The following is a 144,179-nucleotide window of genomic DNA, read 5'->3' as shown; positions in this document are numbered from 1 at the left end:
AATTTAACTTACCTTAATCCACTTGCTCGCGCAGCCCGGCTTCTCTTCTGTCTTTATCTTTGAGCAATAGGACCTTTGATGACGTCACTACGCTCATCACATGATCTTTTACCATGGTGATGGATCATGTGACGGACCATGTGATGAGCGTAGTGACATCACCACAGGTCCTTTTCCTGTGCACAGCAAAGATAAAGACAGAAGAGAAGGCGGGCTGCGCAAGCAAGTGGATTAAGGTGAGTTAAAATATTTTTTTTTTTTTTTAACCCCTCCAGCCCTATTTTACTATATATTCTGTATTCAGAATGCTATTTATTTTCCCTTATAACCATGTTATAAGGGAAAATAATAATGATCGGGTCTCCATCCCGATCGTCTCCTAGCAACCGTGCAAGAAAATCGCACCGCATCCGCTCTTGCTTGCGATTTTCACGCAGCCCCATTCACTTCTATGGGGCCTGTGTTGCGTGAAACGCGCAGAATATAAAACGTGCTGCGATTTTCACGCAACGCACAAGTGATGTGTGAAAACCACCGCTCATGTGCACAGCCCCATAGAAATGAATGGGTCCGGATTCAGTGCGGGTGCAATGCGTTCACCTCACGCATTGCACCCGCGCGGAAATCTCGCCCGTGTGAAAGGGGCCTAAGCCAACCACTGAGGGGGGAGGGGTATAAAGTTAGACCAAAATGTCTAGCCTGGCACCAAATTTATCATCCAGGCTGAACCAGTGATGGTGCCGGTCTAGACAGCTTGTCTACATTTATACCATCTACTGGATTTGTAAATCTGCCCCAATGAATAATACAAATCTATGCACACTATGCCGCTAGATGGCTCTCACCTGTAGTACTTATCCTTTATGATGGCATAGGCCAACAGCACAGCCAACAGGCCATCTACAACAACTGTGAGGATCTCCAGAGATACAATTGTGGGGTCCGAATGAAGCCAGCGCTCATCTGCTTTCCCATATTCCTTCCCTGTCAAGCAAGAACAACATCACATAAGAAGAGAAAACAGATGATGGCTAATACTGGAGACTGTGATCAAGAAGACTGTGAACAGATGTGAAGTGGCTCTGGACAGAGACGATGCATGTGATTACTACAAAGCTAAGTCATCTGGTCACTCCGTCAGCCATACACATATTGAGTGAAGGCGATAATGTGTGTTTGTCTAGAACAAGTTATTATTATGGGGGCACCTCCTTCTCCTTGGCTGTGGTGCCAGGCAGAAGGTGAGCTGTTTTTTCTCGCCGACGTGGTACGACCCACAGCCAGAGACAAGGAGACGCCCCCTGAGAAAAGCTAGTGACTCCTCCTCCCTGTACCGATGCTATCTATTAGCATACAGGGCACGAAAACAGAACGGGGGCACGGCAGGACAGTTGAGGGGCGTTTGGAAAAAAGCAGAGCATACCCCACTTAAAGGTACTTAGTTTAACAAAAAAACAACAGTGAAAGGTCCTCTTTAAACTTCATCTCCCGCGCAGAGCACCGATCCAGGATGTTTACCCCTTAAATGCCACTGCATCTAAGCGGTTTAGAGGGCGCTCCCTCCGTTAGGCGTCAGTACCCCTGCAAATGAGATCACAGGATGCCGATGTCTTAGCATGGTAGACGGGGGCCTATATGCAGTGTATGTCCTATCAGGCTGTGCCTGAGGAGCAGCCTGATAGTGCCTGTCAGTATAATACTGAAAGTATAATACACTGTACCGCATAAACAGTACAGTGTATTATAAAAATGATTAGAAGATCACTTGTCAAAGTCCTCTTGTGGGACTAGTAAATTGTAAAAATATGTTAACGTTTTATCAAATAAAATAAAAATCTCCAATTTTAAAAATGCACCTTTTTTAATTGCTTTCAATGGAAAAAAAATGTCAAAATAAAAACCACAAAAAAAAAAGCAAAAATAGAAACCAGATACAAAACACTAGAATTGCTGTTTTTTTTCCTTATTTTGACACACACAAAAAATTACTGTATAACATAAAAACTCAGTGGTTGTATTACAGTTTTTTTTCAATGTCCCCTGAATTAGGGTCCATTGGCACGTCCGCAAAATGGGTCCGCATCCGTTCCGCAATTTTGTGGAACAGATGCAGACCCATTCATTTTCAATGGGGCCAGAATGTGCTGTCCGCATCCGCATATCCGCCAAAAAATAGAACATGTCTTATTCTTGTCCGCAACTGCGGACAATAAAAGGCATTTTCTATGAGAGTGCTGGCGTTGTGCGGTCCGCAAAATGCGGAACGCACATTGCTTTTGTCCGTGATTTGCGGATCCGCAAAACACATACGGACGTGTGAATGGACCCTTAGTATGTTATGTGTACCTCAAAATGGTGCCATTAAAAACTGCAACTTGTCAAGCGAAAAACAAGTCCTTCATAAGGCCTCATTCACACGTCAGTGTTTTCCATCAGTGATTGGGAGCCAAAACCAGGATTGGAGCCTCCACAGAGATAAGGTATAAGATCTGCACCTGTTCTGTGTTTACAGCCGCACTTGGCTTTGGCTTACAATCACTGATGGAAATCACTGTCAGTGGACATTTCTGGGTGCCTCTATATACACAGATTTGTATACTGCGTTCACTCCAGCGCCACCTCCTATAAGGTCGGCACAACACGGTGACATATTCTAAGGCTACCTGCACATGTAGAGTATTTGCAGTGGGGAAATCCACGGCCGCCATATTGATGAGATTTCAACACATCTCATCTCCACGCTGCAGAGATTTACCTTGTGGAAATTGGGCTGCAGTGCAGATTTTTAAATCCACAGCATGTCAAATTCTGCGGTGGATTTTCCCCATTTCAATGGAGAGGGGTGAAAAATGTGGTGAGATCTGCATATTATGCATGTGGATTTTGCTGGACATTTGCAACGAAATCCACCGCAGGATTGGTTCCCTGGTTGCATCCCAGTATAGGATCATATACCAGTAATAAGTGATATAGCAGTGTTACTGCCTTGCTAGTGAATTAGATTCCTGTAAATGTCCTAATGGGTTTAGCCTCAAAGGAAAGAAATATGAAGATCAATTTTTGCCGACTGGTGAGGGCGAGGCCCAGGCATCACCATCTCTGGGCTGGCAAGGACTGCAGAACAACTATGGTATAGTCGTGGTACTGTTATGAGACTGAAGATTTCATAGTCAAGCTATGTCACATCACTTATGAAGTCCATGCCTCCATAATGTCTGATTGCGCCAAAGTTAGTTAGCTGACTGCAATGGGACGTTTGACCAAGCTGTTCTCACCATCCAAGGTCAAGTACACCGTCACTCTTGTTGAAGCCATGCTGTTTGTACGTTGTGTCTACCAAAGGTCTTGGTGTAAGCAGTCTTATGGTCATGAGGCTAAATGTACTGGTTTCACTGGTAGTACAGTGACTGGGGTCATAGATACGTAAAGGCGCCATGATGGACATACAGTTATGAACTAGGTATAAGGCAATGCGATTTGTGAGCGCTGGCAGTAACCATCCGACACCACCCAGTGTGCAGTACACATCATTCCCAGCGTCCTCCCATAAGTGCATACGGTCTAATAAATGTGCCGCCATATAGTACCCAGATAAATACTTACACAGAGAAGCCAGTGCCCCCTCGGACGTGGCAACTGTCCCCACTAGTGAAAGGTATATGAAGGGCCCCTCCTGGAAGCACAGACAAGGGATAGGCTGATTAGTGTGGTACATTGTCTTACAATTCACAGCTACTGGCGACATTCATAACCGGCTCCTGATGTCATACATACAGTAGGGCCACACAAAAATCTGAGCGGCTTGTGTGCGACGCAAGCAGCGACCTGTCCAGTCCATCGCAAGTAGGCTTTTACTGACAATGCCCACAGAGGATCTCAATACCGGAATTAAACTGATCTGTTTTGATTTTGCACATCAGGAAGCGTCCGTTCCGTTAGGATGCGGTTGTGTGAAATCAAAACAGAAAAAAAACGGATACATTTTTTAAGCTCCTAAAAAAAAAAAAAAAACTGATTACATTGTTTTCAGTGACGGATCCTTTTTTTCCGTTTTTTTTGACCAGACACAAAACTGCAGCTTGCAGTGGTCTTGTGTCCGTTCACAAAACGGAATAATGCCGGAACGGAAGACGTCCTGATGCATCCTGAACGGATCTCTTTTCATTCAGAATACATGAGGACTAAACGGAAACTTTTTTTTTTTTATGGTATTGAGATCCTCTGCCGCAAGCGTGAAAGTAGCCTAACTCAGGGCTGTGGAGTCAGAGTGTGAGAAAATGAAGGAGTCTTTGGCTTAGGCTACTTTCACACTGGTGTTTTGGTGGTGTTTTGGCTTTCCGTTTGTGAGATCCGTTCAGGGCTGTCACCAGCGGCCCAAAGCGGATCAGTTTTGTCCTAATGCCTTCTGAATGGAAAAGGATCCGCTCAGAATGCATCAGTTTGCCTCCGATCAGTCTCCATTCTGCATGCAGCGTTTTGGTGTCCATCTGACGAAACTGAGCCAAACAGATCCGTCCTGGCACACAATGTAAGTCAATGGGGATGGATCCGTTTTCTCCGACACAATCTGGCACAATAGAAAACGGATCCGCCTCCCATTGACTTTCAATGGAGTTCATGACGGATCCGTCTTGGCTATGTTACAGATAATACAAACGGATCCATTCATGACGGATGCAAGCGGTTGTATTATTGTAACGGATCAGTTTTTGCAGATCCATGACGGATCGACCCAAAACGCGAGTGTGAAAGTAGCCTTACCGACTCCCCAGCCCTGGTCTACTGTGATGGACCCACCAAAAGTGGTCGCTGACAGATTGTGAGAGTTCAAATACACAAGGTGAGAAAACTGCCATTTGTGCAATAAAAGCTGTATGACCTATGCAGCGTGCTGCCTCAAGGGGTATCAGTGAACCGTCATACGCGGTATTTAAAGTGTAACCGTCATGTCAGTTTATTTTTTTATTTTTTTTGGGGCGACATATTATCCCTCTTTGTATTTTTCAAAAGTTGGGAGTTATGGATTTAGACATCCATACTATGTCAATTCTTTTCAAAGCAAGGATGAGATCTGCATCAAAACTGCGTCAAATCAACCGGTAACACGTGTGGTTTTTGGTGTGGAAACAAACAAAAATCTGCACAAATACTCGTGCAGAATTTCTGTAAGACACTCTGCACCCCTGTGCCGGAAGAAAATACGGATGACGTCCATGTGCATTCCGTATTTAGCGGAATGGAACAGCTGGCCCCTAATACAACAGTCTGATCCTTGTCCGTAATGCGGACAATAATAGGACATGTTCTATTTTTTTTGCGAAACGGAAATACAGAAATGGAATGCACACGGAGTAACTTCCGCTTTTTTTGTGGACCAATTGAAATGAATGGTTCCGCATACGGTCCACACAAAAAAAACGGAACAGGCACGGAAAGAAAATACGGTCGTGTGCATGAGCCCTAAGGACACTAAAGTGTCTCCCTGTTTTCATGAGTAAAAAGCCTGTTTACGACTGTCTTATTTTTGTCTCATTTACCAACTAATTTTGTGCCTGTTTTAGAGACATTTGCGCTTATTTTGAGTTTTAAGACAAATTCAGAAATGTTCTAACTTTTGCGCCTAATTTACATCCTATTTATGTAGGTGCACCTTATGTTGCGCCAGATTTTATTGTAAAAACTGTCTAATTTCTACCTCCACCTCAGGGCTGGCGTACTTTCCTGTCTCTGTTTTGAGTGGTGAGTTGCGCCACAATTTGCAAACTTTAATGGAGATGTGCGCCACGTTTTCCTACGCAGACTAGTTAGACCAGTTTAGTGAATGTGAATCTGTCTTACAAGAAAACCACCACTTGTAGACAGACTTTGCCAATACTCCTGTTTTTTGTTTTTACTTAAAAAAGAAAAAAATGGCGAGCTTAGTAAATGTGCCCCAATAGGTCTGGAAAAAACCCATTCCCACGCCATGTGGACCTCTGGATGGAAATGGGAACTGCATATGCTGCATACCGTGGTGGACTTTACCACAATGCAAACAAAGCAAATGTATGTGGCCCCAGAGATTTGCTTGATAAAGACCAATCGGTCGAAACGTCGCTGTAACCTGGCTGTCTGAGTGAATAAATCACCTTTTTTCACCAACTACAGGCGAGTGCTGCGGACTATTGGAGTGTCCCAGAGGGCCCCACATCAGTAGAGCTGCCATCTTGATTTGGGTTTTGGGCTGCATGAGGAATGAATGTGTGTCCACAGACATACCCCAACCATACAGAACAGCACTATGGATAGGTACAGCCCACAGGTGCAGTCACATAAATCAGCAGATGGGGAGGTTGGAGGACAGAGGGCTGGACTGTGCTTTCTATACCAGAACCTCTGTAACAATGTATAGCCTTTGTAATAATACATGATCTCTCACATCTATCGCTATATATTACTACTCACCAGAGTGAAGTGCACAATGGCATCGTAGAAAAGCCAGACCAGCACCCATCTGTCAGTGCCCGAGCACCTCTTCCCCAGACGCTGCGCTAACGCATACCCCAGTGCCAGCTGGGCAGCGCAGGCTGCCAGGGAGTAGACGGTGACAGCGCTCACCAGCGGCGCCCCCTCTGCCATGGCTGCTGCTGAGCTCTGCAGGTAGGTGGCGGCTCCCGAAGCTGAATGGCGGGAAGCAGGATCTCCCCACGTACAGTCCTCCCCCAGACACTCCCAGCAGCAGGGGGGCAAGGAGCGCTGCCAGCGGAGGATGGGAGTGTTCACCACATGCGCCAGGAGGGAGTAGTAGTACACACGTGCTGCAGGAGGCTGGCAGGGCTGCGACCTGTTAGTTATGGCTGGACTTAGGGAGATGCTGAATGCCAGTGCTGGGCACACCAAGCTGTAGTGCCCCATAACAGAACCGGCATAACGCTGAGACTCATTTCTCCAGCCATTGTGCCCCCATAACAACAGCATTATAGTCACCATAAGACACCAAGCCATAGTGCCCTACAACAGAGCCAACACCAGCAGTGCCACCATGACACAGCCACAGTTTCTCCAGCCATAAGGGAGCTAATAGCAATGCCCACATGCTAGCCAGCCATAGCGCTCTCCCCAGCGCCCCCATTACAGTGCACTGCTCAGGTCACCACCTCCACAGGTGATCATTGGATGTCCCAAAGGTAACTATCCACTGATAGCTTCTCCTGGAGCAAGGACATTCAAGGACTGCTGCTAAGGAGGCATAGTCCCACTGGGACATGATCCTAATGGCTTTCAATCCCAAAAGCTACATGATCCATTGTGGCCCTTGTCTCTGGATCACCTGAAGTGTCAATTATAGTCTCATTGACAGGAGAAACAGTCCACGTAGGAGATCTTAGGGGGCCACTTCATTCTAGTGGTCAATATGGGTCCCAGAGAACCTGACCCCCTCACCAATTCTCAATACATTTAGGTACCCCCACACCTGTAACAACCTGTACAATTAAGGGCTCATGCACACGAACATATTTTCTTTTCGCTGTTTGTTTCGTTTTTTTTGTGGACCGTATGCGGAACCATTCACTTTAATGGGTCTGCAAAAAAAAAAAAAAACAGAAGTTACTCCGTGTGCATTCCGTTTCCGTATTTCCATTACGCCAAAAAATAGAACGTTCTATTATTGTCCGCATTACGGACAAGGATAGGACTGTTCTATTAGGGGCAAGCTGTTCCATTCTGAGAATACGGAATGCACACGGACATCATCCGTATTTTTTGCGGACCGCAAAATACATACGGTCGTGTGCATGAGGCCTTATGTTTATTAGGCCGTTTTTAGGCAGCCGGAGTCCACATCTGTTCTGCAATTTTGCGGAACGGGTATGACCCATTTATTTCAACGGGGCAGCAAAAGATGCCGTGTGCTGTCCACATCCGTAGTTAGGTTCTGTGGCCCTGCATAAAAAGGCGAATAGAACATGCCCTATTAATTTTCTATGACAGCGGCGGCATGTGCGGTCCGCAAATTGCGGGATGCACATGGGCCGATATCCGTGTTTTGCAGATCTGCAATTTGTGGAGCCTAAAGGGGGCGGTCATGGTGAGCCCCAACTGTATTGTCCACAGGACGCCGATAGGCGCACTCATGGGACATCTTCAAAGGGTCATACATTAGCCCCAAGCCATTATTTCTGTCTAAAGGGCAAACAAGGGGGTACTCTTACTTTCTAGGGCACTCACTGGGCTCATTACTACTTTGTAGGGGAAACAAAAGGATCATTTACAGTTAGGTCCATATATAATTGGACATTGACACAAATTTAGTTTTTATTACCTGTTTACTAAAACATATTCAAGTTATAGTTATATAATGGATATAAAGTCCAGACTTTTAGCTTTTATTTGAGGGTATCCACATTAAAATTGAAGGGTTTAGGAGTTTCAGCTCCTTTACATGTGGCACTCCGTTTTTAAAGGGACCAAAAGTAATTAGACAATTGACTTAAAGGCTGTCTAATGGGCAGGTGTGGGCAATTCATTATTTCATTCTCAATTAAGCACATAAAAGGCCTGGAGTTGAGGTGTGGTGCTTGCATTTTGAAGATTTTGCTGAGAAATAAACATGCGGTCAAAGGAGCTGTCCATCCTGAGAAGGAAAGAAAGCACTGGTGACCTCAACAATGCAAAAAGACCTGGACGCCCACAGAAGACAACATTGGTGCATAATCACTAATTAATTACCATGGTGAAGAGAAGCCCCTTCACAACAGCCAACCAAGTGAACAACACTCTCCAGGATATAGGCGTATCAATATCCAAATCTACCATAAAGAGAAGACTGCATGAAAGTAAATACAGAGGGTTCACTGCACTGTGCAAGCCACTCATAAGCTTCAAGAATAAGAAGGCTACATTGGACTTTGCTAAAAAAAAAACATCTTAAAAAAACCAGCACACATTCTTTGGACAGATGAAACCAAGACCAACCTCTACCAGAATGATGGAAAGAAAAAAGTATGGCGAAGGCATGGTACAGCTTGTGATCCAAAGCATACCACATCATCTGTAAAACATGGCGGAGGCAGTGTAGTGGCTTGGGCATGCATGGCTACCAGTGGCACTGGGTCCCTAGGGTTTATTGATGATGTGACATAGGACAGAAGCAACCGGATCAATTCCGGGGTTGTCAGAGATATACTGTGTGCTCTAATCCAGCCAAACTGGTTGGCGTTTCATAATACAGATGGACCAACCATTTTTCCTAGATTTGGTATAAATTCCTCGGGCCGGAACCAGGTAGCTTTGCCAGAAAGAAATGCAAACGCTATGAGGGGGCATGTGTGAGCATTACTACTGTGAAGAGGGCACATATCTGGCATAACTACTGTGAGGGGGCACATATCTGGGCATAACTACTGTGAGAAGGGCACATATCAGGGTATAACTACTGTGAGGAGGGCACATATCAGGGTATAACTACTGTGAGCTGTGAGGAGGGTATATATCAGGGCATAACTACTGTGAGGGGGCACGAGTGAGCATTACTACTGTGAAGAGGGCACATCTGGCATAACTACTGTGAGGGGGCACATATCTGGGCATAACTACTGTGAGGAGGGCACATATCAGGGTATAACTACTGTGAGGAGGGCACATATCAGGGCATAACTACTGTGAAGAGGGCACATATCTGGGCATAACTACTGTGAAGAGGGCACATATCTGGGCATAACTACTGTGAGGGGGCATGTGTCAGCATTACATCTGTGAAGAGGGCACATATCTTGGCATTATTACTGTGAGGGGGCACATATTTATCTTGGCATTATTACTGTGAGGGGGAACATATCTGGGCATAACTACTGTGAGGGGGCATGTGTGAGCATTAAGTCTGTGAAGAGGGCACATATCTTGGCATTATTACTGTGAGGGGGCATGTGATGTATACATGTGTGTAATGTATGTAGTGCAGTATGTAATGATCACACACTGCACTACATACATTACACACATGTATACATCACATACTGCGCTGTCACCTTCTTCTGCAGGTCTACCTTGATGTCTGGACTTTAGGCTTCAGTCAGATCCTCCACCGCCATACTTGCGCCGTGTGCCCAACACCACCAAGAGCTAGCCCCTCCTCCTTTCATCTCCCGCCGGCTTACTGGGCCCCATAGCAAAAAAAATTATGGGCCACCCCCTCCCGGATCTCCCACCCCCACATACCTATCGGACCTCCCACCCCTTCCAGAGCTGCCACCCAAACACCCCTCCAGGACCTCACACCCCAACATCCCCTACAGTGTCTTCCACAGATCCCCCCTTCAGTGTCGTCCACAGATCCCCCCTTCAGTGTCGTCCACAGATCCCCCCTTCAGTGTCCTCCACAGATCCCCCCTTCAGTGTCCTCCACAGATCCACCCCTTCGGTGTCCTCCACAGATCCCCCCCTTCTGTGTCCTTCACGGATCCCCCCCCCCCCCCTTCTGTGTCCTTCACGGATCCCCCCCCCCCCCCCTTCGGTGTCCTCCACAGATTCCCCCCTTCAGTGTCCTCCACAGACCCCCCCCTTCAGTGTCCTCCACAGATCCCCCCCTTCAGTGTCCTCCACAGATCCCCCCCCTTCAGTGTCCTCCACAGATCCGGCCGGTCACTCCACCACTGAAGACACCACCACCCTGGGTCTCAGCCTTCCGGTGGGAAAAAGCTACACGCTTGACCGCTGCCACACAATAAACTCAGCTGCGAACTGACTCTAGCTACTGCCCCGTGTCCCCTGATGAATCCTGGGGCAAATCTTTTTGAAGAAACGCGTCGGGACACTTAAGTATTCCTCTCACTCTTTAACCACCTCGGTGGTCATTTTCTGTGGTGGGGTTACGTTTTATGATATATATGAGTGTATTTTGCTCCTCTGGATGTTTTTTTCCTGCCAGATGCACTAGGGCCTGACAGGGTTACCTACGCAGGTCAAGAGCTCCTGTCTGGGCCACCCCTTGCGGGGCATTTTTGGACCCCGTCCTGAGGATTGATGTTATAGGGTGGACTAGGCCAAGCAGGGACTGATTAGGGCTAGTCACTGTCATCCGACATTGCTGTGCCTAACCTGCTACTTATGGTCGTGTCCACCTTTCTTTCACACCATATATAATATGTCTGTAGGGGCCGTCTTTTTTACTCCTATGATTTAATAAAAACAATATTTTAATAGTTACTGCCCCCTTAGTTTATTGATCTCCTCCACAGATCCCCCTCCTTCGGTGTCCTCCACAGATCCCCCCCTTCGGTGTCCTCCACAGATCCCCCCTTCGGTGTCCTCCACAGATCCCCCCCTTCAGTGTCCTCCACAGATCCCGTCCCTTCAGTGTCCTCCACAGATCCCCCCCCCCTTCAGTGTCCTCCACAGATATCCCTCCCCCCCCCCCCCCCACCCAGAGCTGCTTCCTAGCTAATTTATTCACGGCACTTGCCTCTGTGAAATTGAAGAGAAGCGCCGTAATCTCGCACAGGCGCACTGGCAGAGGCATTGAAGTGCGCATGCACCGTCTTCCTGGCCTCTGCCAGTGCGCCTGTGCGAGATTACGGCGCTTCTCTTCAATTTCACAGACGCAAGGCAAGTGCAGTGAATAAATTAGCTAGGAAGCGGGGCTGGGAGGGGAGATTGCAGGCACAGGCAGCATCGCTTTGCTGCCTGTGCCTTTGCGCGTCGCATGACACGGCTTCGCGGGCCGCATTTGGCCCGCGGGCCGTAGGTTGGGCATCACTGCAATAGAGCATTTCACTTGTTAAAGACTAAACTTCAGAAAACCGCTGCAGTAAAGGCCTGCAAGAGCATTAAAAAGGAGGAAACACAGCGTCTGGTGATGTCCATGAGTTCAAGACTTCAGGCAGTCATTGCCAACAAAGGGTTTTCAGCCAAGTATTAGAAATTAGCATTTTATTCACAATTATTTAATTTGTCCAATTACTTTTGAAATGAAGGGATTGAGTTGAAAAAATGCTTTAGTTCCTCACATTTTTAGGCAATCATTTTGTTCAACCCACTGAATTAAAGCTGAAAGTCTGAACTTCAACTGCAACTAAATTGTTTTGTTCAAAATCCACTGTGGTAATGTAGAGAACAAAAACTAGAAAAATGTTGTATCTGTCCAAATACATATGGACCCAACTGTATATTGTCTAAAGCTGTGGTCCCCAACCGCCGGGCCACGGACCAGGCCCTAGAGGATGGTTTCCTGGGCCGCGGCAATACAGAGGAGTGGTGTCGGCAGGCGCACGGCCGTACAGCGGGAAGGAAGGAGAGCTGTGATGCCAGCCAACTACTGCCACCAATGAGGAGAGAGTGGGCGGAGGAGGGGAGGGACTGTGGCCACTGTGCCACCAATGATAATTAGCCAGAGGACCTTTCATGGGTCCGGATTTTATTAACTAAGTAGCAGGACATGTAGCGTGGCACTCAGGGATTGCCCTGCACTTACTATTATTCCTGGGCGCCGCTCCGTTCGCCTGCTGTGGCCCGCATTACATTCTGCCACGCTGTATGCTAATTACTACTATCGGAACACCAGGGAGGAGACATCAGTTTTTCTCCCTGGGCGTTCCTCCTCACCTTCTCCCTGGCTGTGACGTTCTGCGCTGCGATTGGACAGCGCTACAGCCAGGGAGAAGGAACGCCCAGGGAGAGAAGCTGATGTCTCCTCCCTGGTGTTCCGATGCTATTACTTAGCATACAGCGCGGGAGACGGTAATGGGAGCCTCAGCGGAGCGGCGCCTAGATATAATAATAAGTGCAGGGAGATTCCTAGGCGCCGCTATATATGTCCTGGTGCTTAGTTAATAAAGTATGGACCCATGAAAGGTCCTCTTACAGATACAGAAGGCGGGTGCGGCACCTGAGGGGTTAACTGCCGCTGATCGCAGCTCCCTGTCAAAGGTGGGGTGCTGGCTATTAGTGATGGACGAACATCGGCCGGGACGATTCGCGAACGTGTGTTCGCGATCAAATGTTCACTAACCGTGCGTTTGCATCGCGCCCATTGACTTTAATTGCAAGCGAACCTGAAAAACCTTCAGGTCATATTTGCAGCCACCAAATACAAACTATGAGTGCACAAATAGTCCCACAACATGGACAGTGATATACCAGAGGGGGATCATTGGCAAAAATTCCCACAAAAAATATGTATTTTAATCAGGGGCCATTTTTATGTGTCTTAAAAATTTAATTTCCTATCGGTTTGATGTATACAAATGTGCAGCACTCAACGTTTTTGTATCCTGCAGAGTCCATAAAAAAAAATGCATAGGTTAACGTATATGTTTTTTTCTACCATGGAACTGTATGGTGAACGGACGCCACTGTGCGGCATCAGTCTGAGGCATCTGTTAACGCATACATTTTTGGTATACATTAAATGGATGGCAAAAATGGGATGTGAACCCAGCCCTAGTGTCAGAATAAGCACCAGTACACAGAGGAGCAGCGTGGCGGAGAGGGGAGGCCGCCATGTACTGACAGAGCACTACCTGGTCCTGGTGGTCAGTGGTGAGGACTGTGCTTCCCAAGGATCATTTTCTACTGAGAAATACAGGGCACAGTATAATACACTAGAGTCTATATAATATAAAGATATTAGCCCTACCCCCAAATAATAATAAAAATAGGTGGTTATTTATTATATACAAATATGTCTATGTTAGGCCTCATGCACACGACCGTTGTGTGCACCCGTTCCGTTTTTTCGTGATTTTCTGCGGACCCATTGACTTTCAATGGGTCCATTGAAAACTCAGAAAATGCACCATTTGTCATCTGCCTCCGTGATCCGTGTATCCTGTCCGTCAAAAAAATATGACCTGTCCTATTTTTTTGACCCGGACAACGGTTCACGGGCTCCTTCAAGTCAATGGGTCCGTGAAAAAACATGATCGGTGTCCGTAGGCTACTTTCATACAGACGGATCCGAAGAAAACTCAGATCCGACAGTATATTCTAACACAGAGGTGTTCCCATAGTGATGGGGACACTTCAAGTTAGAATATACTACGAACTGTGTGCATGACTGCCCCCTGCTGCCTGGCAGCACCCGGTCTCTTACAGGGGGCTGTGATCCGCACAATTAACCCCTCAGGTACCGCACCTGAAGGGGTTAATTGTGCGTATCATAGCCCCCTGTAAGAGATTCAGGGCTGCCAGGCAGCAGGGGGCAGACCCCCCTCCCTCCCCAGTTTTAATTTCATTGGTGGCCAGTGCAGCCCCCCCTCCCTCCCTTTATTGTATTATCATTGGTGGCCAGTGTGCGTACCCCCCCCCCCCGGCCCCCCCTCCCTCCCTCTATTGTATTATCATTGGTGGCCAGTGTGCGCCCCCCCTCCCTCTGTTGGATTAATATCATTGGTGGCCAGTGTGCGGCCTTCCCCCCCTCCCCGATCATTGGTGGCAGCGGAGGGTTCCGATCGGAGTCCCAGTTTAATCGCTGGGGCTCCGATCGGTAACCATGGCAACCAGGACGCTACTGCAGTCCTAGTTGCCATGGTTACATAGCAATATTAGAAGCATCATACTTACCTGCAGTGTTGTCTTACCAGTAGGAGGAGCTCCCGGCCGGTCACAGACAGCGCAGCAGGTAAGTATGATGCTTCTAATCTTGCTAAGTAACCATGGCAACCAGGACTGCAGTAGCATCCTGGTTGCCATGGTTACCGATCGGAGCCCCAGCGATTAAACTGGGACTCCGATCGGAACTCTCCGCTGCCACCAATGATGGGGGGGGCGCACACTGGCCACCAATGATAATACAATAGAGGGAGGGAGGGGGGCGGCACACTGGCCACCAATGATATTCAAACTGGGGAGGGAGGGGGGTCTGCCCCCTGCTGCCTGGCAGCCCTTGATCTCTTACAGGGGGATATGATACGCACAATTAACCCCTTCAGGTGCGGCACCTGAGGGGTTAATTGTGCGGATCACAGCCCCCTATAAGAGATCGGGTGCTGCCAGGCAGCAGGGGGCAGTCATGTACACAGTTCGTAGTATATTCTAACTTGAAGCGTCCCCTTCACCATGGGAACGCCTCTGTGTTAGAATATACTGTAGAATATGATGGTGATGGGGACGCTTCAAGTTAAAATATACCATCGGATTGGAGAAAACTCCGATCCGATGGTATAATAGGGACTCCTGACTCTACATTGAAAGTCAATGGGGGACGGATCCGTTTGCAATTGCACCATATTGTGTCAACGTCAAACGGATCCGTCCCCGTTGACTTGCATTGTAAGTCAGGACGGATCTGTTTGGCTCCGCACGGCCAGGCGGACACCAAAACGACTTTTTCCTTCATGTCCGTGGATCCTCCAAAAATCAAGGAAGACCCACAGAAGGAAAAACGGACACGGATCACGGACCTACGGACCCGTTTTTGCGGACCTTAAAAAAAACTGTCGTGTGCATGAGGCCTAAGGCGTATTTCTGACACAGATTGTGGTGCAAAGGTCCTTAGCTCCGCAATATGCATATTTTTCCAGCTCATGCCAGGTCTAAAAAAGGATGGTGTGGGCAGGGAAAGGAATACAGTTATGGCCATCCAGTTATTGGATACCACCGCCATACATTGACCGGATACCACCTCTGTACAGTGACCGGATAACACCGCCATATTGTGACGGGATAAAAGGGTTTAAGAGGGCACAGTACAGGGAATGACTAGGGGCACTGCACAGGGTGTAGTAAGAGGGCACAATGCAGGGTATAAGGGGGCAAAGTATGGGGTGGGGGGCACAGTCACATGACCCTGTGACATTAGAAGGTTCTTATGGTGAATGCGGTTCATACGGCACCATAATGAGAGGCAGAGGAGTGAGACAAGGGTGTGATTACGTGGCTAGAGATACAAAATTTAACTTTAGGCCAGTACAGGCCCCAAAAATTAGGCAATAGGCATTCACCTGACAGCAAAGAACTTTGGATTATGTGGCTGGAGGTACATTAGGCGGTCACAGGATAAATATGTAACTGTCAGCCAGTACAGGTGCCAAAAATTAGGCAATAGACATTCACCTGAGAGCAAAGAACTTTGGATTATGTGGCTGGAGGTACATTAGGCGGATCCAGGATAAATATGTAACTGTCGGCCAGTACAGGTCCCCCAAAAAAGGCATTCACCTGAGATAAAAGGCCTTTTATGCCGCTGTATATACATAAGGCAAGGACCATTCTTTGTTCTGGTGGTGGCGGATATTTGTGGGCTGGCATGAGGAAATTGAATTACACATGGTCATCACAGCGAGTGCGCGTATCAGTCACGATCCCCACTGCTGCGCTGAACATCCTTTCAAACAGGACACTCGACGAGGGGCAAGCCAAGAGTTCCATGGCAAATTGTGCCAGCTCTGGCCATAGGTTAAGCCTGCACACCCAGTAGTCAAGGGGTTCCTCGCTTCTCAGAGCGTCCACATCAGCTGTTATGTTGTCGTACACCTGTCGGTCTAGGCGTTCCCTGAGGCTAGATACAGAGGGCGGCTGTCGATGGATTGGCTGCAAGAATGATCTCATATCTGAAGTGACCAACACATCTTCAAACCGCCCTCTTTTTGCAGGTGCGGTAGGATTGGTACCCGCACCTGTTTCGCAGGGGTGGAAATTCCTCTGCCAGTGCCCGCAACAGCAGAATGCAGCATCTGTCGCAGCAAGGCTTGGAAATGCTGCATTCTGACAGCCCTCTGTGATGCTGGTAACATGTCCACCATTTTGTGTTTGTACCGGGGGTCTAAGTACGTTGCCAGCCAGTACTGGTCCTTGCCCTTTATGCTTTTTATACTGGGGTCCCTCTTCGAACACTGGAGCATGAAGACCCCTATTTGCACTAAATTGGAAGTGGTGGAGCACCCTGGCTCCTGCTCATCGCCCAGGAGAATATCGTCTTCAGTCTCCTCCCCCCAGCCATGGACAACACCAAAGATTCTCGAAAAGTTTAAAGCCTGCTCTTCTTGCTCCTCCTCCCCCCAGCCACCATCCTTCTCTGACTCCTCTTCAGACTCCTGCTGACTTGTCTCAGATGGAGTAGCCCCCCCCCCCCGGGAATTCATTTAGCATTGCGACTTCCTTATCTTCCAGCTCCTGCTCCTCGACCGCTTGATCAATGACACAACGCAATGCACGCTCCAGAAAGAAGGCGTAAGGTACGATATCACTGATGGTGCCCTGGCTGCGACTGACCAGTTTGGTGATCTCATCAAATGGCCGCAGAAGTCTGCATGTGTCGCGCATGAGCAGCCACTGGCGTGGTGAAAAGAAACCAAGCTCCCCAGAACCTGTCCTGCCGCAGAGTTCGTACAGGTTGTCGTTAACGGCACGTTTCTGCTGGAGCAGCCTATCAAGCATATATAAGGTGGAGTTCCAGCACGTCGGGCAGTCACAAATCAGATGTCTGACAGGCAAGTGGTGTCGCCGCTGAATGTCAGCAAGGCGAGCCATGGCCGTGTAAGATCTTCTAAAATGGCCAGAGATTTTCCTGGCCTGCCTCAAGACATCCTGGACCCCGGGGTATTTGGCAACGAATCGCTGCACGACTAAGTTCATGACGTGTGCCATGCACTGCACGTGTGTCATTTTGCCCTGTTTCAGCGTGGTCAGCAGATTGGCACCGTTGTCACACACCACTTTACCAACTGTCAAATTGAGCAGGTTTAGCCACTGATCGGCCTGTGACTACAGAGCTGAAAGCAGTGCCGGACCGGTGTGGCTCTTGGCTTCCAGGCACAACAGCCGCAGCACAGCATGGTAACGTCTCACGTGGCACGTCGAATAGATTCTGGGGAGTTTGGAGGGGGGTGCAGCGGAAGAGGCGGTAGCAGTGGAAAAGGAGGAGTCAGAGGAGGAGAAGAAGAGGCAGGCCTGCATGCAACCCTTGGCAGTAACACCAAATCCACGCTGGTGCCACAGGTTACATGCTTGACAGCCGTCAGAAGGTTCACCTAGTGGGCAGTAAAAGTTATCTACCTTCCCTGCCGTCTGTGGTCAGATGTATCTTGGCATTGACACTGTGTGCCAGAGATATATTAACTTGCCGCTAAACGTGGCCATATAGTCCAGGGATGCCCTTTTGGGAGAAATATTTCCTTCTGGGGACCTTCCATTGCAGTGTGCCAATGGCCACAAATTTTATAAAGGCCTCCGAGTCCACTAGTTTATATGGCAGTAGTTGGCGGGCTGGCAGTTCCGACAAGCCAGCGGTCAGCTGTTGGGCAAGAGGATTATCCGGCGTCACCATTTTTTACACTCGAACATTTGGGCCACGGAAGCCTGCCTTTTTCTAGATGAACGCGACGACGGCACGGTGGAAGGTGGAGTGGAGGACAAATGAGAGGAGAAGGAGAAGAGGCAGGATGTGGAACGCCAGGAGTGTGGCTTTGTGGGTTCTGACGGTGTTGCTCCCACTGGGCTCGGTGATGGGAGGCCAGGTGCCTTCTTAAGGTGGTCATCCCTAGGTGAGTGTTGCGCTTACTGCGACTTATGCATTGACAGCACAGGCTGCAGATGACAACACTATTATCAGCAGCTGACACGTTAAAAAAAAGCCCACACTGCGGAGCCATGTGCTGGCGTCCTGGGAGCGCAAGATGTGACCGCGCGTGGTGGATGGCTCACTCCAGATACATTTGCAGTCTGCTTTTTGCCTCTTGTGCACTGCGAGTTCTGCCTGCTTCTCCTCCCTATCTGCTACTCCGTCTCTTCCTCTTTTGTGGGCACCCACGTGATGTCCATGGACACGTCATCATCGTCACGTTCACCACAACTGACATTAGAAATCTCGGAGTAGGCAGCAACAGCGGGGACCACCCTCCTTGGGCTGATCTGGGTACTGTCGTCAGACCGCTGGGTGGCGGCCGTTGTTACCTCCTCTTCTTCATCCGATGCCAAGAATGGCTGCGCATCGGTAAGGTCTGGGAATGGATGGGAAAATAATTCCTCTGACTCGAGTAGAGCAGCTATGGTGGTGGTGTCTTTGGGGGTGCACACAGCAGATAGTGAGGAGGGTGCAGAAGCGGAAGGCTTAGTGAGCCACTCAACCAACTCTGGTGCGCCCTTTGAAGTTATCGCATGCGCCTTCTCCAACTTCCCACTTAGGCTCCAGCCTGGTGCACCTGCCCGACCCCTACCATCCCTGCAGAACGGTCTGCCTCTTCCTCTGCCTGTCGTTTTCTAAATGACCGTCTGCCTAAGTCCGTAGAGAAGAGCAGTATTTGGCGGAAACAGGTATATGGCATCCCTCAATCAGTATTTTGTGGAAGCAGGTGTATCGCAGCCCTCAATCAGTATTTTGTGGAAGCAGGTGTATCGCAGCCCTCAATCAGTGTTTTGCGGAAGCAGGTGTATCGCAGCCCTCAATCAGTATTTGGTGGAAGAAGGTATATAGCAATAGCACCCCTCAATCAGCATATTGTGGAAGAAGGTACAAACCGGATTCCAAAAAAGTTGGGACACTATACAAATCGTGAATAAAAACTGAATGCAATGATGTGGAGGTGCCAATTTCTAATATTTTATTCAGAATAGAACATAAATCACGGAACAAAAGTTTAAACTGAGAAAATGTACCATTTTAAGGGAAAAATATGTTGAATCAGAATTTCATGGTGTCAACAAATCCCCAAAAAGTTGGGACAAGGCCATTTTCACCACTGTGTGGCATCTCCCCGTCTTCTTACAACACTCAACAGATGTCTGGGGACCGAGGAGACCAGTTTCTCAAGTTTAGAAATAGGAATGCTCTCCCATTCTTGTCTAAAACAGGCCTCTAACTGATCAATCGTCTTGGGCCTTCTTTGTTGCACCTTCCTCTTTATGATGCGCCAAATGTTCTCTATAGGTGAAAGATCTGGACTGCAGACTGGCCATTTCAGTACTCGGATCCTTCTCCTACGCAGCCATGATGTTGTGATTGATGCAGAATGTGGTCTGGCATTATCTTGTTGAAAAATGCAGGGTCTTCCCTGAAAGAGATGACGTCTAGATAGGAGCATATGTTGTTCTAGAACCTGAATATATTTTTCTGCATTGATGATGCCTTTCCAGACATGTAAGCTGCCCATGCCACACGCACTCATGCAACCTCATACCATCAGAGATGCAGGCTTCTGAACTGAGCGTTGATAACAACTTGGGTTGTCCTTGTCCTCTTTGGTCCGGATGACATGGCGTCCCAGATTTCCAAAAAGAACTTCGAATCGTGACTCGTCTGACCACAGAACAGTCTTCCATTTTGCCACACTCCATTTTAAATGATCCCTGGCCCAGTGAAAACGCCTGAGCTTGTGGATCTTGCTTAGAAATGGCTTCTTCTTTGCACTGTATTCAGCTGCCAACGGCGGATGGCACGGTGGATTGTGTTCACTGACAATGGTTTCAATCAGTATTTGGTGGAAACAGATATATTACACCCCTCAATCAGTATTTTGTGGAAGCAGGTGTATCGCAGCCCTTAATAAGTATTTGCTGGAAAAAGGTATATAGCAATGGCACCCCTCAATCAGTATTTTGTGGAAGAAGGTATATAGCACCCCTTAATCAGTATTTGGCAGGAAACTGGTATATAGCACCCCTCAGTCAGTATTTGGTGGAAACAGGTATATGGCATCCCTCAATGTGTATTTTGTGGAACCAGGTGTATCGCAGCCCTCAATCAGTATTTTGTGGAAGAAGGTATATAGCACCTCTCAATCAGTATTTGGCGGAAACAGATATATGGCACCCCTCCATCAGTATTTTGTGAAAGCAGGTGTATTGCAGCGTTCAATCAGTATTTGGTGGAGGAAGGTATATAGCAATAGCACCCCTCAATCAGTATTTAATTAAAGAAGGTATATAGCACCCCTCAATCAGTATTTGGCAGAAACAGGTATATAGCACCCCTCAATCAGTATTTGGCGGAAACAGGTATATGGCACCCCTCAATCAGTATTTTGTGGAAGCAGGTGTATCGCAGCGTTCAATCAGTATTTGGTGGAGGAAGGTATATAGCAATAGCACCCCTCAATCAGTATTTAGTGGAAGAAGGTATATGGCACCCCTCAATCAGTATTTGGCGGAAACTGGTATATAGCACCCCTCAATCAGTATTTGGCAGAAACAGGTATATGGCACTCCTCAATCACTATTTTGTGGAAGCAGGTGTATCGCAGCCCTCAATCAGTATTTGGTGGATGAAGGTATATAGCAATAGCACCCCTCAATCAGTATTTGGTGGAAACAGGTATATGGCACCCCTCAATCAGTATTTTGTGGAAGCAGGTGTATCGCAGTGTTCAATCAGTATTTGGTGGAGAAAGGTATATAGCAATAGCACCCCTCAATCAGTATTTGGCGGAAACTGGTATATAGCATCCCTCAATCAGTATTTGGCGGAAACAGGTATATAACACCCCTCAATCAGGATTTTGTGGAAGAAGGTATATGGCACCCCTCAATCAGTATTTGTCGGAAACAGGTATATAGCACCCCTCAATCAGTATTTTGTGGAAGCAGGTGTATCGCAGCCCTCAATCAGTATTTGGTAGGAGAAGGTATATAGCAATAGCACCCCTCAATCAGTATTTGGAGGAAACAGGTATATAGCACAATACAGGTGTAGGTCACTTTTGCTACATTTTCCAAGCTGCTAGAAGTTTCCTGAGACTGAAGAAATTGGTTGGCACGGCAGAACAATATATTCACGATTGCGTTAATCGGCAATTAATGATGCACAATACGTGAAACTTCACATTTTAGCAGGTCTGACTACATATTACTGATTGGTGCACTATGTATTGTTGTGACATCACAGCACTATGTCTGTAGCATGTATGTATGGACAGCAGAACCTATCACACTACCTAACACCCTGCACTATACAGCTACACTATATCAGGATATAACCTGCACTGACTATCTCCCACTAACTATCTGTATTATATATATATATAAGCTAACTAAATAACTATCTAATGTAATTAAACAGTAAAGCACAGAGCACAGCAATGACACTGCTGTCTCTCAGAACTCCATAAAACTGTAGAAAATGGCTGCTGGGGAGGTTCTTATATAGTAAGGGGGAGGAAACTTTCCTATTGGTTGCTAGGGATGTTGCTAATCTCTGACAAAGACATTGCAGCCTTCTCATTGGCCCACAAGCAAGAAGCAGGGAGGGATCATGGGTTCAGATGAAAAAAATCTAGAATATTCGAAAATACAAATATATATCGCTATATTCAAAATATCCTCGAATTGCCGATATTCGCGATTAATATTCGCTATTCTAATATTCGCGCCCAACACTAATATCTACCATTGTATGGTCACTGCGTGGCAGTAATATGGGTCTTTCTACAGTGTTTTATTCAGTAGCAGTGTAGTAACGGACATTGATTTCTGACATTACCTCTCCCCAAACATGACGAAATGAGCGGGTGTCTCAGGTGTAACTTGTCACCTAGAAAAGGGAGGTGGTGCGGGGGAGGAGGAAGAGCAAGTGGGAACTACACACGTGTAGCACTGTGTCCGTACTGCAGACCGCAAACGGTGGGTCCGCAATACATGAGCACCCCATGCGATCCGCAAAATAAGGCAAAAGATAGGACATGTCCTATCTTTTGTGGAGCAGAGGCACAGATCGGAAGCCCACAGAAACATCAGATGCGTCTTACATTGAATTTCGGGTCCCCACCGCAATACAGGATTCACACGGCCGATGCCCGTGCGTTCCGGACCGCCATCAGCGGTCCGCAACATGGGCACGGCGATCATACGGTCATGTGAATTAGTCCTAAAAATCATGTTCTCCCTTTATGAGGTCATGGTAGTAAGGCTTCATTATGACACGTGCAGTGTAATGTCTATGCAAAGGTTCAACGAGCCCCCCAGTATCAGTCAGTCTTCATTCTTATTTAGAACAGGACACTTGCCCTCATTACCAGGATTTGCAGTTGATGTTTTTCCAAGGTGGGAATACTGTAGGGAAGGTGCATGAATTCAGGCCATTGTTTCAGGAGGGCAGCAACTAATATGGGCAACATATAATTGCGACAGGGCACCTTCACATTGGGCAGATTCTGTTGCAGAATGGTGTTGTTTTGGCAGGAAGCACATGGATTTCTGGAAGTTCCTTTGAGATAAATGGAACTGATTTTCAGTTGCAGAAATTTTCTGCAACAAAATGTGTTGTGTGTGAAGGTGCTCCATAGGGTGTTGCCACAAGAGGTGGCTGTCCTGTGTTTTGGGTGCAACAACAGTGCTGACTGTTGGCCGTAGAAGCACCACTGCATGCAGCAGTGTTTGGTCAAAATCCTGCATTTGTGCCGGAAACCGGCCGGATCACTGTCAGATGACAGCTTCTCTGCTGGAGTTCATAACACCACTGTTAAGCTAGCCTTACAGTGAACTATGCAAGCAGGGAGAGACTTCTCAGGCTGGGCAAGGAGAAGCCTGTGGGGAACCAGCCAGAGGACAGCGTCCCCTTTAAAAAGCTAGAGGAGAAATTCTACAAGGCTGGGATTTCACATTTCTAGATGTGGATATATTAGATAATATGCTAATAAGAGCAGAGAATCTAAAATTCAATGACAAGAATATTTAAAGAACTTTACCGTCACGTCACATGGTTGGGTGCTTTTTACAGTACTTACAGAGTTTTCCATCCTGAGAAGTCCACAGCGCATGCACTAGAGTCTAAGTGTGATGGTCAAGCAGACTTTTCACACTTTGGTCGCACACAATGAAGACATTTATTAAGCTAAATATGCCAGAATTCTGTCACACTTTGCAGGGGGGTGGGTTACTGGTTTGCATGCCATGCCCTACATTTATTATGTTTTTTAGACACTTCTTATGTCCCACTAGACCAGGTAGCTTCAATGCACTAACATTTTGCCTCAACGTAAGCCAACAAATACGTGATGTAAAATTAGAGAAAAGTGTCTAATTTCTAGGAAGACGCACCAAATTCATCATACAGCGTGAGCCACTGAGATTAATTTGGCGCATCTTTAGATCCTAGATTACTAGGATTAGTAAATCTTGCCCCACACTTCAATGGACCCATACAACTGATTTTACTGCATCAGCTAACACACGTACAAGTTGCAAGAAAAAAAGTCTACCCTTTAGAGTTACCTGGGTTGTCAATATAAGGGTGCCTCGTGGATTTTGGCCTCATGCACACGACCGTTGTGTGCACCCGTGGCCGTTGTTCCGTTTTCCGTGATTTTCTGCGGATCCATTGACTTTCAATGGGTCTGTTGAAAACTTGGAAAATGCACTGTTTGTCATCCGCCTCCGTGATCCGTGTTTCCTGTTCGTCCAAAAAATATGACCTGTCCTATTTTTTTGACGGACAACGATTCACGGACCCATTCAAGTCAATGGGTCCGTGAAAAAACACGGATGCACACAAGATTGGCATTCGTGTCCGTGATCCGGAGTTTGTGAAAACTCAGATCCGACAGTATATTCTAACACAGAGGCGTTCCCATGGTGATGGGGACGCTTCTAGTTAGAATATACTGAGAACTGTGTACATGACTGCCCTCTGCTGCCTGGCAGCACCCGATCACTTACAGGGGGCTGTGATCCGTACAATTATACAATTAACCCCTCAGGTGCCGCACCCCCCCTCTATTGTATTTACATGATTGGTGGCACAGTGTGCGCTCCCCCCCCCCCCCCGATCATTGGTGGCAGCGGAGAGTTCTGATCGGAGTCCCAGTTTAATCGCTGGGGCTCCGATCGGTAACCATGGCAACCAGGACGCTACTGCAGTCCTGGTTGCCATGGTTACGTAGCAATATTAGAAGCATCATACTTACCTGCTGGCTGCTGCGCAGTCTGTGACCGGCCGGGAGCTCCTTCTACTGGTAAGTGACATATCATTAAGCAATGCGCCGCACAGACCTGTCACTTGCAGAGAGAAGATGAATGCCCAGCCATGAGATCAGGGTTCCCAACCCTCCAGAAAGTTCTGGACAGTCCGTAAAAATTTTACTTTTTTCCTGTGTCCATAAAAAAAAATGTGTCTGTGATTTTCTGGATGCTGGTGGTACTTGACTAGATTATTTGGTGGTAATTATCATTTTACATCTCACAGTAAATGCTGGTAATGAGTTCCTATCAGTATAGTCAGGGATAGACATGTATTACTTATTATCTATATCGGTCATTATGGTTTTCCAATTTGTCCGTACAAAAATGTTGGCTGTGATTTTGGGATAAGTTGTCCAGAAAAAAAGAAAATTTCTGGTTGGCAACCCTGCATGAGATACAGTACATGACCAGGCAGGTTCCACCATAGCAAGAACAGATATATGCGAACAGAAGGTGACCTGACTCTGTATACCATAATAGGATATATGAAAGGGGTTAAGGTATTCGAATATCATGGAGAGGGATTCCATGCTCAATGGGGTGTCTCCTACAGAGGAAATTAGCAACCCCATACATCAACCCTCTCTAAAATGCTGATTGCTAAGAGTTGGAGAAACCAGACTCACAGCAACCAGCTTGTCACTACCGCTCCAAGCTATTAGAACTTTAGAATGAAACGTCTGTTTGCTTGGTTAAATTATTGACAAGAAAGGAACCAGAGGTCATGGCGCTGAGAAGAATGTTATATCTGTAAGAACAAAGAGCAGACTTTTTCATGCTTTGGTATTATATACCGCGCTGGTAAGCGTAACAAATATACAATGTATCTAATGGCACATATCTAATTTAATGGCACGTGGCATATGAAAATTACAACATAAAGAGGCAATAAGATTTTAACATATTAATACAAAAGAACACATTGTGGATAAATATAACAATTGGAGGACTAGTGTGTTCTTACAAATACTGCCACATACTAACATAGGTTCCAGAAAATTGCGTGAGCTCCGCAATAGGAACCCGAAGAGGGCCTATAACTGGCTATAACACATGCTATTAAGTGATATATATATTACATATTTACTTTTTAATTTTATTTTATTTCTCTTTTTTTTTTTAAACTCTTTATAAATTCAGAATACATTACAATAATGTTCAATATAACAGAACGTGTATCAGTCCAGTACATATTATACAGTTGCACACACCTTGCAATATCAGCAAACGTCATACTGTATATGAAAGTCGAAGCATTTATTACATTACATTTATTAACTAAGTGGAATGAACAGAGAAATCCTGTATAGTTGACAGGGCCTGGTGCATTCTCGGAACTGTATATTTGCCCCAAACCCTGTCAAACCTTTGAGGTCTATTACGATGCCTGTAAATTACAGAAACATATGGAAAGATCTGGTTTATTTGTGTCCTAAATTTGGGACATTTGGGCTGTACCATCTCAAGGCTATACATTTGCGTGCTAGGAATAGCGACTCTCGCAAAAAGATAGGTATATAATGGTCCCACTGATCCTCCTCCATTATTCCTAAGAGACAGTTCAGCGGTGCGTGTAACCCGAACTGGTAGCAGGGTCAAAAGAAAGTCTGTCGCCCCATTCCAAAATGCAACAATTGGATCACATACCCCCATCATGTGCCAGAAGTCTGCCTCCAATGCTCCACTCCTTGGGCAGACCGTATTGGGCGACCTTCCCATTCTATACAATCTGATTGGTGAGAGATATGTTTGATGAATAATATATAGTTGAATTAACTTGTTATTTATTGCTGGTGATACTTGTAAATGTGATTCTAATAAGTCAGATATTGATTCATCTGTGAGTGTGGGGATTTGTCTTTTCCATTTAGCTATTACCTTCAGGGGAGCGGCACGAGACTTTGCACGCAGCAGATGTGAATAGATTGCAGAAATAAGGCCTCTGGGTCCCTGGGTTTTAACAACTCCTATTAGCTGATACTGGGAGAATTTAGTGCTGGGGTCTGGATAAATAGCTTGTAGGGCCGATCTGAGTTGTAAATAGGAAAAGAACATAGATCTGGGTATTTCAAATTTTTGTGTCAGGTCTGTGAATGTCAAAAAAAGTCCTGGTCATATACATCCCCCAGGCTGCGCACACCAGCCGTCTTCCATCTCTCCGCTCCCATGACCGCCTGTATCCCCGATACCATAATGGTATTTCAGAAATTACACTTGTAAATTGGGTTGTTAATTTTGCTTCCTTCCAAACTCCCTGTGCCAATCTATGTATGGGAAGCAATAGTTTCTAAACCCTAGAAAAATTCTCCAGGACTGACCATAGAGTATGGACGCCCAGGTAATGTTTAAGGAAATACTCAGAGTCAGGGAGTTCCTCAGTGGTGTACCAAGTATGTATGATGCGTAACTGCCCTGCCAGGTAATATAATCTGTAATCTGGCAGTGCCATGCCTTCCTCAGTCTTGGGTCTCCTTAATGTATCCAAGCTTAATTTTGATCGGGAGTTTCCCCATATGAAGGTTCCTTGGGAAGGGTTATCATTTTAAGTTAATTAATACGTCCCGCTACTGACAAGGGGCGTGACTTCCAGGTTTTGAGTTTATCCCGTATGTATGTAATTAGGGGATGAATGTTAATAGATAGCGCTTTAGAGTGTTGTCTAGCTATGTTAACCTCCAGGTATTTGAACGTGTCTACCACTTAGTTAATCTTAAGGCCAGAGAATTTTCCAAATTCATCTATCAGAGCCACTGCATTATATAGAGAAGTATCTGGGGAGGACAGATATAGAATCATATCATCAGCCTACAACCCAATGCGCGCCTCTCTCTCTCCCAATCTTATCCCAATAATGTTATCACTCTCCCTCACCTGGATGGCCAAAGGCTCAACTGCCAGTGCGAATAGTAATGGTGACAGGGGACATCCTTGTCTTGTTCCTCTCTGTAGGGTAAAGCTATCAGATAGTTCACCATTTACTAATAGTCTATTCACTGGGTTAGAGTAAAATAATGAGGTCCATCTGCAGAACTGAGGGCCAAACCCGAAATTTCGGAGACAGCCATGCAAATATGCCCACTCAATGGAATCAAAGAGATTGGCCGCGTCTAGGGAAGACAATGCCCAATCTTGATCCGTGGAGTGGCCAATCTGAGTGTCTACCTGTACCCTTCTAATATTCTTTGAGGTTGACTTCCCTGGCATGAATCCCGTCTGATCTGGATGAATCAATGACAGGATTGACAATTTAGTCGGGTAGCTAATATTCTTGTGAGGATTTTATAATCTACATTTAAAAGTGTGATCGGCCTATACGAGCTACAGTCAAGTGGATCTTATCGGGCTTAAGTATCGGAATTACAGTGGCTTCCATGAAGGAGGCGGGCATTTTTCTGTCTCTGAGGCCGAATGAAGGGTGAATAGCAGCTGTGGGGCCAGTTTATTTGAGTATCTGGCATACACCTCTTTAGGGAGCCCATCGGGTCCCGGGGACTTCCCATTGTTAAGATCCGAAATTGCCTGAAGTATTTCCTCTAAAATTATGGGCTGCTCTAATTGAGCACTCTGTGACGTGGTCAGGGTAGGCAAGGGGATACTATTTAAGTAGGTATTTATTTCTGCTTCAGAGGCGGTTATACTAGATTTGTATAGATTGCCGTAGAACTGGGTAAAAGTCTGAAGGATGTCCACCTGTGTGTGAAGCTCCTGACCAGTTAGGGATCGTATTGCTAGAACTGTAGAGGGCAAAGAATGTCTGATTAGTTGTGCTAGTATTTTAGCGGATTGGTTACCTAACTCAAACGCAGTTTGTTTCAGAAATAAAAGTTTTCTATCTGCCCTTTCTCTTAGGGTTGCCAAATATTGCCTCCCTGCCTGGAGCCAGGCGGTCCTGTTAGACTCAGTGGGGTGTTGAATGTACTGTTGTTCTAGGTTAGTGCATTGGGATGCCAACTCCAATTCAGAGCGGCTGGTGTCCCTCTTGTTATAAGAAATGCTAGAATGTAAGCATCCCCTCAAGAAAGCCTTCAGAGCATCCTATAGGAGGATCAAATTGGGTTCCTCTGTGTGAACTGATAAAAACTCATCTATCTGGTAGGGGATCCCATCAGCCGCTCCCAAGAGACGCAGCCATAACTGGTGTATGTTAATTTTGTACATCACTGAGGGAGCGTTACGAGTTAAGAGTCCTAACATTGGCGAGTGATCCGACACTCCTCTGGGTAAGTATACTATGGAGCGAAGGTTTAATAGCACGTTTTCGCTCCCTAGCATATAATCAATTCGTGTCAGCGAGTGGTGTGCTCCACTGTGACACGAGTATTTACAGGTTGTAGGGTGAGCAAAGCTCCATAGATCAGACAAGCGGAACCCTGTCATAAATCTGCCTAATTGCGAGGGGACCCCTGACACTTGTGGACCTCCCCCACTCACAAACGGATCCATTGATGGGTCCAGCAACACATTTAAGTCTCTCAGACATATGGTTCTAGCATGTGGGTAGGCAGCTGCAAAAGCTGCTGCCTGATGTAGAACATGCATTGACCCAGGGGAAGGGTTGTACAATATATTCCCAAATTAGTGTGTTGTATGTTGTCAATAAGAGAATGAACAAATACATATCTGCCTTCTGGATCAACTGCTAGGTCTTTTACCTCCCATCACAATTGTTTGTGTATTAATATAGACACAATTAGAAGAGTGATAAGAGTGTGCCGCCCTCTGAACCCATGGTTTCCGCAGAGCGCGCGAGGTGGTATTAGTAAGATGCGTCTCCTGGAGGCACAGAATATGTGGACCAGAGAGAATATCATAGACCTTTTATGCAGAGTACCCATGCCCCTGACATTCCATGACATGATCTTTAAGTCTGCCATAATGTCTGAAATAAATGCATGACATACAAGTACCTAGATGTGGCAATTAAATTGCAAGTGTGCAACAGCATGTCTGGATCAATGATGTTCATAGGCAAACAATTATTAATAACCAGAACAATTAAAAAATATAACCAAAAATTCTGAACAATAAAATAACTTAGCAATCTGCTTGCAGGTCTGGGTAGTTGGACAAAAATCCAGACCATAGGCCAGAAAAACCAGGATGCCCCTGCCATGGATGTTAAGTGGCAAAGGCATGTGTGTTGCGGCTGTGGCAAATAATAACCAATTAAACCCATATTTTTTAAGTAAGTAAATTAGGACTTGAGGGTATGGACTTTAATATTCAATTACTTAAAGATAAATTCAGTGACTTCAGTGACTTCTCCCGGTGATGTGAAGAATATCGCCCTATCTCCATCAACCACGCGAAGCTTGGCAGGGTATCCCACGGAAAATGGAATGTTGGCCTCTCTCAAGCGTCTCTTGGCATCCATGAACGTGGCATGCTGCTTTTGGAGTTCCATGGAGAAGTCTGGGAAAATGGAGACTTTGGCATTATCATATTTGATTTCTTGACATCGTCTGGCTAGCGCTAGGATTTTATCTCTATCCTTGCAGTTTAGGAATCTCGCCAGCAATGGTTGAGGAGGAGCCCCAGGCGGTGGAGGCTTCACTGGCACCCTGTGCGCACGTTCCACAGCTTATACTTGGGAAAACTCTGCCTCTGGAAAAAGTTATTTTATCCAGTTCTCTATAAATGTGTCTGGTGTGCGACCCTCCACTCTCTCTGGAAGACCTATTATTCTAATGTTTCTGCGAAGTCGATTTTTAAGGTCATCTGCTTTATTTTTCCACAGATCTGCTTTGGCTGTGAGGTCAGAGATAGCTCTGGGGACAGTGGCAGTGGTGTCTTCTATGCGGGATATGCGTTCCTCTGTGTGCTGTACCCTGTCCCGCAAATTTTGTAGATCTTGATGTAACAGCCCCAGGTCAATTTTGACTTCAAGTTTCCCAGTAAGGGACGTTTTGCACGCTATGATCGCTTCCAGGACTTGGGCAGATACTTGTTTAAGTATGGAGATAATGTAGAAAGATGAAAAAATAGCGGCACTCACCAGTGTGGTCAAATATTGCAGCTTTATTGTAATCCACAAAAACATCAGGCAGTGGGGGAGAGGCAGTTCACCGCACGCACAGGTCAGCGGCGGCCGTTTCGCGCTAAATGCGCTTCATCAGGCTGAACGTCAGCCTGATGAAGCGCATTTAGCGCGAAACGGCCGCCGCTGACCTGTGCGTGCGGTGAACTGCCTCTCCCCCACTGCCTGATGTTTTTGTGGATTACAATAAAGCTGCAATATTTGACCACACTGGTGAGTGCCGCTATTTTTTCATCTTTCTACATTATCTTCAGCTTGAGTCTTGCTTTCATAGCTGAGCACCGCCGCTTGTGTGTGTCCTCCACAGCCATATCCTGCATTGGATTCTGGCACGCTTGCACGCCGAGCCGCCGTGAGTGGTGCCGCCCCCATCTCGTTTTTGCTACCTTGTTTAAGTATGATTTCCACTGACCCATCCTCGGCAGGTACATCTGGCATAGCCGCATCAGCAGTAATGCTTGCTCTAGTGTGCACGGTGCGCTGTGGCAATGGCGAGCATGTACTTTCATCTGGTTGTCTGGCAAACTCAGAGTCATTCAGTGGCACTTTGTGGCTTTTGCGGCCCCATGGTTACGTCAGGATAGACGTACAACTTTCAGGGGTGTAATTATCTATTAATGTCCCTTGCGGTGGGCTGGCAGTATTCAATGTCTTGTACTGTTATAAAGGTACAGATGGCCTCTTGGCAGCTGGAACACACTCTCTGGATTTATGCCTTTATTTTCCTTTGAGAGGATGAATGTTGTGCATAGTCTAGGTAACTGTGAGATTGGTCAATAGACTTCTGGTGACCACAGGAGTTTGGTTTCAGGGAGGCTCTGCAGTATCGCCGCTCTTAGGTCCTCCCCTCTTATATCCCCAGAGAGCGTGGAAAATGGCCACGCGGTGGGAAAACAGGGGAGAGATCTTAATCTAGGGCCTTCTCTTCTAATCTCCTCTCTGTGGCCCCCAAATTGCATCCCACCTGAGCAATACTGCTCTGTTCAGGGAGATGTTGCACCGCACGCTGTTTCATCTCCCGGATCGCTCTTCCTCCACTCGCCCGCATTTCCCCCCTGTGCTGCGCTCTCGCAGCCTCTCCTTCTCCTCACCGGTTGCCTACCAGCAGTCCCACTGCACTTTCAGGGTTCGTTTGGTGGGTCACTGGTGGTCAGGTACTTTCAGGATTTATCCTGCGATGTCCACAGCCACAGAGCTCTGCTCTGCTCTGCTCACCCCCCCCCCCCCCCCCTATTTCTAATATTTTATCTATTTTGTGTAATGGTTTTTTTAGGAGTAAAAAGGTGTTGTAAATAAAAAGGTAGCTATATATTATATAGAGCCGGACGTTAATTGAATACTATAGTACTGCAGCTAGGTGGTCATAGCGGGTTGTGCTACGTTTCGGTGAGCTCTTCATAGTAATTTCTTTGCTTGGTTAAATTATTGACAAGAAAGGAACCAGAAGTCATGGAATTGAGAAGACCTTTAACTGTTATATCTGTAAGAACAAAGAGCAGACGTTTTAGTGTAGTAATTTATAGAAAACTGGACTTGGACTTTACACCTAAAGAATACATATTCTATAGAAATCCTGTTTCAATGATCACCAGGATGGCACTTGATAGTAACTGCACATGGGACATTGCTTGTACTGTAATGAAAACATAAAAGTAGATGAGGTTTTAAAATCACTGCTCCCATTGAAGTGAATGAGAGAAGCATTGCATTTACCGGATCTTCACACAACACAGTGAACAGAGCTGTATCGTTCTAGCACTGACCCTACAAACAGCTGATCATGCGGGTGTAGGCCGTCAGACCCCCCGATCTGATATTGGTGGCCTATCCAGATTATATATCAAAATCCTGAACAATCCTTTTAGATTAATTTCAGAGGAGTGTATTCAGTCCGGGGAACATGCATCATGTGGGAGGAGTATTTTCCATCTCGTCACAGATCTACTGAACTTTATTCACATCATGTGGGGACTACAGCTCAGTAGACCTGCAGTGAGATGGGAATTTTCAGCATCATAAATTATTAGGACATAGCGAGTTGAGTGTTCAGCCCAGGAAATACTGCTCCCATACTAAATCCGATCGTATGAGACCGGCCTTAAAGGAAAGGTGTCACCAAAATATTTTGCCACTTAAAACCAGATAGTAACACATATTCAGATTACAGATTAACATTATTATGGGGGGCAGCCATCTTGCCCGAGCTGTTAACAGCATTTAGAAAATTGCTTTACAGCAGCCCCATGGGCCATAAACACAATGGTCATGAGGGGACACCATTGACTTCTATGGGAGAGTTTTCTAGGCCTGTTCTGTGCCCTGTGCAGAGGTCACTGTACAAGGAAAGAATAGATCAGCTCTGACAATCACCTACTGTGACTGGTGGATCCTGTCGGTAATGATATCACCTCTGTGTATAATCAGTAAGTGCAGTAAAGTGATCTGTACAGACCAAGAAGTGGCGCCAATTATTAGGCTTAGTGGCCAGTGTAAAAACTGCAGTCTGAGAATAAATATAGATATTGACATGGAAAACAAAAAATATACAAAAATTCTTGAAAAATATTTTTAACATGTATATATTTAAGCAATAGGTCATTTTCTGATGACATTTCTTTTAAAGTGGTGATCAAAGACACAAGTTCTCCCGGACGTGGCAGACCCACACTGTTGATGATACCTTTTCCCCGCCGCTCGATTCGGTCTGTGTGGCTCCCGCACCGGCACTTCCACTCCCCTCTGTGCAGAGATCAACATCCGTTGGTGTGTGGGGGGTACATGTGGGTTATACGTGACTATTGCAGCCAATCACAGACCCAGCAGTGACCTGCTCCCCTTGCATCACCTCAAGGGAATCTGTCACATTGAACATGGTTTTTGAGCAGCAGGTTATAGAGCAGAAGGAGTTGAGCAGATTGATATATAGTTTTGTGGGAAAAGATTCAGTAAAAACTTGTAATTCTGGGCTTTGAAGTCCAGGAGGGGGTCCTATCAGTGATTGACAGCCTTCCCTCTGACTTCATACAGAGATGACTGTCAATCACTGATATCAATCTGCTCAGCTCCTTCTGCTCTATAACCTGCTGCCTGTACTTTACATGGCATTTTCATGATGACAGATTCCCTTCAAGGATTTTGGAGAACTCTGATGGTCAGAGTTTTAGCCGTCATCTACAACCTGGCCTCAGTAATAAATTAGAACAAAGGAGAACCAGAAATAAAAACCGCACACGAGGTAATAAGATATAGTATTTGATAGCAGCTTTTTATTGGTTACAAAACCTAAGCCCATATACAAAATTAGGAACACATTTTGATGCCTCTTTTGAAAGAACATTTTAGTCTAAACAGTTAATAAAAAAAAAAGGAAAAGAAAAAAAAATATGCATTTTTCCAAACACTGTTCTGAAACAAACAAAAAAGTGCAGCAATATTCTTTGTTTCTGTAACTATCACATTATGCAATCCCTATCAAAACTTAATAAGGTCACAAATAAAGCTACCCCCATTACCAGGGCTTTAAAAGAGAACTTGTCACCTTTTTTCCTAGAACATGGTGACATACATGGGGTCACCTGGCTCTCCATGTGGTCACCAATCTCTAGAGACCAAAGATGAGAACTCCTCTTTCAAGCTTTTTATATATACACACACCGATGTCTTTATTCCTCTCCAGTGGAGGCCTGTAAAGTGTTTCCGCCAATTAAAATACAAAGAAATTACTTTGGGAAACCCTAGGAAGAAACAATGCGGCCAAATGCAGTTTATATATACATGTACACATATTTATGTAATGTAACATTTGTACAAATAAAAAAATAAAATAAAAATTACGTTTAAAGGGCATCTGTCAGCAGTTTTGTACCTATGACACTGGCTGAACTATTACATGTGTGCTTGGCAACTGAAGGCATCTGTGTTGGTCCCGTGTTCATATGTGCCCGGTTGCTGGGGAAAATTTTTTAGTTTTAATACGGGTCTCTAGGTGCAACGGGGGTGTTGCCGTTACACCTAGAGGATCTGCTCTCTCTGCAGTTTGACAGGACCAGGCAGTCTATCATCATCTGATCATGGCAAAGTGCAGAGGAAGCGGCAGTTGCAGAGAGAGTCTCTAAGTGTAACGGCAACGCCCCCATTGCTCCTAGAGGCTCATTTGCATATATTAAAACATCATTTTTCTCAGCAATGCGGGCACATATGAACATGGGACCAACACAGATGTCTTCAGCTGCCAAGCGCACATGTAATAGGTCAGCCAGTGTCATAGGTACAAAGCTGCTGACAGATGCCCTTAAAGGAAACTGGATAGAATTTTTTTATTTTTTATATTGTGACCATATCAAGTTCTGCTTTAAATCGGTCGAGCTAAAGTAACACCACATGTTAGACTACTACTGTGTGAATGGGATGCAGCTATGATATGAAGCCAGCTCAAAAACTCTCAGGATGATCGGGAGCAGGGGGAAGAAAAAAAGGCACAATGAACTTCAACTCATTTTCTTTTTTTTTTTTTGTCTTTTATGTGCACAAGAGTTGAAAAACGTTTTGAGCCACCTTAAAGAGAAATTGAATCTAAAATTTATAAAACCTATAAATAACCAGAGGCCAGACTGCTATATTAAAACAGATTCTTGAGCAAGTAAAAATCTTGCAGTTTAAACATACGCTTGTATCCGTCTCGCGATACAAGACAAACCCCACCCCCCTTCTTTAAAGTGGCTCCACCTTGGCAGATATATATATATATATATATATATTTATTGTAATGAATGCACACCTGCTGTGTTCTCCTAGATTGAACTAGTTAAAGGAAAGCGGATCCACAAATTTTGGATGGCATCGCATTATCACAGTAAACACAACCCAAGTCTGCTACCTAAGAAAAAAAGTAGTTTATTTTAACTTATCCCTTCACATCAGATAACCAGGAAGCCAAACACGAAATAAACTGCGTCTTATGTCTTCACGTAGTAAAATGTTCCTCCATTTCTCAAGTGATTGTAGCTCCCATTGCAAAAGAATGAAAAAATAAAACAAAAAAAAAAATTGAAGGAATTTTATAGTTGTATGCCCAGATTCGGAACATTACCATTGGCATGAACCTGGTTAAACAAATTAAATAGTTCTAACTTAAGCTTGTTTAACAATGAGGGGGGGTCTTTAAAAGACGGTACAGAATGAAGGGGCGAAAGGGAGCAAAATGCCAGTACCCCACAGGAACCGAAAACGGTACTGCCTAATGACCAGTGGTACAACGCCGGCTTATTCTTCAGCCATATAAAGCAAGCTGCGTTTTATATGTACTAACATATTGTGATGAACGTGTCAGAATACTGTTCTATGGGTACAAGCTGCCCATACATGAGGCGACCGGAGGAGAGGATTATGTGGCTGGGGAAATACTTCAACAATTCAAATGTGCCAGTCGGAATAGACATGGAAGCTGAATAGCGGCACATACAGTCCCTATGTACTCTAACATGCCACTCTATGCTGCTACCGCAAAGGCTACAAGATGGATGCTAAATTACTACTCCTTACAACTCAATATGAGCTCTTAAATAGGGTTATCCAATAGACTATACCCCCCCCAATACCCGGGCCCCTTCTATAGATCATACTTACCCCGCTCTCCAGACCGTTCTGTCATGGCCTGCTATTGGTTCCCCCTCCACCCGGCTGTTTTGATCTGCGCAACGGAAGATGTAAAGGCAGCCATGCAGGGATCCGGAGTGAAGCGGGTGCCGGGGTAAGTATGATCTATAGGACGGCCCAGGCATTGTGGGGGGCATGTGTACTATTGGATAACCCCTGGTGCTTAAATGGGTTGTCACCTCACATATTGGTGACAAATCGCTAGGATATGCCACCAATGTTAGATAGATGTGGATCCCGCATCTATCTCCAGAACGGGGCCTCCAAAGTGAACAAGAGAATATGCGTGGCATGCTCTCCATTCACTCCTTTTAGAGTTCTGAAAATAGCCGAGTGTGCTCTGCTATTTTTGCGACTCCCATAGAAATGAATGGAGAGCATGCCACACAAAAGCAGCCACCGCTCCCATTCACTTCTATGAAACTGCCGGAATCAGCCACTCCTATTGAAATGAACGGAGGGCGAGTGTGCATGCACGGTTCGCTCTTTCACTTTGGGGGTTCCCTTTTAGAGATAAGTGCGTGCCCGAGAGGTGGAACCTAATGGTGGAATATCCTAACAATGTCTGAGGTGAGATATACAGTGAGGAACAGAAGTATTTAAACACCCTGTGATTTTTCAAGTTCTCCCACTTAGAATTTAAAAAAGAAAATTCAGGAAATAACATTTTATGACTCTAAAAGAATTTGTCTTGCACTGCTGAACATAAGTATTTGAACACCTGAGACAGCAAGAATTCTGTCTCTCAAAGACCTGTTAGTGTGCCTTTAAAAAAGTCCACCTCTACTCCACTCATTAATCTAACTTAGTAGCACCTGTCTGAGCTCTTTAGAGACCCCTGTTCACCCCACAGTCAGTCAGACGCCAACTACTACCATGGGCAAGACCAAAGAGCTGTCAAAAGACACCAGAGACAAAATTGTGGACCTCCACAAGGCTGGAAAGGGCTACGGGGCAATTGCCAAGCAGCTTGGTGAAAATAGATCAACTGTTGGAGCAATTGTTAGAAATGGGAAGAGGCTAAAGACGACACTTGTCAGTCTTCCTCGAACTGGGGCTCCATGCAAGATCTCACCTCATGGGGTATCACTGATAAGAAAGGTGAGGAATCAGCCCAGAACTACAAGGGAGGAGCTGGTCAATGACATGAAGAGAGCTGGGACCACAGTTTCAAAGGTCACTGTCAGTAGAACACTACACCGTCATGGTTTCAAATCATGCATTGCACGGAAGGTTCCCCTGCTCAAGTCATCACATGTCCAGGTGTCTGAAGTTTGTCAATGACCATCTGGATGATCCAGAGGCGGCATGGGAGAAAGTCATGTGGTCAGATGAGACCAAAGTAGAACTTTTTGGTCTAAACATCACTCGTCGTGTTTGGAGGAAAAAGAATGAGTTGCATCCCAAGAACACCATCCCTACTGTGAAGCATGGGGGTGGTAATATGCTTTGGGGGTGCTTTTCTGCGAAGGTGACAGGACGACTGCACTGTATTAAGGAGAGGATGAATGAGGCCATTTATTGTGAGATTTTGAGCCACAACCTCCTTCCCTCAGTCAGAGCATTGAAGATGGGTCGTGGCTGGGTCTTCCAACATGACAACGACCTGAAGCACACAGCCAGGATAACCAGGGAGTGGCTCCGTAAGAAGCATATCAAGGTTCTGGAGTGGCCTAGCCAGTCTTCAGACCTAAATCCAATAGAACATCTTTGGAGGGAGCTGAAACTCTGTGTTGCTCAGCGACAGCCCCGAAAGCTGACAGATCTAGAGATCTGTGTGGAGGAGTGGGCCAAAATCCCTGTTGCAATGTGTCCAAACCTGGTCAAGAACTACGGCAAACAAAGGCTTCTGTACCAAATATTAACACTGATTTTATCAGGTGTTCAAATACTTATGTTCAGCAGTTAAAGATAAAAAAAAAAACTTTAAAAATCATACAATGTGATTTCCTGATTTTTTATTTTAAATTCTGTCTCTCAGAGTGGGAATGCACCTACAATGTGAATTTCAGACCCCTCCATGATTTCTAAGTGGGAGAACTTGCAAAATCGCAGGGTGTTCAAATACTTCTGTTCTTCACTGTATCCTTTAAAGGAACCCCCACAGATCCTAAGAATTAAAGGGCCAGTGTCCTCCTCACAGAGAAAACCCCGGGGAAGCTGCCAACTTGCTGAATCCGTGCTGTACCTCTTCATTCTCAGGATCAGTGGGGCTTTGTCACATATATTCGGGACCATAATAGTCCATGTGTTACTTGGGTATGACCATCCAATCCAATGTAGCAAAGAAAGTGTCACTCATGATAACTTTCTAATTATTGAGGGTGAGAAGGAGTTTTGCGCGTTCTTGTCTACACGGCTACCTATAGAACAGATGTCACTGAATAAAAAAAAAAAAATTTCCTTGGGATTTCTTCAAAATAAAAATGTGACCAGCTGTTGAACTACAAATCCCAACCAGCTCGTCATTGACGAAAGGGAAAGCTTGCTTAGCCCATTTCTAGATATTCACCATTGTCCAACCACATTCTGAAAAGCGCTGGATACAACGTAGAAATCGATTTCAGACAATTTACAGTAAATTTGAAAAGCCTCAATAATAATAATAATAATAAAAAAAAGAACCGACCACCTAGAACCACCTGAACAAAACCGAACATACCATGTCTACTGAAGTTGAAAGCAAGGTTTCTTTTCCCCCCCACCCACAATTTAGATCTTTGTAAGTTCAATTTTTAAGGGACACTTGCTTTCAGCTTTTGATCAAGTCGGACATGTTCTACAGGTTGGGGTTACTTGAAAAACAGCAGAAAAACTGGTCAAAGTGGTGGGACAGGGCTGGATGTTCGGTAAAACACAAAGCAGTTTACTTTTCGGTCAGTTCCACTTTTCCAATCCTGACTTGGGAGGCAGTTGGGGAAATACTAAGTAAGAGACATCGTTACAAGTTTTCTCTCAAACAGAATTTTTGTTTGCCTCAATAATTCATCCAAGTTATGTTTTATTCAGTTTCATGAATTAAAATCTTTTGGCTTGCATGTTTTGTATCCATTAAATTTATAGTTCCTCAAAATATGAAAATGTCTATGGAGGAAGATGGAGGCTCAGAGTAGACTGTACTCTTGCAGAGTCTTCCACAATGTATGCATTAGAGCAAAGTCTTGATGTACAGTGCACCAGATTCAAGAAAAGCTACTTTTTCCACAGGAAGCCGATATGCCATCACTATGAAATTATCTTAACCAAAAAAAAAATAAAAAAAAAATAAAAAGGCTGAATGTTGTGGCAGTCAGCACACAGTGCCAAATGGAGAAGGTAAAAAATACAGCTGGGTCTGTTAGAATTTCAAAGAAAACCAAGCTCATGCAAATGCAATTACAGTCCGTGTGAGTGACATTTGGCAAGTGAAAGATACATGGTTCGCTTTAGAAGCATCAAAATGGAGAGGCTTTTTTTTTGTGTCTTGAAGCTTTTTAGGGTTTGTCTTCAACAGGTGGACGTCTGGTGGTGCTAGAAGTTGAGGGACAGAGGAAAGCTGCACTGCATCACACTTAGAAGTTAAATTCTTTTGTCTGAAGGTTGGATGACGGCTCAAAGTTGTAGGTACCTCCCTGGGTGGCTTCAGGAATCAGGCTTTGATCTTCATCAATCTGCCCAGAACAGAAAATAAACTCAATTAAATCCTATAAAGGGCTTAATGTCATTAAAGAGACATGTGGAGAAGCAGGTGAAGGGGAAAGTGTACTGCTCGGGGGCAGCAGATTTTGTTGCAGAAATTCCATTCACCTAAGGCCTGTTTCACACTTGAGTTAGATCTCAATACCAGAAAAAATAAATAAATGTTTCCGTTTAGACCTCATGTATTCTAAATGGAAAGATCCGTTCAGGATGCATCAGGCTGCAATCTGCAGTTTTGTGTCCGGTCAAAAAAAAAAAAAAAACGGATCAGGCACGGAAAACCATGCAAGTCAATGCGGATCAGTTTTTTAGAAGCCTAAAAAAAAGGGTCACCCGTTGACTTTTAATGTATTTAGTGACGGATCCGTTTTTTTCCGTTTTGATTTTAGACAACCGCATCCTAATGTAACGGATGCATCCTGATGTGCAAAATCAAAACAGATCCGTCTAATTCCGTTATTGAGATCCTCTGCTGGATCTCAATACCGGAATTAACAACTCCAGTGTGAAAGTAGCCTAAACGGGGCTTGCGTCCAAAACCACCCCATTCAGACGACTGGAATAGATTTTCAGTTGTAGAAGTTTTCTGCAAAAAAAGTCCACTACCTGTGAAGGCACAGTCAAAGGTTTGCCTTTGTAGATTTCCCCTGCAATAAAGGGGCAAGTCAGGTTTGCAAGAGCTGGAACTCAATTTAAGGGTTTTTTCATGACTAACTTATTGATGTCCTATCCTCAGAACAGGATAATTTCAAAATCGGCAGAGGTCCAACTACCCAGTACTCCGCCAATCGGCTGTTTTTACTAGATGCGGCACTGGAATGGGAGCAGCACTGCAGTAACCAGACATGACCACTGCATAGTGGATGGAGGTGTCATTTTAGCGCCTGATTCCAGCACAACAACTAAACAGCTGTGCAGCGGGAGTTTGGCCCCTTCTGATCTGTCCTAAGGATAGCTCATCAATAAGTTGGTCCTGGAAAAACCCAATAAAGGGGTTTTCTCATCTCAGACAATGGGGGCATATCGCTAGGATATGCCCCCATTGTCTTATAGGTGCGGGTCCCACCGCTGGGACCCGCACCTATATCGAGAACTGAGCCCCGAAAGTGAAGGAGAGTGCACTGCGCATGCGCAGCCGCCTCCATTCATTTCCATGGGGCCGCCGAAAATAGCCCCATAGAAATGAATGTGATCATTCACTTCTATGGGAGAGGCGGAGATTAGCATTTGGTGGTGGACAGACCCTGGGAAATCTGGGGTCCTCCAGCCACAGCGCTCCCCGCTCCATTCTCAATATAGGTGCGGGTCCCATCAGTGGGACCCGCACCCATCAGGCAGTGGGGGCATATCCTAGGGAATACTCCTTTAAGGGTCTGATCACACACGGTGGTCATATTACAGTTTTTGCAGAAATATGATTGCATTCTGTGAACAGACCCTTATAGATCAGCTCTCCTTCTGTCTCACAAATGAGGGGTGCTGAGGTGGACACCCACTATATGACCTAAGAGAACATATAGGCAGTGTATTTTGTCATGCCTTCTTCTAACAAGGTGACAGCACCTATCCTTTCCACCAATTCTTACACTAACCCTGATAGTAAGCTTGTATGGCAGGGTACACATGATGTATTACGTTCACACACTTAAAGGGAACCTGTCATGTGGATATTTGATTATAATCTAACTAATTATATACAATCATTAACTACTAAAAAGTACCTTAGATGTATTCACTTACTGGTGTGACAGATGGTTACCTCATAATATACACACAAAGATGCTGCATGCTAATGAGCTGATTTGAGTCCAGCGTGATGTCATTGAGTCCAGCGTTTATTTAATTAACAGCTATAGCCACTCCCCTTCCCAACTGCTGCTGATTCATATGGAAAAAAACTGTCAATCAGCAGCAGGTAGGCGGGGAGAGTCAGGAGCTCATGAATATTTAGGACTCATCATTATGAGCTGGAGCTTTTCAATACAAGATGTTGGCAGATTGACTGGGTCAATTAAAGAAAGTGACCCAGCATTTTGCTAAGAGAATCAGTCACTTATTTATGTTGCCCTTAGTTAGGACACCATAAAACTGGTGACCAGTTCCCTTTAATTGAATGCTGCATTGTTTGTATCTGTTTGTTAAAGTTATCTATAATTTATCAGTGAACCAAAGCCACATAAAATCCAATGACAAACCACCTACGTGTACATGTGTTTCCACTAGTAGTTTTCTTTTTATGTAAGAACATCAAAACAGACTTTTAGGACTAATTTTGTTAAATAAGAAATCCGGAGCACGTGACCGATCCGAAAGCCCCATTCACAAGTCTGTTTTGGTCACCGATTTTCATCTGTGATTTTGAGCCAAAACCAGGAGCTCATCTCTGTGTAGCTCCACTCCACTCCACTTAAGACTGACCATTGCACAGTGGCTATGAACTGTATTTAGAGAGGTGCACTGGCGCAATCTGAACTACATGATCTAAACCACATCTTAGCTATGATCCCACATTGGGAATTTTATGTAGTGGCATACTTGGTGCCGTATTTATCACATTCACAGGGTAACAAGTGATAAAAGTCGGAGTGTGGAGGGGATTGATGCTGAGAACAGGGTGTCGCCCTCTTTACATACAGCAGTAGTGTGCATGTCAGTCTACTACTTCGTTCACTTCTGTGTAGACTGTTCTCAGTCAGCACCATAGAAGTGGCTCGAGTTGTGGACCGACGTGCACACTACTGCTCCATTCAAAGACAGGACTTGGGACCCCCCAATTCTCTGTGGGTCCAAGCATTTGGTCATCCAGGAAAAATCCAAATTTTTCTGGATAGTGGATCAATAGATTTTCATGGTGCAATTCCTTTAATTTTAGGAAGATATTGAAGTTAAACATGCTTACATCGTCACCAGAGAAATACTGATCTATGATTTCAAATGCTAATTTGTAAATTTCTTCATTCTCGTGCTGTTGCAGTGCTTCTATTTTCTCCAGACCTGAAAAAGATGGCAGCCATCAGTAAAGTATGACATGGAGATGACAAAATAGAATGGAAATAATAAACTGAATATGATCTATCTACATCTCCTAAAGAGTGATAAGAATGCTGTAATGCCACACATTATCTGACATGGGTCTGTGTTGCCCAAATTGATTTAGTAGCAAGCAACGTACGCATATATACATGTTTGATCTGTCTTTGACCAGTCCATGCAGAAGACCAATGTTAATGAGATCCTCTAGCAGTTAGTTAGGCCTCTGCTCACAGTATGTTCTGTTTTAAGACAAATTAATTTCTCACCTCCACACTCTTCTATGATCTCGGCAATTGTGCTCGCTTCTTCTCCTGCCATTATAAGAATGTTTTTCAAGCCGTCCAAAACCACCTGGACAACCTGCGAGTCTTTCACAGCCAATAAGTTGCAGAACGGTGGGATGACGTTCTGCTGCACCAGGTACTCCACCTGCACAGGACAAGCAGAAAGTGACAACTGCACAGCCTGAAGTTCACAGAACACGTCCTAGTTGTCAAAGTTTGCACAGAGTAAGGCCTTATTCAGATGTCAGTGAATCATAGACCTGTGCTGTCGGTGGTCTCCAAGGACAGAACAAGTACCACTGATTTTAATGTGCACTCACACATCAGATATTTACCATGATCCAGGGATTACACCACAGCATGGCCATTTCTGTCCATGTTTATGGATCCATCGCACCAAATAAAGTCTATGAGTCCATGAAAAACACGGACATAACGTGTGTTTTACAGATAATTGCTAGGAGATGCTCTTGAAATTAATTTTCAGCTGAGCAAGATACGGATGACATATGGAAGGCAAAAAACGGACATCTTCACAGATAAATCACTGCCCATCTGGTCACTGATGTTATCAAGCTCGTGTGAATGAGGCCTTAAAAAAAAACAAAAAAAAACTAACCTCTCCTGACAGGTCTTTTTAGGTAAATACTTACATTCACCATAAAATGACAATTCTGGAGCATCTTTTCTTCTGACTTTATGCTGTGCTGTACCTCCGTTATTACTATAAATTTGGAGGGTTACACTAATCATTTAAATATATCTAATAGAGCTGAGTGAGATATCTGAACTTTCTTAAAGGGGCACATTCTCTTTATCAAACACTTGCATCCAGTACGACAAGGAGGGCTCTACAGTCACTCAAGCCTCACCTGAAGACACTGGTGCATAGCAGCCATTTTGACTTTGGCTAGAAAATTTTTCTCTGACGCCTCAACTCAATAAATCCATGGCTTACCTGGTCTTTCCGGCCACTTATTGTTAAGTTGCTGATTGCCCATGCGGCTTCTTTTTGGGTACCAAAGTCTCCCTGCAGAACAGAAAAACAGTTCTATGAAATTCCAAGAAAAATATGGTAATCTATATAGTTACAGCAGAATAAAATAAGAGACCAGTCACTTCCCAAAGTTTGGTTTTATTTTTTGGTCACCACATTCCAGCAGCAATCAGTATATCATATCAGGGAATTTATGTATAAGCACTTGAGACGGCCTCCTACAGTGGAGCTATGCTAAATGAAATTAAAGGTATATTCTTGGATTTTAATATTGAAAGCGTATCCTCAGATAGAACTGAAGCAAATGGGATAGGACATCAATATTAAAATCCTGGAAAAAAACCTTTAAGGCAGGATATCATGCAGACCATGTTTTCACTGAAAGTAAAGCTTTTAATAATAATAATCATAACAAAACCACCGCTTCAGAGAACAAATCCAACAGGGATAGAAGTGCACCACAAAAATTTAGCAGCTATGAAATAAAGCATTGTCCCAGAAATGGCTGGTACGTCAAACTGCTGACGTAACCATCTCCGGAATAGTTACAATACTGCCCCTTTGATGCACAATATGGACATGTACTCTACTAGACAGACTCACCTTGGCCAGCTGATGTATTATCATGGGGATTAATCCGGCATCTATAACAGCTTGAACCTGTTGCTGATTTCCAGCTGTGATATTGGAAAGGAACCAAACTGCTTCCTGCAACAAAATACAATACATAGAACTGTAACTTTAATGCTCAGCGTCTGTGTGCAAATTATCGATCTTTACAAAGAAATACATTTGCTTAGGGTGGTTTTCACACGGCATAATTAGATCACCATAGAACCATTTGGGGATCTAAGGCTGGGTCAGAGGAATCGCAGGTGGTCTGGGGTATCCAAATTTAATACAGATGCCAAAATGTAGTCATATCACAATGACTACGGACATAAAAGCTAGATATAATGCAAATGTAGTAATTACCCAATAGTGTTATTGGAGGATTCTCTTAATGGGGTTTTCCCATCTCAGACAATGAGGGCATATCCCTAAGATATGACCCCATTGTCTGATAGGTGCAGGACCCGCACCTATCTCGTAAGAGCAGCCGGGAAAGTGAAGGAAGGCCGCCCTCCATTTATTACTATGGGGCTGCGCCGCACCTATCCTAGCTGGGCATACCCCTTTAAGGGTATGACTACAGGGCGACAGCAAGACATTTATTATAATATATTTTAATGGTGCAATGAGACATACTGGAGACACGACAGTTGCTAAAAAAAATAAATAAACTGACTTGTGTCGCAGCATTGCAACACCATTGAAATACACTGCATAAAATGTTGCTCGACATGTCGCTGTGTAGCCGTAGTACCCTTAGCCAGATGATAACCTGCAGAGCTCCTGTATGCAAAATACAGACTGCTGTTTATGGCCCATATTGTCTAAAAATGTATCACTTAGGGGTCATGCACTCATGCCGTTCTGCGGCTCCACAAAAAAATACAACATGCCCTCTTCTTGTCTCTTTTGCAGACAAGGATAGGACTTTTCTGTAAAAAAAAAAAAAAGAAAAATCAAGCACTCGGCGGGGATCTGTGTTTTATGGATCCGCAATTTGTGGACCACAATACATGGCCGTGTGCATGAGCCGTCATCCTGCGGATAGATAATACCCGTTTTCATCTTCAAATAGGTGTTACAATATTTGTATATTCTTTGGCATAATATGACTACCTTAAAGCGGTTGTTCAGCCCCGGGGGCCCTACAGGCAGATTCCCCAACATGGCCGGGCCTCCAGAGGTATTCATACTTGCCTACACCCTGTTATGTCACCGGGTCATGTAACGCACGTGGGACACATCACCGCTGCAGCAGTCATGTGACAAATGTCAAACCATCAAAGTGTCAGCATCATGAATGGAGCCCAAAGAGCTACAGCTGCAGTGGGGGAGTGAAGGAGTCGGAAGCCAGCAGCGGAAAGCAGGTAAGTACGATTCCCTCCGCAGATCTAGTAACATTGGGCAATCCGCCTGTAAGGTGTTGTCTGCTTTTGTTGTTATATTGATTACCTATTGTCAGGATGGGTTATCCATATCAGATTGGCAGGGGGCCAATTCCCAGCACCCCCGTCGCTCAGCAGTTTGAAGAGAACACAGCGATCATACGAGCAATGCCTCCTCTTCAATGTTTACCTGCTCACCGATGCAATGTTGACAGCGAGCAGCTAAACAGCAGAAAAGGCAACGCTTGTACGGGAGCTGTGTTCTCTTCAAACAGTTGATCAATGGGGGTGCCTGGAATTGTCCGCTAGCCGATCTGATATTAATGAGCTATCCTGAGGATAGGTCATTAATATATATTTTATATATAAGTGGACAACACCTTTAAGCATATATAAATATATTAATAATAACAACCAAAATACCTTATTTATTTTCTCTTTAGGATGCGTCAGTAGATTTTGAAAGTGAGCGAGAACGTCGCAGTTTAACACCACTTGAGTCTGTTCATCGGTGCCAGTTACTATGTTACCCACAGCTCTTAACGCTGCCGTCTAAAAAGGGAGGGAATAAACAGAAGTAAGGATATGCTCTTACAATTATCAAGATTTTAGTCAATTTGCAATAAATACCAGGTTTGACCTATGAAGCTAGCAAGTGGAGTGAGTGTATTGTGTGCGAATGGTTTGTGACTTCGCTGCAGAACGTCACAAAATGCTGCTCAATGCTGAATAGCTGTTCACAGACCCCATTCAAAAGTTCCCAGTTCCAGAGTTTGGAAGGCTGGACCATTTAATGTGTGGCATCTGGAAGGAGCATTGATGCAGCTGTCAGTCAATAAGTATATACAGCCCTGTAAACGCAGACAATCAGAAGCAGCTCCTCGTACTCACAAATGTAACCCTTTAAGAGTGTCTTATAGAGGCAAAATGAAAACCAAAACATGATAAATCTATTAAATAAATCACAACTAAAGACTTAATACCATCTTTTGAAAGTGTTGACATATCAACTAGGATATGCTGGATGAGTGGAGGTCTGTCCTCTGCAGAGTTGGTGACTGCAGTGCAGGAAACGCAACTATCAGCTCCCCAGCCCCTCCATATTTAGGTTCAGCAGCGATCCTAGCGAAATGCTATACAGACAAAACTGAAAAGGCAAATCTTAAAACCACTATGAAAAAAATAAAAATAAATCACCTGAACTTTTACTTCCTGATGACTCAAAAGTGGCACCAAGTATGGCACAACTCCAGAATCTATCACCATCTGAATTTGTTCATTGCCACCATCAGTTAGGTACGATAAAGCCCATACTGTATCCACTAGAATCTAAAGGGAAACAAGCATAAACTTATATTGACAAATGACAAAACCAATAGAAGAAGAAATCTACATAAACTAATAAGCTGTTGGCTGGCAAGAAGCAGCAAGAAAATACAATTCTCAATATGGAATATTAAAAAGGTTTTTTTCTAGGTGTTAAATATTATAACCTATCCTTCGGATAGGTCTCCAATGCCAAATTGTCCGGAATCCGACACCCCTGCCGATCACATCTTACGAAGCACAGTATAGTGCAGTTCAGATCCATACACTTGAAGGGGACTGAGCTGCGCCTAGGCACTGCGGTCTCTAAAAACAGATGACCGGCAGGGGTACGGGAATTGGACCCCATGATCAGATATTGAACACCTATTCTCAGGATAGGCCATCAACATTAAACACCCAGAAAACATCTGTAATTGCACAAGAGAGCAATATACTTACATTAATGTCTGTGTGGTATATTAGGACACAAAGAGCAGGCAAAATCTATAAGGGGGAAATAAACCAAAACTATATTAGGTACAGGCCATCAGAATGGATTATATTTCTGTAATTTAAGTCACATTTATATTAAAAACCAAAACAAATGCATAATTGAAGTTACAAGACGTGGCATCTTAAAGGAGAAGTATGTGATTGCTGGAGGTCTGATTCCTGTAGTCACTACATGCGCTGCTGCTCAATTAATTCCTGTTTGCCTAAGGGCTCATTCACACAACCGTCGGTGTCCCGTGTCTGTGCTGTGAACCGCAAATTGAGGCCCGCAATGCACGGGTGCGAAGGCACGGAACACCAGAAAGCACGCAGTAGTGTTCAGTTCCGCATCTGCGGATCCATTGAAATGAATGGGTCCCCATCCGTGATGTGGAATGACAACAGAACGGTGCCTGTGTATTGCGGATCAGTGTGAACAAGCCCTAAGACAGAATTTAGCGCTCGGCTATGTCTGAAAGTCCTACAGAGAATGGATGCAGTAGCACCACATGTGCTCCACTGACTCAGAGACCCTGTTGTCATGATTGGTGATCGTACCAGTGGTCAGCCCCCCCATGGTAATATACTTATTGCCTACTCTGTGGGGGAGATAAGTACTTATGGTGAGACAACCTTTTAAAACTCATAGGTTTAAATGACATCTTGAAGTGACAGGTGCAGTACAGTAAAAACTTTACAAATGACCACACTGCAAAGCTGTTTTAGGACAGCTCCACTCTAACCTGCAGGAGAAACTTCAGAAGAAATTAACAGGTAAGGCTTTGTTCACATCACTGTTCAGCCTTTCCGTTCTACTGCTCCATTTAGGAGTAGAAGAACGGAAAGAGAAGATGATAAGATGCCTTTATTGTCACTGTACAATACAATGTAATACAATGTACAATACAATGAAATGTTGTTTGGAGCAATCCTAGATGCCATGGACAGAGGAACAAGAACTGACATTTAAACTAAAGCATTACACTAGAAAAAAACAAAACATTGCACTAGAAGGCATTACTATTCACAGCATATACAGACGTGGACAAAATTGTTGGTACCCTTTGGTCAATGAAAGAAAAAGTCACAATGGTCACAGAAATAACTTTAATCTGACAAAAGTAATAATAAATTAAAATTCTATAAATGTTAACCAATGAAAGTCAGACATTGTTTTTCAACCATGCTTCAACAGAATTATGTAAAAAAATAAACTCATGAAACAGGCATGGACAAAAATGATGGTACCCCTAACTTAATATTTTGTTGCGCAACCTTTTGAGGCAATCACTGCAATCAAACGCTTCCTGTAACTGTCAATGAGACATCTGCACCTCTCAGCAGGTATTTTGGCCCACTCCTCATGAGCAAACTGCTCCAGTTGTGTCCGGTTTGAAGGGTGCCTTTTCCAGACTGCATGTTTCAGCTCCTTCCAAAGATGCTCAATAGGATTGAGGTCAGGGCTCATAGAAGGCCACTTTAGAATAGTCCAATTTTTTCCTCTTAGCCATTCTTGGGTGTTTTTAGCGGTGTGTTTTGGGTCATTGTCCTGTTGCAAGACCCATGACCTGCGACTGAGACCAAGCTTTCTGACACTGGCTAGTACATTTCTCTCTAGAATTCCTTGATAGTCTTGAGATTTCATTGTACCCTGCACAGATTCAAGACACCCTGTGCCAGACGCAGCAAAGCAGCCCCAGAACATAACAGAGCCTCCTCCATGTTTCACAGTAGGGACAGTGTTCTTTTCTTGATATGCTTCATTTTTTCGTCTGTGAACATACAGCTGATGTGCCTTGGCAAAAACTTCGATTTTTGTCTCATCTGTCCACAGGACATTCTCCCAGAAGCTTTGTGGCTTGTCAACATGTAGTTTGGCATATTCCAGTCTTGCTTTTTTATGATTCGTTTTCAACAATGGTGTCCTCCTTGGTCGTCTCCCATGTAGTCCACTTTGGCTCAAACAACGACGGATGGTGCGATCTGACACTGATGTTCCTTGAGCATGAAGTTCACCTTGAATCTCTTTAGAAGTCTTTCTAGGCTCTTTTGTTACCATTCGGATTATCCGTCTCTTAGATTTGTCATCAATTTTCCTCCTGCGGCCACGTCCAGGGAGGTTGGCTACAGTCCCATGGATCTTAAACTTATGAATAATATGTGCAACTGTACTCACAGGAACATCTAGTTGCTTGGAGATGGTCTTATAGCCTTTACCTTTAACATGCTTGTCTATAATTTTCTTTCTGATCTCTTGAGACAGCTCTTTCCTTTGCTTCCTCTGGTCCATGTCGAGTGTGGTACACACCATATCACCAAACAACACAGTGATTACCTGGAGCCATATATATAGGCCCAATGGCTGATTACAAGGTTGTAGACACCTGTGATGCTAATTAGTGGACACACCTTGAATTAACATGTCCCTTTGGTCACATTATGTTCTGTGTTTTCTAGGGGTACCATCATTTTTGTCCATGCCTGTTTCATGAGTTTATTTTTTTACATAATTCTGTTGAAGCATGGTTGAAAAACAATGTCTGACTTTCATTGGTTAACATTTATAGAATTTTAATTTATTATTACTTTTGTCAGATTAAAGTTATTTCTGTGACCATTGTGACTTTTTCTTTCATTGACCAAAGGGTACCAACAATTTTGTCCACGTCTGTATATAGTAAGTGCTTGTGGAGTATATACACACTGATTCAGACACCACTGCAGACAAGAGATCATCATGGGGTCATGAATGCAGCAGTCACTTTCAGTCTGTGGTAGTTTCTATCCTAGGAAGGGGCAATAATCTCCGAGCATTTAGGAGACCGATTGCTTTGGGGTAAAAGCTGTTCTTCAGCCTAGTGGTGCGGGCATGTAGGGCTCTAAGATGCCTACCAGAGGGTAGGGGAGTGAAAAGGCTGTGGCCGGGGTGAGATGAATCCCTGCAGATAATTTTGAAGAAAAGAAAGGACGGAGAAGGCACATAACTGACCCAAACGGAGCCTTTAGGACCTTATAGACTATAATGTGGTCCGTTATGTTTCCGCTCAGAAGATGATTTTGAAGCGGAGACAAAAGTCCTGCATGCACAGCTTTTGTCTCCACTCCAAAATCATCTTCTGAGCGGAAAGATAACGGACCCCATTATAGTCTATGGGGTACTTAGGCTCCGTCATGTGACTTCTCCGTCCTTTCCGTTCTCCTACTCCTAAACGGAGCAGGAGAACGGAAAGGCTGAACGGTGAGGTGAACGAAGCCTTAGATTCTACTCCGGGGCAGCAGATGTAAATTACTCAACAACAGAAGCCAATAGCACTTGCTGCTGAGCAGTGACTTGTAAAAGAAGAAAAATAATGGGGTGACCTTGTGCCATTCAGCTAAACTTGTCACCCAGTGCCAGAGTGAAAGAGGAGTGATGCTTCAAAGAGTTATTTTAATACAAGTTAAAAGGGGGTGCCTGGCCGGAAATTTTTAAAGTGTTTAGAATCATAAAAGTAAAGAAGTGATACCTCACTGATTCACCTCGGCTCCTGGCCCCTCTGCTGGTCTCCCTCGACAAACAGGATATCACTGGCTGATTTCCGAGCTGTCCTTTGTCAGTCGAGGGGGATCTGCATGGACCCTGGAAGTGTTGGAACCGAACGGTGGGGGATCATTGAAGTATCATATTTCTTTTGTATGTTTTTTTTTTTTAAAGACATTCTGACCCATTAAAAAAATATTGGTCAGACAACCTGTTTTAATTTCAAAATGCATGACATGTTTACATAAATATCAGAGGCTTAAAAAGTTTGTATATTTAATGTAATAGGCATATTTATTTCATGGGTTATCTCAGGGCAAACTACACTAAATATGCCAGATTTAGATTAATCCATACCCACTTACATTTTGGTTAACAGGGGCTAGTGCAAGCTTTTGGAGATAAAAGGGTCCCCCGGGAAATCAGTACTCATCAATATCAGATCGGTGGGGTCCCAACTGCCAGTGCCCCTTATAACAGCATACTAAAGGGGGTTTGGCAATCACAGCTTCATGTGGGTGGGTGATAAGTGCGGGTGCTGGTCCTATTAATGACCTATCCTTAAAGGGTACATGAGCTTATTGTGTAAAGCCTTATGTATATGATTCTAGATGATCTGCTGTGGTTTACATTATGCACATTAATGAAAATATAACAGATTCTGTCAAGGAATCAGACAACTTCATGAACTGTGGAAAACACTGGGACCGCACAGCTTGGGTTGTACGAGAACAAAACAATCATCTCTTCACATTCTTATTACCTCCTGCACAGTCTCCATTGGCGGTGGGGGGTCCTTATTCCTGCACAGATTGACAATGACCCATGTGACGTTCCGGAGGAAGGTGATGGGGATGGAAGGGTTGATGAAGGACAAGAGCGGTTTGACAACTCCAAGTGAGATGACATAATCTCTACACTGAGGACCATCACCTACAGAAATGAAAAGGGTTTAAAAAAAATCTTGCATTAAAAATGTTATTGGAGCAAAATAAAAACAGGGTGATTCTGAAATGTATGCGTGAGTGGCATTCCCCAACTGCCCTTGAGAAAATGGTTAATAAGGCCTCAGAGACCGTACATAACTTTGGAGTGCAAAGAAACTGGTTATGTGGATTAGCCACGGATCAGGGCTTACATTTACATTCTGAACTAGACTAAGGTCCCATGCACATGACCATATCCATTTTGCGTTCCGCAAATCGTGGATCCGCTAAATATGGATGCAGGTCCGTGTTGCATCCGCATTTTTTGTGGACAAGTAAAGGATATGTTCTCTCTCTTTGTGGAACGAATCATCCATGCGTTTTCCATACCTGCATGTGCATTCTACAAAAAGAGAAGACTGCCCACAGAATGGGGACCAAGGACCCATTGAAAACAATACAACGCATTTGTGAATCTGTGATTTGCAAAATGGATATAGTTGTATGCATGGGGTCTAATTGGTTGTCCTGCACTATAGTTACTTTAGGTACAATTATCTGTCCACCAGTTTTCATAGAAAAAAAAATAAAAGTTGCGCCAAGATTTAAACGTATTCTCAGTATAGTGTATAAGTGTTGGAATGGTGAGGTTACAATGGCTGGGACCCGCACTGATCAGAGAACAGGGGTCCTGGGTCACTCCATACCAGTGAAGCATGCAAGCTTCCACTCATCTCTATGGGGCTGATAAAGGGAATCCTTGTATAGCTATTAGCAGCCCAAATAGAGGTGTGCATGCTCAACCACCACTCCATTCATAAAGGGAAACATGGGAGCCTCATTCTCATGATCAGTGAGTGTCCCAGATGTACCCCTACCATTCAAACGCTTATACCTTATGTCGTGGATAGCGGACATGTTGAAATCTTCACACAACCTATTCAACATTTTCCATGCACGTATAATGAACTTGTCCTACCGATGATATTTCCAAGCGCCCAGACTGCTTGTTCACAGACATTTTGATGCACGGAATGCAGAAGCCTCAGAAATAGGGGGACAGCATCTGAGGAAAGAAAATCCGTGTAAATGATTCACACCTACAGATTTGAAAAGGAAAACATCAGAGCGTCCGTCTGTCAGGTCAGTAATATCCCCTCGGCAACACAGCAAGGAGCTTCAGATATTCCCGCAGTGACAGAAAGCACTTGGATTTGACTGCATTCCTACTGACTAATGAACACACAGCATGGTGCATCTTCATCTGACCGGCTGAAAGGCTTTTCTGAAAATGGAGCAAGTAACTGGATATGCATTGGCCACACTCGCACTAAAACCAAAACAGGCTCTTCCTTAGTGCCGGTTGCTACTTGACTTGTGTAACATTAAAGACGGATAACAGACTTTTTTTCTTGCAAAACTGCATTACAGCTATAGCCAGTCATAGAGGTCCTACCGCATTAAAGAGGACAGTCACCGCTCCTGATATGTCAGGAATAGTAATTGATTCTCTTTATCCATTAGGACTGCTGACACTGACCTCCAATCTGTAATTCATATTTCTTATTATCAAGGCAATAGATTCCCTAGCATTTTGTCTAAATAGTTCACATTTTTTGATAATTTTCTAACAAGCCCTGCGCTCCAAACGTATGGACTTAAAAAGTCACAAAATTGTACTTTTGCGCGCAATATTTTGCTTTTTACATGATTCACTCCAGTGGGTGGGAAAGTGGACATAGTTAACCTGTCAAGTCAATTTAACCTTTTCAGGACACATGACGTACTGCTCTTCACACCTGCTGTTTGCGGCGGCGCCATCGGGTCCCCATGCGGCTGTAGGGGGGACCCGATGGCATGGAAGGCAGCGCGATGCCTAAGGAAGGCATCGCGCTGCCTTCCGGTGACGAGCCTGTGAGATCCAGCCCCCTGGATCTCACAGGCAGGAAGCTGTATGAGTAATACACACTATTACTCATACAGCCAATGCATTCCAATACAGACGTATTGGAATGCATTGTAAAGGGATTAGTGGGACAAAAAAAAGTTGAAAAATAAAGTTTTCCCCCCAAAAAATTAAAAGTTTCAAGTAAAAACAAACAAGAACGTCATTTCCCCCAAATAAAATGGGGGGGGGGGGGGTGGGGTTTAGGGAGTATACATATTGGGTATCGCCGCATCTGTATCGACCGGCTCTATAAATATATTACATGACCTAACCCCTCAGATGAACACTGTAAAAAATAAAAACTGCTAAATAAACAATTTTTTTGTCACCTTACATCACAAAAAGTACAACAGCAAGCGATCAAAAAGGAGATTTTTGTATAACTTACCAGTTAAATCTCTTTCTCGCTCTTCCTTGGGGGACACAGACCTTGGGTATAGCTCAGCTCCCTAGGAGGCGTGACACTAAGTAAAACTGTTAAGCCCCTCCTCCATCAGCTATACCCTCAGCCTGGAGATAGAGGCTACCAGTTGCGTGTCCAAGTAGTGAAAGGATAACAACCAATAACGGAAACAACCAGCCAGCAACCCAACGGGGCGCCAGACCATAACCCTGTAACCAAACACAGAAGGGTGGGTGCTGTGTCCCCCAAGGAAGAGCGAGAAAGAGATTTAACTGGTAAGTTATACAAAAATCTCCTTTTCTCGCCCATTTTCCTTGGGGGACACAGACCTTGGGACGTTCAAGAGCAGTCCAAGAAGGGAGGGACCACAAACCCAAGGCGGAACACCACCAGAGCATCAGGAAACCGCTGCCTGCAAAACCAGGCGGCCCAAAGCAGCATCCGCTGATGCATGCGTATGCACCCTATAGAACTTTGTGAAAGTGTGCAGAGAGGACCAAGTGGCTGCTTTGCACAACTGTTCAGCAGAGGCCCGATGCCTCTGCGCCCAGGAAGCTCCGACTGCTCTGGTGGAATGAGCAGTGACGCCGAAAGGCGGAGGTCTGCCCTTGGCTCGATAAGCCTCAGACACCGCCAGTTTAATGAAACGGGCAATAGCCACCTTGGAGACCGCCAACCCTCTGCGCGAACCCTCCGGAACCACAAACGGAGTCCGTGCGCCGAAAGGACCCGGTGACCTCCAAGTAAATCCTCAACGCCCTGACCACATCCAGACGGTGCAGTTCCCGTTCTCTGGGGTGGGAAGGAGAGGGACAGAGCGACGGAAGGACGATGTCCTCATTGATGTGAAAGGCGGAGACCACCTTTGGCAGGAAAGTCGGGACAGGCCGAAGCACAACCTTATCCTGGTGGAAGATCAGGAAAGGTTCGGAGCAAGAAAGAGCCGCTAACTCCGACACCCGTCGGAGAGACGTGACGGCCACAAGAAAGATGACCTTGCAGGACAGAAGGCGAAGGGAGACCTCCCGTAAAGGCTCGAAGGGGGCTGATTGGAGCGCCGAGAGCACCACATTCAGGTCCCAGGAAGGAACTGGAGGGCGGTACGGCGTAACAGAGTGAGCCACCCCTTGTAAGAAGGTCTTAATTGGCCCTAGAGGGGCCAGGGGACGCTGGAGAAGAATAGACAGCGCCGAAATCTGACCCTTCAGAGAACTGAGGCACAGCCCCAGGTCCAGACCCGACTGGAGGAAGGACAGGATTGTGGGAAGAGAAAACCGGAGAGGTGGGATGCTCCGGGACTCACAGAACCCCAGATAGGACCTCCAAACCCGATAGTAGATCCTAGAGGATACGGGCTTACGAGCCCGGATCATGGTGCGGACTACGTCCGCGGAGAAACCCCGTCGCGTTAAGACGGCGGTCTCAATAGCCACGCCGTCAAACGTAGCGAGCCTAAATGCTCGTGGAAGATCGGTCCCTGAGAGAGAAGGTCTTCCCTGGAGGGCAGTGGCCACGGTGCGTCTGCCAACAGCAACATTAGGTCGGCGTACCAAGACCGGCGGGGCCAATCCGGGGCGATTAGAATCGCGGGGACGCCCTCTGCCGCGATCCTCCGAAGAACCCGTGGCAGGAGGGGAAAAGGAGGAAAGACGTACAGAAGGGAGAATTCGCGCCACGGAAGGACGAGCGCGTCGGCGCCGTATGCCTTCGGGTCCCGTGCCCTGGCCAGGTATAGGGGGACCTTGTGGTTGAATTTGGAGGCCATGAGGTCCACGTCGGGGCGACCCCAGCGAAGACAAAGGGCTTCGAACACCTCTGGGTGCAGGGACCATTCTCCCAGGTCGATGGTGGACCGGCTGAGGAAATACGCCGCCCAGTTGTCCACCCCCGGGATGTAAATCGCAGATAAGGCCGGCACGTGCGTCTCCGCCCAGAGGAGAATGAGGGTCACCTCTTGCATCGCTGCAGCGCTGCGAGTGCCTCCCTGATGGTTTATGTATGCCACAGCCGTGGCATTGTCCGATTGGATCCGAATAGGGTGGCCCCTCAGCAGATGGGTCCAGTGTCTGAGGGACAGAAGAATCGCCCTCAGTTCCAGAATATTGATTGGAAGTCTGGACTCCGATAGAGACCAAACGCCCTGGACGGACCGGGGAGGGAAAACCCCCCCCCCACCCCCGTAAGCTGGCATCTGTGGTAATCACCAGCCAGTTCAGTGGAAGGAAGGACTTCCCCCTTAGAGGGATATGCAACCACCAGCCGAGGGAAGCCCGAGCCAGGGGAGGCAGAAGAAAGGTCCTGTCCAGACTCCTCGGTGATTTGTCCCAGGCCGACAGAATTGCCCTCTGAAAGGTGCGGGATCGGAATTGTGCGAACGGCACCGCTTCGAAACAGGCAACCATCTTTCCCAACAACCGCATGCTGGATCTGAGGGAAGGGCGGTGATGACGGAGGAGACTGCGAACCGACCCGCGAAGGGCCAGACGCTTGTCCGACGGAAGGCGGACCTCCGCCAACTCTGTATCCAGGAGCATCCCCAGGAAGATCAGCCGTCTGGAGGGGGTAAGGGAAGATTTGGGGTGGTTGATAATCCAACCGAACCGCGTCAGGGTCTCCAGAGTGAGTTCCACACTGCGGGATGTCTGAGAGAAGGAGGGTGCCTTGACCAGGATGTCGTCCAAGTATGGGAGAAGAAAAACACTTCTTGAACGTAGAAGGGCCAAGACAGGGGCCAGGACCTTGGTGAACACTCGAGGAGCCGTCGCCAGACCAAAGGGAAGGGCGACGAATTGGAAGTGATCGTCCCCCACCGCGAAGCGCAGGAAGCGGTGATGACATGGAGCAACCGGAACGTGGAGGTATGCATCCTGAATGTCGATTGAGGCCATGAAATCCCCTCTTTCCAGGGAGGCCACTGCGGACCTGAGAGACTCCATCCGGAATCTCTGCAGTCGGAGAAAACGGTTCAGGCGTTTTAGGTCCAAGATCGGACGCACTGAGCCTTCCTTCTTGGGAACCACAAAGAGGTTCGAGTAGAACCCCCTGAACCTTTCCGTCGGAGGCACGGGGGCGACGACACCCTTGTCCATTAGAGAGTGAATGGCCGCGAAGAAGGCGGCCACTCGTACGGGATCTCGCGGAGGACGGGATCGGAAGAAACGGTCTGGCGGAATGGACGCAAATTCGATTTTGTATCCGCAAGATACAATCTCGAGCGCCCATGCGTCTGAGATGTGGGCCCGCCATACGTTCCTGAATAGGAGAAGGCGGCCCCCCACCCGGGTGGGTGGGGGCGCACCTTCAGGCAGAGGGCTGCTGGCCTGTGGGAGCCCGTGCAGGCTTCTTGCGTCTATCCTGGGCTGGGCCAGAGGAAGAAGAACTGGCCGCGGGTCTAGACCCGGTGGGCTTGCGAAAGGACCGAAAACGGGACGAACCAGCGCGACCACGGGGGGCGCCCATTGGCCTGGACTGGGGGAGGTGAGTACTCTTCCCACCCGTGGCCTCTGATATAAGTTCGTCCAGACGGGTTCCGAACAGGCGGGAACCCGTGAATGGTAGGCCGGCCAAAGAGCGTTTGGAAGCGGCGTCCGCCGCCCAAACCTTCAGCCAGAGTTCCCTCCTGACAGAAACTGCCAGGGCAGAGGAACGGGCAATGAGGGCACCCGCATCAAGGGAGGCCTCACAGACGAATTTTCCGGCCTGAACAATTAGTTGGGCTAAGGAACGGAGGTCCTGAACAGGGACGTCCGACCCTAACTCCCGTTCCAGTTGCAAACCCCATTCAGAGACCGCTTTGCCAACCCAGGCGGAGGCAAAGACCGGTCTAAGGGCCGAACCAGAGGCAGTAAATATGGCCTTGGAGAGGGATTCCGTACGACGGTCCTCAACAGACTGGAGGGAAGATCCGTCCTGTACAGGAATAGTAGTGCTTTTGGACAGGCGAGCCACGGGAGGATCAACCTTAGGCGGGGATGTCCACGTGGTCACAGAATCTGCTGGAAAGGGATAACAAATGTCCAGCTTTTTGGGTGTAATAAAGCGGACGTTAGGCCGAGTCCAAGCCTTGGATACCACAGAAGAAAAATCAGCGTGTATGGGAAAAACCTTGGAGGCCTGTTTGGGGCGGAGAAAGGACACGCCGGCCTGTTCAGAGCTGGGGGGGGTCATCGTGTAGCTGAAAGGTATCACGGATGCTAGTGACAAGATGCCCCACCGCGGACGCCAATTTGGACGGAAGCTCTGAGTCCATGTCCACGTCCGAATCCGCCAGTTCTCCCTCAGAAAGCGTATCCCTTTGAGAGGATAGACTTGACTGAGCTCGCACGCATGGCGGAGAGAGCGAAGCATCTGGAGAAGATGTGCGCTCAACCCTTGAACGTTTCTGAGTATGCCGGGCCCTGGAAGATTTGCTGGGAGGCAGGGAAACAGTGGGGGCGGCAGAAACGGTAGTCCCAGCGGGTGCGACAGGGATTGTGGCAGCCTGCGGGAGAGGCGGTCTATCCACGAGACGGCCCACTACGTGTGTAAGGCTTTCCACCGCCTGAGACAGAGACCTAGCCCAGTCAGGGGGTTCAGAGGCACCGGGGGGCGCAGCGGGAAGCGGGCACTGCACCGGGGCCTGACATGCAAGACAATGCGGCTCAGATTGCCCACGCGGAAAAAGTTCCTTACAGGCGGTACAGGCATGGTACCAGGGTTTGGGGGCACCTGTGGGATCTGACATGCTGAAGTGTGGTTGTACTCTAATATAGAGACCACAAAGGGTTATAGCAGCTATGACCAGGAGGGTTAGGAGAGGGTTAACTGTCCTACCAGTGCCTCAGAAGAACGTCAGGAGATGGCCCAGATCAGCAGCAGCAGAGAAGCAGTGAACAGCAGTGAGCAGCAGAGAGCGCCCACAGAAGCCGAGCGATGTACACAGGAGGTTAGAGTCCCCCACCGTGTCCCAGCTTCCTGTCAGGAGTGAGGAAGTGCGGGGAACAAGCTCCGCCCCCAAAATGACGCGCGCGTAAGCCCCGCCCCCTGCCGGGACCGCTAAGCCCCGCCCCCCGTTCTTGGCGGGAAGGGGGAGAGGGAGAAGAGAAAAATGGAGTCAGCCCCGAATGAGGGGGAGGGGGGGAGAAAGATAGCAGCGTGGGGGGGAACGGCATGGGGGTGCTGAGGATGCTGCTGTGCTGCATTGTCCTGCAGATGAGCGCTCAGAATGAGCGACCACGGGTGCCCCCCTTACCCAGAGGGGTAGATGCTGCAGATAGGGACGGGGTATGGGCTGGAATAGCCATCTCACCGTCCGACGTCTTCACCCTCAGTCCTTTCCAGCAGAGTCGCCCCTTCAGCCACTGGCACCGCAGTGGCAGGAAGCTGGAAGAGGGGCTTGGCGTGCGGGCGACCCCCTAGCTGGCGGGATGTAGGGGAGCCATTGCTGCCCAGATCCTCCTATTGCTTCTGTGGGGGAGGCAGCAGTGCAGATAAGTTGGCACTGGCGCAGCTCAACCCCGGGAGAGCAGAGAGGTCTAATGCGTCTCTGGTATCCCTAGGAAAAAATAAAATAACAAAATTAGAAGAAAAAGTAAAAATAACAAGGAGAAAACAGCCCTGCAGTAGCAGGGAGTGTCTTGCCTCCTTGGACACTAAGCTAAAACTGGTAGCCTCTATCTCCAGGCTGAGGGTATAGCTGATGGAGGAGGGGCTTAACAGTTTTACTTAGTGTCACGCCTCCTAGGGAGCTGAGCTATACCCAAGGTCTGTGTCCCCCAAGGAAAATGGGCGAGAAAAGACGTTTGCCCACCAAAATAGTACCAATCTAACCGTCACCTCATCCCGCAAAAAATGGGCCCCTACCTGAGACAATCGCCCAAAAAATAAAAAAAACTATGGCTCAGAATATGGAGACACAAATTTTTGTTTTAAAAATGATGTGTAAAACTTACATTAAAAAAAAAAAGTATACATATTAGGTATCGCCGCATCCGTATCGACCGGCTCTATAAAAATATCCCATGACCTAACCCCTCAGATGAACACCGTAAAAAAATTGAAATAAAAACTGTGCTAAATAAACAATTTTTTGTCACCTTACATCGCAAAAAGTGTAATAGCAAGCGATCAAAAAGTCACACACACCCCAAAATAGTGCCAATAACAGTCATCTCATCTCGCAAAAATCATACCCTACCCAAGGTAATCGCCCCAAAACTGAAAAAAATATGGCTCTCGGACTATGGAAACACTAAAACATGATTTTTTTTGTTTCAAAAAAAGAAAATCAATCATTGTGTAAAACTTACATAAATAAAAAATATATATAAATATTAGGTATCGTTGCGTCCGTGACAACCTGGTCTAAAAAAATACCACATGATCTAACCTGTCAGGTGAATGTTAACAAAAACACAGTCCCAAAACAGCTATTTCTTGTTAGCTTGCCTCACAAAAAGTGTAATATAGAGCAACCAAAAATCATATGTACCCTAAACTAGTACCAACAAACTTCCACCCTATCCCGTAGTTTCTAAAATGGGGTCACTTTTCTGGAGTTTCCACTCTAGGGGTGCATCAGGGGGGCTTCAAATGGGACATGGTGTTAAAAAAAAAAAAAACAAAAAAAAAAAAAAACAGTCCAGCAAAACCTGCCTTCCTTTCCTTCTGCGCCCTGCCGTGTGCCCGTACAGCAGTTTTCCAACCTCTGGACTGGAAAACTGTTCTCAGTCAGAAAGCTGGCCACATGCAATATAAATGAGAATGCTCGCCAAAATGTTATGATTTATCTTTATGTCCAGCTAAAGGGATGTATTCGAATCCCTTTATCAGAAAAAACATAATATGAAGATCTATTCTGAAAAACGCAAAATACACAAACAGGCGAATATGAGATACTAGCTTATCAGAGAAAAAGCCTTGTTCTTCAGTTCTCTTCCTGCTCCACCCCTTCCTAAACTAACATTCACTCCGTACCATCTGCTGAATTAATCTTGTGAGACAAAGACAGATCGTTAGCTCACCAAAGGTTTAAACAGAAGTCTCTGGATAGGGGAGGGAATAGGAGCATGACTTAGCAAAGTGAGAAACAAGAAGAGGGACTGCAGCAGCTAATAGTTCTGTATCTCACCCAAAGTGCTTTATTCACATCAATGCTGCTCAGCACTTCTCTATAATGTCCTATATCAGGCATGCTCAACCTGCGGCCCTCCAGCTGTTGCAAAACTACAACAGCTGGAGGGCCGCAGGTTGAGCATCCCTGTTCTATATTGTGATGCTGAGTGAGTTAGGGAGCAGAATCTCCTGTTTTCTCCATGGGCAGTGTATGAGAGACATTATAGCCTTCACCCACAAGTTCAGGGACAAGTGAGAATTAGAGATAAAGCCCGCAGATAAACTGCAGGATATTTGGAAAAGTCATGAAAGTGTAAGAATGCTTTAAAAGTCTGTTAGCAGTTTGGGCTACGCAAGACTGATTGCACTAGGTACATGCCTTTTGCCTAGCTACTCCTGCAAGTGCCCAAGAGGCCGAGCTTCACTGTGAAGTGATCTCTGCATTTAGCTGCTTCACAGCCCCTTCCCTCTGCTTTTTGTGACAGCTGTAGCATCCAACCAGAAGACCATTACAGCAGTCACTCAGAGCAGATGGGATAGGCTTTGAAGCAGCTCAATTCAGAAAGCACTTCCACATCTAGGGCATCTTCAGGAGCAATGCCTGGCAGAATAAAGGTTCATGTTCACAATACTCCTGATAATAAAAGCTCCAGAAAAGGTATGTTTGTCCCGCCCTCCCCAGTGCTGTCAGCAGTTTTCCATGGTAAGAAATGCTGACAGACTCTCTAAAGTATTATGATTTAATAGTAACACGTAGCTTGTGGCATAGTACTTACTAGACTGGACCACTGCTTGGGTTTGCGCAGATGTTCCTGATGCAATATTGGTTAATGCCCAGGCAGCCTCAAACTGTAAAGAAGGACTGCAATAAAAAAAAGGAATTTTTTTAAAATGAAACTGCATTACAATAAGTTTATATCGCATTGATGACTGATATTTCATAAAACCTAGCCATGGTCTAGCTGATCCTCAAAAAAAAAAAAAAAAAAAAAGATTAAAGGGTTTGTGGCAAAGAAGGGCTGTCTAAAACTGGATCCATTCTATGATGTCCATATGCCATAACTAGGGGCTGTCTTCAGGGAGACAATCATTTAAAGAAAATGGAGCAAGGCATAAAACACTTACTTATCATCCGCTTCTAAGCATTTCACCAATATTGGCAGAATTCCAGATTTTATGAGGTCATCTATAGGTGGATTTCTGTCACTTGAAAGCAGCTTTCTGAAAACAGAATGAGCACATGGGTTATTAACTGTATGTCAGGTAGTGAGACACCGGTCATTTCCATCAGGTATATTCAATACTGATAACATAGTAGTACATTTCAGAGACTTTACCTTGCAGCCTGTACGGCACTTAATTGTGTCGTTGGGTTATCACTGGTAGCATTCTAAAAATCAATGGAAAAGAGAGAAGTTACAATGTAGACTGGTATATAACAGTATCTTTGTACAGGAGGTTTACAAGCCTATTACACACTGCCAGATACAGAGTAAATCTACCCCAAGATTTTTAAACCACTGGAGAATTAAGTGAAATGTGCCAGAATTTTGGCTCAACTTATTACCGTATATGTTTTATGCACCTGATTATGGATTTTAAAACACTTTTTTCCACCTTACTGGGTAAGCAGGTGTGACCTAGTGAAAAGCGGCATGACCTAAAGGGAATGTGTGAACAGAAAACTAACTACTGTTTAATTTAAATTTTAATGATAAATATTTTTAAAAAAAAGTTTTCCATCTTACCTTCTAGATTTTTATCATCTAAAATTCTGCAGTTTTTGCACTGGCTTCCAAGCCTAATAATAGGTGCCACTTCTTGACCTGTACAGATCACTTATTAGCAATCTTATCACAGGCAGGATTAGAATGAAAGGTATCACCTCTGTATAGATAACACCAGACCCGTCATTCACAATAGGTGATATCACTGCTTATTTACTCCGTCCTGAACTCTGCACAGGTCACACGTCAGTCAGTGAAGTCCCCTCCTGACCATTGTGTCTATGGCCCATGTGACTGCTGTAAAGCATATGCGTAAATGCTGCTAACAGCTCAGGCAAGATGGATGCCCCCATAATCATGTTAAGAAAATAGCTTAAAGTAATCTACAATCAGAAAAAGTAAAAAAGTATAGTAAGTCAACCAAGAGAAGGCATAAAGTTAGACAAAAGTGTCTATCCCTGCACCAAGTCTGAGAGGGTGAGACAATGTGAAAACTGGTGTATCTAGTCTAGTTCAAAGCAGTCTATATATAAGACAGTATTAATTGATCTGCACGAAAATCTAAAATAAAAGTACACAATAGTTTCTTGACCTTATATTTATTTGAACTTGAAAAGACAAAAGAGGACAGTTGGTGGCAAAAAAAAAAAAATGCAAGGGCGGCCAGCAAAATTACTAAAATACTGCCACAGACCCAGAGCCAACGTAGGACTCAATGAACGAGTATAAGAGACACTGAGAATGTTTATTACACTTGTTCATGGAGTTCTGGCTCTGTGAGCCCTTTAATTGGTTGACCTTATGTACTTTTTCCACTAGGTGTCCTCCTTTATCCTCCATGTATTGTGTGGATTTTTTAAATATTTTTTTATACCTTAGGCTACCTTTTTACATCTCCGTTTTGGCATTTCGCTTTTGAGATCCAGCAGAGGATCTCCAAACTGGGCCAATGCATTCTGAATAAAGTATGCTCGGTTCAGGATGCATCAGTATGCCTTCCGTTCCGTGAGCATTCAGTTTTGTAACTGGACACAACACCGCTGCGAGCTGCGTTTTGTGTCCTGTCTGTGAAACGGAACAAACTGGATCTGGCACTAAAAACTATGTAAGTCAATGGTGACTAATGTGCGTTTTATTTTTAGGATGCTAAAAAACCTGATCCGCCACCCACTTACTTACAATGTATTTAGTGAGGGATCTGGTTTGTTCTGTTTCAATTTACCACAACCGCATCCTGATGGAACGGATCCATACTGATGAGTAATCAAAACTGTACTGTTTTGGTCTGATTTTGAGATCCTCTGCCGGATCTCAAAACTGGAAATAAAACTGTTAATGTGACCATTTGATTCTTTTATGTAAATTCTCTAAAAAAGTAACATTTTAGAATGATTCTGTTGTCCTGCATGGCCACATTTTGGTGTTTATTTGTATGCATGCTTAAAGGGTTATTCCAGCTTTTTAGAAGTTTTTACATTTTCTCCTTTCCCAGCTGGACCTGTGGAGTAAAAACACTTGCACTCACTAGCTGCAGCAGCGCATTGCTGTCCTCCGCCCATGCTGCAAGTTTACATGCAGGGACTGGCGTGTACTGAAGACAGTGGTGGACTGAAGGAGCCAGAAACTAAGCATCGGGGACCAGGTTACCATGCCCGACTCCACAGGCCCAGCAGAGTTTAAAAACTTTAAAAAGAAGCTGCAATAACCCTTTAAGAGGGACAGATATAATCTGGTCATTAACTGGCATTACTGTAAATCCATTTCAAGTTTGGTCAGATTTTCTGATGTTAGGTCCTGGACAACCCCATTTTTGGAATCCTCTCTTGTGGGCCTTACGATCCACAGTACCTAGGATCCCAAAGAGGGCTGAGAAGAAAGATTCCACTATTAGGGGCATGTTTGTTGCAGAATTTTTTGTGAATGAAAATTTACTCCACGTATCTGATGTAAGGAGCAATCAAATTTCTGTAACAAATCTGCTATATGTGAACATACCCTGGAAGGAATATTCCAGGATTTTGTTACTGACTGCCTATGTTCAGAACAGACCAATATCTGATCAGTGGGGGTGCAACACTGCACCCCCGCCAATCAGCTGTTTCAGTGGAGCTCTGGTGCTGGCAGTTGGAGAGGGAACAACACAGCTCCATCCATTGTGTAGTGGATAGAGCTGGTAACTGCAGCGCTGCTCCCACTGACTTCAAACAAAAGCAGCACTGCAGCTACCAGCTCCGTCCACTACACAACAGAGGGTGCTGTGTAGTTCCAGCGCTGGAGCTACTGCAGAACAGCTGATTGCTGGAGGTGTGGAGTATTGGACCACCACGGGTCAGATACTGATGTCCTATCCTGAGGATGGACCATTAAAAACAAAATCCTGGAATACCCTTTAAAGGTCAAGGTAAGTTAGCTGACTGACAGGCATCCAAGGCTGTTTTGCACATAAAACCACATTGAGACACGTACCTGTAGTATTGCTTCTAGCGTTACATTTTGCTGCAATGAGAAAAACCTACATTAGCATTTTGTACAGTCATAAGACAATGATGCATCTTTTAATATCAATTTCATCCCTTAAAGGGAATCTGTCAGTTTCATTCCCTGAGGGCAGCATAAACAGACCCTGAGCAAAATGCTGGGTCACTTTTGCTAGAATCTGTAGTGAGCAGCTCCAGCAGGAGGCGAGCACCGAGTCCGCACAATACACTGCAGGAACCATGGAGCCCCCATTCATCAGCTCTCAGCTCATGGTTAATGGGGTCTTTCCCACTGTATCCACAGGACATGCCGTAAACATCAAACAGGATGGCGGATCCCAAGTAACACTTACAGATTTGAAGTCTCCATCTACATCAGAATCTTCTAAACTTTCTTCTTGGGGAACATTTCTCTTTTTCAGGAGGTGTTCATCTCTCTTGTTCTGAAAGCATAAGATTAATAAAATAGTGAATAAGTGCAAGCAGGCAGTACAAATACAAGTCAGTGTACATTAGCAGCAAACAGAAAACCAGGAAACCAAGAACTTTGTGCCAGGTTTCTGTTCATTGCAACTGAGAATCGATACCCAATCGATACTTTTGGCCCGTATCGATACTATACCGGGATTTCCATTTTTTCGATACTGGGCTGTGCTGCTGCGCAGTCTAGTATTGCAGAACATGAGCGTGCTGCTGTGGGCACGCTCATGTTCCCTCAGCAGCACGGGGGAGAAGGAAGCAGTCGTCCCCCCCCCCCCCGTGCTGCTGCTGAGGAGGGGCTGGCGCACTGCGCCAGCAATGATAGGACTTTTCCTGGGTCCAGACTTTAAGTATTAGGCTACACAGAGCGGCACCCAGAGAAGTCCCGGCACTTACTATTATTCCTGGGCGCTGCTCTGTTCGCCCGCAGTGCCCCATTACTGTATCCTGTTCCATATGCTAATTATTATCTCCTCCCCATTGCTCCGATAGTAATAAGCATATGGAGCAGGAGACAGTAAAGGGGCACAGCAGGCGAATGGAGAAGCGCCCAGGAATAATAGTAAGTGCTGGGACATCTCTGGGGGCCGCTCTGTGTAGCCTAATACTTAAAGTCTGGACCCATATAAGTTCATCTTTAACACAATACAGGAGACAGGTGCCGGCAGCAGAATCGCATAGCTGGCACCCTGCCTCTAACAGGGAGCTGCGGTCAGCGGCAGTTAACCCCTCACGTGCGGCACCTGAAGGGTTAACTGCTGCTGATCTGCAAAATCATTTGTGGCAGTGGCCACAGGGTCCCTTCCTTATTGGTGGCAGTGGCAGCTTCTGATCGGAGCCCCAGCAGTGTAATCCTGGGGCTCTGATCGGTTACCATGGCAGCCAGGACACCACTGAAGCTCTGGCTGCCATAGTCAGCTCCCTGCTGCTGTGTGCACAAAGCACAGAGCAGCAGGGAGAGTGTGAAGTCCTATTCACCCTAACAGACATCTATTGGGATGAATAGGACAAGGGATTAGAAGATCCCAGGTTCTGGCCCCTAAGGGGGGAAATAGTTATAAAAAAAAAGTGTAAACCAAAATATTAAGTATAAATCACCCCCTTTCCCAATTTCACATATAAAAACAATAAATAAAACATATTGCCATGTCAGAAAAGTCCAAACTATTAAAATATATTTTAAAAAAAAATCTATGCGGTGAACAGAACAGAAAATTAATAAAAACTGCATAATTCGCCATTTTTTTTAAAATGCGGAGTGCATGTGGTTTTGTTAGTTTTATTTTTTTCATGTGGTATTGAGTATCGCAATACTTTTTTATGGCATCTAAATCGAATCAAAAATTTGGTATCGCAACAACTCTAGGACTCATAACAATAAAAGGACTGTCCAAAGCAGAGAACCCTTTAAAATAATTTAATTGTGGCATTTAGATAGGACCTGCCACCTCGCCTGTCATGCCTGCATTAACCATGCGACAACAATTCTGGAGCATCTCTTCTTATAGCAGTTGTGTGCGGTATCTCTATTATTCCCATTATAAATGGATAATAGTATTTCCTATAAATAACCCTACTCTGTTTCCATTCCCTTTGTCAAAGGTAAGTGTCTCTGCACAATCTACTACTGGCAGCACTGACTGGACAGTGTAAGACTGTGCATGGACACCCCTCAAACAGCAGACCACTGTTGAAATGCGTTGCATGCTTATTACCATTACACTGTAAACGCGGGGTAGAGCTGCTTACCAGATTAAGTTGTGCTAGTCAGGCACAACTCTGATGATGGCATATCAGCTCAATCCCTCCAACTTGTAGTGGCTGCTCCCTCCTGCTCGAGAATCCAACTGTGGTCCCGAAAACAATATTGAAGAGTTTAAAAATAAAGAAGCAGGTTGACGGGGCGCTGCTATACTTACAAGGTGTTGATTTTTAAAAGGGTTTTCTGAGACTTTAATACTGATGACCAATCCTCAAGGATAGGTCAACGGTATCTGATCGGTGGGAGTCCGACACCCAGGCCTCCGCTGATCAGCTGTTTGAGAAGGCAGCAGCTCTCTCAGCTTGTCCTGTGCTAGTTCATTGATCACGTGGCCTAGGTACAGCTCAGCCCCATAGGAGTGAATGGGGCTGAGCGCGATATCAAGCACAGCCGCTATATAATGTACAGCGCTGTGCTTGGTAAGCTGCGGCGCTCACAGGAGTGGGGGTCCTAGTGTCAGACCCCCACAGATCAGATACTGATGACCTCCCTCTTACCACTACCAAAACTTTCTATTGAGGGAGGGGGGGTATGTTACGTATATATATATATGCCAGGAGATTTTTGATGATTGCCTAAGAGGGAACCATTGTGAAATAAACTCTATACGCTTTACATTACCTTTCGTAGCTCTATGGTTACTTCATTTCTGTGTCTTCTCATAGTCTAAAAATAAAATAAGATAACGTTAATTCACTGAACAAAATGTAAAACAAGAAGATTAAAAAATAACCTAAACAAAAACACCCCACACTAATAAGCAACTCATCCACTACAACAAGAGCCAGATAACCTCCTGGGAGCCCAGAACTACTGAAGGTTCCCTCACTCATTTCTGATCGTCTTGGATTCCAGGACTACCAGCAAATCTGCCTTAAAGGGATTCTGTCACCTCCCCTCAGCCAAAAAACGATTTAAAAGCAGCCATGCAGCACAGCTTACCTGGATTAGGCTGTGCTCTTTTATCTTGAAATCCGTCCAGCAGTTACTGCAAAAAACGACTTTGATCGATATGTAAATGTGTCCTGAAGGTGCCCAGAGGGGCGTTTTTTTCTTCTTAGAGAGCCCAGTACCGCCCCTCTTTCAGTGCCCAGCCCGCCTTCCTTGTACTTTCTAACCGCCGCCCCCAGCCTGCCACAGCCTCTCCTGCCTCTCCTCCCCCTCCCTCACGCCGAACGAAGTCTCGCACAGGCGCAGTACCCACTGAGGGCTGCGCCTGTGCGATCATCAGGAGACTGAGGGCGGCAGCTTCATCTTCGTCACTGAGCATGCGCCGCGCCCAGTGACGTCCGATGTTAGCTCTTTCCCTCAGTCAGCCTGGTAGGAAGCGCAGAGGATTGCCGATCGGCTGCTGCACCCTGCGCTTTCTCCAGTCTGCCTGCCACAGTGAAGACGGCCAGCGATTTCTTTCCCCACCCTCCCTTCAGGAAAGAAATAAGTATTTGTTTTTGCTCAGTGAAAGTGTATAAATTCAATAAAGCTTTACTTAATATAATAATACCTAATTCGCCCCAACAAATACTTATTTCTTTCCTGAAGGGAGGGTGGGGAAAGAAATCGCTGGCCGTCTTCACTGTGGCAGGCAGACTGGAGAAAGCGCAGGGTGCAGCAGCCGATCGGCAATCCTCTGCGCATCCTACCAGGCTGACTGAGGGAAAGAGCTAACATCGGACGTCACTGGGCTCGGCGCATGCCCAGTGACGAAGATGAAGCTGCCGCCCTCAGTCTCCTGATGATCGCACAGGCGCAGCCCTCAGTGGGTACTGCGCCTGTGCGAGACTTCGTTCGGCGTGAGGGAGGGGGAGGAGAGGCTGTGGCAGGCTGGGGGCGGCGGTTAGACAGTGCAAGGAAGGCGGGCTGGGCACTGAAAGAGGGGCGGTACTGGGCTCACTAAGAAGAAAAAAAACGCCCCTCTGGGCACCTTCAGGACACATTTACATATCGATCAAAGTCGTTTTTTGCAGTAACTGCTGGACGGATTTCAAGATAAAAGAGCACAGCCTAATCCAGGTAAGCTGTGCTGCATGGCTGCTTTTAAATCGTTTTTTGGCTGAGGGGAGGTGACAGAATCCCTTTAAGGATGCTATTTTAGAAAGATGTCGGACCAGTTCTTTATACATATAATGCAGATTCACAAAGTACACAGCATGTGATGTGATAGTTTGAAACGTTCTCGAATGTAATCCCCCTGTAGCACATGAGTTCACCAAACAAAAGCAGAGGTAGGAGCGATGCCCCTGATCAGTGGCGTAACTAGAACTGACTGGGCCCCACACCAAATTATTGAATGGGCCTCCCCCTCTCATGGGCAACTTCTTCAACCCCCCCCTCATGCAAGCCCCAGTCCTGCAGCTAGTCAAAATCACTCAGACCAGGCCCGGCTGCGACTTTGTCTGTTTCCCATGCATATACTGCATATCAGGTCACTGTATATAATACTATTGTGGGGGCCCTTTTACAATTTAGTCCTCATCTCAGGTGGGCCCCTTTTGAGTTCAGGCCCCGCAGTAGCTGCGCCCCCTGCCTTTCACAATATTACAGCTATACACACTATACAATGCCAATAAAAGGTCTGTTACCATAATTACAAGAAAAATGCAAAAAAAAGTACTCAAAACAAATATAAATAGGGAGAGTTTACATTTCCGTTCTTCTGATGTGTCAAATGGATCCTGTTGCATCCGTTATGCACATTTGGCATCCGTTTGAGCCATTTCTGAGAACTGTGCTATCAGACAGAAAAAAGTACTGCGTACAGGAGTTTTCTTTCTGTCTAAAAAACGGATCTCAGGTAGAAATGGCTCAAACGGATGCCAAATGTGCATAACGGATGCAACAGGATCCATTTGTTTACAGGATCCTTTTTTCTGTTCTTCTGACGGATCAGAAGAACGGAAAATGAAATGGAGATGTGAACTCTTGCTTACTTGAATACACAGAATAAAATAGCATAACCAATTTCAAGCAAGTCCAGGAATAGCATCCACTGGGCAGTGTATTTCCCCTATGCCTCCTCAGTATGGGGCTGAATGTATAAATACACACTGACATTCATTATATAGTCTTAGGCCTATTTCACATAGGCATTTTATGCATTGAAAATAAATTTCCACCAAATGCCTCCAATGGTGAGATAACTAGGTTCTGATAGATAGATACACACACACACACACACACACACACACACACACACACACACAGTATATTAGATAGATGATGGATAATCACACACACACACCTTTCACATACACTTGCCTTTTAGGCAGGCTAGATGGATGTCAGGCTGTGGAGGATCCAGAAAAGTTTCTAACCCCCCCTCACTCTGTCCCAACACTGACAGCAGAGCAAAGAGCACTACTGCCCTGCCGTAATATGACAGTAAGTAAAGAGGAGCAAAACTGTGGGGGGGGGGGGGGTCTTAAGGAAGCTCCAGGGAGATTTTTTAAGGTAGCAGCATAAGCTGCTGCTGACAAGAGCTGCTGTTATCTTCAGTGCGGCCCTCCACTATACGCTGCCTGTGAGGCCAGAAGTTTACATCATAGTACATGCAACCCTGCCCTGCTGACACCCCTGCTACTGCTCCCGGGCCCCTTCTAAGCTCAGGGCCCCGAAGCAACTGCTTCCCTGATAGTTACGCCCCTGATCATAGTAGGAGGTGCCTGGCAGTATACAACTTCGTCTAGCCAAGGTGACTCACGTCAGCACAAATTTCCTAAAAGCGCAATATTCTACATTTCGGCATCACACGGCGCTCCTGGCAGCAGCGCACTCCAGGGAGATTTGCTCTGAGACACGTCTGACATATTTAAGGAACAAGAATAGCAGAGCTGCACAGAATGATCGTATGTCGGTCATACACACGGACCTGAAGATTACATGGGTGGCCACATGACAGAGGAGTATCCTTCTTTAGTCATTAACCCTTCTTGTACTATGGACACCTTTAGGCGTCCGGGTGAATCTCAATGACCCTTCTCAAACCAAAGTCATATTTCTAGATAGCTGTATAATATAATTAAAGGGGTGGTCTGAAAGTATGACCAAAGGGGAGGGGTGTAAATGTTGTTGCTTACCTAATGTATATCTTCCCTGTTACTTTTTTTTCAATTGGACTCTCCTGACCAGTTTTCACCATTAAGACCAGTCCCTCTGGTTTGTTTCCATCCTGTATGTAGCACTCACTGTTGCTGTATCCAACCAAACCCATGATGCACTTCACCTTTCTCTGCCACACCTCCAGCACCGCCCCTAACTACCAGCTAGTTACATAGACACTTCCCTTTTAGGGACACACCCATGGACATAACATCACAGTAAAAATGAAAGAGCTGAATGAACAGTCCAGAAAGGAAGATAGGAGCAAGAAAGGTAACAAATACATCAGAAACTTACAGCGACCTTTCTAAACTATGTTAAAACAAACTCCAATACACCTTTAAAGTGTTCATGGGCTTTGTGAAAACTTTTGATATGTCATACGCATAACGACATACCAAAAGTGCTGAGACCCCCTCCAATCTCTAGAATGAAAATAGAGAGGCTCTCTCACATTGCACGCTCTCTCTCCTCAATAGCGACTGAAGCGAGACAGACAACTTTTTTACGTGTTGCTATGCCATATCAAACGGTTTCCCAAGTACAGGGACTTTAATTAAATAAACCCCCGGCCCCCAAATGCAAATGAGCTTCTAGGAGCAACAGGGGTGTTGCCGTTACACCTAGAGACTCTGCTCTTTGTCACTCCTGAACCCTCTGCACTTCTAGGGTGTGATGATGTTTACACTGCCTGGCCCTCTCATCTGGAACCAACACAGATGCCTCCAGCTGCCAAGGGCACATGTAACAGGTCGGCCAGTGTCATAGGTAAAAAGCTGCCCCTTCAAGTTTCTCTCTACATCCGGCTACAAGAACAGGCCCCAGCGCCCATTGCCATGCATCAGCCACCTGCTTAGAGAGGGCAGCACTGACTGGGAGATCTACCTCTGCCCTTAAAACACGCTGGATTTGAGGCGACAAGTTACTGTATACTGAAGGTAAGTGTCCTGTAAGTCTACCTACCTAGGCTCAAGAGCTGATTGTTGTCTTTTAGAGGTTTGTTGAAAGGCCCAAGTGCAATGATGCATCTCCTCTTCCCCCGGGATCATAACCAGCACCTAAAAACCTTGTGATATACGTCAGCACTCCGCAACCCCCCTCCTAATAGCATAACCACTCCATTACAAGCTTACAGGAACCGCTTAGGTCCCAGTGTGAAGCCAGAAGTATGCAAGGAATGTATGGAGCATTTGTTAATATTGGAGGCTGAAAGTCTGACAGTCGGAGTGTAACCCACAACGGGGGGGGGGGGGGGGGGGGGGGATCTGTTACAGGAACATGCCAGCCTGGACCGAGCCTGACCGAGGGACACAGAGAGGACAGGTTTACTTGGATGGAGATGGATGCCTGTGCCCGATATTTAGGGCCCACAGATTTAACTTACAGAGATGTGGCATCTCTATGTCCAGGCTGCAAACATAACCACTTGGGATATGGGGGATGGGGGCAGGTTTACAGAAAACTGCCTATGTCAGGACTGCCATTTTATGACTGGACGGGAGTGCGCTATTCCAGCCTGTAGAAAAACATGCATTAGAGTGGTTGTCCCATGACAGCAGCTTTTCCTCGCCCCAACTTGATAGGGATGTGTGTCTGATAGCCGGGGGTTCGACCACTGGAACCCCTGACTATCACTAGAATGGGGGCCTGTGTTCCCCCTGTTGGAATAGATCTGCAGAGACACATGCGAGTCCACTGCTCCATTCAAGTCTATGGGCCCTTGTACTCTGCTCGCCCTGGCAGGCCCATAGAGTTGAATGGAGCAGGAAACATGGGCCCACAGAGGGACCTAGTCTGATCAGACACATATATACCCTTTTACCTAGGGCTGGGTGATTATGGAGGAAACAAAACTCAATCATTTTAACTTTATGGACGACTATTGATTATAATATCGTTTTTTTTTTTTTTTTCGGCAATAACTTTTTTTCCTGTCTAGGTGGACTGGGGAGGGTGTATAATTTATATGGAGGGAAGACTGGAGGAGGGTATACAATGTATATACAGGGGGGACTGGAGCAGGGTATATAATCTCTCCTCCAGATAAGTAGACCAAGCTGCAGGTATCAGTATGGCAGGTAAGTACACCAGGTGCCCTCCAGTCCACCAGCTATTGTACCTTCAAGCTCCGGGTTCATAGTAAACACATGGGCGTCGTGTCCGGGCAGACAGTGGCACAATATGTGATGGAGAGATGGGGGGTGCTTGGGCTCAGTGTAGTTATGCCAGCTCCGGTCCCGAGAGTCTTTGAGCTGCAGCCAGGCACTGCACTTCATCACTTTTTATTCTTGATCCCAGTGTTTCCACTAATGTCTCCTGATCCAACCACCCGATACCTATTGGCCGACAAGGATGCAAGAAGTATCGCTCTCCACTGCCGCCAAAAACAAACCAAATTTATATTTTATATAATATATATCTCTCTCTCTCTCTATATCTATATCTCTCGATATTTAAAAAATGAACATCGTCCGACAAAGGGCTCATGCACATGGCGGTTGCGCGTCCATTCTGTGCATTGGGGACTGCAATTGTGGTCCCCAAAGTACAGGCAAAATCCGTGCAGCAGGCCGGACCCATTCAACTTGAATGGGTCCGTGGTCTGTCCGCACTGCAAAAAAATATGACATGTCATTTATTTGTGGTGCGGAATAACTGAAAGAAACACCACGGAAGCACTCAGTTCCTTATCTCCGGAATTGTTGACCCATTTAAGTGAATGGGTCTGCATTTGTGATGCATGGTGCACACGGCTGGCAGCCGTGGATTGACGAGCCGCCATTTGCAGGCCACAGTACGGCCACGGCCGCCCAACGGCCAAAAAGACAGCGAATGAATTTGATTAATCGTGCAGTCCTAACCTATGGGAAAACCCATTTAAATAGATACCATAATAGTCTATAGGGGATGGATGACGCTATGTGGCATCGGTCACAGCCTCCATTTCACATGTCCGAGCTTCTTCCGGTGCAAGCCAAAAATGTAGTGTGAAAAAACCCGTTGCAGATTCTGGATTTCCAAAGGAGGCCACCACTGTTACTACAGAGACACATCGATCCCCAGAGAAACTGGTCTTAAATACACAGTACATGGTGCTAATACCCCCTGAGATCTCGCTCACATATGGAGGAGAGACCAAGTACAGCTGAAGACAGGAAGCATTTGGTTATGTTCACACCTAGCTTTACTAGTATAGATTCCAAAATTAGGATAGTACAGATCAGCGTCTGGTCTTTAAATAGACGTCCATATCAATTTCCCCTCTATGATCCAACATGCTAGGTGTGAGCCGTTACTAACGACTTACACAGACGCCGGCCAAGTGCAGGGAGAACAGGGCTAAATAATCATTTCCTCTGAGGCCCGATGCCGCAGATTTCATTTAGCCTCTCAATAATCCGGAAGCACTGCCGTGTCCGAAATACACAAGGTCAAGTGTGTGGGCGCCTAAACCAAAGGCATCAACTATGGAGCAAACCAGTGAAGGAAACGTCATGTAGAAGGCACCGCCGCACAGCCTGGGGAGGTCACCCATGTACCCAATAATCTGCCAGTTTCATGTTTTCCTGATATGTTGCACTTTCACACTCGAGTTTTGGGGCGGATCCACCATGGATCTGCAAAAATGAATCAGTTACAATAATACAACCACATGTATCCATCATGAACGGATCCGTTTGTATTATCTGTAACATAGCCAAGACGGATCTATCATGAACTTTATTGAAAGGGGAGACAGATCTGTTTTCTATTGTGCCAGATTGTGTCGGAGAAAACGGACCCGTCCCAATTGACTTACATTGTGTGCCAGGACGGATCTGTTTGGCTCAGTTTCGTCAAGCAGGCAGTGTTTTGGTGTCCGGCTCCAGAGCGGAATGGAGACTGATGCATTCTGAGCGGATCCTTTTCCATTCAGAATGCATTAGGGTAAAACTGATCCGTTTTGGACCGTTTGTGAGAGCCCTGAACGGATCTCATAAACGGAAAGCCAAAACGTCAGTGGGAAAGTAGCCTACCATCAAGCCCACTGCGATACAATGGCAGCACATGGACACTACATCATACAGTACCTGTCTATAAGCTGTCAGCAGACACAACCCTAATCAACTGCTTCAGCAGCAGCAATGTTACAGCTGGGGCAGAAACTAATGGCATGTCCTGCAGGTTAAAAGGAATGTTTCAATAGAAAACAACTAGGGGTGCACCGAAATTCCGGCGGCCGAGAATGGGCCTAATCCATTTCGGCCGATATTGGTACATATCGGCAGAAAATATGGTGGTTATATACGTTCGGCCGGCCGGCGGCGCCCCTCATGCTGTGCCTCCTAAACGCTTGCCGCTCTAAAGAATCTCCGGCTCAGTGCTGCGCAGCCTGCTGTGTCTGCTCTGTGCTACTGCTGTTGTTAGTGTAGTGTGGCCGAGCTCTGTTCGTTCCGCGGTACAGGAGCTTTTGTTTCCTGTACCCGGCCGGACTGACAGGAAGTGCTCACTTAGCGTGCACTTCCTTTCAGTCCGGCCGGGTACAAGAAACAAATGCTCCTGTACCGCGGACCGAACAGAGCTCGGCCACGCTACACAGGCTACACTAGAGGTGACAAGGGAGGGGGAGGGGTGTAAAATGAGAGTGACAAGGGGGGGAGGGGGGGGTAGAATGAGAGTGACAAGGGGGGGAGGGGGGTAGAATGAGAGTGACAAGGGGGGGAGGGGGGTAGAATGAGAGTGACAAGGGGGGGAGGGTGGGGTAGAATGAGAGTGACAAGGGGGCGGGAGGGGGGTTAGAATGAGAGTGACAAGGGGGGGAGGGGGGTTTTAGAATGAGCGTGACAAGGGGGCGGAGGGGGGTTAGGAATGAGAGTGACAAGTGGGGGAGGGGGGTAGAATGAGAGTGACAAGGGGTGGGAGGGGGGTAGTAATGAGAGTGACAAGGGGGGTGGAGGGGGGTAGAATTGAGGAGTGACAAGTGGGGGGAGGGGGGTTAGATTATAGGAGGTGACAAGGGGGGAGGGGGGTAGTAGAATGAGAGTGACAAGGGGGGGAGGGGGGTTAGAATGAGAGTGACAAGGGGGGGGGGGGGGGTAGAATGAGAGTGACAAGGGGGGGAGGGGGGTAGAATGAGAGTGACAAGGGGGGGAGGGGGGTAGTAGAATGAGAGTGACAAGGGGGGGAGGGGGGGTAGAATGAGAGTGACAAGGGGGGGAGGGGGGTAGAATAGAATGAGAGTGACAAGGGGGGGAGGGGGGGGTAGAATGAGAGTGACAAGGGGGGGAGGGGGGTAGAATGAGAGTGACAAGGGGGGGAGGGGGGGGTAGAATGAGAGTGACAAGGGGGGGAGGGGGGTAGAATGAGAGTGGACAAGGGGGGGAGGGGGGTGGTAGAATGAGAGTGACAAGGGGGGGAGGGGGGTAGGGTAGAATGAGAGTGACAAGGGGGGGAGGGGGGTAGAATGAGAGTGACAAGGGGGGGAGGGGGGGTTAGAATGAGAGTGACAAGGGGGGGAGGGGGGTAGAATGAGAGTGACAAGGGGGGGGAGGGGGGGTAGAATATAGAATGAGAGTGACAAGGGGGGGAGGGGGGCGGGTAGAATGAGAGTTGACAAGGGAGGCGGGGTTATTTAGAATGAGAGTGACAAGGGAGGGGGGTAGAGTGACAAGGGAGGGGGGTGGAGAATGACAAGGGAGGGGGGTAGAATGAGCGTGACAAGGTAAGGGGGTCGACTGGATTGACAAGGGAGGGGGGTTTCGAATGAGAGTGACAAGGGAGGGGGGTAGAAGGAGAGTGACAAGGGAGGGGGTAGGGAATGAGAGTGACAAGTGAGGGGGGTTTAGAATGGAGAGTGACAAGGGAGGGGGGTGTAGAATGCGAGTGCAAAGGGCGGGGGGTAGAATTAGATGAGGCGTTGACAAGGGAGGCTGGGTAGAACTGAGAGTGAACAAGGGAGGGGGTGTTAGAATGAGAGTGCCAAGGAGGGGGTGAGGTGTAGAATGAGAGTGACCAAGGGAGGGGGGTTTATAGGAATGAGAGTGACAAGGGAGGGGGTAGAATGAGAGTGACAAGGGAGGGGTAGTACGGAATGGGTGAGTACTTAGAATGAGAGTGACAAGGGAGAGGGGGAAATGATGAGTGACAAGGGAGAGGGGGAAATGAGAGTGACAAGGGAGAGGGGGAAATGAGAGTGACAAGGGAGAGGGGGAAATGAGAGTGACAAGGGAGGGAGGGGGAAGAGAGTGACAAGGGAGGGAGGGGGAGAGTGACAAGGGAGGGAGGGGGAGAGTGACAAGGGAGGGAGGGGGAGAGTGACAAGGGGGGGGGGGGGGGAGAGTGACAAGGGAGGGAGGGGGGGGGAGTGACTTTTTTTTAAAAAATAACCACTTTGGGTGGCATTGTGTGTATAATATCTATGTATCTGTTTAACTTTATATTTTAATTCACTTTCCTTTTTTTTTTACTTAAAAAAAGTATTTTAAAAGTATTTGGGCAAAAAGGCAGTTTCGGTTTTCGGTCAAGGGCATCCTGAATTTTCGGTTTCGGACCAGAATTTTCATTTCGGTGCACCCCTAAAAACAACCTATTGTTTAAATCAAGTCTTTATGTTAAACTTTTTAATGGCCACCACTTCTGGGGCGATACAGATCACTTCACAGCAGTCATATCATTATCATGGGCAAGGTTAGAATGACATATCTACTATTCCAGGCATGCTCAACCTGCGGCCCTCCAGCTGTTGTAAAACTACAACTCCCACAATGCCCTGCTGTAGGCTGTATGGGCATGCTGGGAGTTGTAGTTTTGCAACAGCTGAAGGGCCGCAGGTTGAGCGTGCCTGTACTATTCAAAATGATGATATCACAGCTTATCTACTCCCTTCAGGACCTCTGCACAGGTCACTGGGCATGCCTAGAAAACTGTCCCACAGAAGTCAATGAGGTTCCCCTCTAAGGATTCCAGAATCAATTTGGGTGCTGCCGAAGCCGAGAACCTGCCTCCTGCCAGAATATTGACAGGCTGGGCATCTAGGGCGGCCATGACAATCTTACGCCTGCGACGCTGCTCCAAGTAGTGGCGCGCACACAGAGGCTGTGATTCCTCTACGGGAACAGTGACTGCGCCACTACACTTCTGCACTTCCAGGTAGCAGCTCTTGAACAGTTGCTGCTCCAGTAGAGGAATCTCAGCCTCTGTGCATGCACCGCTACGCAGAGCTGTGGCATAGGTGCAAGACTGTCAATCAAGCAGCAGGGGGAGAGTCCTCAGCCTCGGAAGCCCCCCCCGACACAGGTGCAGAACTCTGCTTGGCGAGACCAATCGATTCAGTCATCTCTAGTCCCCTGCTGTCCATTGCGTCTATATGTAACGGCAATCAGAAACTAAAAAGTTGTGTGTCACTATCTGGTTTTAACTGGCAGAAAAAAATCAAAAATAAATGGGTGACATTCCCCTTAAAGTTTCACATTAGTCCGCAGAAGCTGCTGATTTTGGTGGGACCGTCTGTTCATCGAATACATGGAGGCGCACAACCTTTTATGGTCCACAATGTCCTACTGAACAAGTCTCAAGGGTAGCAAGAAATAAAAGGGACATTACCAACTGACATTTATAGCATGTTAAAAAGCGCAGACTAACACCTATTGGGAAAATGGGTTCCCCTTCTCCCAATTTAAAGGGGATGTGCAAGAATGTTTTTTTTTTTTTTTTTGCAACATCCCCCACCCCAGACCTGTAACAGGAAGTTTACTTACCTGGGTCCCCACTCTTTCTCCTGGCCTGCGATGGTCCGCTGGGCTCCTTTGCTGTAAGCATCTAGTTTGACATCACCGGCTGACCATACTCCGTGACAAATGGCCACACGATGCAAGGGGATCCGGACTCTGCTGCGATGTCCAACTGGATGTTTTCATGGAGGGAGCCCAGCGAAGCATCTGATGTAATCTACGTGACCAGGAGGTACGCCTCTTACAACCCCAGGTGTAGAACACTCCATTACGCCTCCCTGTATACGTGTACATCTTGGGGACGCTGTCCATTGAAGTGCTGTTATGTATTTACCAGTAGCACATTAAAGGGATTCCGTCACCTCGTTTTCGGTTATAGAGCTGCTGACATGCACGGCTAGCATGTCCGCAATATACCTGTCCTATAGGGCTGTGTCCTTTTATTTTGTTTAAAAAAATATTTTTGAGATATGTAAATGAGCCTTGTAAGGTGCCCAAGGGGCTGTACGAACCTTCCTGGTGCCCAGCCACGCCCGCCTGTGAAGGAGCCCAGCACCGCCTATGTCCTCCGAATCTCCCCCTTTCGTTACAGTGCCGGTATCGTGTTCCTTCCTGTGCTGGCATCAGCCTCAGGGAAGGAACTGCGCATGCGCGAGCTCGCTCATCGCAAGATTACGGCGATCTAACGGTGACGAAAGGAGGAGATTCGGAGGACGCAGGCGGTGCTGGGCTCCTTCACAGGGGGCGTGGCTGGGCACCAGGAAGGTTCGTACAGCCCCTTGGGCACCTGACAAGGCTCATTTACATATCTCTAAAATCATTTTTTCAACAAAATAAAAGCACACAGCACTATAGGACAGGTATATTATTGTGGACATGCTAGCGGCGATCTAGCCGTGCATGTCCGCATCTCTATAACCGAAAACGAGGTGACAGAATCCCTTTAATAAAAATGGACAGATGTCTCTGGGTTGACCAAAGGTTCAGGAGCCTTCACATGTATCTCAGTGCTAAAAATAAGGTCTTGGCCCTCTGCTTATGGAGTTACTGCCCGCTGCACTGACTCATGTGTGACGCCAGGGTACAGTCATGTCGACTCTGTCCTGACCTTAGATCATTTTTTATAAGCTGATTAATCTTCACAAGACATATTGACTTGACTCACATTAGCAAATGGAAACTCTTGGAGCACTGGGCTAATTAGATTTCCCTCTTCAAGGAAAGCACTGTAATCCGGGACATTAGTTAATTGACTATGTAAATGTAAATTTTGCCTGTGTCAGCAGAGGGTGGACGTGGACAACTCCTCAAAAAATCTCAACACTAGCACTTGCTGCATTTCTATGGAAGGTCCATTTATAGGGGGCGTCTCACAAAGACAAGCCCATTCTGTATGCTCCACTGGGGCATGTGTGCCTCATAGGATATCCCCCGCCACCTCCCCAGGAGCCATAATGGAGTGTCACTCGGTATAAGCACCAGTCTTCCTGAGAGGTCGAGTCCAACTTGTATTATATGGATGGCCATTCAGTATTTAGCTGCCAGATCCTGCGCTGCCCCTCTGGTTCTCCTGGCTGCGCCATGTTTACCCGGCTGCAGCAGTGATTGTAATGTCGACAACATGTCACCACTGCGGCAGCCAGGTAAATAGATCGGGCTGGGAGAACGGGAGCAGCAGGATGGGTCTGGCAGGTAAGTACTTACCTGTTCTTCATTGAAGATTAATCCATCTTTAACACCACCTGTCATATTTGAAAGTAGGGACCTCTCTCTCTCACAAATATATAGTAACCAAACTTTCACTGACAAAAATCTGCCAACCCCTTAGGACATAGAAACAGTGTGGTTCCCAACCAGAATCCCTCTATGAACCAGAGATCCAATCTGGCAAACCCATATTAATCTGAATAATTGCCATATACCAGGACCCTAAATTGCAACTAATTAAAGTACCTCCAACTAATGTAAAGATGTAACAGTGGAAACTAATCTTCTTGAAGGATGCAGACATCAGAAAACAAAGTTGGTATAGCATGGGCCACCAAAAAGAGCAAGTCTGCAAAGAGGATCTCAAACTAAAATCTGGATCCCAAGCACATACACTATATGGAGAAAAGTACTGGAACACACCTCAACCCTTGAATTTAGGTTTGCCCTCCAGTCCCATTGCCACAGGTGTATAAAATCCAGTCGTAGCCTTGCAGTCTGCCTTTCCAAACAATTGTGATATAATGGCTTGTTCTGAACAGCTCACTTAAAGGGGTTCTGCACTTTCAATTAACTGATGATCTATCCTCTGGATAGATCATCAGCTTCTGATCGTCGGGGGTCACGACTTGTATCAACTAGAGTGGGAGCGGCTAAGCTCCATTCAAGTGAACAGAGCTTAGCTGCGCCCACTGTAGTTGATACAAGTCGTGACGTCAGTGGGCAGGCGGCCCGGCGGTAAACAGTGAGAAGGCAGCGCCGCTGCCTTCTCAAACAGCTGATCGGCGGGGGTCCCGGGTGTCGGACCCCTGCCGATCAGAAGCTGATGATCTATCCAGAGGATAGATCATCAGTTAATTGAAAGTGCAGAACCCCTTTAATTCCAGCATGGTCCTGTAATGGGGTGCCTCCATGGTAACAAGTCAGTGTGTGAAATTTCTTCCTTCCTAGATATTCCACCATCACCTATGACCGGTATTATTGCAAAGTGGAAGTATTTAGGAACCACAGAACTCAACCATAAAGTGCAGACCATGCAAAGTTACACAGGGGGCCACACAGTGCTGAGGCGCATAGTACATTGAAGTCACCAAAGGCCTGCTAACTACAGAGCGCCAAACCTCTGGCAAACATCAGCACCGAGCAGCTGCATAGCAAGCCTTACATCTCCAAGCACAACACCGCCAGTGCAAACGTGTTCTGTGCAGGGATGAAGCACGATTCTCTATCTGGAAGTCTGATAGACGAGTCTGGGTTTGGCAAATGCCAGGAGAACAGTAGGCTACTTTCACACCGCCATGGATCTGCAAAAACGCTTCAGTTACCACAATACAACCGCATGCATCTGTCATGAACGGACCTGGTTGTATTATGTCTTCTATAGCCATGATGGATCAGTCATGAAAACCAATGGAAAGTCATTGGGGGACGGTTCCGTTTTCTATTGCGTCAGAGAAAACTGATCTGTCCCTATTGACTTATATTGTATGTCAGGGCAGATCTGTCTTGCTCCGCACATCGCGGACAGAAAAACGCTGCTCGCAGATTTATTCTGTCTGCGATGGGAGCGCAACCAAACGGAATGGAATACACTTTGGTGCACTCTGTTTCGTTCAGTTTTGTCCCTATTGACAATGAATGGGGACAAAACAAGCGTTTTTTTCCCGCTGTTGAGATCCTATAATGGATCTCAATAGCGGAATTGAAAACGCTAATGATAAAGTAGCCTTACCTGCTTGACTGAATCGCGTCAACTGTAAAGTTTGGTGAAGGAAGGCAAATCTTAATGCATCAGCATGCCAAGACATTTTGGACCATTGTATGCTTCCAACTTTGTGGGAACATTTTGGAGAAAGCCCTTTTCTGTTCCAGCACGAATGTACCCAGTGCACAAAGCAAGGTCCACGAAGGCATGGTTGGCTGATTTTGGTGTGGAAGAACTTGACTAGTTCTCACAGAGCCCTGACCTCAATCACATTAAACACATTTGGGATGAACTAGAACAGAGATTTGGATCCAGGTCCTCTTATTCAAAATCTGTGTCGGACCTCACAAATGCTCTTCTGGATGAATGGACAAAAATTTCAAAATCTTGTAGAAAGCCGTCCCAGAAGAGTGGAAGCTGTTTTTAGCTGCCAAGAGGAGACCAATTCCATATCAATGCCTATGGATTTAGAATGGGATGTCATGAAAGCTCCTGTAAGTATAATGTAGAGATGCCCCAATAATTTTGTCCATAAAGTGCATCTGTTGAAGACACTAGTACCTTAAAAAGATCTGTGACTAACCATATGGACACGTACCCACAGGACAGTCACATCATGCTGAACCCATCCAGGGACAGCATCTGAAGAGTCTGTATCTTCTCCTCATAACTGGGAGGGTTCTCTCATACTCGGAGGACGCCAGTCCCTGACATACACTAATACTCTATACAATTAATACAGTGCTCACCAGAACAGCCGCAGGAATTCTATGCCTGTACTTGGCGCGGCCCGGCAGTTGACCGTAATCGGCCAGGTCGCATACAAGCGCCCTAATAGTTCTTGGGTAATCAAGCACAGAAAACAAGGACCTTTCTACAGTTCACAAGCACCTTCTTGGCTTTGAGCAGAGCACCTGTCGTCTTTCTTTATGGAGATCAGTAGTCACATAGGTAAAGCATCTGAACACTTGACAAACAGTATAAAAGGAAGTCCCGTAATTCTAGTTCACACAGTACCGAACAAGAAAGCAAAAAAAAAAAAAAGTAACCTAAACGCATACACACGCAGGATAACGATGATCGGGAACAAACGACCTGCGACTGCTCGCTCGGCACATCATTGACTGTTAGGCTACTCTCAGATGGGCGACTTCCTAGCGGGAAACATGCACAGTGTGGGAGCATTATTATTTTCCCACCTGAACTCTGCTCCTGTGACAGGCCCTCACGGCAATATACAGTAATGATTTATGTTGCTGTGTGTCCCTGCCTGACATTGGCTGTAATGAATTGTACTGAACACTGTCACTACAGTTCATTACCGCTGATGTCAGGCAGGGACACACAGCAACATAAATCATTATGCGGTGAGGTCCTGTCACAGGAGCAGCGCTCAGGCCGGGAAATACAGCTGTCTCATGGAGGGTGTTACCTGTTGTGAACTTGCTCTTCTGGGACTGGCCTTCAAGGGGTTTTCCAAGATTTATTTATTTTTTGATGGTGGTGAACCTTTTAGTGATTGAGCGCCAAACTGCTACCCAAGACCCACTTATTTAATCGCAAAGTGCCAACACGGCAAGTTAACCTGAATACCACTATATTATCTTCCATGTACTTTATCATTTAGCTATAATAGCCTGCCTACATTCAGTGTGCGCCCCCTGCGCTGATAAATGGCAGGAAAAGTGTAAGGCATATTAGTACACTATAGACTTTTTCCAGGGTGCGGGTGCTCACAGGGTGCCGCCCTGGCACCTGTGCCATAGGTTCACCATCACTGGGATAGGTCATCAGTATCTGATCAGTGGGGGTCCAAAAACCAGGACTCCCGCCGATCAGCTGTTTGAGAAGGTATCGACACTAGCTTTTGCGCTGCGGTCTTCTCTGTAATTTCCCTAGGCTGAGTGATGACACCAAGCAAAACCCCCCTATACAATGTACGGGGCTTGGTTTGGTTTGCTGTGAGAAGGTCGTGGCGTTCACAGGAATGCTGCTGCCTTTACAAAACTGCCGATTGGCGGTGGTCCTGGGTGTCGGACCCCCACCAGATACTGATAACTAGGGATGAGCAAATCTACTTCGGATGAAACATCTGAAGTCGATTGACATAAAACTTTGTTAGAATACTGACCCCCAATTTTTCTTTTTGTTAGAATACTGTACTGAGCGGGAGCTCCGTACAGCATTAGAATGTATTGGCTCAGAAGAGCCGAAGTTTTTACTTCGTGAAGTCTCACGAGACTTCGGGTAATAACTTAAAAAACCTTTTACCGAAGTCTATTCGCTCACCCCTACTGACAACCTATCTAGAGGGGTGTCGGACATATTGCTGAATATCATAGGCTGCTACTTATGGCAAGATTTTCTCTCATGGCCTTCATTACCAGGATGTCACAATATCGGAATCAGTACTAATAATCTCCCAGCTCTGAAATGCGATAACTGCTTCCTACGGAGAAGGCGCTTGAGGCAAGACTGAAAAGTATCGCAATCAATATGATCGATAGCTACAGACAGTCTGGCCATACACGTCTGATACAATGCCAACAGTCTAATGTGTAGGAGGGCCTCTAGAATGAAGCACATGCATGTACATAGTGGACAGACAATTGGCCGACAGCCATCTCAGGTGTATGGCCAGTTTTACAGAAGGTATTCCTAATCTAAACACTAAATTTAGGCCACATTACCGGATTACGGATCTTGCTGTACACATTCAGCATTACAGTGCCTATACAGTTTTCCAAGAGTACAATATTACCCTCAGGTAAGGTCCTCAATATCTGACGATGAGGGCCCGACTCTCTGCTGATCATCTTCCTAGGCTAGTGATGTCACATTCATCAGTCTCGTGGCCTATGAGCAGCTCAGTCCCATTCAGGTGAATGGGTTTGGGCTGCAATACCAAGTGCAGCCACTATACAATGTACGGCGCTGTGCTTAGAATGTAGTGAGGAGTCCACCAATCAGATCACCCCCGCCTTAGGACATTGTGTGTTGCATGCAAACATCTAGGTACAAGACCATATAAAATATCAAAGCTGCGTTCACATCTCCGTGAGAGTTGCGGCGGCATAAATACCGGCTCTCGGCCGCACAAACACTGCATGAACTGGTATTTGTCCGGCCAGGTGCCATTATAGTCAATAGGCATCCGGCGGTGATCTGTTGAATCTGGAAATGCCAGATCCAATGAATGCCGACAGGCTGTCTTCTGCCAGAAACTTTCAACGGAGATGTGAATGCAGCCTTAACCTCCATTACATTTTTTTTTTTATTATAAAGTTTGAGTTTGAGTTTGTGCTTTATATCTGTGGGGAGATGTTTTCTCACACTAAGGCCATGTCTGTTTAGTAGGGATCGACCGATATTGATTTTTAAGGGCCGATACCGATAATTTGTGAACTTTCAGGCTGATAGACGATAATTTATACCGATATTCTGGGAATTTTCATTTTTGAAAAAAATAAAATAAAAATTCCTACACAAATCTGCTGAAAATTAATGTTTATTGTTAATGTTTAGTTTTTTTTTTTTTAAATCTTTCTTTTTCATTTATATTTAATATTTTGGTGTTTTATTTTTGTAACTTTTTTTTTACTAACTTTTAGCCCCCTTAGGGACTAGAACCCTTGTCCTATTCAACCTGATAGATCTCTGTTAGGGTGAATAGGAGCTCACACTGTCCCTGCTGCTCTGTGCTTTGTGCACACAGCAGCATGGAGCTTACCATGGCAGCCAGGGCTTCAATAGCATCCTGGCTGCCATGGTAACCGATCGGAGCCCCAGCATTACACTGCTGGGGCTCCGATCGGAGGAGCAGAGGAGATCCTGTGGAGGGGCGCACTGCGCCACCAATGTTTTTAATACTGGGGTGGGGGTGGGGGGTGCACTGCGCCACCAATGTCTAATACTGGGGTTGGGGGGGAACTGCACCACCAATGAAGATTAATCTCTCATTTATTCATATACAGGAGGCGGGAGCTGGCTGCAGAATGACATAGCCGGCTCCCGACCTCTATGAGCAGTAGCTGCGATCTGCGGCACCTGAGGGGTTAACTACCGCAGATCGCAGCTACAGCTCATAGAGGCCGGGAGCCGGCTATGTGATCCTGCAGCCAGCTCCTGCCTCCTCTATATGAATAAATGAGAGATTAATCTTCATTGGTGGCGCAGTGGCCACAGCCCCTCCCCTTCTCTTGTCCCCTGTCCTTTCATTGGCGGCGGCAGCAGCACAGGGGGAGGAGACACTGCTTCCTTCTCCCCTGTGCTGCTAAGGGGAACACGGAGAGCGCTGTACAGCAGCGCGATCTGTGTTCCCCATACGCCATCGGAATATCGGCAAAATAGATGCAGATACCGATAGCGGTCAAAATCCTCAATATCGGCCGATAATATCGGTAAAACCGATAATCGGTCGATCCCTACTGTTTAGCATGTAAACCCTAAAGGTGTCTACATGTTACATTATCCAGACAGATGCCAAACCGGCGTCGGACTGGTATATGCACGGGTCTCATCATGCACTTGAATGACTTCCAGGTGAGTTTGCTGTGGGTTTTTGTTAAAGGGGTATTCTAGTTATACGACATTATGGGAGCTTTACTCCTGGGACCCATGGAGCCCCCTAAAATAAACAGAGGCTGGTCGAGCATGTGTGCAGCTGCTCTATTCATTTCTACGGGGGTCCCAGAGATGGACGAGCGCTGTACTCCGCTATCTCTGGAACTCCCATACAAATGGAGAGGCTGTGTGCATGCCGACCAGTCGCCCGGTTCATTTTAGAGGGCCTCTACGGGTTGCAAGTAGGGATGAGCGAATAGACTTTGGATGAAACATCCGAAGTAGATTTGCATAATACTTTGAATACTGTATGGAGCGAGCGCTCTGTACAGTATTATGCCCCTTTCAGACGGGCGATAATTCTGCACGGGTGCAATGCCTTCACCTCACACATTGCACCTGCACTGAATCTGGACCCATTTACTTCAATGGGGCTATTCAGAGCATTGATTTTTCACGCATCAATTGTGCGTTGCGTGAAAATGGCAGAATTTATTGTGCGTTTTTCACGCAACGCAGGCCCCATAGAAATGAATGGGTCTGCGTGAAAATCGCAAGCATCTGCAAGCAAGTGCGGATGTGATTTTCACGCATTGTTGCTAGGAGATGATAGGGATGAGAAACCCCATTAAAGTGTATTCCCTGTATTATTTTCCCTTATAGCATGGTTATAAGGGAAAATAACAGCATTCTTAATACAGAATGCTTAGTAAAATGTGGCTCGAGGGGTTAAAAAATAAACAAATTAACTCACCTCATCCTTTTGATCACGGAGCCGGCATAGTCTTCTTTCAGGACCCGCAAAAGGACCTTTGATGATGTAATCGCGCTCACCACATGGTGACATCAGCGCAGGTGCTGCTGAATGAAGATAGAAGGATCTTTACACCATCAAAGGTCCTTTGGCAGGTCCTGAAAGAAGACAATGCCGGCCGAGCGAACAAGAGGATGAGGCGAGTCAATTCGGACACATCCGGAGCAAATACGGGACACCCGTGTGAAAGAGGCCTTAGAATGTATTGGCTCCTATGAGCCGAAGTTATTACTTCGTGAAGTCTCGTGAGACTTCGGGTAATTTCAGAAATTAATTTCTACTGTAAAAAAAAAAACTTAATAAACTCTGGTTTGGTTCCAAGGTACAGTATTCAAACGAAGTCTTATGCTAATCGACTTCGGATGTTTCATTTGAAGTCGATTCGCTCGTCCCTAGTTATAAGGTCCTTGTGACTGATCCAGTGGATAAAGGATAACTTCCTATAATCTGAATACCTCTTTAACACTCTGCAACCACCCTGAACAAGCAGAGCTACAGTGTAAAGCAGGAGGTGGTTTTCAGGCTACCAAACACAATGCAGCTAAGGGGGAGCCACTGAAGATAGCTTTGTCCGGTTTCTAAAGGACTACGTTACAATAAACCCACAATCAGATAGGAACAGACTATCATGACACACTATGACCCAGTCAGTTCGGGTCAGGGGAGCCGCAGTCCTGGTGATGCGTTCGACACACGGACCATGTTTTCTGGACCGAGCATGGGTGTGTGAATCAGCCCTTGGTGTTGCTCCGCTAAGGGAGTGTTAAAAATTACATGATGATCCCCGCAGGTTTCCAGTGTACCAGAAAATGTTTCACCCCCTGCCCTTACTCAAAAAGGGGGTGGGGGTTGCTCAGAAAACTCCTCTGAAGAGACCCCTTCACTTCGGATGGCTAGAGAGCGGCACAGTGCACAGCTCTAATCTAGCCAGCTGGCAGAAAGGACCTGTCAGAGCCGCGGCTTCCATTATAAACAGAAGCCATGACGCTGGTGTGAACAGACCCTTAAGCGCTAAAAAAAAAATATTTCTGCAGGTTCCCAGACCTGAAGATATGTACATGATGAAGAAGTGATCACGGGGGTGGGGATCTTTTCTTTCGGTAATCACAATGAAGAACACCACAGCCTCTCCCAGAGATGACGAATGGCTGATAACAGAGAACAGTCTGGAATAGACAGGGAGCTTTCTGGGCACAGTGTCTAACAGTATGCCATCAGAAGGCTGGTATAAGTGGAGGTCGACCAGGGAGAAATCAACAAATGACCAATAGCAGTAGAGGGTCCAGGCAGTCACAGGTCTCTACTCTACCCAGGTGAGGACCACACGGCACCTTCGCCGCCGGCACAGATGACCGCTTATCAATATGGGTGACTTATGATTGAAAGGTTTGTCCAGGATTTTAAGACAATTGGCCAACAGAATGGTACAAAACAAACCGTAGTGATAAACCCTGCGCGAGCGCTGCCGCTCTGGTGGTCGCCTCCAGTGATGACACCACATACAACATTCACATCTGCAGCCAATCACTGGACTCAGCGGTCCCAAGGCGTACATCCAAGCATCGCCGATGAGACCAGTGACTGGCTGCAGCAGAGACGTTTAATGATTTAAATTTAACCCCTACTCAAAGGATATGAGAAGCAACCAGCGGGAGCATACCCGCCGGGGGATCAGTGACCCGATGGGGGCGTATCCGTTGGTGGATCAGCAAACCTGCTGGGGGGGGGTATCCGCCGGGGGATCAGTGATATATAGGCACAACCCCTTTAGACCGCATGCTTCTTGCTGGGCGCACTGTTCCGGAAAACAGCCAATAATGTTCTCATCATTTATACAACTTCACGTTTTTCAAGACCACTGCTTGTCATCAGTGAATGAAAACACTCCTGCATTTCTGACAGACTGTCTCCCTCAGAGCAAGAGAGATGTGTGCGGCTGGTGCACAATGTGGATCATGTAGACAGGCCAGAAGAATTATGGGAGCTGAGCAGGTTTCCATGCAGATAGGACGGTCCCTATTCACTGACAGCAAACAGGCTGATGTGACAGGGCGGCGGATCAGGTGGAGAGGCCGCGTCCCCCCTGCGCTGCCATCCAAGGGAAGATGGATTCCCGGCCACTTCCGGAAACCCCGCTTCATCCCCTGTGCGGGGCCTGCAATGCGGAGCAGGGAGAGCAGGATCCCGGCACATCTCCCGCACAGGGCGCTGCCCCCACAGCCCGAGCTGTCAGGCGGCCGCCCCGCGCTCTCCCGTCACCATGACACCGCTCCCACAGAGGAGTCGCCAGAAGCCGGTAAGGCCCGGCACCGCCTGCTTCTCAGTCACCCCGGTCCGGTCTAATCCCTCCGTGCTGACGCGTACGGTCGGTGCAGCATTCACACCGATCCCCGCCTCAGTGGCGGTAACGCAGCCCTCACATGACGCCAGTCGCCGATACAACCCGTGTATCCAGGCCCTGTCTAGAAACAATACTGGGAACCCCCGGTAAGAGCCTTAGCGGAGGCCACCATGTTGAAGCCTGGCAGCGCTACCACAGGGGCCCCCTCCGGTTATAAAGGTGTCCGGACGGCGCCTCGTCACACTGACCTCTACATCTCTGCCCTTGTTCTTGAAGCTTTTGATCCGGTGGTTCTCCAGACCGGCGCTCTCCGCCATGGCGGTTGTTTCTGTTTCTTCCCGTTACCGGCTGCGACACCACAACGACCGCGCCAGCCGCACTCCCCCGCCCTGCGCGCGCTCGCTTCCAGGAGGAGGGAATGCAAGGGGGGGTGGGGCGCGAGCGTCACTCCGGGGGGGAAGGCAAAAGGGCGGGGCTAGTTGAGAGGCGGGGCGCCGGAGCCTCTAGGAGGGAAGCTGGGACTTCGTGAGAATGGCAGCGGCTAATTACGTGACCCAAGCCGTGGTTAGTCCGGTTAACGGTAGACCGCACAAATAGCCGCTCGTGTACGCGTAGTAAAGCCGTACTGAGGCGTTCTTTCCTCACACTGTTATAGGTCTCGTTCTGAGTAATGTTTACTGTCAATTATTAATAAAGTTTTCCGGGAGGAGAAAAAAAAACAACTTCAGTTCACTTTCAGCGGCGGTCCTTTGTGACGTAACCTATCACGTGGTACTAAAGAACGCTCTAGACTAGAGCTGGGTAGTGGGCGTGGTTAATAAGCCCGCCCCCTTCTTAAGATGTACGATTTGAGCCACCCACTTGGGTAACCCCAGTGCCTCTGTAGAGGCGGCGGTGCGTGACTTGCAGGTGACCAGTAAGTAAGGCGCAGTAGTATCTGCTGCAGTGGAGCCCTTTCGCTAGGTTCACACGACATAAGAACTTCCCTATTCATCAATGGTGATAGGGTGGTGTTTTCTTTTTTTGGGGCCAGGAATGAAAATCGTTCCCCAAACTGCCTTTAGGAAAAAATGGGGGGAGGGCACCATGATGATGATGATGATATGCGCATCCGTTTTATTTTTTCCAGCACTGAAAATACTATGTGTGAACCTTTGGGTGCCACGGACGGAAAACTCCAGTGGTTTTCTGTGCGACGTGGGGAATGAAAGCATTCTGTGAAAGGAATACCTGTACCAATGACCACTTTTGGCATGCGTACTCAGAACTCCCATAGATGTGAATGGAGCTTGGGCTGCCACCTTTCCCGACAAAAAATATAGTGGCCAAGTTAAAGGAAACCTGTCACCATGGTTTTGCGCATAGAGCTGGGGACATCCACTAGCACATCCGCAGTACCCAGGTCCCATAGCTCTCTGCGTCCTCCGAATCTCCTCCTTGCTGGCCGACGTCACTGAGCTGGAGCGCCGAAATCTCGCGATGCGCGAGCTAGCGCATGCGCAGTGTCGGCATCATGTTCATTCCCTGTGCTGGAATCAGCACAGGGAACGAACTACGCATGCGCTAGCTCGCGCATCGCGAGATTTCGGCGCTCCAGCTCAGTGACGTCGGCCAGCAAGGAGGAGATTCGGAGGACGCAGAGAGCTATGGGACCTGGGTACTGCAGATGTGCTAGTGGCCATCTAGCAGCCCATGTCCCCAGCTCTATGCGCAAAATCATGGTGGCAGGTTTCCCTTAAGCTCATGGCTTAACACAGTGTGTTAAAGGGGTTGAGAGTTATTTATTTATTCTTTCTATGTTCCTAACTAGGCAAATGTAACAGCTTTCCAATTATCTCACTTTATCTGCAGTGGCTGGTTTCTCAGATCTCACTTGACCTGTGATGTCAGCTTCTCTCTAGGGTTGTTGTGGCACCTGAGGGGTTAACTGCCGCTGATTTGCTTTCAGTACCTGCCTCCTGTATTAAAGGTTAATTATAATTGGTGGCGCAGTGCGCGCCCCCCCCAGTATTAGAATCATTGGTGGCGCAGCGCCCCCTCCACCCCCCAGTATTAGAATCATTGATGGCGCAGCGCCCCCTCCCCCCCAGTATTAGAATCATTGATGGCGCAGCGCCCCCTCCACCCCCCAGTATTAGAATCATTGATTGCGCAGCGCCCCCTCCCCCCCAGTATTAGAATCATTGATGGCGCAGCGCCCCCTCCCCCCCCCAGTATTAGAATCATTGATGGCGCAGCGCCCCCTCCCCCCCCCCAGTATTAGAATCATTGATGGCGCAGCGCCCCCTCCCCCCCCCCAGTATTAGAATCATTGATGGCGCAGCGCCCCCTCCCCCCCAGTATTAGAATCATTGATGGTGCAGCGCCCCTCCCCAGTATTAGAATCATTGATGGTGCAGCGCCCCTCCCCAGTATTAGAATCATTGATGGTGCAGCGACCCCCCCCCAGTATTAGAATAATTGATGGTGCAGCGCCCCCTCCCCCCCAGTATTAGAATCATTGATGGCGCAGCGACCCCCCCCCCCCCCAGTATTAGAATAATTGATGGTGCAGCGCCCCCTCCCCCCCAGTATTAGAATCATTGATGGCGCAGCGCCCCCTCCCCCCCCAGTATTAGAATCATTGATGGCGCAGCGCCCCCTCCCCCAGTATTAGAATCATTGATGGCGCAGCGCCCCCTCCCCCCCCCAGTATTAGAATCATTGATGGCGCAGCGCCCCCTCCCCCCCCCCCAGTATTAGAATCATTGATGGCGCAGCGCCCCCTCCCCCCCCCCCCCAGTATTAGAATCATTGATGGCGCAGCGCCCCCTCCCCCCCCCCCCAGTATTAGAATCATTGATGGCGCAGCGCCCCCTCCCCCCCCCCCAGTATTAGAATCATTGATGGCGCAGCGCCCCCTCCCCCCCCCCCAGTATTAGAATCATTGATGGCGCAGCGCCCCCTCCCCCCCCAGTATTAGAATCATTGATGGCGCGGCGCAGCGCCCCCTCCCCAGTATTAGAATCATTGATGGCGCAGCGCCCCCTCCCCAGTATTAGAATCACTGATGGCGCGGCGCAGCACCCCCCTCCCCAGTATTAGAATCATTGATGGCGCAGCGCCCCCTCCCCCCCCCCCCCCCCCAGTATTAGAATAATTGATGGCCCAGTGCCCCCTCCCCCCCAGTATTAGAATCATTGATGGCGCAGCGCCCCCTCCCCAGTATTAGAATCATTGATGGTGCAGCGCCTCCTCCTCCTCCCCCCCCCCCCCCCAGTATTAGAATAATTGATGGCGCAGCGCCCCCTCCCCCCCAGTATTAGAATCATTGATGGCGCAGCCCCCCCCCCCAGTATTAGAATCATTGATGGTGCAGCGCCCCCTCCCCAGTATTAGAATCATTAGTAGTGTATAATGTGATGAAAAAATGAATCCAGCCAGGAGGTAATATGGTGCAGCACCCCCTCCCCCCCCAGTATTAAAATCATTGGTGGCCCAGCGCCCCCTCCACCCCCCAGTATTAGAATCATTGATGGCGCCCCCCCCCAGTATTAGAATCATTGATGGCGCAGCGCCCCCCCAGTATTAGAATCATTGATGGCGCAGCGCCGCCCCCCCCCCCCCCCAATATTAGCATCATTGATGGCGCAGCGCCCCCTCCCCCCCAGTATTAGAATAATTGATGGTGCGGCGCCTCCCCCCAGTATTAGAATAATTGATGGCGCGGCGCCCCCTCCCCCCCCCCCCCCCCAGTATTAGAATCATTGATGGTGCAGCGCCCCCCCCCCCCAGTATTAGAATCATTGAAGGCATGGCGCAGCGCCCCCTCTCCCCCCAGTATTAGAATCATTGATGGCATGGCGCAGCGCCCCCCTCCCCAGTATTAGCATCATTGATGGCGCAGCGCCCCCTCCCCCCCAGTATTAAAATAATTGATGGTGCGGCGCCTCCTCCCCCCCCCCAGTATTAGCATCATTGATGGCGCAGCGCCCCCTCCCCCCCAGTATTAAAATAATTGATGGTGCGGCGCCTCCTCCCCCCCCCCCCCCCCCCAGTATTAGAATCATTGATGGCGCAGCACCCCCTCCACCCCCCAGTATTAGAATCATTGATGGCGCAGCGCCCCCTCCCCAGTATTAGAATCATTGATGGCGCGGCGCCCCCCCCCCCCCCCCCCCAGTATTAGAATCATTGATGGTGCAGCGCCCCCTCCCCAGTAATAGAATCATTAGTAGTGTATAATGTGATGAAAAAATGAATCCAGCCAGGAGGTAATATGGTGCAGCACCCCCTCCCCCCCAGTATTAAAATCATTGATGGCGCAGCGCCCCCTCCCCCCCAGTATTAGAATCATTGATGGCGCAGCGCCCCCTCCCCCCCAGTATTAGAATCATTGATGGCGCAGCGCCCCCCCCCAGTATTAGAATCATTGATGGCGCAGCGCCCCCCCCAGTATTAGAATCATTGATGGCGCAGCGCCCCCTCCCCCCCAGTATTAGAATCATTGATGGCGCAGCGCCCCCTCCCCAGTATTAGAATCATTGATGGTGCAGCGCCTCCCCCCCCAGTATTAGAATCATTGATGGTGCAGCGCCTCCCCCCCCCCAGTATTAGAATCATTGATGGTGCAGCGCCTCCCCCCCCAGTATTAGAATCATTGATGGCGCAGCGCCCCCTCCCCCCCAGTATTAGAATCATTGATGGTGCAGCGCCTCCCCCCCCAGTATTAGAATCATTGATGGTGCAGCGCCTCCCCCCCCAGTATTAGAATCATTGATGGTGCAGCGCCTCCCCCCCCAGTATTAGAATCATTGATGGCGCAGCGCCCCCTCCCCCCCAGTATTAGAATCATTGATGGCGCAGCGCCCCCTCCCCAGTATTAGAATCATTGATGGTGCAGCGCCTCCCCCCCCCAGTATTAGAATCATTGATGGTGCAGCGCCCCCCCCCCCCCCCAGTATTAGAATCATTGATGGCATGGCGCAGCGCCCCCTCTCCCCCCAGTATTAGAATCATTGATGGCATGGCGCAGCACCCCCCTCCCCCCCAGTATTAGCATCATTGATGGCGCAGCGCCCCCCCCCCCCCCCCAGTATTAGAATAATTGATGGCGCAGCACCGCCCCCCCCACCCCCAGTATTAGAAACATTGATGGCGCAGCGCCCCCCAGTATTAGAATCATTGATGGCGCAGCGCCTCCTCCCCCCCAGTATTAGAATAATTGATGGCGCAGCGCCCCCCCCCAGTATTAGAATAATTGATGGCGCAGCGCCCCCCCCCCCCCCAGTATTAGAATAATTGATGGCGCAGCGCCCCCCCCCCCAGTATTAGAATCATTGATGGCGCAGCGCCCGCTCCCCCCCAGTATTAGAATCATTGATGGCGCAGCGCCCCCCCCAGTATTAGAATCATTGATGGCGCAGCGCCCCCCCCAGTATTAGAATCATTGATGGCGCAGCGCCCCCTCCCCAGTATTAGAATCATTAGTAGTGTATAATGTGATGAAAAAATGAATCCAGCCAGGAGGTAATATGGATAATAACAATACATTAGTAAGTGCCTTCCTCTACATGATAAATACCATTTGCCGAAGTCAGACAACCCCTTTAAGCCCCCACAGATCTTCATAAATCTGACTTTTGTATGAAAAGTATTAAAAGGCAAAGACACTTTAATCTGCTGAAAATTTATTTAAATAATCTTACAAATACAGATTTGGACAGGAAAACACATTGAATCAATGGAAAACAGCCGTTACAAAAAATTAACACGAGTAAACGAAGGACTGTCGCCAATCAGCTTAGGTTACGTATGCGAGTGTATATAAAAGGAGGCAGCGATCCTCTGGAACCCGCAGGAACAGATCGTAATGAAGATTGGGGCCGGCCAGAATTTTATTTAATTTCATTACAAACTGCATTAAAAACAGACTGGTGGCAAACAAAAGGATTTGTGCAATTTTACATCCATGTATTCTTTAATGCATCTAAAATAATAAAACTAAACATAATGAAGCAACTTTGGAACAATCTTCATGGAAAAAAAAAAAAAAAAAAAAAAAAAAAAACTGTCTACAGCTTCAATGCAGACCTATGTGTGCTTTTAGCCATGGCGAACGTGCTGACTGAGGCCTCCTGCACAAGACCATAGGTGTCCTGTTGCCGTATTGCGGACCGCAATAAATGCGGCACCGGCCGTGTGCATTCCGCATCACGGATGCGGACCCATTCACTTCAATGGGTCCGCTAATACGAAGATGCGGAACGGAACCCTACGGAAGCACTACAGAGTGCTTCGTCCCATACTTCCGTTCCGCAAAAAGATAGAACATGTCCTAACTTTTTGCGGAATGGCCGGATCTTGGACCTATTAAAGTGAAATGGGTCCGCGTTCCGCTGCGGCTGCCCCACGGTCTGTGTTTGTGCATTGCGGCCTGCAGCATGGCCACGGGGCGCACACGTTCGTGTGCAGGAGGCTTAGGCTGCGTTCACACGGGTGAGATTTCCGCGCGGGTGCAATGCAGTAGGTGAACGTATTGCACCCGCACTGAATCCTCATTCATTTCAATGGGGCTGTGTACATGAGCGTTTTTTTCCACGCATCACTTCTGCAATGCTTTAAAATCGCAGCATGTTCTATATTCTGCGTTTTTCACGCAGCCCTGGCTCCATAGAAGTGAATGGGGCTGCGTGAATAACGCATTGCATCTGCAAGCAAGTGCGGATGCAATGCGTTTTTCACTGATGGTTGCTAGGAGATGTTGTTTGTAAACCTTCAGTTTTTTATCACGCGCGTGAAAAATGCATCAAAACGCATTGCACACGCTCGGAAAAAACTGAACAACTAAACGCAATCGCAGACAAAACTGACAGAACTTGCTTGCAAAATGGTGCGAGGTTAACTGAACGCATCCGGACCTAATCTGTCATGCTCGTGTGAACTCAGCCTTAAGGCTACTTTCACATCTGTGTTTTTACTGGATCAGTCATGGATCAGCAAAAACACTTCCATTAGGGCTCATGCACACAAACGTATTTTCTTTCCGTGTCCGTTCCGTGGAAGTTGCTCCGTGTGCATTCCGTTTCTGTATGTTTGTATTTCCGTTCCGCAAAAAAAATAGAGCATGTCTTATTATTGTCCGCATTACAGACAAGGATAGGACTGTTCTATTAGGGGCAAGCTGTTCCGTTCTGCAAAATTCAGAATGCACACTATCATCCTCAGTATTTTTTGCGGACCACAAAATACATATACAGTCGTGTGCATGAGGCCTTACATTGTGGTCCGTCTTGCTCCGCATCCCAGGACATGCTTTTTTTTTTCTAAACTACAAACAGTAGGAAAGGGAGCAAATGGGACAGGTTTGGGGGTTCATGTGACTACAGGATCAGACAAACGCAGTCCTAATAACCATGCCCACTGGTGTATGCTGCGTCAGGAGTGCCGCCCCTTAACGAGTCCTGTGCACCAAGAAATGTAATAGATACTTGCAAGGGAACTAGGGTACATTTTAGATGTAATGTGCACCAATTTTATGGTGCCCTTGTTAAGCAAGTTGAACCGCTGATGTCCCACTCCCTCCCTGTCTAATTTTTTAAAAAAGGAGCGAGGGTCGTGGAGCAAGTCAAATGCGTACAAGCTTAATACATTTTCCTCAGGATGTTTTTGTAGTCTGTACAGACGGGAACACAAAAAGTGTACATTGCAGCTGGAGAGGAAAAAAACAATAGGAGTGGTCTAAAATTAGCAAAAATTGGCAGGCAGGGGATGGTGTAAAACAACTGAACAAACATCACTTACCTGATGAATCAGCCATGGCTCCAGCACTACCTTTCTGACCGTCTTTACTTCCAAGGCTGCAGTGCTGAGGATAACGCATGACTGATGCAGCCAATCACTGCCTTCAAAAGGCAAGCTGTTGAGGCCACCGATTGGCTGAAGTAGCCACGTGCTGTTCATGCGACATCACCGATGCAGCACTGTAAACAGAAACCGGCAGGGAGGACTGGAAATGCAGTGCTGGATGATTCTACATCTTAAGGGCTCATGCACACATACATATATTGTTTCCGTGTCCGCCTGTATGTGGAACCCTTTACTTCAGTGGGGCCGCAAAAAAAACGGAAATGACTTCCTGTGCATTCCGTTTCTGTACGTCAGTTCCACAAAAAAAAATAGAACATGTCCTGTTATTGTCTGCATTACAGACAAGGATAGGACTGTTCTATTAGGGGGCCAGCTGTGCCGTTCCGCAAAATACGGAATACACAGAGACGTCATTCGTATTTTTTGCAGATACATTTTTTAAAGACTGCAAAATATATACGGTCGCGAAGGAGCCCTAATTTTAAGTGACGAGTAACACTTGGTTCGTTGTTTTACACCATCACCTGCCTGTGCCCCTTTAAACAAGTTGCTATATTTTTATTTATTTAGATGCATGAAAAAATTACCGCGGTGCACATACCATGTACGAACTCTATTACATGAGCGTTTTATCTCACTAAAGACTGGAACCAATTCCAAAATGACAGCGGAAACACTTTCCTATGCTGCAGTTTTTTGGGAAAAATGCTGATAAAATACAGTAAACAAGCTGTTAAAGTAATAATATAGACCATCCATCAGAAGTAAACTGTAAGCCTGCTTAATGCAACATTTTTATCTGGTTTAACGCCATATATTAGGCTTCATTTATAAAAATCAGTTCAGGTATAAATTGGAGGTGCTGCCATTTTCATTTTCTAACTTACAGTAAAATATTTTACAAATTAATTCTGACCGCTATGAGTTAAAGGGAGTCTGTCACCAGTTTTCTGCGGCCCTCACTTTTAAATCCCAAAAGCTTCAGCACAGGCAGAGTCCCCATATTCATGAGTTCCCGTCTCTCCCCGCCTATCTGCCTCTGATGGAAAACAGACTGTCAAACTGAATCAGCGGTAGGCGGGCAGGGAGAGCCAGGAGCTCATGAATATTCAGGACTCATCATCATTCTGCACTGGAGATGTTCAACACAAGATTTTAGTCAATTAAAGAAAGTGGCCCAGCATTTTGCTAAGGGCATCTGTCAGCAGCTTTGTACCTATGACACTGGCCGACCTGTTACATGTGCTCTTGGCAGCTGAAGGCATCTGTGTTGGTCCCATGTCCATAAGTGCCGGCATTGCTGAGAAAAATTTGGTTTTAATATATGTAAATGAGCCTCTAGGAGCAGCGGGGGCGTTACCATTACACCTAGTGGCTCAGCTCTCTCTGTAATTGTCACACCTTCTCAACTTTGACAGGGCCAGGTATGACTACGTAGTCACTGTCAAAGTGGAGAGGGCACGGCAGTTGCACAGAGAGCTAGGTGTAACGGCAACGCCTCTGTTGCGCCTTGAGGCTCATTTGCATATATTAAAACATCATTTTTCTCCGCAATGCGGCCACATAGGAAGATGGGACCAACACAGATGTCTTCAGCTGCCAAGTGCACATGTAACAGGTCAGCCAGTGTCATAGGTACAACTCTGCTGACAGATGCCCTTTAAACCTCTGCTAGTCTGAATGACTTTCCGTAAATGAGAAATGATGGTCCTCATCTACAAGGACCAGCGATATGGACAATCGCGACTAGACTTTGCATCTCAGGCTTTCTGCCCTAACTTTCATAAATGAGGTTATCTGTCTCTTTGAGCAACTATTCTGGGCAATTTAAGAACCATTTTCAAGCAACTTGACAGAGGAGTGAAGAAATAATCTTGTCATGTTTTCTATTTACTCTTTGGTAATATTTAAAGTTATCTATGAAGTACATATCCACAAATATACAGTATCTGGAATATATTCACAGTGCAATTAGTCACAACAGCAAAAGGTGCAAGCAAACCTTAGAAATAAAACTTATAAAAAATAAATATATTCAATTACAATTTCATTTGCCTAATTTCCATTTTTTAAATATCAAGCCTTTCTAACAATTCTACCAATAAAGGTCACACAAGGGTTGGGGGTCTTACTTTATGTACATATCACACTTCAAATAATTCAGGTGAACACTCAAGACCTCATCTACTGCATGGGGTACTGTGCTTAAAGGGGTTGTGCAAGAATGGGCGGTGTGAACCCCCCCTTTCTGCCAGACCCGCAAAGGGAAGACGACTTGCCTGCTTCCCGACGCCGGCTCCCGCTCCTGCGATGCTCCTCTGGGCTATGACAATGTTAACATCCGGTTTGACATCGCTGCAGCCAATCACTGGCCGTGGTGATGTCCAGCTCCCCTTCAATCATGTGACCATTTGTCATGACGCAAGGGGAGCCAGACATCATCGCAGCGGCCAGTGAAGGGCTGCGGAAATGTCAAAGTGGATGTTGACTTTGATGGAGGCCTGCATGAGAAGAAGCCGGCGTTGGGAAGCAGGCAAGTCATCTTCCCTTTGCAGGTCTGGCAAAATGTGAGGTTTGACAACTCCTTTAACCTTTTTAATACTCCGTTAAAATAAAATCATAAATAATATGGATTGAGAATGTTGTGCATAAAGTGCCATTGCAGACGTGTGTCTTCATGGTTACAGTTTAGAAATAAACCCTAATTCACAGACAGTAAGTGAGGGAGAAGTGTGGAGAAACACATGGCTACAGGACCTGACTACAAACTGCCTTTGTCTGTAGTCTGTAACCATGGATACACATTTTCAGTCAGTGCGATTAGCAAAGTGTTTTTTTATTTTATTTATTTCACAGATCACAAATAGGCTACAGAAGTGGACACACCTTTTAAAGAGGATCTGTCATGAAGTCTTGGGAACATAAATGCAATTAGTCCTGTTGCTCCCATGATTAGGGTCGCCCATTCACACGTCTGCAAAATGGGTCCGCATACCCATTCACTTTTTTAATGGGGCTGGAAAAGATGCGGACACCACACAGTGTACTGTCCGCATCCGCACTTCCGTTCCGCAAAAAAATAGAGAATGACAAGAAAAGGCATTTCTATTTAAAGTGCCGGCCATGTGTGGTCCGCCGGTGTCCGTGTTTTGCAGATTTGCAATTTGCGGACTGCAAAACACTTGCAGACATGTGAATGGACCCTTAGTGTTTTGTTTTCCCACCAAACCCCATGAAAGCTGCTCTTTAAAGGAGATTACAAAAAATAGCTTCCACAAACATAGCCAGTCTTGCCCATGGCTTACATGTATTACAGCTCAGTCCCATCCACCTGAACATTGATATCTCAGCCTATGGAATGGCCTAAGGTTGGTGCAGTTTTTGTTCAGGAAAAAGATTAAAACAAACAGGTCAAATGGAGTCCAACGTTTAATCCTTTGGACTCCAGTTCTTTCAATCAAGTGAATGGATCTGTAGCGGTTTATATTTTAACACCACTGGAGGGCTAAAACATGGTGTGAACACACCAAAAGAATGGTGAGAGGTACAGACGGATGAGTGCATAATACTTTGCACCAGGCTTCTGACCATGAATGATCGTCTAGGTCAGGCATCCTCAAACTGCGGCCCTCCAGCTGTTGCAACACTACAACTCCCAGCATGCCCGAACAGCCTACAGGTATCATCCTACAGCAGGGCATTGTGGGAGTTGTAGTTTTACAACAGCTGGAGGGCCGCAGTTTGAGGATGCCTGGTCTAGGTCCTCTGATCACTCTCCCGCTAGGTTACACACTTCCACTGTGTGAAGGTATAAGCAAACTTCATATTTTGAAGTTCGGGTATATTCTGAATTGCGTTATTGATTCCGTTACCATGGACCATAACGCAATTCCCTGACAGAATACATAACGAAATGCCTTTAGAGGCATTCCGTTATTCATTCTGTCATAATAGAAGTCTATGGCCTGCATAACGGATCTGTCGGATTTCAGTTATGTAGGAAAGGACTCCGGCATAACGAAAACCGGACAGATCCGTTATGCAGGCCATAGACTTCTATTATGACAGAATGAATAACGGAATGAATGCCTCTAAAGGCATTCCGTTATGTATTCAGTCATGGAATTGCGTCATGGTCCGTGGTAACGGAATCCATAATGCAATTCAGAATATACCAAAACACAAACTTCAAACTATGAAGTTCGCTCATCCCTAATCCTTATGAAAACATTAATCTCCCCTAATCAAAACCCGTGCAAAGTAAAAGTGGTGCGGGTGCCTTATGTATATCTGAAAAAACGAGAGCTGTAATCTGATCGGTTGTTTTAAGCAAGGTGTTTACTTTTCACCAGTTTTTATGTATGTACCCCTCAGGGCACCTTTGCACAGCATCCACTATCTGGGGTGAACAAAGTAACCACAACCCTACGATAAAGTTTACACACACAAAAATGTAATAGAGTACATTATAAGGGATGTGCACATCATCTGTGTAGCTACAAATATGGGTAAAATGTTTCTTCTGGTCCTACTTATAGAATAAGATTAAATGTATCTCCAATAAACTTTTTCCAGTTATTCTCCAGGGATTTGTGCGATTTGTTTCCTGTGTTAAAGGAAATATAATTATATATATATATTTTTATTTATTTTTTAAATACCCCCTCCCGCCCAGCGGGACTTGTCAAGGGAAACATACTTACCTGCTTTGTTGGTCTACCGCTGTCTTCACTAGGCTTTTATCCCCACATGTAAACTACTGGCATGGACAGGGACACGTGCGGTGCTGCAGCCAATAAGAGGCCTCACCAGTTATATGTGCCCCCAAGTGGCACATCACTGCTGCAGCCAGTACTTGGTTTCCTCAGTGCACATGTCCCCATCTATGACCAAAGTGCAGTGAAGGCATCAGTGGATCCATAGAGCCAGAACAGAGCATTGAGGAGCAGGTAAATAAGCTTCCCACAAAAATCTTGCAGGGTGGGGTAGGGGGTATTTAAAAAATAAAATAAAAAACTTTGTAAAGTTGTACATCCTCTTTAAGCCTCAGGGAAACTGCATAGCTGTGTGAACAGAACCTGTACGGCAGTCTCTGCAGGCAATATGTCTGGTAGATCGGGGGCTGGCAGCCTCTGTCCGCTGCTGACTTTGTATATTGTGGACGCTTGGATTTAGCAAGACAAAAACATCATCAGCCTCCGGAAAACTCTGTAGACCAGGGGTGCACAACTTTTTTTTGGATGGGGGCCACATTGTCAGCCTGAACCAATTCAGAGGGCTGAAAATAAAACTTAAAGGGGTATTACCAACTGAAATACTATATTTATGACATATTGAACATACAGTATATAGCATAAATGTCTAGTTACACTTCCAGGACTCCCATCTAATGGGAGAACACATGAAAGATAAATGTGAGCAGCATACATGTCTGTTACCAGGTGGTTGGGGGGCCGCACCGAATGGTATTGAGGGCCACATGTGGCCCCAGGCGGCAGGTTGTGCACCCCTGCTGTAGATGCATGTTTAAATAAGTTGAACCATATAGGAATTGCATTATGTTCTGCAGGTTAATGCAGTATAATATATTAACGCAGGCACTATACATATGCTGGCCAATTTAACCTTTGTTATTGAATTTAAGAACACTTTCTGATGTACTCATTGCTTATCTATAAATGTATTCTGGGCATATCACCATGTGTTATAGCTCCTGCGGTCAGAACTCACAGGAGCACAACACTATATTGCACGAACATTCACCACTGGCCGATCCCTAAGCTAAAATGAACTAGTCTGTTCCCCCTGCTTCCTGTCCTCTGTGGACCACAACCAAGATATCCTTTCCGCCTTCACGTGCACTGCTGCAGCCGTTCACTGGCCTCAGCGGTCATGTGCCGCTTGGGAACTTGTCACCACTGAGGTCAGAGAATGGCGGCAGTAATGCATGTGATGGCCGACAGGATGTCACACTTTTGATGTCCTGTCCGCGGGTCCAGAAGCAGCAGGGATGGGTGGAACAGAGCACCTGTGAATTGGTCAGTAGCCGTTTTTTTTAAATGTTAAATACACTCAAACCCCTGGGGGCCTTTCAGACAGACCATCCCCCCTACCGTGGCTGGACCTGCAGAGGGAAGCATACATCCCTGCTCCTGGGTTCCAGTTGCTTTACTCCCCTGTCACCACTCTCCCTGTGTCAACATCCAGTTTCACAGGGTTGTGTGGCTGCTGCAGCTAATGACTGGCTGCAGTTGCGAGATGTCCCCCATGGAGTCACGTGTCCCAGTGACATGATGCAGGGGGACAAGTCCCCATTGCAGACAGTCACGTGAAGGCATGTGAAACCAGATGTTGACACGGAGACTGGAGATGGGGGAGTGAAGGAGCTGCGTAGAAGGTTGGGGGGGGGGGGGGGGGGTCTGCCTGAAAGGTCTCTGCAGGTGAACAACCTCTCTAATTCATTTTAGCTTGGGGTCGGACAGCCCCTTTAACCATTCATCACAATACGCCATCCAAGTCATCTCTCTGTTAGTGTTACAGGAACGCAGGCTTGCATTAGTGTTACCATCAAAATAAACCAGTAGAAATAAAATCTGAGTCGCATGAATCCCAGTGTGCCTCATGTGGTAAGAAGATCAGAGCGGAACATGGCAGACAAATCACTAACTGGCCAACTGTGCGCGAAATACATCTGAGCAATTCCCGTGTAATATGAATGACACAAAGCTGGGTCAGACACTTCGTGCTGAGAGTCAGAGCACAAAGTCATAAGGCACTCTGGGACCAAAAGAGAAGCAGCAAAGTCAGCCACATTTTCTCCAGTTAAATCTGCCACGGTGAAATAAACCTGCGCGACCATTCTGAGAACCGCACTGGTATCGGACAACGTGGATGTGGCAGAAGTGATCTTACTGAATACTGAACCAGTGGAGAGAGATTCACTAAAGTTACTGGCAGACAGATTATATTTACAGTGACAAACCTCTTTATACATCACAAAAATATCAGGTCGGGATTTTCAGGCCGTGGTCCTTGAAGGTGGATGAGACGTCAGAGAATACTTACACACACACAAACCAAAAAGGTCTGCACCAAGTGATATAAATACAAAGCACATTTTCTGTATGCGTCGTGCAGCTTTGAACAGGAGACAAAAGCTTTGGAGAAGCTGTAGGGGTTCAGTCCTTAGAAAATTTGCTGCTCAAATAAGATCTTCTCAAAGCCAGGAGGAGGGGTGTGGTAGAACTCGCTGAACTGACAGTCCAGGATCGCACTGTCATCCACTAGAGGAGAAAGCATGGACACTGGCGGTCAGGGAATCACATGATAAATGTCTGTGTAAGGACGGGCTCACACTAGCGTTAGGGATTCTGTTATGGCTTTCCGTTATAACATGGTTAGAATGGAAAATAACAGAATCCATAAGACTAATCCATTCTTCTGCCTATAGACTTGTATTATGACAGAATGCAAAACGGAAGCCTTTAAAAAGGCATTCTGTTTGCTTTCCGTCCTAATAGGACTCTATGGGAAAGCGTAACTGATCTGTCTGGGCCCCATTATGCAAGACGGAAAACCAAGTCACGTCGACAGGACTTTTTCCGTCTTGCATAACGGGACCCTGACAGATGAGTTTTGAGTCCTATGGACTTCTATTAGAATGGAAAGCAAACGGAATGCCTTTTAAAGCCTTCCGTTTTGCATTCCGTCATAATACAAGTCTATGGGCAGAAGAACGGATCCGTCCTTCCATTTTATGGATTCCGTTATTTTCCATTATAACCATGTTATAATGGAAAGCCATAACGGAATCCCTAACGCTAGTGTGAACCCACCCTAACCTCCTGCCATCCTCTATTGCAGGCATCCTCAAACTGTGGCCCTCCAGCTGTTGCAAAACTACAACTCCCAGCATGCCTGAACAGCCTACAGGTATCAGCCTACAGCAGGGCATTGTTGGAGTTGTAGTTTTACAACAGCTTGAGGGCCGTAGTTTGAGGATGCCTGGCTCTATTGTGTTCTCATATTATGTACAGACCAGAAGGAACACAAAACAGATTTTTTTTTTTAACCCCTTCCACCTGCATGCATTTTGCGTCTTAATGACCAAGCATTTTTTCCCATGATTGCATTCTCAGAGCTAAAAACTAATATTTTTCTGTCAACGTACCCATATAAACTTTATTCTGAGTACAATTACAGCGATATCAAATACATATAGTTTTACTACTTTTGCACAAAAAAAAAATATAAAATTATATATATATATATATATATATATATTTTAATAATAATAATAATAATAAATATATATATATTTTTGCATTGCCGCATCCCAAGACCCAGAACTTATTGTAATTTTTTTTTTCTACAGAAACGTGTGAGGGCTCGATTTTTGCAGTATGACGAACTTTTCAATGGTATAATTTTGGGGAAACATGACACTTTTTGATTGCTTTTTATTTCAATTTTTGGTGGCGATTTAAGGGAACCCGTCACCTCCAACAAACATCCCAAGCCGGCAGCAGTACCTTAGTTACAAACCATTTTCTTCCTGCGGGCAGATTAAGCAAAAGCTGTAAACATTTTCTGTAATCCCCTGCTGTGGCGCTTCTCTAGTCAGGCTTGAAGTCACGGAGGCAGCGGCCTCCTTGCTTCAAGTCACGGTAACCACTGCCCCTTCCCTGCCCCTTCGCTGTGACTGACAGGCGGCAGTTCGGCAAAGCCAGCCGAACTGTCGTGCATAAGCACTGTCAATTACAGCGAAGGGGCAGGGAAGGGGGCATGCCTCCGTGACTTCAAGCCTGACTAGAGAAGCGCCACAGCAGGGGATTACAGAAAATGTTTACAGCTTTTGCTTCATCTGCCTGCAGGAAGAAAATGATCTTTACAAACATGCTGCTGGCTACTCAGGTAATGCTGGCGGCTTGGGATGTTTGTTGGAGGTGACAGGTTCCCTTTAAGCAAAAATCAGCAATCCTGGAATTGTTCTTCATTTATCATAAGGGATAAATTATGTTATTTGTGCAATCTGGGTTATTGGCGTGACGATACCAAATATCTAGGGGTATTGTTGCAATTTTTTCCACTGAAAAGCTTTTTTTCCCAATGGAAAAATGATGTGTTTTATTACTTTGAATTTCTGTTTCACAAAACTTTTTACCATTACCTTTTTTTTTTTTTTTACACCATTTACTAGTCCCACAAGGGGACTAACAGGCAACCCCTTTTTATTGCTTCTATAATGCATTATACCAGGGGTGCCCAACCTGCGGCCCCTCCAGCTGTTGCAAAACTACAACTCCCAGCATGCCCAGACAGCCTACAGCAGTGCATGATGGGAGTTGTAGTTTTACAACAGCTGGAGGGCCGCAGGTTGAGCATCCCTGCATTATACGTTCGGTGCTATACTACAGACATCAGGATGCACCAGAGAGGTGTAGCCTTACGGGAAACAATGCAGGCAGGACTTTATTAGGTCCCAGGCTGCTGTGTACAGACATCGTCACCCCACAATCTTATTCATGAGGTGCTGACAGGCGATAGAGGGAGCACCCTCCTTGTAAACCACTTAGATGCCATGATCACTATTGTGAGAGCCCAGCTCCCGCTCCCCACTATACAGCAGATCTGTGATGCGCATATTCTAGGCCTCCATAGAGACCGAGATCAATGGCAGTATTAAATGAACAAATATCGATATCTCACTGACCGCTGAGGAAAATCGGGATATGGAAAAGAGTAAGGTCTTTTATAGTTATGTTTGTCGACAGTGGCCTTTTTAACTGACAGGAGTGGTGGACTAATAGGAGACTGCCCCCTAGAGTCGCCTCCGATGCTAAATGGTATCGGGGGCAAGGAATCCCTCGATGTATCTTAGCCACCTACTCTGGTTTATTCCCAAGCACTGCACTGGTGTGTGTCAATCCCGATCTACATAAAAGGTACACAGTACTGGTGCACTCCAGACTGGGGCAGTTGTCTGAAACGGCACCTTGGTTTGAAAGTGTCAGGGAATATATTGAAGTTTACTCTGCCATTCAATAACGTATCACTAGGTACAGAACAGCGTCAGGGCCATATGCTGTGGCCAAAGGCAATGCTGTACTCTGCATCCGCTACAGATTGAAACTACTCAGTGGATACCATGTGTTCAGTCTGATTTACCCCTCGCCTGGGCCAATGTTTTAGATGTATTTTGTTTTTGGACTTTACTTTTAGTTCATACAAATAAAGTTAAAACATTTTAATCCTTATCCACCTCCCATTATCAGTGAAGAACAGGCGTTGCCTTTCCCCTTGCCAATGGGTAGTTAGGAAGACAGGAATTAAGAACAGGTCTTTGCACGTTCCCAGTAAGGCTACTTGTACACGACGTATGGATTCGCAAAATACAGATACCGGCACAACGTCATGTTCTTGTATGCAAAACGGTCAATAGGACATGTTGTATAATTTGCGGAGCGGGACAGGCACCAGTTCTGGTAAATTTCTACTATTGTCTGTAAATGTGCATTAATACAACCTCCCCACAACCCTCAAAATAAAATTCTGGACTTGATTGTATTTCTTACAGCTGCTGGACACTGAACACGACTTACCATACACAACAGGATAGACGGTCCCTCTGATACCAGATGCAGGACAATGCATATTCTTTCCATTCAAGTAAACATTTAATTCTACGTGATCGTACGTGATCCCCTGTAGAAGCAAAGCAGAACACTTAGTTTAAAACTATGGAAGTCAAAAATACAGAAATTTACAGTCTCCAAATTAACTTTCTCTCCTTGATATGCTTTCTTGTCGCTACCTTTATTCCTACCCCCCCCCCCTTCCCCTCCCTCCCCTGTCCTTTGTTTGTCGTGCTGTGTTCTTGTCTGTCCCCCTGTCTATGCTAGTTTACAGAGTTAGTTTGTTTCACTGTGAGCTACATATTGGTAGCCTTTTGTTTAACTTCCCATTATTGAGTAATCTGGGAATTTGACCAGAGTTCCTATTACCTTCCCTTTCAGAAGTCAAGGTATTTTGAGTTACTCTTTTTGTATTTCTCAACGTGGAATCACTTATTAAGCCTGATTTTGTGGTAATTGTCTTCTTTGGTCCACATCGTTGTGGCTCAGGGAGAAATGTTGTTCTCTAAATCCATTTGTATACGATATTATATGTCTCATGTGATTCTGGAAATGGAGATGTCTTTCGCATACATTGTCATGGCGGCTATGTTTGTCTGACTTGTTTTTCTATGCAATAAAAATAGATTCAACACTAAATTAACTTTAACTTTCTGAAAATTGGAACACATCTGATTTGTCATTAGGTAGACCATTTTTTTTACGGTTACCTTAGTTTTCCAAGCAATTTCACAGAAAAACACATGATACAGAAAGGAGTAGTAGTATAAGGGCTGTTTCACACGAGCAAGTCCATTGTGGGAATCGCGCTCTGTGTGCGACTGTGACCCTCCATTCTGGACTTGCAGGAGCACACAGCATTATACGGATTTATAATGCTCTGTGCCCCTGTATGACCTTATTGCTACAGAATCATAGTGACAGCTTTACATCACTATGATTCTGTATCAGAAAGGTCAAGCAGAGGCGCACAGCATTACAAATCCGTATAAGTCCAGAACGGAGGATCACCATTACACGTGGAGCACAATTCCCACAATAGACTTGTTTGTGTGAAATGGCCCTAAAGAGTACACCGCATGCAAAATACCCCAAAACTGAATTGTCACCCAGCTCAGAACATAAGCTACAGTAGGATGCGAAAGTTTGGGCAACCTTGTTAATCGTCATGATTTTCCTATAAAAATCATTGGTTGTTACAATAAAAAATGTCAGTTAAATATATCATGTAGGAGACACACAAAGTGATATTTGAGAAGTAAAATGAAGTTTATTGGATTTACAGAAAGTGTGCTATAATTGTTTAAACAAAATTAGGCAGGTGCATAAATTTGGGCACCACAAAAAAGAAATGAAATCAATATTTAGTAGATCCTCCTTTTGCAGAAATTACAGCCGCTAAACGCTTCCTGTAGGTTCCAATGATAGTGTGGATTCTGGTTGAAGGTATTTTGGACCATTCCTCTTTACAAAACATCTTTAGTTCATCGATGGTTTGATGGCTTCCGAGCATGGACAGCTCTCTTCAAGTCACACCACAGATTTTCAATTATATTCAGGTCTGGGGACTGAGATGGCCATTCCAGAACGTTGTACTTGTTCCTCTGCATAAATGCCTTAGTTGATTTTGATTAGTGTTTAGTGTCGTTGTCTTGTTGAAAGATCCAGCCCCGGCGCAGCTTCAGCTTTGTCACCGATTCCTGGACATTGGTCTCCAGAATCTTCTGATACTGAGTGGAATCCATGCGTCCCTCAACTTTGACAAGATTCCCAGTCCCTGCACTGGCCACACAGCCCCACAGCATGATGGAACCACCACCATATTTTACTGTAGGTAGCAGGTGTTTTTCTTTGAATGCTGTGTTCTTTTTCCTCCATGCATAACGCCCCTTGTTATGGCCAAATAACTCAATTTTAGTTTCATCAGTCCACAGCACCTTATTCCAAAATGAAGATGGCTTGTCCAAATATTCTTTAGCCCACCTCAAGGGCACTTTTTGTGCTGTGAGCAGAGAAAAGGCTTCCTCTGCATCACTCTCGCTTATAGCATCTCCTTGTGTAAAGTGCGCCGAATGGTTGAACGATGCACAGTGACTCCATCTGCAGCAAGATGATGTTGTGGGTCTTTGGTGCTGGTCTGTGGGTTGACTCTGACTGTTCTCACCATTCGTCGCTTCTCTCTATCCGAGATTTTTCTTGGTCTGCCATTTCGAGCCTTAACTTGAATTGAGCCTGTGGTCTTCCATTTCCTCAATATGTTCCTAACTGTGGAAACAGACAGCTGAAATCTCTGGGACAGCTTTCTGTATCCTTCCCCTAAACCATGATGGTGAACAATCTTTGTCTTCAGGTCATTTGAGAGTAGTTTTGAGACCCCCATGTTGCTACTCTTCAGAGAAAATAAAGAGGAGGGAAACTTACAATTGACCCCCTTATATACTCTTTCTCATAATTGGATTCACCTGTGTATGTAGGTCAGGGGTCACCGAGCTTACCAAGCCAATTTGAGTTCCAATAATTAGTTCTAAAGGTTTTGGAATCAATAAAATGACAACAGTGCCCTAAATGTATGCACCTGCCTAATTTTGTTTAAACAATTATAGCACACTTTCTGTAAATACAATAAACTTCATTTCACTTCTCAAATATCACTTGTGTGTGTCTCCTATATGATATATTTAACTGACATTTTATATCGTAATAACCAACGATTTATACAGGAAAATCATGACGATTAACAAGGTTGCCCAAACTTTCGCATCTCACTGTAAGTGCTGCTGAGAAGAACAGTATGTAACATTAAAATGGTGTAATTTGTTGAGGGAGACCTGATCGCGATCCACCCAACCTGGGCTGATTTATTAGGACGGCTTCATATGGAATACCTTGGTTGGCTTGAGATCTCCACATGACTAGTGTGGGGGTAATCAGACGATACCATCAAAAAGCAATGCACTTCCCGGCTAACAATAAAGTTTCCCTTAAAAGGTGTATTCCGATTTCAGACATTGAGGGCATATCACTAGGATATGCCCCCAATGTCTGATAGGTGTGGGTACCACCTCTGGGACCCGCACCTATCCCTAGAATGGAGCCCGCAAAGTCCCAGAGGGCGCACTGCACATGGCCGGCTACCCTCCATTCATTCCTAAGTGAGAATATAGCTACGCTCAGCTATTTTGGGAAGCCTTATTGAAATGAATGGGAGGAGCACAGCGCAAGCGCGGCCACCACTCCATTTACAACTAAGGGGCCATAAGAATGAATGGAGGGTTGGCACGCATGCCCTGTGAGCCCTCTGGGATTTTGCAGGCTCCATTCTAAGGATAGGTGAGGGTCCCGGACATCCACCACCAGGAGACCTAACACACAGACCTGAGGAGAATGTGGGAACACAACCAGAGCATGTGCCAGGAGTCTGCACCAGGACTGTTGCATCTAGGGCAGTCTGTAGACAATGCCCTACATATTCAGAACATGGGGATTGGAGTTAATTAACCACTTCCCGACTACCCATTGATTATAAACATCCTGGGCGGTCGGGTTTATCTCTGAATGGACGTTCTGGAACGTCCTTTCAGAGATTGCAGCTACCGAGCGGGGGGGGGGGGGGGCTGCTGGGCATCACAAGGTGAAGACTGGGAACCTTACTGGGTGACCCTGCCTTCTAGATCGCTGTATAAACAGCACTGAATGAGCGCCGTGTATACAGCAAGGAAGCGCTATGCTGCCTCCTGTCCCAGTGCTCATGTGACCGTCAGGGCCAGGAGAGTGCAGGAGCTGCCTGGTCTTCCATAGACCACGATCAGCCCTGCACTGAGGCTGTACAGCATAGTATACTGCTGTAAACCTCTCTGGGGGGTGTATTTCCACTGTAACTGGGGCTACCATGTCTGCCCCAGTTACAGGAGAAATCAATAGTGACGGAAAAAATAAATAAAAAGTTAAAATGTCCCCCATGACATGACAGTGTAAAATAAAAATTTATAAAAATAGTGTTTTATACCCCAAAAAAAAAACATTTGCTAAAAGCTTTTTTTTGTTACCTCACCTCCCAAATAACAATGTTAATCGATCAAAAATTCTTATGTACTCCAAAATGGTAGCAATAAAAACATCACCTCATCCTGCAAAAAATGAGCCCCCACACAAGACCATGGCAAGAAAAATTGAAAAAATAGGGCTCTAAGAAAATTGCAAACGTAAAAAGAAAAAACTAGACATATTTGGTATTGTTGCATCCATAAGGACCGAATCTACCAAAATATCACATGATCTACCCTATCAAAAGAATGGTGTAAAAAAAATAAAAAATAATAAAAATATAATTTCTAAGAGATAGAGATATAGATCTATCTTCTTCAAGGAATAGGACCTGTGATGACATCACTGCGCTCATCACATGATCTTTTACCATGGTGATGGATCATGTGACGGACCATGTGATGAGTGCAGTGACGTCATCAAAAGGTCCTTTTCCTGTGCACAGCAAAGAAGACGACAGAAGAGAAGCCGGGCTGCGCGATCAAGTGGACTAAGGAGAGTTATATATATATTTTTTTAACCCCTCCAGCGCTATTGTACTATGCATTCTGTAGTCAGAATGCTATTATTTTCCCTTATAACCATGTTATAAGGGAAAATAATAATGATCGGGTCCCCATCCCGATCGTCTCCTAGCAACAGTGCGTGAAAATCGCACCGCATCTGCACTTGCTTGCGGATGCTTGCGATTTTCACGCAGCCCCATTCAAATCTATAGGTCATGCGTTGCGTGAAAAAACGCAGAATATAAAACATGCTGCGATTTTCACAAACACACAAGTGATGCGTGAAAATCACCGTTCATGTGCACAGTCCCATAGAAATGAATAAGTCCGGATTCAGTGTGGGTGCAATGCGTTCACGTCACACATTGCACCAGTGCGGAAAACTCGCTCGTGTGAAAGAGGCCATGGGGCCTTTTTCACATGAGTCTGACTGATTAGGTCCGGATGCGTTCAGTGAAACTCGCACCAATTTGCAAGCAAGTTCAGTCAGTTTTGTCTGCGATTGCATTCGGTTTTTTCCACGCGGGTGCAATGTGTTTTGATGCGTTTCTCATGCGCGTGAAGGTTTACAAACATCTTTTAGCAACCATCAGTGCACTTGTGGGTGCAATGTGTTTTTCACTGAAGCCCCATTCACTTCTTTGGTCAGGATTCAGTGCGGGTGCTATGCATGCACGTCACGCATTGCACCCGCAGGGGAAAACTTGCTCGTATGAAAGGGGCCTTAAAGGGTTAACAACATTTTTAAAACCAGTTTTGAATAGTTTGAGGGGTGTAGTTTCTAAAATGGGGTATTTATGGGTGGTTTCTATTAGGGATCGACCGATATTGATTTTTTAGGGCCGATACCGATAATTTGTGAACTTTCAGGCCGATAGCCGATAATTTATACCGATATTCTGGGAATTTTCATTTTTGAAAATAAAAATAAAAATTCCTACACAAATCTGCTGAAAATTTATGTTTATTGTTAATGTGTAGGGTTTTTTTTGTACTTAAAGGGTTTCTACCACTTGCATATCACATATTTGGTGTTCAGACACTAGCGATCCGCTAGTGTCTGATGTAGCATACAAGCTAATTATTACATTAATCCGTTCGGCCGATACCTCAAAAAAAGCACTTATATCTTTATGCAAATGAGCCTCTAGGTGCTATGCAGGCGTTTTTCCAGCACCTAGAGGCTCCGTCTACCTTGCAGTTTGCCGCCCAGCGCCTCGCTCCAGCACGCCCATCTCTTACTGTATTCGATCCTCCCCCTGCTTCAGCCTTCAGAAATCCCGTGCCTGCGCCGTTCGTCGCGGCATTCGGCGCAGGCGCAGTCAATGTCTGACCGCTCCGTGCTCAGACATTTCCACTGCGCCTGCGCCGATGACGTCATCGGCGCAGTGGAAATGTCTGAGCGGGGAGCGGTCAGACATTGACTGCGCCTGCGCCGAATGCCTCCGAATGCCGCGACGAACGGCGCAGGCACGGGATTTCTGAAGGCTGAAGCAGGGGGAGGATCGAATACAGTAAGAGATGGGCGTGCTGGAGCGAGGCGCTGGGCGGCAAACTGCAAGGTAGACGGAGCCTCTAGGTGCTGGAAAAACGCCTGCATAGCACCTAGAGGCTCATTTGCATAAAGATATAAGTGCTTTTTTTGAGGTATCGGCCGAACGGATTAATGTAATAATTAGCTTGTAAGCTACATCAGACACTAGCGGATCGCTGTGTCTGAACACCAAATATGTGATATGCAAGTGGTAGAAACCCTTTAATATTTTGGTGTTTTATTTTTATAACTTTTTTATTTTTATACTAACTTTTAGCCCCCTTAGGGACTATAACCCTTGTCCTATTCACCCTGATAGAGATCTATCAGGGTGAATAGGAGCTCACACTGTCCCTGCTGCTCTGTGCTTTGTGCACACAGCAGCATGGAGCTTACTATGACAGCCAGGGCTTCAGTAGCGTCCTGGCTGCCATGGTAACCGATCGGAGCCCCAGCATTACACTGCTGGGGCTCCGATCGGAGGAGCAGGGGAGAGGGGATCCCGTGGAGGGGCGCACTGCGCCACCAATGTTTTTAATACTGGGGTGGGGGGCGCACTGCGCCACCAATGCTTAATACTGGCGGGGCTTGGGGGGGGGGGGGCGCACTGCGCCACCAATGTCTAATACTGGGGTTGGGGGGGGGGGGCGGAACTGCACCACCAATGTCTAATACTTGGCTGGGGGGGCGCACTGCGCCACTAATGAAGCTTAATCTCTCATTTATTCATATACAGGAGGCGGGAGCTGGCTGCAGAATCACATAGACGGCTCCCGACCTCTATGAGTGGTAGCTGCGATCCGCGGCACCTGAGGGGTTAACCGAGGATCGCAGCTATTGCTCATAGAGGTCGGGAGCCAGCTATGTGATTCTGCAGCCAGCTCCCGCCTCCTGAATATGAATAAATGAGAGATTAAGCTTCATTGGTGGCGCAGTGGCCACAGCCCCTCCCCTTCTCTTTTCCTCCCTCCTCTCATTGGCGGCAGTGGCAGCAGCAGCACAGGGGGAGGAGACACCGCTTCCTTCTCCCCTGTGCTGCTAAGGGGAACACAGAGCGCTGTCAGCAGCGCGATCTGTGTTCCCCATACGCTATTGGAATATCGGCAAAATAGATGCCGATACCGATAGCGTTCAAAATCCTCAATATCGGCCGATAATATCGGTAAATCCGATAATCGGTCGATCCATAGTTTCTATTATGTGAGCTTCTCAAAATCACTTTAGAACTGAACTGGTCCTTAAAAATAATAGATTTTGGAAATCTAACATTTCAAAAACTGCTTCTAAATTTCTAAAAAATAAAATTACATTACTAAAATGATGCCAACGTAAAGGGTGAATGTTACTTAGGCTACTTTCACACTAGCGGCACGGACCTCCGGCAGGCGGTTCGGTCGGGTGAATAGCCGGTCGGATCTGTCCTGCCGCTAGTGAACGTGTGCCACCGGACTGTCGCTCCGTCCCCATTGTCTATAATAGGGGCACGGCAAGAGGCGGCCGGAATAAATGTCGGACATGTCGTAGTTTTATTCCGGCAGCCTCTCGCCGTGCCACCATTATAGTCAACAGGGAAGGAGTGGCTCTCCGGGGGCACACGTTCACTAGTGGCAGGACGGATCTGACAGGCTGTTCACCCGACGGAACAGCCTGCCGGAGGTCCGTGCCGCTAGTGTGAAAGTAGCCTTAATGAGTATTTTATGGAGGTATCACTGTCTTAAAAGCAGAGAGATTCAAATTTAGGAAATAGTGTTTTTTTTTTTTTTTACTATTTTTTTTTTTTATATAAAAAGTGAAATATATTGACTCAAATTTAGCACTGTCATGAGGTACAATGTGTCACGAGAAAAACAAACAAACAATCTCTGAATGGCTTGGATAAGTAAAATTATCACATAAAGTGAGATATGTCAGATTTGCTAAATTAGGCCTGGTCAGGAAGGGGTTACATTTTGCTGCGCAACAATTTTTGTAATGATAGTATATGGCAGTCGCTGAAAAATCCATTTTTTGGGTTTTCAGTTTTACATAAAGCATTTAAAAAAATAAATAATAAAAAAAGATTTTTTAGCGTCTCTACATTCTGAAAGCCGTAGTTGTATTTATTTTTTGGGCGACTTGTTAAGGTTAACATAGCAAATCAGTAACGCAAGGAAATGTAAAAATAATAAAGTCCATCAGTATATGATTCTCCAGAATGCAAGCTTACCACTACGTCGCCCTCTTGTGGAAGGCCATTTGCTGGCAGCCTGTTCTTCTCCTCATTGTTGTAATAAATGGCTCCATCATTTCTTATCACCAGGCTGTGCAAATCTCGACCTAATGGGATCTGATTTAAATTTGCTTTTTGAGTTGCGACTCCAATGCCCCACACACCTGTAACAGCAAGTAGGTAGATACGTGGTAATATAGCCTTTAGCCATTACTTCAATGGATGGTTGCACTATGACCACTATATGGAGACATGGAAATTACATCAGAAAAACATGTAACATGCTGCAGATTGTTCATAGATCCACTGCAGATTTCGGTCTAAGGCTCCATTCATACATCCGCATTGCAGACCCATACATTTCTATGGGGACGCACGATGTGCGGCACCGATCTGGAATTGCGGACCCGCACTTCCGGGTCCGCAATTCCGATCCTAAAAAAAAATATAAAAAAATAGAACATGTCCTATTCTTGTCCGCAATAGCGGCTAAGAATCGGCATATTATCTTAAATGTGGAACGCACGTTGCCGCTGTCAGTGTGTGAATGGACCTGAAGGCTGAGGACACTGATTGGCTACAGCAGTCATGTGCCATAAACCTGCATGTCAACGCTGGCACCAGGAAAGGGGTGAGAATAACATCATTTGGCTGCAGCCATCAGGTCATGTTTTGGCTCCAGTGGGGATAGGAGCAACGGTGCTGAACCATTTTGGTTCTTATTATTCCAAAAGGGTCCCTGCCTATTTTAAAAAAATAACTCGGATAACCCCTAAGATTTTCTGCGGACCCATTGACTTTCAATGGGTCAGTTGAAAACTCTGCTAATGCACCGTTTGTCATCCGCGTCAGTGATTTCAGTCGGTCAAAAAAATGTAACCTGTCCTATTTTTTTCACGGAAAACGGTTCGCGGACCCATTCAAATCAATGGGTCCGTGAAAAAACGCGGAGGCACACAAGATTGTCATTTGCGTCCGTGTTTTTTCTTTTATTTGCATGGCAAACTTGACTTAGCTTTTTTTTTACTTTGGTGATCCTCCAAAAATAACACACGGAAACAGATCACGGAACAACGGAACCCCATTTTGCGGAACAGAACACAACAACGATCCTGTGCATGAGGCCTAAAAGATTATTAAAAGGGTTGTTTGACAAAAAAATTAAAATCTTGGACAAGACCTTTAACTGCCTTAAAGGGAACCTGTCACCTCTACTATGCTACCCTCGCTGAGCGTTTCTAAATGTTCATTGTGTTACCCTAAACATATAAATTACACTTTTAATTTCACTTGCAGACGAAATTCAATAAGAATTATGCATTTTTGTACTTCCTGCCTTTTATGCAAATTAACATAGGAGTCATATCTTGTGTGACCAGAGAAGAGTCATATTTTCAAGCTCTGACTCATCTCAGGTTAATTTGCATATGTATCAAATCGTTGTTTTTATTTACACAATAAAAGCACACAGAGCTATGGGGACTGGGTATTGCGGATGTGCTAGCGGCCATCTAGCAACCCATGTCCTCAAGGCTATGCCCAAAATCCAGGTGACAGGTTCCCTTTAACCACCCCAGGACCGCCGCACGCAGGATTGCGTCCTGGCGGCGGCCCTGTTATTCCTCCTAGACGCGCCGGCGCGTCATCTCGCGAGAGGCGAGATTTCCTGTGAACGCGCGCACACAGGAACCAAAGGTAAACGAGTGGATCTACAGCCTGCCAGCGGCGATCATTCGCTGGCAGGCTGTAGATGCGATTTTTAACCCCTGAAAGGTAAAATCAGACGCTGTTTTGTTAACAGCGTCTGATATACCTGCTACCTGGTCCTCTGGTGGTCCCTTTTGCTTGGATCGACCACCAGAGGACACAGGCAGCTCTGTAATAAGTAGCACCAAGCACCACACTACACCCCCCCCCGTCACTTATTAACCCCTGATCACCCCCCTGTCATTGATCACCCCCTGTAAGGCTCCACTCAGACGTCCGTATGTGTTTTGCGGATCCGTGGATCCACGGATGTATCCGCAAAACACGGACACCGCAGATCTGCAAAACACGGACACCGGCAATGTGCTTTCCACATTTTGCGGATCCGCACATTGCCAGAACTATATAGAAAATGCCTTTTCTTGTCCGCAATTGCGGACAAGAATAGGACACGTTCTATAGGCTCTACAAAAAACGCAGTGTTCGCCCGATCAGGCCTGATCTTGTGCGCACACTTGCATTCAGTCCATCCCACCGCAGTGACAATTTTTTTTTCTTCTGATCACTGCAAACACACCGTAAAATCGCTGCAGAGCTATAAAGATCACTTTTGAGGGGCATGGTGAGATTTTTTTTGGGCACAAGTTAGCGGAAATTTTGTATTTATTTTTTTCTTACAAAGTCTCATATTCCACTAACTTGTGACAAAAAATAAAATCTCACATGAACTCACCATACCCCTCACGGAATCCAAATGCGTACATTTTTTTTAGACATTTATATTCCAGACTTCTCACGCTTTAGGGCCCCTAAAATGCCAGGGCAGTATAAATACCCCATAAGTGACCCCATTTTGGAAAGAAGACTCCCCAAGGTATTCCGTGAGGGGCATGGCGAGTCTCAGAATATTTTTTTTTTGGCACAAGTTAGCAGAATTCCCCCCCCCCCCCTCTTTTACAAAATCATTTTCCGCTAACTTGTGCCAAAAAACTATATTCTAGGAACTCGCCATGCCCCTCACGGAATATAGCTTGGGGTGTCTTCTTTCCAAAATGGGGTCACTTGTGGGGCATTTTAGGGGCCCCAAAGCGTGAGAAGAAGTCTGGAATCCAAATGCCTAAAAATGCATTCCTAAAAAGGTATTCATTGGAATTTGGGCCCCTTTGCCCACCTAGGCTGCAAAAAAGTGTTACACATGTGGTATCGCCGTACTCAGAGGAAGTAGGGCAATGTGTTTTGGGGTGTCTTTTTACATATACCCATGCTGAGTGAGACAAATATCTCTCTAAAAGACAACTTTTCCCATTTTTTTTATACAAAGTTGTCATTTGACAGATATTTCTCTCACCCAGCATGAGTATATGTAAAAATACACCCCAAAACACATTTCCCTACTTCTCCTGAGTACGGCGATACCACGTGTGACACTTTTTTGCAGCCTAGGTGCGTAAAGGGGCCGAAAATCCAAAGAGTACCTTAAGGCTGGGTTTACACCTGAGCGTTCTGAAAGGAGTGCTCTGTATGCGCAATTGTACCGGCGTTTACAATCGCGCATACAGAGACAAGCGAACGCCCATTGTTGCGCGTTCCCGAAAGTCTATGTACAGGAACGCGCAACAAAATGCCCCAAAGAAGCTCAAGAACTTTTTTGAGCGTCGGGCGTTTTACAGCGTGATCGTACGTGCTGTAAAACGCCCAGGTGAGAACCATTCCCATAGGGAAGCATTGGTTTCTCCTTGTTGAGCGTTTTACAGCGCGTTCCTACGCGCTGTAAAACGCTCAGGTGTGAACCCAGGGTTAGGCTTTATAGGGTTGCTCACAATTTAGCCCCGCCCAAAATGCCAGAACAGTAAACACACCCCACAAACGACCCCATTTCGGAAAGTAGACACCCCAAGGTATATTAAGTCCATGAAAGATTGAACTTTTTGTCACAAGTTAGTGGAAAGGGAGACTTTGTGAGAAAAAAAAAAAAGAAAAAAAATATTTCCACTAACTTGTGCCAAAAAAAACCCCCAAAACTTCTATGAACTCGCTATGCCCCTCACGGAATACCTTGGGGTGTCTTCTTTCCAAAATGGGGTCACGTTGTGTATTTATACTGCCCTGGCGTTTTAGGGGCCCTAAAGCGTGAGAATCCAAATGCCCTCCTAAAAGATACTCATTGGAATTTGGACCCCTTTGCGCACCTAGGCTGCAAAAAAGTTTCATACATGTGGTATCGCCGTACTCAGGAGAAGTAGGGCAATGTGTTTTGGGGTGTATTTTTACATATACCCATGCTGGGTGAGAGAAATATCTCTGTCAAATGACAACTTTGTATAAAAAAAATGGGAAAAGTTGTCTTTTAGAGAGATATTTGTCTCACTCAGCATGGGTATATGTAAAAAGATGCGCAAAGAGGCCCAAATTCCAATGAGTACCTTTAGGATTTCACAGTGCATTTTTACACATTTGGATTCCAAACTACTTCTCACTCTTTAGGGCCCCTAAAATGCCCGGGTAGTATAAATACCCCACAAGTGACCCTATTTTGGAAAGACACCCCAAGGTATTCCGTGAGGGGTATGGCGAGTTCATGTAAAATTTTATTTTTTGTCACAAGTTAGTGTAATATGAGACTTTGCAAGAAGGGGGGGGGGGGGGGGGGGAAACATTTTCCGCTAACTTGTGACAAAAAATAAAAGCTTCCATGAACTCACTATGCCCAGATTATTTATTACAGAATATATATTGATGATATCTTCATCATTTGGGATGGAGATGCCCATTCAGCAATAGAATTCTGTAATGTTTTAAATAATTCTAACTGGGGATTTCCCTTACCCCAAACTACAATAGGACTGAAACAGAATTTTTTTGACATAATTGTTACCAATTTGAACAACTGTCTCTCAACAAAAACATACTTTAAATCAGTTGATACAAACAGTTACATACACTACTCTAGTTCCCATCATAAGAAGTGGTTACAAAACATCCCTTACAGCCAATACAAAGGTATCAGACGGAGCTGCGCACACACCATGAAGACTTTAAAGGGTTACTGTCACTAGAATTTTCTGTATTAAACTGGCCGACATGCAAATGAGCCTCTAGGAGCGTGGGGGGGGGGGGTTGCTCCTGCCCCTAAAGGCTCCCGTCTCCCACGTCAAGTCACGCCTTCCAAGTGTTGATTGACATGGCCAGCATTTGCATCCTTCTGCCAGCGCCGTTCAGTATTCTGAGCAGGCACGGTGAGGGAAGGACGCTCGCAGGCTGCCAGCTTCCTCACCGCGCCTGCCCCCGAGGGCTGGCAGACAGATGCGAGCGCTGCCTGGCCCTGTCAATCAGGACTTGGAGGGAGACAACAAAGGTGGGAGAACGGAGCCTCTAGGAGCAGGAACAACGTCCCCCTTCCCCCTGCTCCTAGAGGCTAATTAGCATATTATAAAAGTTAGATTTCTGGGGTAACGAGGGCATAGATAAAAGTAGGAATAGGCTAGTTAGGTTTAGCTGACAGTAGCACATCGCTAATGTCAGCTAGCTTAATAGGGTTAGATTTGGTGACAGAATCCCTTTAAAGGCAGGGAACCTATTAGACAGGGGCATAGGAAAAGGCTCATGGGCACTAGTACAAGAGTTCAACCTGGGCCCCTGTCCCTCAGTGCCTTTTGGCCAGATGCTGGGAAGCACATTACCTTCATGCTGCCTGAGGCAAACTGTTCTGTCAGTGACTATTTTCTCCTATATGTGGTTAGGTTGTGTGGTTTCTGGTTGCTGAGACTTTATCTCCATGGTTCTGAACATAGGAATACCTCTTTAAAGCCTTGTGCACATGACGTGTGCCAGCCATGCCCGTGCTGAGGACTGCAAACCGCAATGCATGGGCACTGACAGTGTCCCTGCCGTCTGCGGACAGCAACCCATTCACTTGAATGGAGTCCACGATACGCACCGCATGCACTACTTTTTCGCGGTGCGGAGGCATGGACAGAAAACCCACGTTGTGTGCATGAGGCCTAACCTGTATAAAAACCAGATAGCTCCTATATCCAATAATAATAATAATATATGATGACAGCACCTAGGCGATGTTTAGTGAAAATGAAGTAATGATCTTGCAGCGTACGGCCCACACCTACCTGTAGATTGCACTTTAAATTCAAAGTAGCTCTTGTTCTGGTGGAGCGGCGCGTTAGCGAGACATGCCCCGCTGCCACAGATTCTTCTGCCATTCTTAACAATTACTACATCGGTTCCTGCAGTTAGAACAACCAATAAATTAAAAATACTTATAGATAAAGCGTAACCACAGTTATGGTGAGATCCCTCATAGCATATACTTTCAGTGCAAAATAGAAGAAAAGGAGCCGCAGGTATATGAGGGACTCATGTACACCGTCATACTACGGCTCTGTACAACCACCAAGCTGTATGGAGCCATTATACAGGCCCCAAAGACTTCTACACTCCTCAAGATTGAAATTGCAACCCCAAGAAGAACAAGATATAAGGTTGTACAAATTGAGGAAGTAGCAGGTGTTGCCAAGAGCTGCGGATCATAACCTTTTCAAGCACCTAGCTCCAATCTGTGGTATGTGGGAGGAGCATAGAAGCCAGAGCAAAGCTTTTTAGAGGCATGAAACCTCAAAAATCGGATCAAGTCGCAAGAGGTGCATAGAGGAGAACCTCTGCATGGACAGATAGTCTAATTAGAAGAATGGCGCGTAGTCATCCATTCTGTAATGCAAGTGAAACTGGATGTCACATCCCAAGCCTAGCGCAGCAAACACGGTCTACACAAAACTTCAGAACATTGGGCTACGGGCCAGACATCCAGCTACAGGTGTTCCTTTGAGCTCACACCACCAGTCTCAAAAGCTATATGGGTGCACTGCAAGATGGCAGTGGAGACTGGAATGGAGGTCTGTCCTCTTCAGCGATGAGTCCCACTTTTGTCTTGGATGCAATGATAGCTGGGGATTGGTTTGGAGACAAGATGGGCAACACCATGAAGAGGCCTTCACAAGAGAACCTCACACTGGTCCTACTCCCAGAATTATGGTGTGGGGTGGCATAATGTATGGCAGCAAGACCCTTCATTCCCAGTACAGTAACAGCTCAGCATTACATGGATTTGGTCATGGAACCAGTGGTACGGCCATTTCTCCAAAGCGTTCCAGGAGCCATTTTTTCACTGAATAACACCAGGCCAGATGTTGTTTCTTTTTTAATAATTCTATATCATTAACATGTCTTGATTCTGTGATTTCCGTAATTCCATGACTTTTCCTTCTACACTCAAAAGTGAAATTGCATGTGGCCCTCTGCATGCCCCGAAAGGAAAATTAATATGCATTCTCCATTGAATGGCATATTATAACACATAACTTAGTATTTCTTGGATCCATTTATGAGTGGAGGAAGAGCCAATACCAGAAAGAGCAGCGGATTGTAAGAGGCGTTGAGCAGGTCAGTGTGTGTTTTTTCTTTAGAGACCACACTGTCCTGGACAGATTTGAAATATACAGCACCTTAAAGGGGTTGTCCAGGTTCAGAGCTGAACCCGGACATACCTCCATTTTCACCCCAGCAGCCCCCCTGACTTGAGCATCGGAGCAGTTCATGTTCCGGTTCTCTCCTTTGCCCTGCCCTAAATCGTAAAGGGCAAAGGCATTTTCAAGCGTTCTGGTGACAAACCGGGCTCTCCATGGGGCTGCCAGGAAGCCCAGTGGCATCACCGGCACTGATGGGCGTGCTTTAGCCAGTAAAAAGGCTAGGGCAGAGCTAAAGCATGCCCATCAGAGCAGGTGACATCACCGAACACACACACTGTGTTATTGCAAACAAAAGAGCCCTTGCCCTGCGCGATCTAGTGCAGGGCAAGGGAGCGCATTGGAGCCTGAACTGCTCCGATGCTCAAGTCAGGGGGGCTGCCTGGGTGAAAATGGAGCTATGTCCAGGTTCAGCTCTGAACCCGGACAACCCCTTCAAAGGTTATCTTTTCTACCTATGAAACGGACTGACCTGTTACATGTGTGCTTGGCAGCTGGAGGCATCCGTGTTGGTCTCATGTTCATATGTGAAAAAAATTATGTTTTTTATATATGCAAATGAGCCTCTAGGAGCAACAGGAGTGTTGCCATTACACCTAGAGGCCCTGCTCTCTCTGCAACTGCTACGCCCTCTGCACTTTAAATGACAGGGCCAAGTGTAAACGTGATCACTGCCTGGTCCCGATTTCTAAAGTCAATCAAAGCAGAAAGGACGCTGCAGCTGTAGGGAAAGCTGATCCTTTAGGTGTAATGGTAACACCCCTGTTGCTCCTAGAGGCTCATTTGCATATATTAAAACTTAGTTTTTCTCAGCAATGCGGGCACATACAAACACGGGTCCAGCACAGATGCCTTCAGCTGCCAACCGGTCAGCCAGTGTCATAGGTACAAATCTGCTGATAGAAGCCTATTAAATCCTTTCAAATGGGGCAAACAGAATGTAAAAAAAAGTATTAGTTTGAGCAAATGTTCAGTCAGTAGCCATTATAACTATGTGCAGGAATTGTACAATCAGCTATAATTCACTTGTTTATGATGGATGTCCTAATAATTAGAGTGTCGATGTTAGGACCTGGCACTCGATGAACAAGCAAACACTTGTTTGTTGGGGGCCACATCTCATGTGGGCCCTAAAATTGTCATTTGCCAACAGCACATCATCCGGTATAAACAAAGATGTGCTGCCAACCAGCAATGAGTGCGTACAGGGATGAACAACCACAGTAAAGATCATTCTTCCCCAGGCAGAAGGAATTGTCCCTGCAATGTTCCCTCCCGATCATTGCTATGTGCATCAGCCCACGTAAACGCCTTTATGGGGACAAAACAATTTGAATAATGATTCATCACCCCCATAATCATTACATTATTTCGGCTGCGGATCCCGTTTACTCAGGGTTACCAATGGCTTTTTATGAACACTTGGGCAGCCATCATCAGCTTGGGTAAAATGCTCGTAGACACCATATCAATAGAAGAATCATCGTTTCTGGTCAACATTACATGGTTCCTATGCAGGGGTCTGAAGAAGATGCATGCTGGGGGGGGAAACGCACCAAGCAGCTTTTCTGTAATGTGTATCAGTACATAAAACAGACACCAGCCAGGACCTGGCACAGAAGGGGCAGTGCAGGCTGATACAGGAAGTGCTGGGGAACCTGATACTGGAGGAAATGGAGGAGGCGCTGCCGCTCCAGACATTACTGACGTGTATTACAGGACGGGCGCCACTCACCCATGTGCTGAGTATCCAGCTGTACGGCCGGCATCTCCTTCAGCGGAATGTGTCCAGAGCCGCCATCCCCGCAGCACCTGAAGCAGCAGCACAGAAACGACATAACGAGCACAGAGGAGAGCAGCCAGCGAACTGCCGGCCAGGAGATAGGCAACTTCTAGATACGTACAGAACGGCTCTCTATGAGGGCGGGAGAAGCCACAGCGACACCTGGTGGACCGGAGCAGCACGTCCTGGCACTGGATAAAAGAGAAACAGGATTTTGCCCATAGCAACCAATCAAAGCACAACAATCATTTCTCAGTATGTTCTTGAAAAATGTAAGCTGCCCTGTGATTGGTTACTATAGGCAACAAGGACAGTTTTTGTTTGAGATGGTTTTCATAAATCTGCTCCACTGTATAAGTCCTGTTGTGCTTAGGCATCAGGGGTGTACATTTAGGTTAGGCCTCATGCACAGAAACGGCAGCTCGGATGCGGACCCATTCACTTCAATGGGGCCGCAAAAGATGCGGACAGCACTCCGTGTGCTGTCCGCTTCCGTTGCTCCGTTCTGTGGCCCCGCTAAAAAAATATAACATGTCCTATTCTTGTCCGCGCATTTATATTGAAGGCTGTCCGTGCCATTCCGTAAATTGCGGACTGCAAAACACACCACGGTCGTGTGCATGAGGCCTTAGGGTATACTTATCAACAGCAATTGCCCGCAAACACATGCGAGCTACCATCTTAAATCACAAGTCCGGCGAGGCACAGTTAGGTCCTTACCTGTGCCTATGTCGGGAGTTGGTCTGAAACAAATGCGGTCACCGAGAGCAGGCAGTTCCGAGAACAGCCGCCGGGGGCCTTCATCGGGCTGTTCTCGGAACTGCCTGCTCCCGGTGACTGCATTTGTTTCAGACTGGTAAGGGCTTACCTGTGCATCGCCAGACTTGTGATTTAAGATGGCAGCTCGCATGTGTTTGCGGGCGAACACTGCGAACTGGCCATCACTGCTTACCAACTCTACCAAAATATCCAGGAGGCTGCCTCCAGGACTCTCAGAAGAGCTGCCAGACAACTCATAGAGGGCTGCTTTCTCAGCAACCCTGTCAATCATAATCTCGAAGGGGGTCACGGCAAGCGCTGCAGCATCTTCCTTGTTTAGGCCTCATGCACACGACCATGGCAGGTCCTTGCCCATATTTCGGCCCGCAAAGAGCGGCTCCGTAATATATATGCACCGGCCGTGTGCGCCCCGTATCATGGATCACTTGAATGCGCAAATGGGTCCTTAATCCAAGAGATACGGTGTGGAACAGAGGCACGGATCGGAAGCACTACGGAGGGCTTCCGTGAGTTTTCTCTCTGTGCCTCCGCACCACAAAAAAGTAGTGCACAATGACATCTTCGTAATTGCCTGTTCCGGGGACGCAGGCATCTCAGGAGGCATAGAATGGGATGGAAAGCAGATCATTAGTCATTTTTTTTTTTTTGACACTTTGGGGGAACATACTGTTGGGGTACTATAGGGGGCCTTATTACTACTGGGAAATTACATAGGGGGCCTTCTTACTACTGGTGGCACTATAGGGTGGCCTTATTACCACTGAGGGCACCACAGGGAGCCTTATTATGACTGAGGGCACTATATGGGGGCTTTATTACTACTAGGGGCTTCATTACTTCAAGTGGAATTTAGCAGGCTGATGTAATTGGACTTAGCGATATGACAGAGGCCCCCTATAACTTTGCTTGAAGCCAAAATGCCATATCCATCTCTGATGACAAGGGTCTATCCAACTGCACCCGTCTCCTTAGTAGCAGCAGTCCAGGATATTCAAGCTTCATTCCATTCAAGTGAACCAGTTTGGACATCACTATAAGATTATAAACAGACAAGACACCAGTAACGCAAACCTCCCAAGTTTTGAAAAGCACAAATAAGGTCAATATGTGAGGCCACACCTCTAACTCCCAGTCCCCTTAATCCCTACACATAGTAATTATTCCCCCTTTATGCCACCATACAGAAGTTTCCGCCCGGCAGTTATTGAAAACAAAAAAGACCTTGACCTGCGCGATTTAGCGCAGGGCAAGGGAGCGCATCGGAGCATGAGATGCTAGCCTCAGGGGGGCAGCCTGGGTGAAAATAAGGGTATATCCGGGCTCTGAACCCAGACAACCCCTTTAACAGAGCAAATCATGAAATACTTATGATGCATATCCTATTTTTCATGCCCTTCCATCCATGAGTCTTTGACAATGTTTCCTTGATTTGGTCATGCTTATTGGAGGTCATTTATTAGACTGGTGTAAAGGAGAACTGGCTTAGTTGCCCATAGCAACCAATCAGAGAACTGGCTTAGTTGCCCATAGCAACCAATCCGATTCCAACTCTCATTTTGGGCAGCTTTTTTGGAAAATGAAAGGAGGAATCTGATTGGTTGCTATAGGCAACTAAGCCAGTTCTACTTTACACCAGTTTGATAAATGATCCCCCCATTGTTGTTGCATATAGCAAGTGGTTTATTCTGGATACAATGATGAATACCCAATTAAGTGGTGAGTTCATGCTGTTTTTATTATTTTTAGACGTTTTAGGGGAACTGAAGGCTGTTCATATAAGTCAGACAACCCCTTTAAAAGGAATGTGTGATCAGAAAATGACCTATTGTTAAAATTATGTTTAACATTTTAATTTTTCATTTTCCATGTCAATATCTAAATTTAAACAAAAAACATAAAATCCTGCAGTTTTCCTACTGGCCTCTAAGCCGAATAATAGGCGCCACTTCTTGGTCTCTTAAACCCCTTCAAAGGGAATGTGTCATCAGAAAATGACCTTTTGTTAAAATCATGGTTTTATGTTTAACCCCCTTCAAGACTAAGCTAGTTTTTACCTTCAGGACCAGGCCATTTTTATAAAATCTGACATGTGTCACTTTATGTGGCAATAACTTTAAAACGCTTTTACTTATCCCGGCCATTCTGAGATTGTTTTCTAGTCACATATTGTACTTCATGACAGGGGTAAAATAGAGTAAAAAAATTTCATTTTTATTTATAAAAAAATACCAAATTTACCAAAAATTTAGAAAAAATTTGCAAATTTCCAAATTTCTATTTCCCTACTTTTATAATAGACAGTAATACCTCCAAAAATAGTTACTTTACATTCCCCATGTGTCTACTTCATGTTTGGATCATTTTGTGAATGCCATTTTAAAAGTTTAGAAGCAAATCTGGACATTTTTCTGAAAATTTCCAAAACCCAGTTTTTAAGGACCAGTTCAGGTCTGAAGTCACTTTGTGAGGCTTACATAATAGAAACCACCCAAAAATGACCCAATTTTAGAAACTACACCCCTTAAAGTATTCAAAACTGATTTTACAAACTTTGTTAACCCTTTAGGTGTTCAACAAGAATTAAAGGAAAATGGAGATGAAATTTCAGAATTTCACTTTTTTGGCAGATTTTCCATTTTAATTCATTTTTTTACACTAACAAAGCAAGGGTTAACAGCCAAACAAAACTCAATATTTATTAGATTACAGAAACACCCCATTTGTGATCATAAACTGCTGTACGGGCACAAGGCAGGGTGCAGAAGGAAAGGAATGCCATATTGTTTTTGGAGGGCCATTTCACATTTAAAGATGCACTCCTAGAGTAGAAACTCTAAACAATGACCACATTTTGGAAACAACGGGATAAGGTGGCAGTTTTGTTGGTACTATTATAGGGTACATAGCATTTTTGGTTGCTCTATAGTACACTTTTTGTGAGGCAAGGTAACAAAAAATAGCTGTTTTGGAGCCATTTTTATATTTTGTCATTTACAATGTTAATCTGACAGGTTAGACCATGTGGTATTTTTATAGAGCAGGTTGTTACGAATGCGACAATACCAAATATAACAATATAATAATAATATAATAAGTTTTACATAATAAAGCATTCTGAAAGCCATAGTTTTTTTATTTTTGGGCGACTGTCTTATCTAGGGTCTAATTTTTTGTGGTATGAGATGACTGTTTTATTGGTACAATTTTGACGGTTTTATTGGTACAATTTTGGAGTGTGTATGACCTTTTGATCGATTGGTATTACACTTTTTGTTATGTAAGGTGACAAAAAAATAGCTTTTTTTATACCATTTTAATAAAAAAAAATTACGGTGTTCACCTGAGTTGTTAGGTCATGTGATATTTTTATACAGCAGGTGATTATAAACGTGGCAATACCTAATATGTATACTTTTTTATTTATTAAAGTTTTACACAATAACAGCATTTTGGAAACATCATGTTTTAGTATCTCCATATTCTGAGAGACATAAGTTTTTATATATTTTTTGGGCGATTGTCTTAGGCCCCTTTCACACGGGCGACTTTTCCGTGCGGGTGCGATCCGTGCGGCGAACGTATGGCACCCGCACTGAATCCTGACCCATTCATTTCTATGGGGCTGTGCACATGAGCGATGTTTTTAACGCATCACTTGTGCGTTCAGTTGAAATCGCAGCATGCTCTATATTGTCCGATTTTGACGTGACGCAGGCCCCATAGAAGTGAATGGGGTGTGTGAAAATCGGATGGCATCCGCAAGCAAGTACTGATGCCGTGCGATTTGCACGCATGGTTGCTAGGAGACCATCGGGATGGAGACCCGATCATTATTATTTTCCCTTATAACATGGTTATAAGGGAAAATAATAGCATTCTGAATACAGAATGCATAGTAAACCAGCGCTAGAGGGGTTAAAAAAATAAATAAAAAATTTTAACTCACCTTAGTCCACTTGCTCGCGAAGCTGGCATCTCCTTGTGTCTCCGCTGCTGATGAACAGGACCTGGGGTGAGCTATTCCATTAAATAGAGCTTAAGGACCTTCGATGACGTCACTCCGGTCATCACATGATCTTTTACCATGGTGAATCACCATGGTAAAAGATCATGTGACGTACCATGTGATGACCGGAGTAACGTCATCGAAGGTCCTTAACCTGTATTTAATGGAGCAGCTCACCCCAGGTCCTGTTCATCAGCAGCGGAGACACAAGGAGATGCCAGCTTCGCGAGCAAGTGGACTAAGGTGAGTTAAATTTTTTTAAAAAAATTTTTAACCCCTCTAGCGCTGGTTTACTATGCATTCTGTATTCAGAATGCTATTATTTTCCCTTATAACCATGTTATAAGGGAAAATAATACAATCTTCAGAACATCAATCCCAAGCCCGAACTTCTATGAAGAAGTTCGGGTTTGGGTACCAAACATGCGCGATTTTTCTCACGCGAGTGCAACGCATGACAATGTTTTGCACTTGCACAGAAAAAATCGCGCATTTTCCCGCAACGCACCCGGCTCTTATCCGGGCAAAAAAACTCACGCCCGTGTGAAAGAGGCCTTAGGGTCTCATTTTTTGCTGGATGAGATGATGGTTTGATTGGTATTTTGGGGTGTGTATTGTTTTAGAATGTGGCAATTATTTATTGACAAAGTTTATATAGTCCTTGTTTTTTGTCCTGTGTCTGTTTAGCCACATATACATGTATTTTATTATATTTGGTAATTGTACAATAAACTCGTTTTCTACTATTAGTAGCTGTGTAGCGTATTTTTAGGGGTTATCTGCTTTGTAGCTACCTCACAGCCATTACTTTCGGGCCAGTGCTCTTATATTGGTGTTGTGGTTTAAAGGGGTTGTCTCACTTCAGCAAATTACATTTATCATGTAGAGAAAGTTAATACAAGGCACTTACTAATAATTGTGATTGTCCAAATTGCTTCCTTTGCTGGCTGGGTTCATTTTTCCATCACACTATACACTGCTCCTTTCCATGGTTATGACCACCCTGCAGTCTATCAGCAGTGGTCGTGCTTGCACACTAGGAAAAAGTGGCAGCCTCTCTGGTGGCCGAGACCATGGGGGCGCACATAGGCTGGTGCTTTTTTCTATAATGTGCAAACACGGCCACCGCTGATGGATGCAGGGTGGTCGTACCCATGGAAACGAGCAGTGTATAGTATGATGGAAAGGCCTCATGCACACAACCGTTGTTGTGTTCCGTAAAATGGGGTTCCGTTGTTCCGTGAACCGTTTTTGTTTCCGTGTGTCTTCCTTTATTTTTGGAGAACCACCAGACATAAAGGAATGTAAAAAAAAGTCTAAGACAGGTTTGCCATGCAAATGATAGGAAAAAAATGGACGCGCATGACAATCTTGTGTGCCTCTGCGTTTTTTCCCATTGACTTGAATGAGTCCGCAAACCATTTTCCGCAAAAATAATAGGACAGGTTATATTTATTTGACGAACTGGAACCATGGATCACGGACGTGAATGGAAAACGGGGCATTAGCCGAGTTTTCAACGGACCCATTGAAAATAAATGGGTCCGCAGAAAATCACGAAAAACGGCGCAACGGACACGCAATAAAACAACGGCCGTGTGCATGAGGCCAAAATTGAATCCAGCCAGCAAAGGAAGCAATATGGACAATCACAATACGTTAGTAAGTGCCTTGTATTAACTTTCTCTACATAATAAATGCATTTTGCTGAAGTGACACAACCCCTTTAAGTCCCCTTAGATGGCTTGTCCCAAAGACTGCAGTTAATTACTATTGCAACCTATGGGACATTCAATATGTTCCCGTGGAGCGCTGCTACACTCCATAGGAACTATCGCAGTGGTAGCCTCAGATCCTTCAGATAACAGAATCTTAGAAGTGACCAGCACTGACCATCAGTATAATAGGCAGGGAGAAAGAGAGAATTAATATTACGATATATAGGAACAGTTATATCGATGTATGTAGCATGGAGACTAGAGGCAGGCTCAGGAGCCTAGAGGCAGGCTCAGGAGCCTAGAGGCAGGCTCAGGAGACTAGAGGCAGGCTCAGGAGACTAGAGGCAGGCTCAGGAGACTAGAGGCAGGCTCAGGAGACTAGAGGCAGGCTCAGGAGACTAGAGGCAGGCTCAGGAGACTAGAGGCAGGCGCAGGAGACTAGAGGCAGGCGCAGGAGACTAGAGGCAGGCGCAGGAGACTAGAGGCAGGCGCAGGAGACTAGAGGCAGGCGCAGGAGACTAGAGGCAGGCGCAGGAGACTAGAGGCAGGCGCAGGAGACTAGAGGCAGGCGCAGGAGACTAGAGGCAGGCTCAGGAGACTAGAGGCAGGCGCAGGAGACTAGAGGCAGGCTCAGGAGACTAGAGGCAGGCTCAGGAGACTAGAGGCAGGCTCAGGAGACTAGAGGCAGGCTCAGGAGCCTGCCTCTGCATGTAACAGCGTACAGTACATGCTAAACACTGAAGATGGGTTTTCCTTAGCAAAGCTTATTTAGAGCATTGCTGAGGTATGACTTCAGAACCTGTAATTTTTTTTTTTTTTATAAAACAGAACTAAACCACTCACTAAAGTTCATTACAATAATATGCCTAATCACTTCGCCTAGACGTAAAAAAAATATATACTTGAACATTGTACTGCGCAGACTATAAGTTAAGAGAGTATTTATTTCCACCACATCATAATTGTTCCTTTTGAGCCCCCAGTATAATCTAGTACTTGTAAGCAATGTATCTCTCCAGTAGGTGCCGCTGTTGTCACTTCTTTATTTGTTTCTAAAGTTTTGCAGTGAAGTGAACCTCCAGCAGAAACTTTCAGATTTCTAAGAAAGCGATTTAAAATATGAGATTATCGAATTATCATAAGAACACAGTGGAAATGTATTTATTTTATTATTACAGAGGAATTTTCATTTTCTGCAGTTGGCATTGGCACAACCTTTTGCTGTAAATAGAGAGTGATACCAAGAGGTTTTAATATTAACAAGAAAGTTTTACATTTTAAATGAGTCTTCCATTTTGTGAATAATATACTTTGATACTTTGTATTTGTATTTACACCTGCTGCTGTGAACACATTGCTTATGCAAACCGACCTCATCGACTGCTGTCGGATTTCATGTGTGCAGAGAGAGATATTATCTCCAAGAGCCATTACTTCTGGGAGAGAAGACATAGAAAGTGCACACAGTTTTTTCTAAATTGGCTTAGGATTAAGCTGTAATATGGGATGAGCCCTTACATTCAGAGGCTGAAAGCCTGTATAGACCAAATGCATCTCATACAGTAGCTGACCACTGCTATAAGTAAACTTCTCTAACCCTGAGTTCAGACCTGAGCGTTTTACAGCGCGTTCCTACGCGCTGTAAAACGCACAACAGGCAAGAACCAATGATTCCCTATGGGAATGGTTCTCACCTGGGCGTTTTACAGCGCGTACGATCGCGCTGTAAAACGCCCGACGCTCAAACAAGTGCTTGAGCTTTTTTTTGGGCGTTTGTCGCGCGTTCCCGCACATAGATATTCGGGAACGCGCGACAATGTGTGCACGCCTGTCTCTGTATGCGCGATTGTAAACGCCCGTACAATCGCGCATACAGAGCGCTCGTTTCAGAACGCTCAGGTCTGAACCCAGGGTAAGAGTACGTTCACATGCAGCAAATACAAAGTGGATTTGTCGTTGCAGACTTCTGTGCTGAAAATCTGCAATGTTGTACAGTACCAGCAAAGTGGGTGAGATTTTAAAGGCTATGTATACCTTTGGGGGGCATTTTTTTATATTTTTCATATTGGTCTTTATAAAAAAAAATATGGAATCCTTTTTTGTGTACATAGCTGAGATGCTGTAGTAACAGCCTGTGGATTTTTCGTCTTTTCCGTCATCTGGGAAGCAGACGGATTCCTTATCTCTGCTCTCTGACCTCCTAAACATTCATTATAGCCCAATCCTTATCTCACTGATAAGAATGTGGCTTATATACGTGTTTATGACCTTTTAGTAGTTTAGAGATAAGGTTTATTAGATGACCGGCAAAAAATTAAAGTGAAAGTACCGGTCACACAGTTAGAAAAACAGTTAACCTTTTGTGACAGAATGGCTCAATATTTTTAATAAAGGCCAATTGAAAATATGATTTTTAGCCAACAATTTGTAAAATGCAATTATAAACAAACACACAATGCCTCCAAACGTGTAGATAGATTTTTATGCAGCGTGTGGATGAGATTTCTTAAAGGCTATTTACACGTTTGGAGGCATGAAACTGGCTGACCTGTTATATTTGTACTTGGCAGCTAAAGACATCTGTGTTGGTCCCATGTTCATATGTGCCCGCATTCCTGAGAAAAATTATGTTTTAATATATGCAAATGAGCCTCTAGGAGCAACAAGGGCATTGCTATTACACCTAGAGGTTCAGCTGTCTCCAGGGCCGGACTGGCCATAGGGCAGACCGGGCATTTGCCCGGTGGGCCGGGCCGAACACAATCAGCCGTTTTTTTTTTTTTTAATTAATGTGGCAGGCATCAGCCGGGCAGGAGTGGAGATGAGCGCTCCCCAGTGGTGTAACTATCAGGGAAGCAGCTGCTTTGGGGCCCGAGAGCAGTCGCTGTACTTCGTCACCCCAGGCCCCTGTCAGAGCAGCTGACTTCTCCTGCACTTGCAGAAGGAAAGCTGGGTGAATTATATCATGAAATGTCATCCAGCTTCCCTGCTATCCTGCATGGCACAAGTGCAGAGGCATTAGAATATGGGGGAGAGGCACAGCAGGAAAGCTGGGTGTCTATATATGTGTATTTTATATGTGTGCGTCCATGTATGTGGTGACTGTGTGCATGAGTGCGTCCATGTATGTGGAGAGTGCGTGTATGAGTGCGTCCATGTATATGGTGAGTGCCTGTATGAGTGCGCCCCTGTATGTGGAGAGTGCGTGTATGAGTGCATCCATGTATGTGGAGAGTGTGTGTATGACTGCGTCCATGTATGTGGAGAGTCTGTGTATGAGCGCGTCCATGTATGTGGAGAGTGCGTGTATGACTGCGCCCCTGTATGTGGAGAGTGCGTGTATGACTGCGTCCATGTATGTGGAGAGTCTGTGTATGAGCGCGTCTATGTATGTGGAGAGTGCGTGTATGACTGCGTCCATGTACGTGGAGAGTGCGTGTATGACTGTGTCCATGTACGTGGAGAGTGCGTGTATGACTGCGTCCATGTGTGTGGAGAGTGCGTGTATGAGCGCGTCCATGTATGTGGAGAGTGCGTGTATGACTGCGTCCATGTATGTGGAGAGTCTGTGTATGACTGCGTCCATGTATGTGGAGACTGCGTCCATGTATGTGGAGAGTCTGTGTATGAGTGCGTCCATGTATGTGGAGAGTGCGTGTATGACTGCGTCCATGTGTGTGGAGAGTGCGTGTATGACTGCGTCCATGTGTGTGGAGAGTGCGTGTATCACAGCGTCCATGTGTGTGGAGAGTGCGTGTATGACTGCGTCCATGTGTGTGGAGAGTGCGTGTATGACTGCGTCCATGTGTGTGGAGAGTGCGTGTATGACTGCGTCCATGTGTGTGGAGAGTGCGTGTATGACTGCGTCCATGTACGTGGAGAGTGCGTGTATGACTGCGTCCATGTACGTGGAGAGTGCGTGTATGACTGCACTATGGGGGCATCTACTGGGGGCCCTATATACTGGCACCCATTATAGGTGGGCACTATGGAGAAGTGGGGGACAAGAGCACAGTGAGGGCATTATATAGGGGCATTTAATACTGGCACCCATTTTGATGCCACTATGGGGAAGGGAGGAAAGGAGCATTATGGGGGTATCTATGTGGGGCATTTTATAGTGCCACATTATGGAGGGCACTATGGAGATGGGGAAGGAGCACTATGGGGGCATCTTCTGGGGGGACTATATAGGAGTATTTTATACTGGCACAAATTATTAGGTCACTATGGGCACCTAAGCTCAACTGGGCACTAAGTGTTTTTTGTAGTGGCACACAGTACAGGTCATTGGAACACATGAGGGCATTCTGGGGACATTAGCTCTACTGGGGGCACTAAGAGGAGGTATTTCTTTTTTTACTGCCACATGACGGGGCATTTTTTGTACTGGTGCACATTATAAGGGGGGGGGGGTTCTACTGTCACACATTATAAAGAGAATTATTACTATCGGGGCATTATGGTGGGCTTTCTTACAACTGGGGGACTATGGGAGCATTATTACTTGTGGGACACAATTACTGTTGGGGGCACTGTAGGAGCACTATTACTACTAAATGCGCTCCGGCAAAGAAATAATTACTATTGTTGGGACTTTGGGAGCACCATTACTTTGGGGGCACCCTGGCACAACATCAGCTTAGCACAGTTCTTTTTGCAGTATAGTTTTGGGGAGCACAGCTTGTCAGTATTGGGGGTGCATGATGGGATGTTAATTGGAGGATGATGGAAAAGTAGGAAACTAAGATGTCTGTCAAACTCTGCAGAGACGTGAGATGGCTGAAAGAAATGATCACGGTGGTCTGGTCTGAATGGAGAAGATGAAGAAAGAGAACATCTACATCAGAGGAGACGTCACTGGATATAAGAGGTATGGGGCGCTGTATTAGGCTACTTTCACATCTGCGATAGTGATCCTGGCGGCTGTTCCAGCTGAGAATTCACTGGATCCGGCACTGCTGGATGCTGACAGAATGCCCGCCAGTCCCATTAACTATAATGGGGTACGGCAGAGATCCGGCCACAATCTGGGAAAAATGCAGAGAATCAGCGGGACATAAACCGCTGCATGCTGTGCTTTGTGTCCAGTCGATTCCTTGCATTTTCTGCCGGATTAGGTGGCCGGATCGTACTAAGACCTCTAATGTCACCTGGGGACCCCCAAAGAAGCTTGTGTGTTGGCTGAAGCCTTCCTATCTTACTGGTGGCTGGCCCTGCCTCTCAATTGTGCTTCCAGCTTTGGCTCCGCCCCTAGACTGCAAGGGGGTGGGGCCTGTTGGGGGTCATGTGATTGGGCTGCTCAGTCAAAAATGCCCGGGCCTATTTTTTGTCCCAGTCCGGCCCTGGTAGTGAACATGGTTATGGTTCTGTATTTATGTAGTGAACTTGGTTCTGGAGCTGTATTTGACTTATAGCCTTGGTTCTGGTGCTCTATGTATGTAGTGATCTTGGTTCTAGTGCTGTATTTGTGTGTTAAATGTGCAGCTGATGCTACACTTTGATCTAATATTATTCATTCAAATCTGAGTTCGGGCCACTCTCACAGATTTGGTCAAAGAAACCGGACAAAAACGTCCTGTATGCAATAATCTTCTGTCCACTAAAGGAGCAGCATTCTGAGCAAACCCCGATATGGCCAATGGTGGTTCCTCAGCTCAGGAGTTGGTAAGTCTTGCCCCTCTAATCAGTGTCGGACTGGGGTGCCTTGGGCCCACCAGTGGAATTGATTCTGGGGGCCCACCGTACAGCTACCATAAATGCAGTGACGTAGCCTGGGTTGCCAGCACCCGGGACAAGCCAAGTATTGCCCCCCCAACCTGTGGCCCCGCCTCTTTTTTACAGATAATGTAGTAGATATTACAAACCTATGCAACACCACAGATAACACAGTAATAACTCTCTGAGTACAGATAATGTAGTAGATGGGTGTGAGCCCCCAGATTTCATAACACGCACAGTGTGACCTGAAGTCTGGGGCTCGGGTGGGCCAAATTCTATATCTACCCTCCCATTACTACAGAACATACAGTGTACTACAGCGCCCCATACCTCATACATCCAGTGACGTCTCCTTTGATGTAGATGTTCTTTTTCCTCATCTTCTCCATTCAGACCAGACCACCATTTTTTCAGCCATTTCTTGTCTCCGCAGTTTGACAAAAAAAATCTTAGTTTTCTACTTTTCCTTCATCCTTCCATCATCTTCAGGACAAATCATCCTACCATGCGTTATCTGGGACCGCGCGTTCCCTATCCAGAAGAATGAAAACCTCTTCAAGCTCGACACATCCAATTTTAGGAAAATAGGCAATTTATCAGGTCCCACTATCACCAATCCAAGGTTCCTGTGGGATGTCAGAAAATACGCCAATCGTGAAGTACTGTGTGTCAACAACAATCGTATTCACATAGCTGTACTCACAAGCGTAACTTGGTATATAGGCGCATCACACAACCTCCAAGGCTTTGCTTCTTATCTCTTTTCTTCTTTTCACCACCGCTAAAAAAAAAACATTTAATCACTCCAATAGTAAAGCACCGCTTTAGAAATCAGTATATTTTATATACTGATTTCTCAAGCGGTGCTTTACTATTAGAGCGATTAAATGTTTTTTTAGTGGTGGTGAAAAGAAGAAGAGAGATAAGAAGCAAAGCCTTGGAGGTTGTGTGATGCGCCTATATACCAAGTTACGCTTGTGAGTACAGCTATGTGAATACGATTGTTGTTGACACACAGTACTTCACTATTGGCCTATTTTCTGACATCCCACAGGAACCTTGGATTGGTGATAGTGGGACCTGATAAATTGCCTATGTTCCTAAAATTGGATGGGTCAAGCTTGAAGAGGTTTTCCTTCTTCTGGATAGGGAACGCGCGGTCCCAAATAACGCATTGACTGAACTGTGATTTGTGCCCACTTCACTTTCGCGAATCGCTACGGTAAATCCTATACAACAGACTGGAACTAAATAGCTTTAAATCATCCTACCATGCCCAATACTGTGCCGCTGTGCTCCCCAATATTATACTGCAGAAACAGATAAACCTCGTGATAATACTAGTACCTCCCCTGATAATGCCCCCTTCAATAATTATTGGCACACAGTGCCTTAAAATAACTGCGCCCAGCAAATAGTGCCCCAGACACTAATAGTGTAAACATAACATCCCCCCCAAAAATTGTGTCAAACTGATAATGTGCCAAGGTGCCCCCACAGCAATAGTGCTCCCAAAAGTCCCACCAATAGGAATAATTATCTGCTAGAGCACACATGGTAGTAATAGTGCTCCTACCGTGACCCCAACATGTCCCCAATGTGCCGCAGAAGTAATAATGCTCCCATAGTGCCCATACTAATAATCATGTTCCCCATAGACCCCCAGTAGTAATAAAGTCCACCATAATGCCCCCCAGTAGTAATAATTCTCCTTATAATGTAACAGTACAAAAATGCCCATTTATATTGTGTGCCAGTGCAAAAGAATACCATTTTAATGGCCCCCATTTCATCTAATGTCCCCATAATGTGCCAGTATAAAACACCCCTATATAGTGTCCCCAGTAAATGCCCCCATAGTGCTCCTCGCCCCCTTCCTCCTAGTGCCCCCCATAATGTACCAGTATAAAATGCCCCATATATAGTACTCCAGTAGATGCCCTCAGTGTCCGCCATAATTTGCAAGTATAAAATACCCCTTCTTAGTGCCCCCCGTAGATGACCCCATGGTACTCCTCTCCCCCCTTCCCCATAGAATCCACCATGATGTGTCCCAGTATAAAATGCCCCCACACAGAGCCCCAATATAAAATTCCCCTTCTTTGTGGCCTCAGTAGAATCCCCCCAAAGTGTTCCTCTTCCCCCATAGTGCCCCCCATATAAAATACATAGATGCCCCTATAATAACGTGACAGTAAGAAGAGCCCCAATTGTGCCCCCAATAATGTGTCAGTGAAAAGGGCTCCCATAGTGCCCCCTCAATAATGTGCCAGTAAGAAGAGCCCCCATAGATGCCCCACAATAATGTGCCAGTAAGAAGTGCCCCCATAGTGCCACCCAATAATGTGCCAGTCAGAAGTTCCCAATATATGCCCCCCAATAATGTTCCAGTAAGAGGTCCCCCATAGATGCCCCCAATCATGTGCCAGTAAGAAGTACCCCCATAGATGCATCCCCAATAATGTGCCAGTAAGAAGTCCCACCATAGATGCCCCCAATAATGTTCCAATAAGATGTTCCGCCCAATCATGTGCCAGTAAGAAGTGCCCCCCCAATCATGTGCCAGTAAAAAGTGTCCCCTACAGCGCTCCTCTCCTGTATTGTACCATATAAAAAAATAAACACATACACTTACCACCATCATGCTGTCAGCAATGCGATGCAGGCCTTTTCTGGCCTGTGTCCTGCGCTGTATGGCTCAGGCGGCGCGATGACGTCATCACACTGCCTGCAACGGCCTCTGATAGGCTGCAGGCACGAGGCCTGCAGCCTATCAGAGGAACGGGGAAGGGAGATGCCTCTCCCCTGCCCCGCAGCATCCATCTGCATCACTGTCCTGAGGACGGCGATACAGATGACTATGGCGATGAACGCTTTCACAATGGAAGCTTTCATCTCCCTGTGCCCTGCCGCTACGTCAGTGCTTGCTGGTTCGGAGGCCCACCGAGAATTTCCCCGACTCCCCGGTGGGCCAGTCCGAGCCTGCCTCTTATGACCATGTTGTTGTTACAGTCTCAGTCATGTACTGTGTCTGGGATTGCACATGTGTGTACGATCCCAACATGAAAACACAACCAGTTGCCGCCTTTTAACGATTAAAAGCCCATTTACCTATACCACCTTTATATGGTAGGGAGAGTTAAACAAGTTAGGGGTCGGCCACTGCACATGGGCCAGTGCTGTGTGCTTGTCCCTCAGGCTACAATTTGCCAGCCAGCCCCTGAGACAGGGCAAATAGAAAGGTGGTGAAGTGTGCTGTATGTATCGAGTGATATGAAAACACGCGTGAGAGAGGCAATTGTGAATGACAAGGATGTTAAATGGAATTCCAAGGAAGAAAAACACTACAAAAACAATATTTGGCTTATTTTGTCTATTTAGAAAAAAACTGCAGCACTCTTGACTTGAAATAAAGGAAGTGGTCCTTTTATTCATCAAAATACAAGTGTAATGCAACATTTCCAATGTTAAATTCCATAAGGTGTATACAGGGAGTGCAGAATTATTAGGCAAATGAGTATTTTGACCACATCATCCTCTTTATGCATGTTGTCTTACTCCAAGCTGTATAGGCTCGAAAGCCTACTACCAATTAAGCATATTAGGTGATGTGCATCTCTGTAATGAGAAGGGGTGTGGTCTAATGACATCAACACCCTATATCAGGTGTGCATAATTATTAGGCAACTTCCTTTCCTTTGGCAAAATGGGTCAAAAGAAGGACTTGACAGGCTCAGAAAAGTCAAAAATAGTGAGATATCTTGCAGAGGGATGCAGCACTCTTAAAATTGCAAAGCTTCTGAAGCGTGATCATCGAACAATCAAGCGTTTCATTCAAAATAGTCAACAGGGTCGCAAGAAGCGTGTGGAAAAACCAAGGCGCAAAATAACTGCCCATGAACTGAGAAAAGTCAAGCGTGCAGCTGCCAAGATGCCACTTGCCACCTGTTTGGCCATATTTCAGAGCTGCAACATCACTGGAGTGCCCAAAAGCACAAGGTGTGCAATACTCAGAGACATGGCCAAGGTAAGAAAGGCTGAAAGACGACCACCACTGAACAAGACACACAAGCTGAAACGTCAAGACTGGGCCAAGAAATATCTCAAGACTGATTTTTCTAAGGTTTTATGGACTGATGAAATGAGAGTGAGTCTTGATGGGCCAGATGGATGGGCCCGTGGCTGGATTGGTAAAGGGCAGAGAGCTCCAGTCCGACTCAGACGCCAGCAAGGTGGAGGTGGAGTACTGGTTTGGGCTGGTATCATCAAAGATGAGCTTGTGGGGCCTTTTTGGGTTGAGGATGGAGTCAAGCTCAACTCCCAGTCCTACTGCCAGTTTCTGGAAGACACCTTCTTCAAGCAGTGGTACAGGAAGAAGTCTGCAAGGTAAGAAAAACATGATTTTCATGCAGGACAATGCTCCATCACACGCGTCCAAGTACTCCACAGCGTGGCTGGCAAGAAAGGGTATAAAAGAAGAAAATCTAATGACATGGCCTCCTTGTTCACCTGATCTGAACCCCATTGAGAACCTGTGG

At 46.0% G+C, this 144,179-nt stretch overlaps 3 protein-coding genes across 3 annotated transcripts in view; all 3 read right to left on the bottom strand.

Annotated features, from left to right (window-relative positions):
• EBPL (EBP like) overlaps window positions 1-6,678 on the bottom strand; it is a 10,046-nt gene extending 3,368 nt beyond the window's left edge. Inside the window, exons 1-3 of the mRNA XM_044287124.1 lie at window positions 6,445-6,678; window positions 3,604-3,673; window positions 846-984 (exon numbers count right to left, since the gene is read on the bottom strand). Coding sequence (XP_044143059.1) covers window positions 846-984; window positions 3,604-3,673; window positions 6,445-6,618 — 383 coding nt within the window. The 5' untranslated portion in view covers window positions 6,619-6,678. The remainder of the gene's footprint in view (window positions 1-845; window positions 985-3,603; window positions 3,674-6,444) is intronic.
• A 32,762-nt stretch (window positions 6,679-39,440) lies between these two features.
• Window positions 39,441-92,021, bottom strand: KPNA3 (karyopherin subunit alpha 3). The gene is made up of 17 exons (XM_044286142.1): window positions 91,863-92,021; window positions 69,302-69,346; window positions 66,792-66,881; window positions 66,428-66,457; window positions 63,572-63,624; window positions 63,360-63,455; window positions 63,011-63,096; window positions 53,771-53,857; window positions 52,629-52,798; window positions 48,313-48,357; window positions 47,743-47,874; window positions 46,969-47,097; window positions 45,152-45,256; window positions 44,510-44,581; window positions 43,534-43,696; window positions 43,134-43,228; window positions 39,441-40,206 (listed from the first exon to the last, which is right to left on the bottom strand). Exons 1-17 carry the CDS (start codon window positions 91,929-91,931, stop codon window positions 40,108-40,110), a joined length of 1,566 nt encoding a protein of 521 aa, XP_044142077.1. The 5' UTR covers window positions 91,932-92,021; the 3' UTR covers window positions 39,441-40,107.
• Window positions 92,022-103,582: 11,561 nt separating this feature from the next.
• Window positions 103,583-127,517, bottom strand: SPRYD7 (SPRY domain containing 7). The gene is made up of 5 exons (XM_044284952.1): window positions 127,369-127,517; window positions 124,221-124,337; window positions 118,387-118,553; window positions 110,064-110,166; window positions 103,583-106,745 (listed from the first exon to the last, which is right to left on the bottom strand). Exons 1-5 carry the CDS (start codon window positions 127,469-127,471, stop codon window positions 106,648-106,650), a joined length of 588 nt encoding a protein of 195 aa, XP_044140887.1. The 5' UTR covers window positions 127,472-127,517; the 3' UTR covers window positions 103,583-106,647.
• Window positions 127,518-144,179: the final 16,662 nt, after the last annotated feature.

This window comes from Bufo gargarizans, chromosome 3, assembly GCF_014858855.1.
Source record: "Bufo gargarizans isolate SCDJY-AF-19 chromosome 3, ASM1485885v1, whole genome shotgun sequence".
Lineage (NCBI taxonomy): Eukaryota > Metazoa > Chordata > Amphibia > Anura > Bufonidae > Bufo > Bufo gargarizans.
This window is presented reverse-complemented; position numbering and strand designations above follow the sequence as displayed.

Excerpts from the sequence above, each read along its gene's own strand:
- KPNA3 (XM_044286142.1), bottom strand. The coding sequence starts at position 91,931 with ATGGCGGAGAGCGCCGGTCTGGAGAACCACCGGATCAAAAGCTTCAAG. Across the intron at positions 66,882-69,301 it reads TAACCATAGAGCTACGAAAG|AACAAGAGAGATGAACACCT; the intron begins GTAATGTAAAGC and ends TTATGCTTTCAG. Across the intron at positions 63,456-63,571 it reads AGTGCCGTACAGGCTGCAAG|AAAGCTGCTTTCAAGTGACA; the intron begins GTAAAGTCTCTG and ends TTCTGTTTTCAG.
- SPRYD7 (XM_044284952.1), bottom strand. The coding sequence starts at position 127,471 with ATGTCGTTTCTGTGCTGCTGCTTCAGGTGCTGCGGGGATGGCGGCTCT. Across the intron at positions 124,338-127,368 it reads GCTGGATACTCAGCACATGG|GAACCGATGTAGTAATTGTT; the intron begins GTGAGTGGCGCC and ends TTCTAACTGCAG. Across the intron at positions 118,554-124,220 it reads ATTTAAAGTGCAATCTACAG|GTGTGTGGGGCATTGGAGTC; the intron begins GTAGGTGTGGGC and ends TTGCTGTTACAG.